General features: G+C 45.6%; 1 protein-coding gene and 10 non-coding genes across 11 annotated transcripts; 5 read left to right on the top strand and 6 right to left on the bottom strand.

The window, feature by feature from the left end:
* Nucleotides 1–25,716: 25,716 nt before the first annotated feature.
* Nucleotides 25,717–25,789, top strand: trnav-uac (transfer RNA valine (anticodon UAC)). Its single transcript has one exon. It is a non-coding gene; the product is annotated as a tRNA-Val (tRNA).
* Nucleotides 25,790–26,104: 315 nt separating this feature from the next.
* On the bottom strand, nucleotides 26,105–26,176 carry trnae-cuc (transfer RNA glutamic acid (anticodon CUC)). Its single transcript has one exon. It is a non-coding gene; the product is annotated as a tRNA-Glu (tRNA).
* Nucleotides 26,177–26,682: 506 nt separating this feature from the next.
* Nucleotides 26,683–76,751, bottom strand: LOC137316337 (probable G-protein coupled receptor 139). Its single transcript, XM_067980403.1, has 6 exons — nucleotides 76,709–76,751; nucleotides 73,552–74,438; nucleotides 71,604–71,689; nucleotides 55,327–55,497; nucleotides 54,008–54,081; nucleotides 26,683–26,834 (listed from the first exon to the last, which is right to left on the bottom strand). The coding sequence occupies exons 1-6, from the start codon at nucleotides 76,749–76,751 to the stop codon at nucleotides 26,683–26,685; spliced, it is 1,413 nt and encodes a 470-aa protein (XP_067836504.1).
* Nucleotides 33,249–33,320, top strand: trnaw-cca (transfer RNA tryptophan (anticodon CCA)). Its single transcript has one exon. It is a non-coding gene; the product is annotated as a tRNA-Trp (tRNA).
* trnav-uac (transfer RNA valine (anticodon UAC)) lies at nucleotides 33,982–34,054 on the bottom strand. The gene has a single exon. It is a non-coding gene; the product is annotated as a tRNA-Val (tRNA).
* trnav-aac (transfer RNA valine (anticodon AAC)) lies at nucleotides 36,784–36,856 on the bottom strand. Its single transcript has one exon. It is a non-coding gene; the product is annotated as a tRNA-Val (tRNA).
* Nucleotides 76,752–90,120: 13,369 nt separating the features above from the next.
* On the bottom strand, nucleotides 90,121–90,192 carry trnae-cuc (transfer RNA glutamic acid (anticodon CUC)). Its single transcript has one exon. It is a non-coding gene; the product is annotated as a tRNA-Glu (tRNA).
* A 263-nt stretch (nucleotides 90,193–90,455) lies between these two features.
* trnal-cag (transfer RNA leucine (anticodon CAG)) lies at nucleotides 90,456–90,538 on the top strand. The gene has a single exon. It is a non-coding gene; the product is annotated as a tRNA-Leu (tRNA).
* A 5,438-nt stretch (nucleotides 90,539–95,976) lies between these two features.
* On the bottom strand, nucleotides 95,977–96,049 carry trnai-uau (transfer RNA isoleucine (anticodon UAU)). The gene has a single exon. It is a non-coding gene; the product is annotated as a tRNA-Ile (tRNA).
* Nucleotides 96,050–96,278: 229 nt separating this feature from the next.
* On the top strand, nucleotides 96,279–96,361 carry trnal-cag (transfer RNA leucine (anticodon CAG)). Its single transcript has one exon. It is a non-coding gene; the product is annotated as a tRNA-Leu (tRNA).
* An 11,103-nt stretch (nucleotides 96,362–107,464) lies between these two features.
* Nucleotides 107,465–107,536, top strand: trnag-ucc (transfer RNA glycine (anticodon UCC)). Its single transcript has one exon. It is a non-coding gene; the product is annotated as a tRNA-Gly (tRNA).
* Nucleotides 107,537–129,243: the final 21,707 nt, after the last annotated feature.

Consider the following 129,243-nt stretch of genomic DNA (forward strand, 5'->3'; position numbering starts at 1 on the left):
ATTAAGCAGCAATTAGCTCAAGACCGCTCTTTTAACTTTCCAGGCAGCCGACAGCTCAACTTGTCGACACCTCTTATCCTTTCTCAAAACATCAAGCTTTCCGTGTCTGCGCGAACACGGCTGTCTTGCTCGAGCATGTGCCTCTGCTCACCAGCAGGGAGTGCATTTAAGTAACAACACGTCAAACCTCACTCACTAAGAGGCAAAAAAGACTTCTGTCAGTCAGTCAGACAGACAGGGCTCTCTCTGCTCTCGCAAGCTGGGGGCGGCTGTTCCTTTCCGATGACCTCGTCTGTGTTCCGCAGGCTCGGGCTCTTCTGAGCATCATTCACGATTACAGTGGCTTCCCGTTCTGCTGTTGCTCACTTGCTGATATTCGATACCGCCGATTGGAGCAAAGTTTTTAATATATTCAGGGAGGGGCCACCCCAAGTCAAGATTTCTCTGCTGGTCGTGGAGCTGCTTGGAGGCGAGTGCGAAGCAGCTACTGTGATGTGCAATTTACAAGAAACAACCTTAAAAATGGAATAATGGGGACAGTAGCAACATGGATACAGAATTGGCAAAGGGACAGGAAACAGAGAGTAGTGGTGAACGGTTGTACTTCGGACTGGAGGGATGTGCACAGTGGTATTCCCCATGGGTCGGTGCAGGGGCCGTTGCTTTTCTTGATATATATTTATGACTTTGCCCTGGGTGTACAGGGCATAATTTCAAAATTTGCAGGTGAAACAAAATTTGGAAGGGTAGTAAACATTGAGGAGGCTAGTGATAGACTTCAAGAGGATATCTGCAGGCTGTTGGCATGGGCGGACACATGGCAAATGACATTTAACGCAGACAAATGTGAAGTGATGCATTTCGGTCGGAAGAGCGAGGAGAGGCAATGTAAACTAAAGGGCACAACTCTAAAAGGGGTACAGGAACAGTGGGATTTGGGGGGTACGTATGCACAAATCATTGACGGTGGCAGGGCAGGTTGAGAAAGCGGTTAAAAAGCATATGGCATCCTGGGCTTTATAAATAGAGGCATAGAGTATGGATGTCATGATAAACCTTTATAAAACACTGGTTCGGCCACAACTGGAGTATTGTGTGCAGTTCTGGGCACCGCACTTTAGGAAAGATGTGAAGGTCTTAGAGAGGGTGCAGAAGAGATTTACTAGAATGATTCCAGGGATGAAGAATTTTAGTTATGTGGATAGACTGGAGAAGCTGGGGTTGTTCTCCTTGGGACAGAGACGGTTGCCAGGAGATTTACGAGAGATTTTCAAAGCCATGATGGGTTCAGACAGAATGTATAGAGAGAAACATTTCCCATTGGCAGAAGATGCAAGGGCCAGAGGATATAGATTTAAGGCGATTGGCAAAAGAACCAAAGGTGTCATGAGGAAAAACGTTTTTATACAGCGAGCGGTTAGGATCTGGAATGCACTGCCCGAGCGGGTGATTCAATCGTGGAAAGGAAAAAAAATGCAGGGCGACGGGGATGGGGCGGGGGAGTGGGACTCGCTGGATTGCTCTTGCAGCAAACCGGTGCGGACTCGATGGGCCGAACGGCCTCCTTCCGTGCTTTCACCTTTCTCTGATTCTGGTCGAGTGCTCGCTGAGCATGTGAGAGATAGCAGGATCGATTGTTGCATTCTCCACTCACCTTTTGACTTGTGTCAATTGTCCAGAAACAAAAATGGTGTCAGTTTTCAGCGAGCCCATGGTCCATGTACGTTTTAAGCTTCACTGCGTGCTACGGGACAGAGGGGTCAAGGTGCAGCAAATCTTCTGTTGTGCTGCAGGAAGCAAAACTTCTTGATTTCGGTATTGTGAAAAGATGGAAAAATGAAATGAGAGATGGGAAAAAAATGTTTACAAGCCTCGATGCCTTCTCTGCGAATCGGTACGGTAGCATAGTGGTTATGTTACTGGGCTAGTAATCCAGAGACCTGGACGAAAAATCAAGAATCATGAGTTCAAATCCCGCCACGGCAGCTGGCGAATTTAAATTCAATTAATTAAATAAAAATCTGGAATTAAAATACTAGTATCAGTAATGATGGCCATGAAACTACCGGATTGTCGTAAAAACCCATCTGGTTCACTAATGTCCTTTAGGGAAGGAAGCCTGCCGCCCTTACCTGGTCTGGCCAAAATGTGACTCCAAGACCCAAAGCAATGTGGTTAATTCTAAATTGCCCTCTGAAATGGCCTAGCAAGCCACTCAGTTGTAAAATCTCGCGACGAAAAGTCATAATAAGAATAAAACCGGACGGACCACTAGGCACCGGACACGACAACGGCAAAGCACCAAGCCCAGTCGACCCTGCAAGGTCCTCCTTACTAACATCTGGGGACTTGTGCCAAAATTGTGAGAGCTGTCCCACAGACGAGTCAAGCAGCAGCCACACTCACAGAATCACATCTGTCAGCCAACGTCCCAGACTCTTCCATCACCATCCCTGGGTATGTCCTGTCCCATCGGCAGGACAGACCCACCAGAGGTGGCGGTACAGTGATATACAGTCAGGAGGGAGTGGCCCTGGGAGTCCTCAACATTGACTCTGGATCTCATGGCATCAGGTCAAACATGGGCAAGGCAACCTCCTGCTGATTACCACCTACCGTCCTCCCTCAGCTGATGAATCAGCCCTCCTCCATGTTGAGCACCACTTGGAGGAAGCACTGAGGGTAGCAAGGGCACAAAATGTACTCTGGGTGGGGGACTTCAATGTCCATCACCAAGAGTGACTCGGGAGCACAACTGCTGGCCGAGTCCTGAAGGACATAGCTGCTAGACTGGGCCTGCGGCAGGTGGTGAGCGAACCAACACGAGGGAAAAACTTACTTGACCTCGCCCTCACCAATCTACCTGTCGCAAATGCATCTGTCCATGACAGTATTGGAAGGAGTGACCACCGCACAGTCCTCGTGGAGATGAAGTCCCGTCTTCGCACTGAGGACACCATCCAACGTGTTGAGTGGCACCACCACCGTGCTAAATGGGATAGATTCAGAACAGATCTAGCAGCTCAAAACTGGGCATCCATGAGGCGCTGTGGGCCATCAGCAGCAGCAGAATTGTATTCCAGCACAATCTGTAACCTCATGGCCCGGCATATTCCTCACTCTACCATTACCAACAAGCCAGGGGATCAACCCTGGTTCAATGAGGAGTGCAGAAGAGCATGCCAGGAGCAGCACCAGGCGTACCTAAAAATGAGGTGCCAACCTGGTGAAGCTACAACTCAGGACTACATGCTAAACAGCGGAAGCAACATGCTATAGACAGAGCTAAGCGATTCCACAACCAACGGATCAGATCAACGCTCTGCAGTCCTGCCACATTCCAGTCGTGAATGGTGGTGGACAATTAAACAACTAACGAGAGGAGCAGGCTCTGCAAACATCCCCATTCTCAATGATGGCGGAGTCCAGCACGTGAGTGCAAAAGACAAGGCTGAAGCGTTTGCAACCATATTCAGCCAGAAGTGCCGAGTGGATGATCCATCTCAGCCTCCTCCCGATATCCCCACCATCACAGAAGCCAGTCTTCGGCCAATTCGATTCACTCCACGTGATATCAAGAAACGGCTGAGTGCACTGGATGCAGCAAAGGCTATGGGCCCCGACAACATCCCAGCTGTAGTGCTGAAGACTTGTGCTCCAGAACTAGCTGCGCCTCTAGCCAAGCTGTTCCAGTACAGCAACAACACTGGCATCTACCCGACAATGTGGAAAATTGCCCAGGTATGTCCTGTCCACAAAAAGCAGGACAAATCCAATCCGGCCAATTACCGCCCCATCAGTCCACTCTCAATCATCAGCAAAGTGATGGAAGATGTCGTCGACAGTGCTATCAAGCGGCACTTACTCACCAATAACCTGCTCACCGATGCTCAGTTTGGGTTCCGCCAGGACCACTCGGCTCCAGACCTCATTACAGCCTTGTTCCAAACATGGACAAAAGAGCTGAATTCCAGAGGTGAGGTGAGAGTGACTGCCCTTGACATCGATGCAGCATTTGACCGAGTGTGGCACCAAGCAGCCCGAGTAAAATTGAAGTCAAGGGGAATCAGGGGGAAAACTCTCCAGTGGCTGGAGTCATACCGAGCACAAAGGAAGATGGTCGTGGTTGTTGGAGGCCAATCATCTCAGCCCAGGACATTGCTGCAGGAGTTCCTCAGGGCAGTGTCCTAGGCCCAACCATCTTCAGCTGCTTCATCAATGACCTTCCCACCATCATAAGGTCAGAAATGGGGATGTTCGTGGATGACTGCACATTGTTCAGTTCCATTCGCAAACCCTCAAATAATGAAGCAGTCCGAGCCCGCATGCAGCAAGACCTGGACAACATCCAGGCTTGTGCTCATAAGTGGCAAGTAACATTCGCACCACATAAGTGCCAGGCAGTGACCATCTCCAACAGGAGAGAGTCTAACCACCTCCCCTTGACATTCAACGGCATTACCATCGCCGAATCCCCCACCATCAACATCCTGGGGGTCACCATTGACCAGAAACTTAACTGGACCAGCCATATAAATATTGTGGCTACGAGAGCAGGTCAGAGGCTGGGTATTCTGCGGCGAGTGACTCACCTCCTGACTCCACAAAGCCTTTCCACCATCTACAAGGCACAAGTCAGGAGTGTGATGGAATACTTTCCACTTGCTTGGATGAGTGCAGCTCCACAACACTCAAGAAGCTCGACACCATCCAAGATAAAGCAGCCCGCTTGATTGGCACCCCATCCACCACCCGAAACATTCACTCCCTTCACCACCGGCGCACTGTGGCTGCATGTGTACCATCCACAGGATGCACTGCAGCAACTCGCCAAGGCTTCTTCGACAGCACCTCCCAAACCCACGACCTCTGCCACCTAGAAGGACAAGAGCAGCAGGCACATGGGAACAACACCACCTGCACGTCCCCCTCCAAGTCACACAACATCCCGATTTGGAAATATATCGCCGATCCTGCATCGTCGCTGGGTCAAAATCCTGGATCTCCCTTCCTAACAGCACTGTGGGAGAACCGTCACCACACGGACTGCAGCGGTTCTCAAGGGCAATTAGGGATGGGCAATAAATGCTGGCCTCGCCAGCGACGCCCACATCCTGTGAACGAATAAAAAAAAATATTAAGTTCTGTACAATACAAAGTGTGGTGGACTCAGTACATATCTTATATTACATTCTGTACAATACAATGTGAGGTGGACTCAGTCCATATCTTATGTTACATTCTGGACAATACAAGGTGGGGTGGACTCAGTCCATATCTTATATTACATTCTGTACAATATAAGGTGGGGTTGACTCAGTGCATATCTTTTCTGACATTGTGGACAATACAAGGTGGGGTGGACTCAGCACATATCTTATATTACATTCTGTACAATACAAGGTGGGGTGGACTCAGTCCATATCTTATATTACATTCTGGACAATACAAGGTGGGGTGGACTCAGTCCATATCTTATATTACATTCTGGACAATACAAGGTGGGGTGGACTCAGTCCATATCTTATGTTACATTCTGGACAATACAAGGTGGGGTGGACTCAGTCCATATCTTATATTACATTCTGGACAATACAAGGTGGGGTGGACTCAGTCCATATCTTATATTACATTCTGGACAATACAAGGTGGGGTGGACTCAGTCCATATCTTATATTACATTCTGGACAATACAAGGTGGGGTGGACTCAGTACATACCTTTTATTACATTCTGTACATTACAAGGTGTGGTGGACTCAGTACATATCTTACATTACATTCTGTACAATACAAGGTGGGGTGGAATCAGTACATATCTTACATTACATTCTGTACAATACAAGGTGGGGTGGACTCAGTACATACCTTTTATTACATTTTGTACATTACAAGGTGTGGTGGACTCAGTACATATCTTACATTACATTCTGTACAATACAAGGTGCGGAGGACTCAGTCCATATCTTATATTACATTCTGTACAATACCAGGTGGGGTGGACTCATTACATCTCTTATATTACATTCTGCACAATACAAGATGGGGTGGACTCGGTACACATTTGAGATTATATCCTGCACAATACAAGGTGGGGTGGACTCAGTACATATCTTCTATTATATTCTGTACAATACAAGGTGGGGTGGACTCAGTACATATCTTTTTTTACATTCTGTACAATACAAGGTGGGGTGGACTCAGTGCATATCTTATATTACATTCTGTACAATACAAGGTGGGATGGACTCAGTACATATCTTATATTACATTCTGTCTCATACAACTTGGGGTGCACTCAGTAAACATCTTATACTACATTATGTACAATACAAGGTGGGATGGACACAGAACACATTTATATTACATTCTGTGCATTACAAGGTGGAGTAGACTCTGTACATCTCTTATATTACATTCTGTACATTACAAGGTGGGGTGGACTCAGTACATATCTTATATTACATTCTGTACATTACAAGGTGAGGTGGACTCAGTACATCTCTTATATTACATTCCATACATTACAAGGTGGGGTGGACTCAGTACATATCTTATATTACATTCTGTACAATACAAGGTGTGGTGGACTCAGTTCATATCTTATATTACTTTCTGTACATTACAATGTGGTATGGACTCAGTACATACCTTATATTACATTCTGTACATTACAAGGTGGGGTGTACTCAGTGCATATCTTAGATAACATTTTGTACATGACAAGGTGGGGTGGACTCAGTACATACCTTATATTACATTCTGTACATTACAAGGTGGCGTGGACTCAGTATATCTCTTATATAACTTTCTGTATAATACAAGGTGGGGTGGACTCAATACATACCTCATATTACATTCTGTACATTACAAGGTGGTGTGGACTCAGTGCATATCTTAGATTACATCCTGTGCAATACAAGGTGGGGTAGTCTCTGTTCATATCTTTTCTTACATCCTGTACAATACAAGTTGGGGTGGACTCAGTACATGTCTTATATTACATTCTGTATAATACAAGGTGGGGTGGACTCAGTACTTATCTTATATTACATTCTGTCTCATACAAGGAATGGAATCTGGCGGGGACAGAGGAATTGATGAGGGTTTCAATGGCAATGGGCTGAGGAAGGAATGGAGGCGGGTGAGGGAATCAGAGGGCCTTTGTGATGGAGGTCAAATCGTGAGCTCAGCTCAGTGTTATACGGGACCAAATTTTCAGGAACCGTGAATCAAATGTAGAATAAACGGGAAAACATCTGCAGTAAAATAGCGGAGAGAGGAATCTCATTGGGACACGTTCAGTGTCCGTCCCCTAATATCTAACACAATCATTTCTAGGCTGCAATCCTCAACCTGCCCTTTAACTGTCCTCGTGTCAGAGACTCACAATTCATATTTTAACTGGGAAACTTCAGGAACAGAGTGAAACGGGTCTGCTTGTGTCCCTGGATTCAGTCTACACTGCGGTGAAATCGGTCTAAATAATCAAGGAATAACCAGGAGTGAACATGGTCATTCTGAAAATGGACCCGCGCATTATTGTTGCATCAGTCCTGTATGAGAGCGGATGATGTCGCTGAGGGACAGCATGTAGATCAGAAATACGAGGGGGCCAACGATAGAAACCTCGGGGACTCCAGAGTTAACGGTGCAGAAGCAGGAAGAAAAGCCATTGCAGGTGATTCTCTGGACATGACTGGATAGATAAGGATGGAACCATGCGAGCCCAGTCCCACCCAGCTGGACGATGGAGGAGCGGCCTTGGAGAGGATGGTGTGGTCAACCCTGTCAAAGGCTGCAGACAGGTCGTGAAGGATGAGGAGGGTTAGTTTACTACGATCAGAGTCAAATAGGATGTTATTTGTGACTTTAATAAAGGCCGTTTCAGTCGTGTGGCAGGGGCAGAAATCTGATTGGAGGGATTCAAACATGGAGTTGCGGGAAAGATGGGCACAGATTTGAGAGGTGACAACACGTTCAAGGACTTTGCAGGGGAAAGAGAGGTTGGAGATGGGCCGGTAATTTGCAAGGACGGAGGGGTGAAGGGCGTATTTTGAGGAGATGGGTGATGATGCAGATTTGAAGGGGAGGGGGATAGTACCTGACGAGAGGGAACCGATAATAATATCAGCTAACTTTGGGCCCAGGAAGGGAAAGTGGGTAGTCAGCAGTTTCTTGGGAATCGGGTCGAGGGAGCAGGGGATGGGTCTCATGGTCAAGATAAGCTCGGAGAGGGTATGAGGGGAGACAGGAGAGAAATAAGAGAAATACGTGAGTACAGTTTAGGGCAGGGGGGAGCCGTAGGGGAAGATTGGCTTGATGGGCTAGGGAAAGGGAGGCAGCTGAACGGATGGCTTCAATCTTAGTGACAAAGAATTCCATGAGCTCCTCGCACTTTTCGTTGGAGGTGAGAGTGGAGGGGGCATGGGTGAGGGTTTTAAGAAGAAGGATTGTAGTGGTGAAGAGAAGCCGGGGGTTATCTTTGCATTTCAGGATAAACCTGGAATAGTGAGCAGTTTTGGGAGAGGAGAGCAGGACCCGATAGTGCCCGAAAGAAGGCCCAAAATAAGGAGTTATTAAGAGGGATGATAAAAGCTCGGAACAAGAGATGGGTTTCATGAAAGGTCCGAAAGAAGGAAATAACTTGCCTTTATATAGCTCCTTTCAAGACCTCAGGACATCACAAAACTGCCATTGAAGAACATTGATAAATGTCGTCACAGTGACAGTCTTGGAAATGCAGCAAGGCCCTACACACTCCAATGAGATAAATGATTAGAAAATCAGTTTTAATAATGTTGGTTGAGGACAAATATTGGCCAGGACACCTGGGATCACACCCCTGCAATATTTTGAATATTGCCAGGGGATGATGTACACCTACCTGAGAGGGCAGATGGGCCCTTTGTTAAACGTGTCCAACGAAAGTTGGCACCTCTGACAGTATTGCGTTCCCTCAGTACTGCCCTTCCGACAGCGCAGCACGTCAACCGTTCAGTACAGACTCTCCGATAATGCAGAACTCTGTCAATACTGCCCCTCTGACAGTTCAGTACTTCCCCTCCTACAGTACTGACCCTCCGACATTCCCGTGCTCCCTCAGTACTGCACTGCAGTGTCAGCCTGGATTTTGTGTTCAAGTCTCTCGAGTTGGTCTTGAACCCACAACCTTCATGTTTCAGAGGCGAGACTGCTACCACTGAGCCACGCCTGACACCGGAATGGGGTAGAGGGAGATGGAGGGGCTCAGGAAAAGCATTCTGGACCGTGGATATGGCTGAGGCACAGCTGTCAACAATCGGACAAACGGACTGCGGATGCACGAGCGGCGAGTGGTGGAGGAGCAGAGTGTTTGGGAGGGTCTGTCGGACTGGAGGTGGTTACAGAGATAGGGAGGGGTGAGGCCCTGATGGATTTAAATGTAAGAAAGAATACAAATAAACTTCAGGCTTAGGAGATTGCAATCCAACACAGGTCAGTAAGGGCTTAAGTGATTGCTTGGGGACAAAAAGTCAAAAAGGCAGGGGTGTGGAGATTGTGGGACCAATGATCATGGCTTCCCAATTTTTTATTAAAACAGAATGTGGGTCTGACAACACAAAGACATTGGAAGTGTCAAAAGAGGCGGTGGTTTTGTCAGCGTCCATCTGAAAGCTGGTCCATGTCTGCGGACTGTGTCACCAAAGGTCAGCATGTAGATGAGGAAGAGGAGGGAGCCAAGGATTGAACCTTTAGAAACATCAGAGATAACGGTGATAGGGTGGGAAGAGAAGCTTCTCCTGGCTCTGATCAGACAGGTGAGTGGAACCAAGTGAAGGCAGTCCCAGCAAAAGAGGCCAATGTCTGATGAAAGAGGAGATGACGGGTGAGTTGTCTGTCGGTGTGAAGATGGAGAGGGGTGGGCCATGGAGGGATTTAAACCCGAGGATGAGAATTTTAAATTTAATCGATAAGGAACTGGGAGCCAGTGAGGGTCAGTGAGTCCAAGCAGGACCGAGTGCTGGTTGTACACAGACTACAGAGTTTTGGACGAGTTCACGTTTATGGAAGGTGGAGGTTGGGTGGGCGGTCAGGAGTGCATTGGAGGAATGGAGTCTGGAGGGGACAGAGGCATTGATGAGGGTTTCAATAGAAATGGGCTGAGGAAGGAATGGAGGCGGGTGAGGGAATCACGGAGCCTTTTTGATGGAGGTCAATTAGGGTCATGAGCTGAACTCGGTGGTGCACGGGACCAATTTTACTGGAGCCGTGAACCAATGTAGAATAAACAAGTAAACATCTGCAGTAAAATAGCGGAGAGAGGAATGTCAATGGGACACGTTCAGTGTCCGTCCCCTAATATCACCCACAGTCATTTCTAGGCTGCAATCCTCAACCTGCCCTTTAACTGTCCTCGTGTCAGAGACTTAAAATTAATAGTTTAACTGGGAAACTGCAGGAACAGAGTGAAACGGGTCTGCTTGTGTCCCTGGATTCAGTCTGCACTGCGGAGAATCGGTAACATTTATAAATGAATCACCAGGAGTGAACATGGTCAATACAATTAAATAAAAATTGTAAATGGAGCCATTCATTATTGTTGGATCAGTCCAGTATGAGAACAGATTTAAACTTTATTCCTGAGAGAGATCTGATTAAGTTAATAACCTGGGCTTTGAGATCTTCGTGTTATATCCAGCACATTATTTACATCGGAGTCAAAGCTGCTGATATAATATGTTTGTTAAACTGACTGTAACTAATAGCAATGGTCAGGAGTATAACCGTGTCAGTGGAGACTTATCCCCTGTATAAATCAGGGCTTGTTGGAATGGATCAGCTCAGAGTGCCTGCCAGAACTGCGGTTTCCAGGGCAACAGAAGTCAGTGCTTCTCACAGAAATGGAATATCCAGTAATGATTCAGATAATACGTGTTTATTATCCAGTTCTTGCAGCTTTTGGAGTTCCGGGTAAGCCGTTATCTCATCTGTTAATGGTGTAAATCGGTGTTAACTCTGCTGCTGTACTTGGCAAATTGTTTTTTCACCTTGCTTATTTTACAAAGTCACCTGTTCTGTTCTATTGGTTGAATGATGGAATGTGTTAAGTCTCTGCTCTTTCGGTCTTATAGGAGCTGCATTTTATCTGTAATAAACTTTGCATATCCAACACTAGCATTGTTACTGGATTATTCTCTGGACTGAATGTATTGGAATCAAGTGTCTGGGATAAGAGTTGGTTTCAGACCATCAGCAGCTGATAACAATTTCTTCTCGTCGAACTAACCTGCTCTGGAATATTTTTTCATAATGTGTTTTCCGTGATTGATAATGAGACTGCTCAAGGTCTCAGTACTTACAAGAAGGCAGCGCATGTCTTCCATCCCCAATAACATCCTTCAGTTTATCTTGGATTTCAATGTATTTATTGGTTATCACTGTTATGAAATATTATTTCATTCTGTGTGTACCTGAGGCCGCTTCAGATATCTGGTTACTGAACACAGTTTGCTGCTGACTCTTTCACATCTCCTTCACTGCTTCATTGGGATGAATTCACTGACTGTTACTGGACTTCACTGTAAAATGAAATGTTTTGATGTTATGTTATATTAATGACTTGGATGAAGGGACCGAATGTATGGTTGCTAAATTTGCTGATGATTCACATGAAGGTAGGAAAGTAAGTTGTGAAGAGGACGTATGGCGTCTGCAAAGGGATATAGACAGGTTAAGCGAGTCGGCAAAAATTTGGCAGTTGCAGTATAATGTGGGAAAATGTGAACTTGTCCACTTTGGCAGGAGGATTAGAAAAGCAGTATATTATTTAAATGGAGAGAGATTGCAGAACTCTGAGATACAGAATGATCTGGGTGCCCTCGTACATAAATCACAAATTTATTATGCAGGTCCAGCAAGTGGTTAAGAAGGCGAATGGAATGTTGTCATTTATTGCAAGGGGGTATGTAATACAAAAGTAGAGATGTTTTGCTACAGCTGTACAAGGCATTGATGAAAATACATCAAGAATACAGTGTGCAGTTTTGGTCTCCTTATTTATGAAAGGACATAATTGCTTTGGAGACGGTGCAGAGAAGGTTCACTCGACTGATTCATGGGATGAGGGGTTTATCTTATGAGGAAAGGTTGGACAAGTTGGGCCTGTACACACTGGAGTTTAGTAGAATGAGAGGTCGTCACATTGAAACATATAAGATCCTGAGGGGACGAGAAGGGATAAATGCTGAGAGGATGTTTCCCCTTGTGGGAGAGATTGAACTGGGAGCCACAGTTTAAAAATAAGGGGTCTCCAATTTAAGATAGAGATGAGGAGAATTTTTTTCTCTCCGAGGGTCGTGAGTCTGTGGAACTCCCTTCCCCAGAGAGCCCTCGAGGCAGGGTCACAGAGTATTTTTAATGCTGAGTTAGATAGATTCCCGATTAACAAGGGAGTCAAAGGTTATAGTGGGTAGACGGGAAAGTAGGATTGAGGTCACAATCAGATCAGCCATGAACTTAACAAATGGCAGAGCAGGCTCGAGGGGCCGAATGGCTTAACCCTTCTCTTAATTCGTATGTTCGTAGTTTGCACTGTGTCTGCTTGAATCAGGAGCCATTCTATTTATCTGCAGATGATAGGTCTGATGTTGGCGTCTTGTAAATTGAACAGTCCCGCCATCTATCCCTTTACTTTATAATTGCAGGAAAAGGAATCCCAATTATTGAGAGATCTGTCTGGAAGAGGCATTCAATTCTGTTTATTCCATGATTTGTCGATGAAGTGAGCAGTGTAGGTGAACAGGTGGATGATTGAATGATCTGTAGAAACATTAAACTATTCCACAGATGCTTCACTATTAAACAAACTGACACTGAGAATAGGATCGGTGGAACACTGGGCTGGTAAACAGAATGCAGGCACAGGATGATAGGATTTAATCGGATATGAAAATGGACTTGAGAAAGAGAGTAGAGTGAGTGATAGAGAGTGTGACTGAGGGGGAATGCGAGAGGCTGTGGTGTGAATAATTCATCAGAATGAACTGCTTAAACTTCCAGTACAATTAAACAAAGAAAATGTGATTTGAAGGTGTTATTATGATGTGGTCAGATTGGGTTTATCGTGGGACTCGCTCCTCATGTTTATATCCGTGTCAGGTCCTCAGTCTGTTTTTGTGAATGTTCCTTGTTTTCCAACTTAACACTAAACAAAATTATAATTCAAGAATAGAATCAGTAATTTCTTGATCGTAATGAATTATGCGTACACTGTACGTTAAAACTCGGCTGACTTCAATAAACAACGAGGTTGATTTAATTAATACTTTTAAATTAAATTTTAATTGAATGTACAAAGTAAATCTATTGAACACATTTTATACCCAACACAGGTTCCCTGACACCAATAACCACAGAAATGAACTGTTGAATGTAATACTTGGATTGTGTTCGTTGGACCTATAGATTAGATTTCCTCTAACACTCTGCTGCAGTCTCTCCCTGTGAATACCAGCCTCTCCGCTCACTGCATTGAATACTCTGTCTCCTCATCCCTTCCTTCATTTTGTCCACTTTCCCAAACCATCCACTCCTGACTCCCCTCCAGCTCCGACATGATCTTTTCCTTGTCTCCCTCCCAATCTCACTCACTGGCTCGGGCTCCAGCTGCCTTTCCTGTTTACTGCCTGCCCCTGTGGGCTTTCGTTACCCAATTCAAAAAACCAGTTGCACCTTCTACTATCCCCTCACCTTCCCGACCCTTCTCTCTCTTTCCCTTCAGTCTGGAGCCCAAATCCGGCTTTGATCCGCTGGATTATCGGAGTGTAAAACCCCTTCTCCCTTCCCCACCGGCACTGTGTCCTCACCCAGCCCTTCCAGTGGATCCGATGCTCACTTTATTCACTTTCAGTATCCATCTCCCAATTCATGGTAGGTTGTTACATAAGGTTAAATCTCACGGGATCCAAGGTGAGGTAGCCAATTGGACACAACATTGGCTTGACGACAGAAGACAGAGGGTGGGTGTCGAGGGTTGTTTTTCAAATTGGAGGCCTGTGACCAGCGGTGTGCCTCAGGGATCGGTGCTGGGTGCGCTGTTATTTGTTATTTATATTAATGATTTGGATGAGAATTTAGGAGGCATGGTTAGTAAGTTTGCAGATGACACCAAGATTGGTGGCATCGTGGACATTGAAGAAGGTTATCTAGGATTGCAACGGGATCTTGATAAATTGGGCCAGTGGGCCGATGAATGGCAGATGGAGTTTAATTTCGATAAATGTGAGGTGATGCATTTTGGGAGATCGAATCGGGCCAGGACCTACTCCGTTAATGGTAGGGCGTTGGGGAGAGTTATAGAACAAAGAGATCTCGGAGTACAGGTTCATAGCTCCTTGAAAGTGGAGTCACAGGTGGATAGGGTGGTGAAGAAGGCATTCAGCTTGCTTGGTTTCATTGGTCAGAACATTGAATACAGGAGTTGGGATGTCTTGTTGAAGTTGTACAAGACATTAGTTAGGCCACACTTGGAATACTGTGTACAGTTCTGGTCACCATATTATAGAAAGGATATTATTAAACTAGAAAGAGTGCAGAAAAGATTTACTAGGATGCTGCGGGGACTTGATGGTTTGACTTATAGGGAGAGGTTAGATAGACTGGGACTTTTTTCCCTGGAGAGTAGGAGGTTGAGGAGTGATCTTATACAAGTCTATAAAATAATGAGGGGCATAGATAAGGTAGATAGTCAAAATCTTTTCCCAAAGGTAGGGGAGTCTATAACGAGGGGACATAGATTTAAGGTGAGAGGGGAGAGATACAAAAGGGTCCAGAGGGGCAATTTTTTTCACTCAAAGGGTGGTGAGTGTCTGGAACGAGCTGCCAGAGGCAGTAGTAGAGGCGGGTACAATTTTGTCTTTTAAAAAGCATTTGGACAGTTACATGGGTAAGATGCGTATAGAGGGATATGGGCCAAGTGCAGGCAATTGGGACTAGCTTAGTGGCATAAACTGGGCGACATGGACATGTTGGGCCGAAGGGCCTGTTTCCATGTTGTAAACTTCTATGATTCTATGATTCTATGATTATTGATCAATGTGTTTAAAAATACCTCTCTGCCGGAAAGTGCTGCCCAGGTCAATCAATCACTTTCCACCCTTCGATGCAGCAACAAAGCTGGAAATTTTACCCCAGATCCTCTCAAACTGCTGATTTGTCTCCACGTCTGATGAGTACTTTCTCAGCTTTCTTTTCTCTGTCTTACAGTTAACTTGGTGGCGATTGTGATCCTGTCCCGAGGAAAGTGCGGTCTCTCCAAATGTATCAGTCGCTACCTGGTGGGAATGGCAGTGGCCGATCTCCTGGTCGTTATCGCTGATCCGATATTGACGGTGATTAATGAGATATATCTCCCACTGTCATTCCTGGACATTACTCCCGTGTGTAGTTTTATTGCCTTCTTGGGTTTTGCAGCCACGGATGTTTCTGTCTGGCTAACGGTTGCTTTCACCTTTGATCGATTTGTGGCGATTTGTTGTGAGAAGCTGAAAATTAAATATTGCACCGAGAGAACGGCGGCTGTGGTTCTGGGGACAGTGAGTGTGCTGGGCTGTTTAGCGAGTGTCCCCACGTACTTTATGTCTGAACCTTACGTTATAATTGATAATGTTCCCTGGTTTTGTGAGGGTAAAACGAGCTTCCGGACTTCCCCCGCATGGGCCGCATTTGACATGTTTCACCTCATTTTAACACCTTGTCTCCCGTTCTGTCTGATTTTACTGCTCAATGTTCTGACTGTCAGGCGTATTTTAGTGTCCAGTCGAGTCCGCAGGGGACTCCGGGGCCGCAGCAATGGAGAGAATCAGAGTGATCCAGAGATGGAGAACCGAAAGAAATCCATCATTTTACTCTTCAGTTTCTTGGGCAGTTTTATACTGTTGTGGCTGACACAGGTTGTATATTACATTTATATGCGAATTGCAGACATTCGGTATTTTTACTCCGAAACCGACCCTAATTATATCACGCTACACACATCAAAGATGCTGCAGCTTCTCAGTTCCTGCACAAACACGTGTATTTATGTCCTGACCCAGACTAAATTCAGAGAGGAGCTGAAGAACGGGGCGAAATACCCATTCAATCTAATTATTAAATTAATGAAATCATAGAAAGAGCTGAAGGGTTTCAAGGACTCGAAATAAATCCCATTTCATTCTCCATCCCCGACACTACCCGCGGGATGGAAAGTACATTTTATATTAGCAGCACAGAAATATGAAATGAACATAAATCTAATTCTGATGTTATATTTTATTGATAATCTGACCTATTGAGGCAGTATTTGCTTTGCAGATGATCCGTGAATTTTTGTTCAAAATGTCAGCACTAAAGATCTCAGCTGGACTTTAATTAACTGACCGCAAAGCAAAATGTGCAAAGCTGGAAATCAAAGTCACTTCTGTGGACCTGATCAGGATGTGTGTACTTCACATAAATGGTGAGAGAGAGGGAGAGAGGACGGGAGAGAGGAAGGGAGACATGCAGAGAGAGGGGGAATGAGAGAGAGAGGGAGGGGGAGGACGGGAAACAGAGAGTGAGAAAGAGGGAGTGAGGTCGCGAGAAAGAGGGAGAGGAAGGGAGAGGCAATTAGAGAGAGACAGAGACATAGGGAGGGAGACAGAGAGAATGAGAGAGGGAGAGGCAGAGACAAAGAGAGAGTTGGAGAGAGACAGGGAGAGAGAGACAGATAAAGAGAGACAAAGGGGAAGAGAGAGGGAAAAGGCAAGAGAGGGAGAGAGAGTGGCAGAGAGAGAGGGAGAGAAAGACGGAGAGGCAGAGAGACAGAGAGGGAGATACAGAGATGGGGAAGCGAGGGAAAGAGAGAGACAGAGAGAGAGTGGCACAGAGAGAGACAGAGATAGAGATCAGGAGAAAGACAAAGAGAGAGGCAGGGAGAGAGAGACACATAGAGAGTGAGAGACAGAGAGGGTCGAGAGAGGGAGAGAAAGAGTTAGATAGAGAGGCAGTGCGAGAGAGACGAGAGCCAGAGAGGGGAACACGCAGAGAGAGAACATAACGACAAAATATATGTAACAATTAGAAAAGTGCAGAAATAAAGAAGGGCAGAGAGAGTTACTCAGAGACGGACAGAAATAAAGAGTAAAATAATAAGACAAGAGAGAAAAATAAAGAGAGAAAGAAAGTATATGTACATATATATATAATGAGAGAGAGAGACACTGCCAAATAATTACAAAGTGATCGGAGAGGAGAGGTTAATAGACAGAAGAAATCAATTCAAAATAACTAGAGACTGAGAGGGAGTCAGAGCAGGAGAGTGTCAGCCATAAAAAGACAAAGAGAAAGAGAGAAAGAGGAACAGAAAGCAGGGAGAAAATAGAAAACAGGAGAGAGAAGGAGAAATACAAATATTAAAACAGAGACTGAGAAAGACGGAATGAAATACAGAAACAGATGCAAAGAAGAGTTCGAGAAGTCAAATAGAAACAGAGAGAAAGAAGTAGACAGAACTAGAGCTGGAGAGAGAATGAAGCAAACATAATGAAATGAAGACAGATGGAAAGGGAAGGAGTAAGAGACTGATAGAAAGAAGGAAAAGGAAAAAGTAGATCCACAGAGAGAAACAAAGAGAGAGGTGATGCCTGGAGGCTGCACAATAAAGTCACTCAGCCTTGTGTACCTGACCCTGACCATTACTTACTGCAGGAGTTTCCCAGCTGCTCTGTGTAGTGAAAAATCATCTGATAAACGAAAGCCTGAGATTAAGTCGCCTTCAGCATGTCTGAAGGAAAATGATTCTTAAAAGGAAGAAGGGCTGTTAAAAGGACAATTTATGGCACGTTGTGAAAGACACACACAGGAGAGGATAGATCACCATGCCAATAATAACGATTCCAGGAGGGCTAGAGGTCGTTTGAACTCCTGCCGGCTTGACTTGGTTACGAAGCGGACATTGAGAGAAAACAAGTGAAATGTCAATCAATCGTGGGTTGTATTTGTGGGAACCTAGTGTTGATAAGCCACCATCCTAGAGGAGTTAAAAAGGTTTTTAGAAGCCGGACAGAAGTTGAATGGAGAGAGACACCGATCCACCATTCCTGCTGCAACCTCACCTTTCACTTCCTGGCAACACAATCTCACCTGGCAGCATCATGCCTGGTCACGACCTCCCAGCTTGATGCCTCGATGCTGGTTTACAGATTGCCTGTGAAGCAGATGACCTGGATACAAGAGAAAGTCAGGCTACACTACAACGGTGTCCATCAATGTACCTGGAATCTTCCTGGCAAGCTTGAGCCAACCATAAGGATATAACTTTCGTTATGGGCTTCGTCTAAGATAGACATTGGATTTGCAAATGGTTGTGCATTTTGGGAATTCAGAATGTGTTGTTTTATTGTTGTTAAAGCAATTCTAAATCGGGCATAAATCCAACGTGTTGATTAAATTCTAATGTATTTTTTTCTAGTTTATTAATAATAATAAATGATTGTTTTGTTCATAAAGCCATGGTTTGTGCCTGAAGTATCTTTATGACAAAGGGCCAATTATTTAAATTTTAAATTAAACCTTGTGGGGATAAAAAGTCATTGCCCCAAATTAAAGTGTAAAGTCACTTTGCAACTTTTTGCTCCTCCATCTGGACCATGTGTAACTTTCCCAGTGAGCTGCTGGATTCTGTAATAAATCACATTGCACTCTTACCCCTTCTGCTGTGTTATTAATCTGGACAGTGTCCCGCAGCACTCTCCTGCTCTGTTACTGTTACAAATACTGTTATTGTTTCAGATTAAAGAAAAATATGAATAATGGAGAAATAAACAAAATCCCAGATCAGAACTACATTTAGATTGAGTCCAATTTTACTCTGATTTATTTAATAGAAACTAGAATTACAAACTCTACACCAAATGGCTCATTTGACCTTTCCTCCGAATGTCTGGTCTCTCCTTCTCTGGAAGAAGTAAGTCCAAATAACCAAATATTAATCCATTTTGTTTTGCAGAAGTTCACATTTTGATGTTTAATTCCCTCACTGCACTGCTGCCTTTGTGTTAAACACCAGCTAGTGCCAGACTCACTCAGTTTGTATCTTTAACTATAGTGCAACAGTGATTTAACAGGAACAGAAAATGCACCCTGTCCGTGTCTCTCACCATAACAAGCTTCTCCTTGTCCCTCAGTAAGATTGCTGCATTATTGGCGGCCATTATGTTTCAGGATCAGGGCTGCCATTTTGTTTAAGCTTCATGACGGCCAATTTATTCAATATGGCCACCTTGGCCCTCAGTTAAATGGCCGCCTTGCCCCTCAGTAAGATGACTGCATTGCTGGTGTCAATTTTGTTTCAGGTTCATGACATTGAAGTTGTTCATAGATTCATTGTTTCATAGCAGGTACAGCACAAGAGGAGGCCATTCGGCCCACTGTGCATGTGCCAGCTCTTCGAAAGGGCAGTCGAATTGGTCCCAGTTCCCCCTCTGCTCTTTCACTACAGCCTTTATGGAGGCTTTGTAATAGTAGTTGTATTGTGGAAATACATATATATGTATATATGCAAATTGATGTTGTAGTCGTTGCTGTAATATAAATATATATATACAAGTTGTTGTTGTCGATAGATTGTCTCTCAATCTTTTACTCTTTAAATTCTTCTCCTTTATAAACTGGGCTTTGTTTCTGTGTAAATGAATGTTGCCGAGAGATTGTCCCTGTAACTGAGGGAGGGATCTCGCTGTGTGTTTGGTTTTTTAAAAAACATTTTTACTTTGGCTGTTTTGAATGTCATGAATTTGTTTGAACTCTTTGGCTAATTGGAAAAATCCACAAACTGTAAGTTGACCACAAACTACAGGCTTTTTATCCACTGCTAATTAAAACAAGAGAAAAGAGCAAAGGTAAAGTTCGTTCACCTTTGCAAACTGCAACATAAAGGGTCAAGTAGCAAAATAAGGCCAGGCGTTTTGTCCCCTGTTCCAGGAACAGAAGAGAAAATGAGCACGGGGCAATTTGGACACTGCAGCAAACACAGGCAGACAGACCAGCACCTTTTAGGGGAGGGGTGGTGAAGGCTGGGGGTGGGGGTGGGGGTGGTGAGTGAGGGAAAACAGGAGAGAAAACCCTGCAAACTTGTAATGGAGAGAGAGATGCAACTTGTGCTCTTCAGTCTGCCCTGAGTGTATTTGTGTCTCTCTCTTTCTCCCAACTTTTCTCTCTTTTCTTTAGATTTTCTGCTTTGTAACTGGGGAGTTTGTTTGTCAGTGGTATTTGCTGAGGGAGTGCTCCCTGTGTAATGGAAAGAGTGGGTGAGTGAGTGTGAAAGTGTGTGAGTGAGTGAGTGTGAGGGAGCTCGAGGCTCTAGCTGAGCAGTTTTAATCGCTGGCTTTGTTTTTAATCAATTCCCTTTCACTATCTCTCTCTCCCTCCAGAGGACTTTTTTTTGTGGAAATGCTGTAACATGAAGATGTGGAAAGAGATTTTTTGGGAGGAGGAGGATTCCTTGGACAAGAAGCTTTCTCTCCACAGGGGACTGACCGAGGCCTTCACCACAGGCTGCACCCAATTGGGCTCACGTGAGCTGTGTTTGGGTCACTGTGGGATCACTGGGAGCACTGTAGGAACACTGGGTGCACTGTGGGATCACTGGGATCACTTTGAGAGCACTGGGACACTCTACGATTACTGCGACACTTTTCATCACTGAGGCAATATCACTGGGTGCACTGTAGGATCACTGGGTCACTCTGCGGTGACTCTGGGATCATTGGGTGCACGGTGGATCACTGGGACAGTTTGCATGTCTGGGGCACTATCACTGATTGCACTGTGGGATCAGTTGGTCACTGTGGGAACACTGTGGGATATTTATTTACCCAGTTGGGCGGAATGGCCCCTGTTTCTCTGCTGTACATTCGATGTAATTCTATGTAGTCTACAAATATATATAATGTTGTTGTTGTCGTGAAGCAGGGAACCCCGGAGAGACTTCTTTACCCAGATGGGCCGAATGGCCTCTTTCTGTGCCGTGCTGTAGTCTATGCTATATATATATATATCTATAGATAGATAAATACATTATATGTACAAGAACATGTTGTTGTAAAATAGAAATAGCTGTTTGGCCGAATGGCCTCCGTGCTATATTGTGCTGTACTGTACATTCAATGTAAAATATATATAACTATACAATTATATCATATATTATGTTATACTACATTTTCAAGAATTTGTTGTTGTAGTCAAATGAGGAATTATGGGGACAATCGTTACCCAGATGGGCCGAATGGCCTGTATCTGTGACGTGCTGTATTCTACGTAATATTTATGTGAAGATATATTATATTGTACAATACGTACAAGAAGTAGTTGTTATAAAATAGAAATAACAGTCGGGCCGAATGGCCTCTGTACTGTTCTGTACTGTACATTCGAAGTTAAATATATATAAATATATTATTAGATGAGAAACTTTATTATATCTTCTACTCCAGGAGTTGTTGTTGTCAAGTAAGAAATTCAGGGGAACTTCTTTATCCAGATGGGCTGAATGGCCTGTTTCTGTGCCGTGCTGTATTCTATGTAAAATATATATTAAATTCGATAACCTCCGAATCCGGGCGCGGGGCTCGATTAACCCCCACATGATTAACCTGCACCCGGTCGTTGAGATGCAGAGAGTCCGTCAGATTGGTGCTGCCTGGTGATTTCCCTGATTCCTGCGAGCAGTCAGGCCTCGCTGCGCAGTTGAGCGGCTTCTCACCAGCAGGGGGGCCCCGATATTTCGTGAGTGGTGAGCACCTCTGAAAGGCAGGTTGCACCTGTTAAAGGCAGCCTCCACCTCTGAAAGACCGGCTGCACCTCTTAAAGTCAGGCTGCACCGCTTAAAGGCAGGCTGTACCTCTTAAAGGCAGGCTGCACCTCTTAAAGACAGACCGCACCTCACAAAGTCAAACATTTGATTCAGATACAAACGTCCGGCGTCATGTCATCTCGTATAGTTTTGATTGGTAGCTTCTTTTGAATAAAACAGACCATTGCTTAAAATGACTGGCTCCCAGTCACTGTTTTGAAGCCATTTATCAGCCTGTCTTTTTCAAACTGGTCAGTCTGTTTGGAATCTCTGAGAATGTTAATCAAGTCGACAGCTTCCATAGTTTGTGAGAAAAAGACAACAAAGAACCAGGATGTTCGAAAGTTCGGTTACAGTTTCGTGTAGTATTTGTGAATTATTTATTATTTTCTGTTCCAATAAGGATCTGGTTGAGCTTTAGAGTAAAACTGTTGTCTTACTGCTACTATTTGTTTGTTCTCTTACTGTTTCATCAATTTGTTCGGCAGTTAAAATCTAAAACAAGATCGAGTGTAGTGTGACTCTATCACCCTCTGAAGAGCAGGCACTGTTAGGCACTGGATAGAACGAGTGGGCTGAGATAATCTGAAGGGGTTTCACTGTTCATTACCTGGAGCCCTTCAAATATTACATTGATATCAGGACAAGCGGAAACACTGAGACACTGGGATTGAAGTCTCACCTAACAGAGGAGCTGCTTTTTCAAGCTTAGAAATACAGCTGATTTTAAATTAGCAAAATTTCACTTCATTAAAGTAGACAAAAAGGCAACTATCTCTGAACTGTCTCCATTATCTGAAAAACACGGACATTTTACTGATCGGGGAATAATGATCTTGTTCAAAAAATACAAATTAAAAATCAATTCTAATCTTTTTAAAATAACGAACTGATTTAAAGCATTCTCCAACCAAACAAAAGCACCAAGCATTCCCAGGACATTGAGAGATTATGTGAGTGGGCAAATCTGTGGCAAATGGAGTTCAATGTGGGGAAATGTGAGGTCATCCACTTCGGATCTAAGAAAGATAGATCAGAGAGTTTTCTAAATGGTGAGGAGCTCGGAACTGTGGGGGAGCAGAGAGATTTAGGGGTCCAAGTACAGAGATCATTAAAAGCTAGTGGACAGTTACAAAAATAATTCAAAAGGCGAATAGAATGTCGGCCTTTATTTCTCGAGGGCTGGAATATAAAGGGGTGGAAGTTATGTTCCAGCTGTACAGAGCTCTGGTTAGAGCCCATCTGGAGGACTGCATTCAGTTCTGGGCACTGCACCTCAGGAAGGATATATTGCCCTTGGAAGGGCTGCAGCGCAGATTCACCGGAATGATATCGGGGCTAAAAGGGTTAAATTATGAGGACAGGTTGCATAGACTAGCCTTGTATTCCCCTGAATAAAGAAGATTATGGCGTGATTGAATTGAGGTTTTGAAGATGATGAAAGGAGTTGATAGGGTAGATAGAGAGAAACTACTTCCTCTGTTGGGGGAGCCGAGAACAAAGGGCCATAACCTTAAAATTAGAGCTCGGCCGTCCAGGGGTGATGTCAGGAAGCACTTCTTCACACAAAGGGTAGTGGAAATCTGGAACTCTCTCCCACAAAAGTCTGTTGAGGCTGGGGGTCAATACAAAATTTCAAAACGGAGATTGATAGACTTTTGTTAGGCAAGGGTATTAAGTATTAAGGAACCAAGGCGGGTAGATGGAGTTAAGCTACAGATCAGCCATGATCTAATTGAATGGCGGAACAGGTTGAGAAGCTGAATTGTCCACTCCTGTTCCTATGTAACATGCTCGAGTGGCTGAATGGACTCATCTTGTTCCTATGTTACATGCTCGAGGGGCTGAATGGACACCTCTTGTTCCTATGTAACATGCTCGAGGGGCTGAATGGACTCCTCTTGTTCCTATGTAACATGCTCGAGGGGCTGAATGGACTCATCTTGTTCCTATGGAACATGCTTGAGGGGCTGAATGGACTCATCCTGTTCCTATATTAACATGCTCGAGGGGCTGAATGGACTCCTCTTGTTCCTATGTAACATGCCCGAGGGGCTGAATGACGTCCAGATCCTGTATAACAGTCTCGAAGGGCTGAATGGCCTCTTTCTGTTCCTGTCGAACAGCCGTGAAGGACTTGCCGCCATTTTGTCCAAGATGGCCGCCTTGCTTACAGACATTTTGTCCAAGATGTCCGGCGAACTTGCCACCATTTTGTCTGAACATTCGAGCCGGACCTTTCAGGAGCGAGATTAGAAAACATTTCTACACACAAAGGGTGGTAGAAGTTTGAAACTCTCTTCCGCAAACGGCAATTGATGCGAGCTCAATTGCTAAATTTAAATCTGAGATAGATAGCTTTTTGGCAATCAAAGGTATTCAGGGATATGGGCCAAAGGCGGGTATATGGAGTTAGATCACAGATCAGCCATGATCTGATCAAATGGCGGAGCAGGAACGAGGGGCTGAATGGCCTTCTCCTGTTCCTATGTTCCTATGATATTATTTATATGGAATTCCGAAAGGCATTTGATAAGGTTCCACACAAGAGACTGTTGGCAAAAATGAAAGTGCATGGAACTTGAGGCAACGTATTGACATGGGTAGAGAATTGGTTCGGAGATAGGAGACAGATTTTGGGGATAATGGGTACATACTCCAATTGGCATCATGGGACTAGTGGTGTCCCCCAGGGATCTGTAACTTGGGTCTCAGCTAGTCACCATATTTATCAATGACTTAGATGAAGGAACAGAGAGTCGTATATCCAAGTTTTCTGATGACACCAAGTTAGGTGGTAGAGTAAGTAGTGTGGAATGCGATTGGAAAGTTGCAAAGGGACGTTGATAGATTAAGTGAGTGGGCAAAACTATGGCAGATGGAGTTCAATGTGGGGTAATCCACTTTGGACCTATGGTCATGGTATTTTCCAAATGGTAAGAAGCTCGGAACTGTGGAGAAGCAGAGAGAATTAACGGTTCATTCACATAAATCAGTAAAAGCTAACGGACGGGTCCAAAAATAATTTAAAGGCTAACGGAATGTTAGCCTTTATCTCAGGGGGCTGGAATATAAAGAAGTCGAAGTTATGTTCCAGTTATATAAAGCTCTGGTTAGACTGCGTCTGGTGTAACTGCGTTCAGTTTTGGACACTGCACCTCAGGAAGGATAGATTGGCCTTGGAGGGAGTGCAGAGCAGATTCACCAGAATGTTACCGGGGCTAAAAAGGTTAAATTATGAGGACAGGCTGCATCGACTCGGCTCGTATTCCCTCGAGTCTCGAAGATTGAGGGGCGGTCTGAGCGAGGTGTTTAACATGTTGAAATGATTCGATAGAATAGAGAGAGAGAATCAATTTCCTCTGTGGAATCAAGAACGAGGGGGACATAACCTTAAAATTAGAACCATGCCATTCAGGTTCGAAATTAGGAAGCACTTTTTTACACAAAGGGCAGTTGAAGTCTGAAATTCTGTCCCCCAAAAGGTTGTGGATGCTGGGGGTCAATTGAAGCTGTCAAGACTGAGATCGATCGATTTTTGTTGGGTAAGGGTATCGAGGGATAGGGAGCAAAGGCGGGTAAATGGATTTCAGTTATAGATCACCTGTGATCGAATTGAAGGGCGGAACAGCTTCAAGGGGCTGAATGGCCTCCTCCTGTTCCCTGTGGAAATGTTGAGAAAATGCTTTGTTGAGGCTGTGACGTCAGGGTCAACCCCTGTCCAAACAAGGCAGGCCACATTTGGGAGTTTAATAACTTTGAAATGAACATTTTTCTTTTGTGACTTGTGCAACTTCGATCAATTGAATAGTTATGAGAGAGTCAATGCAGTCATTCGAACTTCTGGCTAATGACTGAAGCAGAAGTTTCTGTAGTGTAGTGGTTATCACGTTCGCTTTACACGCGAAAGGTCCCCGGTTCAATCCCGGGCAGAAACATTATGTTGGAGCAAATTTATTTTTTCTCTGTGAAATAGCCGGTCCTGTTAAATTTAACACAAATTCGTGGTCTCACGAGCATTGAACATTTTAAACCAACCCCTTAAAAATACACTGTGTCAAATGAGAAGGGATAAAAAGTTCATCGCACAAAATAAATTATTAAACTTTTCCAACTTCCTTCAGTCGCCTTTCATTCTGCAAAATAACGTTATCGGTTAATTAATGGTGATGAAAACAATGATTGTTTTTTTTTTCTTCTCACAGACTTTGAGTCAGTTCATGCGATTTACATAACAAGTGTTCAAAATTTACTTCCCTGAACGGGAATCGAACCCGGGCCGCGGCGGTGAGAGCGCCGAATCCTAACCACTAGACCACCAGGCAACTGTTTTAACAGCCTTATCAGATGTAGCATGGATTTCCCTTTCTCTGTGATTCAGCTTTTAATTTGTTTTCGCTCTTGATTGCGGATATTCCCGTGATTAAATAGGAGTAAATTACAATAGGCTCAGGAAACGGCAACGCATCTAACTCGAAATCAGAAGGCTGCGTGTTCAAATCACGTCGGGGTCACACATGTTCTTAGCGCTGGTTGGAGTCTGAATAATTAGGGAATTCATATTGCATTGCTTTTTTCGCAATAAACAGAACCCTGCTCTGAATTCTGCCTCACTAGTTCCCCAGTGTCAGGGAGAGAAGCGTCTGATTCCCTCATTTATTTTTTGTAAGAAACATGCGCAAACATGCTTATTAATTCAAAATCAGCCTGCAGCTCCACACGCAGAGAGATAAACACAGCCAGAGAGACAGGCAAACACCGGGAAATAGAGAAACCTGTTTCTCAGAAAATTGCCTGTACCTCCACGGTCGAATGTAAAGGCTTTTGTTGTTCACTTTCGTTCCACACCTTGGAATTCAGGAGAATCTGGTACATGGTTTGTCGGACAAGGCACGGGCGCGATGGCCCGAATGGCCTGCTTCTGAGCTGTATCCTTCCACGATTCGAAACTCAGCGCCTGGGGCGAAGCCAGCAGCTGCCTCGCTGCAATAATGGACCAAATGGAAACATTTTTGCAGGCCCGGCGAATTCAGTCGGTAACACATGGTTGTGGGTTCGAATCCCACGTTGGGCGAATTCTGTTTTAAACTTTTACGCTGCTTTCGCGAGTGCACCCTCCGCTTGCTTGACTGTCAGTGCAAGAGACGAGTCTGTGAGTGCCGCGCAGTGTGCAATGGTCAAAACATTAAAAGGAGCAGAAGGTTATTCGGGGTTCAGATACACAAACCTCTCTGATGAGCCTGAGATTTTGTCAGAGGTTGCTGCCTGCCCGAAATCTCTTGCCCTCTGACGAGGCACTTGCTCCGGTTTCAATTTACAAACTGGGTGAGTTGGTGATCGGGTGTCGGAGAGCTGGTTTGTGATCTGAGCAGGAGACTCAATGGCCCCGGGTGAGACAGAGAAAAAAATCAGTCCAGTCCCGGCCCCAATCTGCGGATGTGGAAGCAAACACGGGAGGAGGGTATGGTGTGAGGTCCCTGTCAAACCAACTGCCCGAACAAAGCTGGCCACAGTCACAGAATCAGAATGGCTACTCCCTGAGGGTGGGGGAGAGCCGATTCACGTGGAAAAGGATCCGGTCAAGAATGATCTGATTCATCAGGTTAGGGGAGGGAAATTAGGGAGCTCCTTCGGAACGTTAATTATTTGAAAATGAAGACGTTTTCCTGTGTAACTTGTGTTGTTTTGATGAATGACATTTTTGTATAAAGGCATCCGTAGAGAAGGATTGAGAGCTTTTAGGACTAGAGGGGAAACAGAGGAGATTTTTTTTTCACACCGAGGGTTGTTCCGATCTGGTAGCCACTCCCTGAAAGGGCGGTGGCAGCAGCTTTCATGGGAACTTTCAAAAGGCAATTGGACAGGTACTTGAAGAGGACTGATTTGCAAGGTTACGGGGAAAAGGCTGGGTTTTTTGGATTAAATTGGACAGCTCTTTCAAAGATGAGGCAGGGCAACACGGCCGAATGGCCTCCTTCTGTGCTGTAATATTCTACGATTCCATTCCATGATTTTAGTGTGGGACAGGACAGGTGTTGTTTAAAGTGAAGTGAAACTGTCCCAATCAGAGCAGAGAGAGGTGACTGGTCAGTTCCCCTCTGTCCAGTATAAATCACCAGCGGTTTTTTGTGGTGTAGAGGTTACCAGTTCGCGTTACACGTGAACGGCCCTTGCAATTTATGTTGCAATTGCTGTTTACATTCTATATTAATGACTGAGATGAGGGGACCGAGTGTAATGTATCTAAGTTTGCTGATGATACAAAGGTAGGTGGGAAAGTAAGCCTTGAGGAGGACGCAAAGGGAGGTGGACAGGTTAAGTGATTGGGTAAGAGGGTGGCAGTTGTGGTATAAGGTGGGAAAATGTGAAATTGTCCACTTTGGTAGGAAGAATCGAAAGCAGAATACTTTTTAAAAGGTGAGAGTCCAATATATGTTGGTATTCAGAGGGAGTTGTGTGATTTAATTGAGGTGTACAAAATTATGAAGGGCCGAGATAGAGTGGATGAGATGGACCTATTTACCTGAGCAGGGAGGTCAATAACCAGGGGGCATAGATTTAAAGTGATTGGTGGAAGGATTAGAGGGGAGCTGAGGAGAATTATTTTTACCCAGAGGGTGGCAGGAGTCTGGAACTGACTGCCTGAAAGGTTGGTAGAGGCAGAATCCCTCGTTACATTTAAATAATACTTGGATATGCACCTGAATTGGCGTAACCAAAAAGGCTCCGGACCGAGCGCTGGAAAGTAGGATTCGGCTGAGTGGCGCATTTTCGGCCGGCGCGGACATGATGGGCCGAATGGCCTCCTTCTGTGTTGAACATTTGCTGTGATTCTCCAAAATTGGCATTTGTTTTTTGTAACAGCAAGTCCTCTGATCAGGAATCGAACCAAGGCTGTGGCAGTGAGAATGCCGAATCCTAACCACGACACCACCAGAAAACACATATCAGGTTTTTAAATATATCTGGGAGTGTTTGTATTAGGTTCAAATAATATTTCTGGTTTTGTGACTCTGTTCGTTGCAAATGTATTTACATATACCTGTATTATTTATTTATTTATTGGGGTGCATATATACTAAAGCTACTTTTGGCGCTGATAAGAGTCTGTATAATTCCGCAATTCATGCTTTAGTTGCGTTTTCACTGGTTCCCCAGTGTCAGGGAGGAAAGTGTCTGATGCACTCTTTCATTTAATGTTACTAACAGAAGACAAACACTCGTATTCGTTCAAAATCAACCTGCAGATGGACACATACACAAATAGATAAACACAGACAATGATATGGACGTTATCTTGGGATTGCTGCACATGGACACCCAGGGGCGAGTTTACTGCAATGACAGACAAGAGTGGTTGGGTTTCTCAGGCCCGGCTCGCTCAGTCGGTAGAGCATAACACTCTTAATCTCAGAATCGTGGATTCGAGCTCCCCGTTGGGCGAATTCGCTTTTAAACTTTTTATGTTGCTTTCAGGGGAGAACCCAAGCTCTGACTCCACCCCCGACCTCCCGTGCAGTGTCACCGCGCACATTGTGGCCGCGCCCGGGCTGATTTCTCTCTCTCTCACCCGGGACCGCTGAGTCTGCTGCACCGTGATCACCAACTCATCCAGTTTGTGAATTTAAACCGGAACAGGTGTCTCGCAAAGGGCAAGAGAAGTCGGGAAGGCTGCAACCTCTGACAAAATCTCATTCCCATTAGAGATTTGTGTATCTGAACCCCTGACACTTTCTGCAACTTTTACAAGTTTTGACATTCACTGTACAGGACGCAGCACCAAGGGGCTCGTCTCTGACACTCACAGTGATGCGTAGGGCCGTTTTCACTCGTAAAACATCTACTGTGATATTGTGATATTGTCTTTGACTCCCTCACCAGCGGAAAGGGTTTGTCTATCTACCTTTCAAAATCATAAAAAGCCTTCTATATTCCAGTGGATACAAGTATGTAACCGATCCTCATAATTTAACCCTTCGAGCCCTGCTAACATTCTGGTAAATCTGGCCTGCGCTCCTTCCAAGGACAATATACCCTTTTAGAGTAAAAGGGAATAAAACTTGAAATGAGCGTCACTGAGGATCAGTTTTCTCTCACTCAAAGTTATCTGTTTCGTGAAGTAAAAGATGCAGCTTTTCAAGAATAAGGGAGCAGCCACTGTCGCCCTTTTTGGCAGGAGAAAAAGTCTCCTCCGTGGATGTGTATGGAGAGCAAGTTTCAAAACAATGTTCACACTCGGGAATCTTTCGCATGTGAAGCAAACACTACGGAAACCGCTGCTATCTCATTAAAAACAATGGGGAACTGACTTAGTCTCCTGTCTCTGTTCTGACTTGGAATGCGTTGCTTCTCCGTCCAGCAAAACTTAATATGTTACAACACAGAAGGAGATCATTCGGCCCATCGTGCCTGTGCTAGTTCTTTGAAAGAGCTATCCAAGATGTCTCACCACCATAAGCTTTTTCCTCATAAGCCCTGCAAATTGTTTTCCTTTTCAAGTATTTATCCAATCCACTTTTGAAAGTTACTATTGAATCTGCTTCCACCGGCCTTTCAGGCAGCGCATTCCAGATCATAACAACTCGTTGTGTAAATTATGTTCCCTCATGTCGCCTCTGGCTCTTTTGCCAATTACCTTAAATCTGTGCCCTCTGGTTACCGACCCTTCTGGCACTGAAAACAGTTTCTCCTTATTTGCTCTATCAAAACCTTTCATAATTTTGAACATCTCTTTCAAATCTCCCTTTAACCTTCTCCGCTCTCAGAGAATAATCCCTGATTCTCCAGTCTCACCACATAACTGAAGTCCCTCATCCCTGTTACCATTCTAGTAAATCTCCTCTGCACCCTCTACAAGGCCTTGACATCTTTCCTAAAGTGCGGTGCCGAGAATTGAATACAATGTTCCAGCTGCAGTCTAACCAGTGTTTTATAAACGTTCAGCATAACTTTGTAGCTTTTGTACTCTATGCCTCTATTATTAAAGTCCATTTCACCAGGCTCTCTATGTCCTCCTGAAGTCTGATACGATCCATCACATTGCTTACTACATTCCCGAGATTCGTGTCATCTGCAATCTTTCAAATTATACCCTGTATACCCACGTCCAGGTCATTAATGTATGTATCAAAAATGAAAACTTTTTGCAGTGTGACTTGTGTGATTTTAAGCCTAGTTTATATAACATCTTCTCATAATTTAACTCCTTAACCCTGGTAACAATCTGGTGAATCTGTGCTGCACTCCTTCCAAGGCCAATATATCCTTTCAGATTAAAAAGGTATAAACTTGAAATAAGCGTCACTGTGGATCAGTTTTCGCTCACTCAAAGTTATCTGTTGAGTGAAATAAAAGAAAGCGCTTTTAAAGAATAAGGAAGCAGCCACTATCGCCCCTTTTGACAAGTCTATTTTGTGGCACTTCATCAACCGCCTTTTGAAAGGCCATTTACACAACATCAATCACATTGCCCTCATCAGCCCTCTGTCAATTCACCACGAAACTCAATCACGATTTGCCTTCAACAAACCCAAAGTGGCTTTCCTGTCCAAATGACTATTAATTTTGCCCCAGATTATCTTTTCTAAAAGCTTCCCACCACCGTGGTTAAACTGACTGGCCTCTCGTTGTTGGGTTTATCCTTACACCCTTTTTTGAACAAGGGTGTAACATCTGCAATTCTCCAGTTCTCTGGCACCAAACCCTGTATCTAAGGAGGATTGAAAGATTATGGCCAGGACCTCGGCAATTTACACCCTTACTTCCCTCAGCAACCAAGCATGCATCCCATTCGGACCAGGTGAATTATCTACTTTAAGTACAGCCAGCCTTTCTAGTATCTCCTCTTTATCAATTTTCACCCCAACCAGTATCTCAACGACCTCCCCATTTACTGTGATTTACTGTGATTAGGCAGCATTTCCTACCTCGGTAAAGACAGATGCAAAATACTCATTTAGAACCTCAGCCATGCCCTATGCCTTCATGTGTAGATATCCTTTTTGGTCCCGAATCGGTATTTCCCCTCCTCTCACTACCCGTTTACTGTTTGCATGCCTGCTTATAGATGACTTGTAATGACTTGATGAAGGGATCGAGTGTAATGTATCCAAGTTTGTTGAAGATACAAATCTAGGTGGGAAAGTAAGCTGTGAAGAGGGCACAAAGTATCTGCAAGGGGATACAGACAGGTTAAGTGTGTGGGCAAGAATGTGGCAGATGGATTATAATGTGGGGAAATGTGAGGTTATTCACTTTGGTAGGAAGAACAGAGAACTGAATATTTTTGAAATGGTGAGAAACTATGAAATGTTGATGTCCAGAGAAACTTGAGTGCCTGGACACCTGAACTCCAGGTTGTGCTAACCTAGTATAAGCATCCAAAACCTGATGACAGAGAAAGTCTAAAAAAAATTAAGACAATAAACAACCCTTGGTGGTTTCTGAGAGTCAGCAAAGTGGGATGGTTTACGACCATGAGTTAAGATCAGTGGTGCTTACGTACAGAACAATGCAGCCGAATCGTATAAAGATAGGGCATGCTCCCTTCTCAAATGTTAGAGCTCTCAATAGGGGACAGTCAGAAGTCCATTGCCACAGGCAGTCCGCAAAGGTCAGGTCTGATATACCTGGATTCGCAGACAGGTCAGGTTGTGTTCATTGCTTGTCATTAATGTAATCTGTTGACAGTTGTATTGTAATAATAATACTGTTGAATGTAATGTTGAAGACACCTGTCGTGCAACTCTGTTGTAATCAGTCTGTTAAAATTGCTATTTTGTAACCACTCGGGCTAAAATCAAGCGGACGTTATTGTTGATGGATTAACAACCCATAGTTGCGACAGTAACGGGAGAAATCCGCAAACGAACATTCACTTTATATATAAGCGTCACACCCACAATTTATATTTTCGCACGTTCTTTTTTGCAGTTCTCACCAAAGTCCAAACATCGAAAGTCCACGTGTTTTTCAGAAGTTTCCCGTCCTGTTATGTATTTTGAGCAGTTTCCCACATATATAAACATCATACCATAGTTTATATTTTCACACGTTCTTTTTTGCAGTTCTAATCGAAGTCTAAACACCGAAAGTCCACGTGTTTTTCAGAAGTTTCCCGTCCTGTTATGTATCTTGAGCAGTTTCCCACATCCATTTCCTGTGATGTGATAATTCTGGGTGCAGGATGAATGTAATTGGATTTGCTGCAGTCCGCCGACAGCAGGCGATAGAAGCGAGCGCCATGCTGCCGCTGACAGGTGAAGGACACTTCTGATGCTGCCTGACATCTGGTGGGAGTGGGCGGGGATTTGAAAGCCAACCCATTCCACCAATCTCGGAGCTCTAAAGCGGTGCTTGACAACCATTGATAGAAACAAACACACACTGTAGCATCCAGGCCTCGTGGCGCAACGGTAGCGCGTCTGACTCCAGATCAGAAGGTTGCGTGTTCAAATCCCGTCGGGGTCACAATTTTTTCCCTGAGAGCCGGTTTGAACAATTCTGCAATTTAAGTTTTCTTTGCGTCTTCACAATTAACAGAACCCTGCTCGAAAGTCTGCCTCTGGTAGGGAGGGAAGCATCTGATGACCTCATTCATTTAATGTAAAGAACAGAAGACAAACACACATCTTCGTTCAAAAACCACCCTGCAGGTGGACACATAGTGAGATAAACAAAGGGCAGAGATGCAGACAGTATCCGGAAACATAGGGAAATAGACAAGAGACATAGATTGATCGCTTTGTTATCAGAAAATTGTCTGAACCTCCACGGTCAATGAAAGGGCTTTTGTTGGCCGTTTTCCCATTGCACCGGAGAATTCGGGAGAACTTGGTGGATGGTTGGTTCGTATTCCCTTGTCCCCCACCATTGGAAAAGGTTTGTCGATCCCACCCGACTAACTCCTTTCAAAAGCCAATCTGTCCAAAGCCAATATATCCTTCCAGATTAAAAGGGAATAAAACTTGAAATGAGCGTCACTGTGGATCAGTTTTCTCTCACTCAAAATTATCTGTTTAATGAAGTAAAAGATGCAGCTTACAAAGAATAAGGGAGCAGCCACTGTCTCCCTTTGAGGCAGGAGAAGAAAATCGATCTGGATGCTTGAGGAGACCAAGTTCCAACATAATGTTTCTGCCCGGGATCGAACCGGGGACCTTTCGCGTGTAAAGCGAACGTGATAACCGCTACACTACGGAAACCGATGGCATGACATGTAACACAATGGACAGCTGAATGGTGTGCTCTCTCTGCTCGTACTTGGAATGTGTTGTTTCCATTGCAGCAAGAGACACAGACAGTGGCTGCTCCCCCTTATCTTTAAAAACTCTCAGGGTACTGGGTTTGAGCCCCACGTTGGGCGAGTACCGTTTTAAACTTTTATGCTGCTTTCACTGGCCAACAGTGCAGAAATAATGCAGAATAAAGCATGGTATAGGTAGTCAGAATGGCCGCGCGGTCTAAGGCGCTGCATTCAGGTCATAGTTTGTTTTGGAGGCGTGGGTCCGGATCCCACTTCTGACAGTGCTTATTTTTACCAAGACGTGGAAATATTTTATTTGTGGATTGGGCTGCAGCTGATTTTTCTGCCAAGTTGATTTGCTCCTCCCACAAAAGCAACTGGCTTTGTCATGCAGATGTGACTTAAGTAGTTTTGAATGGTGAAATGTTTGACATATCAATGACCTGGAGAAAGAAATAGAACAGCAGTGGGAAGCAATAAAAGCGCTGATCAATAGAGTCCAAGAGAAATATATCCCACGACAGAGCAAGAAAAAACTAGCCAGAAATGACACACCAGGGTTGAATCAAGAAATAAGGACAAAATTAAAACTAAAGAAAAAGGCACACACTAGACAATAAAGGAGAGAGGGGAATGTGAAAAGACTGTGAAAGAAGGCTAACGAACTATTAGAAAGGCAAAAAGGAATAACAAAAAAGCAAAGTATTCTAGACACATCAACAGCCAAAGATATTTAGGATAGGAATAGGGCCACGAAGGGATACACACGATAAACTGACAGGCAATGACAGCGAAATGGCAGAATTATGAAACAGTCACTTTTCTTCAGTATTTACCAGGGAGTCTAATATTGTGGGCATGACAGGAGAAGAAGAGATCAAACAAAGTATAAAAACATTTAAGATCGAAAGGGGAGAGATAATTGATAAACTAATCAAACTTAGAGAGGAAATTTCCTGTTCGGAGCCGAACCAGAGTTTCAAACCGCTCAGCCACGCTAATTTCCGTATTACTGTTCAGGAGCTCGTTTCACAGGGACACGATTACTGCACTCCATTTAGAGAGGCTCAGTGACAGGTGGAAATTGATCTATTAATAGAATCATAGAATAGGACAGCGCCATTAGGATGCCATTCGGCCCATCGTGCCTGTGCTAGCTCTCTGAAAGAGCTGTCCAGTTAGTCCCACTCGCCTGCTGTTTCCCCATAGCCCTGAAAAAGTTTCCATCCAAGCGTTTATCCAATTCCCTTTTGAAAACTATGAGTTAAGAAAAACAATATTGAAAGGGGTGCTGGGGTCTCTGCAGCGTCGATGTAGAGTGTGTGATGATTGAAGTTATCAAGATGGTTGCTTTACACATGGTATGTTGTGCAATCATCCTGAAATATCTTCAATATCCAATACAAATTGAATTGCAAACCTGATGGACAAACACTGGAAAACAAGTCACGAGTGAACGCAAATCATCTGTGACTCGTTTTCAGCCTCACGGCACTTTAAATAAAGTGAAATAACTTTGCATTGAAAAGATTTGGGATTTGCATCTGTGCCTTTATCTGTTCCATTTCTTAAAGTTGCTGGTGTCTGATGATGTACACGCCTCTGCTCCCTCTATTGAACAAGAAAGGAGGTGTTTGACGTTGACGGACCTGTTGGTTATGAGCTCATCCTGTTCATTGAGTGGGTTCGCGTCCTTTAAACGGCGTCAGCTTTAGCCCAGCGGTGAACTTCGCAGCAAACAAGTTCATCACCGTCTCACCGCGGGCACTGACTGACATTTTTATTGTTATTTCTTTCAGACCTAAATAAATAGTAACCGTGATTTCAAATTTGCACCAAGTGATTTTTAGATAGTCGCCTTTAAATGTTTCAAAGGCGACTCTTAATTGATGATAGCCCTGCCATTTCACCAGCCGTGCTGAAAACAAAACATGTCTCTGCTTTTCGCGTCTTTTTTCGAAAGGCAAAAGATATATTTCCCGTGACCTCTGAAGGATGGACAAGTACATTTCAGAAAGCTGAAGCAAGTTCACCGAGCTCAAATCGTCTGACCACGTTAAAGGCGATATATATATATATATATGTAATTTATGCAGGTAGTTCCTGTCTGTTTCTGTGGTTGTCTTTTTTTCTGTGTGCATCCATCTGCAGGTCGATTTTAAATCAATATCATGTTCGTGTCAGTTTGTTGCATGAAATAAATAAGGGTATCAGGCGCTCCCTTCCCTGCCACTGGGGAGGTACTGAGTCAGGGTTTAGACCAAACATCTGTTTTTTTGTGACAAAGAAATTAAAACCTTCATTCGGGAATTATCCAGTCTCATGTGAGCGGTGAAAGAAACAGTGACCCCGATGTGATGTGAACACGCAGCCTTTTGATCTGGAGTCAGACCTTTGCGCGACGCACTCTGAAGACAGGATCCTGGATGTTATTATATGTATGAATATTCCTCAAACACCGTTTCATTTATTGGTTGAAGAGATCGGGCTTTTCAAATCTCCGCCAGGTTCCACCGGGTGTGAGACAGTATTGGAAGCAGCCTTCAACCCCAATATCACGCTGGCTTTCATCGCCTGCTCTCAGCGGACTGCATGAACAGGGCTGGGAGATATGGACTTTGTTCACATTATTCAGCGATGTAAATCGTTAAATATTTAATAATTTTTAATGGGGACAAGGTTTCAAAATACTTCCGCCCGGTTTCGAACTGGGGACCTTTCGCGTGTTAGGCGAACGTGATAACCACTACACTACGGAAACCTGATGCCTCAATGGCCGGCTTATGGATAGAACCCCTCAGCCAAACTAATTTCCGTATTACTGTCCAGGAGCTGATTTCACAGGGATACATTTACTGCGCTGTATTTCGGAAGGCTGCAGAGAAGGATCGGTGGTGATGGTCAGGCAGGGAATCTCAGAGCATCGCGCCCACACAAACATTTCACTGTTTTTTTTTGCATGTGCCTGATATCCGACAGCAGTGTAAATTATGGCGAGTCAGGCATGCTCAGATGACATTGTTCACAGAGTGTTTTCTTGCATCCAGATCACACATTAGAAAACTTGAAATGAGATTAAGAGATCGGAGCCATTTCAAGTGCTCCCAGTTACTGCAGATCAGGAATAAAAAGCTGGCACCGGCTTCAGAATGAGGAAATGAATCCTAAAGTGGGGAAAGAAGGTGCAACATTCGTCCCTGGGTGGGCGGGCTCGAACCACAATTTTTTTAGTTAATAGCTAAACGCGCTAACCGATTGCACCACAGAAACCATCCGCTTACTTTTCTTGCAAGATACAGTAAAGCAGCGTGTCACCTAGCCAAAGTTTCATGTTGCAGCCACAGAAATGCAATTGTCCACTATTCGTGTTACTTTTCTGGAAATAAAGGATGGGACATTGTTTGTGGAAACATGGAAACGGTCTGGTCTCACTCACAGCATCGATATCACCGCCAACCAGCTCTCCTGCAACCGGCGCGCCCACCGGTGCTTTGTCTGTTACTCAGCAGCACTGTGGGAGAACCTTCGCCACACGGACTGCAGCGGATCAAGAAGGAGGCTCACCACCACCTTCTCAAGGGCAATTAGGGATGGGCAATAAATACCGGCCTCGCCAGCGACGCCCACATCCCATGAACGAATAATTAAAATATTAATTTCAGATTCTGCATCAGTTTGAGTTGCTGTATTGGATTAAGCTGTTGTATTCGTTTGAGGTGCTGTATTAGTTTGAAGTACTTTATTGGATTGAGATACTGTATTAGATTGAGATGCTGTATTAGTTTGAGGTATTATATTAGTTTCAGGTTCTGTATCGATTTGAGGTACTGTATTAGTGTGAGGTGTTGTATTAGTTTGAGGCACTTTCTTAGTTTGAGATGTTGTATTAGTTTGAGGTACTGTTTAGAGCCCTGATTGACCTGTTATTTTATCAGGGATGGGATTTTGCAATTGACTGAGGCTGTTTCCCGTACTGGGGGAAACACTCCCAGTTCAAATGGACGTGTTGCACCCATCATTCTATGGCAGCTGCAAAGGTCCATTTGACAGGTTGGTGGGGGAGACCCTCTCTCATTGCAGTCGGCCACTCTGTCACTTTGGACAAAGTGTGGCCTCCACCACCCTCCTCCTAACAAGAAAATTCACAAACTTGCAAACTTACCCCGGTGTCGAGACACAATTACCCACCTTGCGGACCCCCTCAGATGTACATCTTCTGGATGGGGGCCGCCTTCGCTGCAGTCATGACCTTCTCGGAGGGCGAACAGCATCACCAGCCTCGCCGGCCACGCCGTCCACCTCTGACACGTGGATCTCCACAACACAGTGCTGTGACAGATCCAACCGGAACAGCAGGAGGGAGGGCAACCGCAGAGAGAGATGCATCGCAGAGGGCACTACACTCGCCACAGGGTCTACAGACCGAGGCTAAGCTTCCTGGACCTCTCTGAGCAGCAGTGCACACAGAGGCTCAGAGTCACTCGACATGTGGTCGTGGACATCTGACGCCTCCTTCATGCTGAGCTGTTCCCGGCTGGCCCGAGCACGATATTCTTACCTGTCACTGTCAAAGTCACCACTGCCCTCAGCAACTTCTCCTCCGCATCCTTCCAGGGTGCTACCGGGGACATCGCCGACGTCTCTCAGCCGTCTGCACAAAACAGCCCTGCAAATACACCTACACCCACTCTGCAGTGACACAATGGATGGCATCAGTTGTGGGTCTTGATTGTGATCCTCAGGAAAGGGCATTATTGCACAAACCAGACAAGATTCGCAAAGACGTGGCAGTAGTGGTGACAATATAATATGTTATGTGAGTTGATCAGAAATTAAATATAAGTAAAAACCATGAAAACCCTCAAACACCCTTGTGCATCCCCTTCATGCTCACGACACGTTTGCCTTACGCTTCCTACTGCACATATTTGATGCATGCCCTGTGGCTGCAGCACAGGTCGTGGCAGGTTGAGTGAGGCTGACCGTGAAAGAGATGCATGAGAGGGTGAGTATTAGATAGAACCATGAGATTGTAAGAGGATTGGGTTGAGTGGTAGTGGAGGTATGAGTACTGGCGAGGTGAGTAAGTGCAGGTAAGATAAGGATGAGGTTTGAGTGCGTATGAGGGGTGATATGTCAGAGTAGCGTTGGCAGTGCAGAAGGAGATGTGGGGTGGGGCGGTGATATGGCAGACGGAGTGTAGGGGAATGAGTAAGTGTACTCACTTCGGCTGACCAACTTAGATCATTGAAGCGCCTCCTGCACTGTATGCAGGTGCGCGATATGTTGGTGGTGCTGGTGACCTCCTCTGCCACCTCGAGCCAGGCCTTCTTGGTGGCAGAGGCAGGCCGCCTCCTCCCGCCCGCCGTGGGGGGGGGGGGGGGAAGAACTCTGTCCTCCCGCTCCTCCTCACCCCATCCAATAATACCTGGAGTGAGGCATCATTAAACCTGGGAGCAGCCTTCCCCCTGGGCTGCTCCATGCTGTATTTTTTCCTATTTCCTGCAGCATCAGTCAGTGGAGGACTGCCCCTTTAAATAGGTAAGGAATCTTACAACACCAGGTGAAAGTCCAACAGTTTTATTTGAAAATCACAAGCTTTCGGAAGCTTTCTCCTTCCACACCTGACGAAGGAGAAAGCCTCCGAAAGCTTGCGATTTTCAAATAAAACTGTTGGACTATAACCTGGTGTTGCAAGATTCCTTACATTTGTACACCCCAGTCCATCACCGGCATCCACACATCAGGGCCTTGAAATTGGGCTCCTCCTGCTGATAGACGGTAATGCGCATGCGCAGTCCGCCCGACGCGCAGCTCAGCAGCGGGAAACCCGGAAGACCAGGTAAGTGGCTCCAATTTGGCTGCGATTGCGTGCGGAGCGGACTGATTTCACCGGGGGCGTCACACACGAGCCCAGTCGACCCCCCGCCGCGAACCCGCCACCATGCTCATATCGGGCCCATGAAGTTCTGACGGGGCTTGAGAGGGTCGATGCTGAGAGGTTGTTTCCCCTGGCTGGAGAGTCTGGAACAAGGGGGCATAGTCTCAGGATAAGGGGCTGGCCATTTAATACTGAAATGAGGAGGAATTTCTTCACTCAGAGGGTAGTGAATATTTGGAATCCTTTACCCCAGAGGGCCGTGGATGCTGAGCCGTTGATTATATTCAAGGCTGAGCTCGATAGATTTTTGGACTCCAGGGGAATCAAGGGATATGGGGATCGGGCGCGAAAGTGGAGTTGAGGTCGATGATCAGCCATGATCTTATTGAATGGCGGAGCAGTCTCGAGGGACGCATCCTAACCCTGATCCTATTTCTTATGTTCTTATGTATCAGTTACCATGTTCAATTTAACAATTAACAGCATTTTTTTCCACCGTGTATTGGTTATCATGACTATATGAACAAACAACTGTAAATATATTCCCAAGTGTATTGGTTATCATGATTATATATTAACAATCAACTGTAATTTTATTCCCTTATGTATTAGTTATTATGTCCAATTTAACTACTAACTTTCAGTTTATTCCACTCTATCAGTTATCATTTTCATTATAACAATTAACTGTAATGTTATTACTTCTATGATTCTATGGCGATCAGAGAAAGAACAAGAACAAATAAAAACAGAGATTTAGGGAGAAACAGAAAGAGGGAGAGAGGAGAGAGGGAAACTGATAGAGAGAGGGCAAGAGAAACAGACATGGCTTTCTGGAAAGTGCAGACTGTTTCTGTCGCGGGATAACCGCGGCTTAAAGTGCTCGGTTAGATCAGGCAGAGACACTTTCTATAATAGGGGGAGGGGCTGCATCTTAACACAGAGTCAGACACACACTATTTGATAAACAGGTATGACATTTGCTCACCGTTTTTAGCAGACAACCAACAAGGAATCATTTTATGAATTTGATCCAGAAACATTGAGGTTTATTTAATGATGCCAATGGACGATTGCATAACTTGAAGAGATGTGGAGCTGTGTCCTCTCCTCACTGGGCAGACTGATCCTGGGCTTGTACCTCGACAGATTCGGCTTTTCCTATCCTGTCCCTTGCTGTCACGATGCACTGGTTTAGTTCTCAGTCCTGAAACTGGGGTCTTCCCCGAGACCAGATGCTGTCACTCTGAGATCTTCATGTACATTGTACCTTCAATCCTATTCATATCTTGACATCTGTAGCGTGGCTCATTCATACAGGTGGATTTGGATTTCATTCCATTCTAGTGTTAGCTGTGGTTCAGTGGGAGCACAATCGCTTCTGAACCAGAGGGTTGTGTGCTATAAGCCCGTGAGAACGCTGGTATTCAGTGTCCCAACAAATACATGGCAAGGGATCAGATGAACCTTTGACCCCTTCACCTTACCTCCTCACGAAGGAACCGTCTGGGTTTAACCTCCCAGCCCATGTCCAGAAGTGAATGATGCCTAATATTGCTCACTGAACTGTCTTACATCTCCCAGTTCAGATTAAATGAGTTCACCTCACCGACCATTAATTAGGATCCCCAAAATCTACTGAGTGAATGGATTAACACTTTCTTACCAAATCTTCAAAGAAGTCAGAGAGTAAACCATGAACAAAAATGGTTGATTGGCTTGGACATCATAATCACCGTTGTTTAAACATTGAGTATAGCAATAATAAGTACATATAAACAGTTGTATACGGTGTCATGTATCAATCCTAATAACATAATGAATAGGCTGATGCTTAACACAATGAATAACCGATTGTAAAAGCAGCTGAGATTTTCACTGTAATTCAGCATTAGCTGGATCACTGATTATCACATTATAATTTAGATCAGTGTCTGACACGACTGCAGATTGGTGAGATTAATTTAAGATTCACTATTTAGATATCTGACAATTTAACCCCATTAGATCGCCAGTCCAGGGAATAGATTAGAGAATAAATTCACCTCGGGCGTTAGAGCAAAACGGGGACAGCGAATTGGCAGCTCGTTTTTCACTCCGCCTGATTTTACATTCCCGAGATGAGATGATAAATCAGGGCCCCCTTCGTTTCAGTGGATGTAACTGTGGAGCCCCATGCTGGAACCTTCCTGTCTGTACATTGACCCAGAGTCCCACTGCAGCCCAGACTGAGCCCCACCCTGGGACCTTCCTGTCTGTACATTGACCCAGTGTCCCACTGCAGCTCAGACTGAGCCCCACACTGGGCTCTTCCTATCTGTACATTAACCCAGTGTCCCACTGCAGTCCAGACTGAGACCCACCCTGTGCCCTTCGTCTGTACATTGACCCAGTGTCCCACTGCAGCCCAGACTGAGCCCCACCCTGGGCCCTTCCTGTCTGTACATTGACCCAGTGTCCCAATGCAGCCAAGACTGAGCCATACACTGCTCCCTTCCTCTCTGTTCATTGACCCAGTGTCCCACTGCAGCCCAGACTGAGCCCGACCCTTGGCCCTTCCTGTCTGTACATTGATCCAGTGACCCACTGCAGCCCAGACTGAGCCCCACCCTGGGCCCTTCCTGTCTGTACATTGACCCAGTGTCCCAGTGCAGCCCAGACTGAGCCCCACCCCCTTGGGCACTTCCTGTCTTTGCATTGACCCAGTGTCCCACTGCAGCCCAGACTGAGCCACACCCTGGTCCCTTCCTCTCTGTACATTGACCCAGTGTCGCACTGCATCCCAGACTGAGCCCCACCCTGGGACCTTCCTGTCTGTACATTGACCCAGTGTCCCACTGCAGCCCAGACTGAGCTCCATCCAGTGTCCCACTGATGCCTAGACTGAGCCCCAACCTGGGCCCTTCCTGACTGTACATTGACCCAGTGTCCCACTGCAGACCAGACTGAGCCCCACCCTGGGCCCTTCCTGTCTGTACATTGAACCAGTGTCCCAATGCAGCCCAGACTGAGCCCCACTCTGGGCCTTTACTGTCTGTAAATTGACCCAGTGTCCAACTGCAGCCCAGAATGAGCCCCAACCGGGGCCCTTCCTGTCTGTACTTTGACCCAGTGTCCAACTGCAGCCCAGACTGAGTCCCACCCGGGGCCCTTCCTGTCTGTACATTGACCCAGTGCCCCACTGCAGCCCAGACTGAGCCCCACCCTGGTCCCTTCCTGTCTTTACATTGACCCAATGTCCCTCTGCAGCCCAGACTGAGCCCCACCCTGGGCCCTTCCTGTCTGTACATTGACCAGTGTCCCACTGCAGCCCAGAATAAACACCATCCTGGGCCCTTCCTGTCTGCACATTGATCCAGTGTCCCATTGAAGCCCAGACTGAGCCCCACCCTGGGCCCTTCCTGTCTGTACAATGACACAATGTCCCACTGCAGCCCAGACTGAGCCCCACCCTGGGCCCTTCCTGTCTGTACATTGACCCAGTATCCCACTGCAGCCCAGACTGAGCCCCACCCTGGGAACTTCCTGTCTGTACATTGACCCAGTGTCTCACTGCAGCCCAGACTGAGACACACCCTGGGCCCTTCCTGTCTGTACATTGACCCAGTGTCCCACTGCAGCCCAGACTGAGCCCCACCCCCTTGGGCACTTCCTGTCTTTGCATTGACCCAGTGTCCCACTGCAGCCCAGACTGAGCCCCACCCTGGGCCCTTCCTGTCTGTACATTGACCCAGTGTCCCACTGCAGCCCAGACTGAGCTCCACCCAGTGTCCCACTGAAGCCTAGACTGAGCCCCAACCTGGGCCTTTACTGTCTGTAAATTGAGCCCAGTGTCCAACTGCAGCCCAGAATGAGCCCCAACCGGGGCCCTTCCTGTCTGTACTTTGACCCAGTGTCCAACTGCAGCCCAGACTGAGTCCCACCCGGGGACCTTCCTGTCTGTACATTGACCCAGTGCCCCACTGCAGCCCAGACTGAGCCACACCCTGGGACCTTCCTGTCTGTACATTGACCCAATGTCCCTCTGCAGCCCAGACTGAGCCCCACCCTGGGCCCTTCCTGTCTGTACATTGACCCAGTGTCCCACTGCAGGCCAGAATAAACACCAGCCTGGGCCCTTCCTGTCTGCACATTGACCCAGTGTCCCATTGCAGCCCAGACTGAGCCCCACCCTGGGCCCTTCCTGTCTGCACAATGACACAATGTCCCACTGCAGCCCAGACTGAGCCCCACCCTGGGCCCTTCCTGTCTGTACATTGACCCAGTGTCTCACTGCAGCCCAGACTGAGACACAACCTGGGCCCTTCCTGTCTGTATATTGACCGAGTGTCCCACTGCAGCCCAGACTGAGCACCACCCTGGGCCCTTCCTGTCTGTCCATTGACCGATTGTCCCACTCCAGCCCAGACTGAGCCCCACCCTGGGCCCTTCCTGTCTGTAAATTGACCCAGTGTCTCACTGCAGCCCAGGCGGAGCTCCACCCTTAGCCCTTCCTGTCTGCACATTAACCCAGTGTCCCACTGCTGCCCAGACTGAGCCCCACACTGGGCCCTTCCTGTCTGTACATTGACCCAGTGTCTCACTGCAGCCCAGGCGGAGCCCCACCCTGGGCCTTTACTATCTGTAAATTGACCCAGTGTCCCACTGCTGCTCAGACTGAGCCCAACCCCAGGCCCTTCCTGTCTGTACATTGACCCAGTGTCCCACTGCAGCCCAGACTGAGCCTCACCCTGGGCCCTTCCTGTCTCTACATTGACCCAGTGTCCCACTGCAGCCCAGATTGAGCCCCACCCTGGTCCCTTCCTGTCTGTACATTGGCCCCGTGTCCCACTGCAGACCAGACTGAGCCCCACCCTGGGCCCTTCCTGACTGTGCATTGACCCAGTGTCCCACTGCTGCCCAGACTGAGCCCCACTCTGGGCCCTTCCTGTCTGTACATTGACCCAGTGTCCCACTGCAGACCAGACTGAGCCCCACCCTGGGACCTTCCTGTCTGTACATTGACCCAATGCCCCACTGCAGCCGAGACTGAGCCTCACCCTGGGCCCTTCCTGTCTGTACATTGACCCAGTGTCCCACTGCAGCCCAGACTGAGCCCCACCCTGGGCCCTTCCTGACTGTGCATTGACCCAGTGTCCCACTGCTGCCCAGACTGAGCCCCACTCTGGGCCCTTCCTGTCTGTACATTGACCCAGTGTCCCACTGCAGACCAGACTGAGCCCCACCCTGGGCCCTTCCTGTCTGTACATTGACCCAATGCCTCACTGCAGCCGAGAATGAGCCCACCCTGGGCCCTTCCTGTCTGTACATTGACCCAGTGTCTCACTGCAGCCCAGACTGAGCCCCACCCTGGGCCCTTCCTGTCTGTACATTGACCCAGTGTCTCACTGCAGCCCAGACTGAGCCCCACCCTGGGCCCTTCCTGTCTGTACATTGACCCAGTGTCTCACTGCAGCCCAGACTGAGCCCCACCCTGGGCCCTTCCTGTCTGTACATTGATCCAGTGTCCCACTGCAGCCCAGACTGAGCCCCACCCTGGGCCCTTCCTGTCTCTACATTGACCCAGTGTCTCACTGCAGCCCAGACTGAGCCCCACCCTGGGCCCTTCCTGTCTGTACATTGATCCAGTGTCCCACTGCAGCCCAGACTGAGCCCCACCCTGGGCCCTTCCTGTCTGTACATTGACCCAGTGTCCCACTGCAGCCCAGACTGAGCCCCACCCTGGGCCCTTCCTGTCTGTACATTGACCCAGTGTCCCACTACAGCCCAGACTGAGCCCCACCCTGGGCCCTTCCTGTCTGTGCATTGACCCAGTGTCCCACTGCAGCCCAGACTGAGCCCCACTCTGGGCCCTTCCTGTCTGTACATTGACCCAGTGTCCCACTGCAGCCCAGACTGAGCCCCACCCTGGGCCCTTCCTTTCTGTACATTGACCCAGTGTCCCACTGCAGCCCAGACTGAGCCCCACCCTGGGCCCTTCCTGTCTGTACATTGAACCAGTGTCGCACTGCAGCTCAGACTGTGCCCCACCCTGGGCCCTTCCTGTCTGTACATTGACCCAGTGTCCCACTGCAGCCCAGACTGAGCCCCATCCTGTGCCCTTCCTGTCTCTACATTGACCCAGTGTCCCACTGCAGCCCAGACTGAGCCCCACTCTGGGCCCTTCCTGTCTGTACATTGACCCAGTGTCCCACTGCAGCCCAGACTGAGCCCCACCCTGGGAACTTCCTGTCTGTACATTGACCCAGTGTCTCACTGCAGCCCAGACTGAGACACAACCTGGGCCCTTCCTGTCTGTATCTTGACCGAGTGTCCCACTGCAGCCGAGACTGAGCACCACCCTGGGCCCTTCCTGTCTGTCCATTGACCGATTGTCCCACTCCAGCCCAGACTGAGCCCCACCCTGGGCCCTTCCTGTCTGTAAATTGACCCAGTGTGTCACTGCAGCCCAGGCGGAGCTCCACCCTTAGCCCTTCCTGTCTGCACATTAACCCAGTGTCCCACTGCTGCCCAGACTGAGCCCCACCCTGGGCCCTTCCTGTCTGTACATTGACCCAGTGTCCCACTGCAGCCCAGGCGGAGCCCCACCCTGGGCCTTTACTATCTGTAAATTGACCCAGTGTCCCAGTGCTGCTCAGACTGAGCCCAACCCCAGGCCCTTACTGTCTGTACATTGACCCAGTGTCCCACTGCAGCCCAGACTGAGCCTCACCCTGGGCCCTTCCTGTCTCTACATTGACCCAGTGTCCCACTGCAGCCCAGATTGAGCCCCACCCTGGTCCCTTCCTGTCTGTACATTGGCCCCCTGTCCCACTGCAGCCCAGACTGAGCCCCACCCTGGGCCCTTCCTGACTGTGCATTGACCCAGTGTCCCACTGCTGCCCAGACTGAGCCCCACTCTGGGCCCTTCCTGTCTGTACATTGACCCAGTGTCCCACTGCAGACCAGACTGAGCCCCACCCTGGGACCTTCCTGTCTGTACATTGACCCAATGCCCCACTGCAGCCGAGACTGAGCCTCACCATGGGCCCTGCCTGTCTGTACATTGACCCAGTGTCCCACTGCAGCCCAGACTGAGCCCCACCCTGGGCCCTTCCTGACTGTGCATTGACCCAGTGTCCCACTGCTGCCCAGACTGAGCCCCACTCTGGGCCCTTCCTGTCTGTACATTGACACAGTGTCCCACTGCAGACCAGACTGAGCCCCACCCTGGGCCCTTCCTGTCTGTACATTGACCCAATGCCTCACTGCAGCCGAGACTGAGCCCCACCCTGGGTCCTTCCTGTCTGTACCTTGACCCAGTGTCTCACTGCAGCCCAGACTGAGCCCCACCCTTGGCCATTCCTGTCTGTACATTGACCCAGTGTCTCACTGCAGCCCAGACTGAGCCCCACCCTGGGCCCTTCCTGTCTGTACATTGACCCAGTGTCTCACTGCAGCCCAGACTGAGCCCCACCCTGGGCCCTTCCTGTCTGTACATTGATCCAGTGTCCCACTGCAGCCCAGACTGAGCCCCACCCTGGGCCCTTCCTGTCTGTACATTGACCCAGTATCTCACTGCAGCCCAGACTGAGCCCCACCCTGGGCCCTTCCTGTCTGTACATTGATCCAGTGTCCCACTGCAGCCCAGACTGAGCCCCAACCTGGGCCCTTCCTGTCTGTACATTGACCCAGTGTCCTACTGCTTCCCAGACTGAGCCCCACCCTGGGCCCTTCCTGTCTGTACATTGACTCAGTGTCCCACTACAGCCCAGACTGAGCCCCACCCTGGGCCCTTCCTGTCTGTACATTGACCCAGTGTCCCACTGCAGCCCAGACTGAGCCCCACTCTGGGCCCTTTCTGTCTGTACATTGACCCAGTGTCCCACTGCAGCCCAGACTGAGCCCCACCCTGGGCCCTTCCTGTCTGTACATTGACCCAGTGTCCCACTGCAGCCCAGACTGAGCCCCACCCTGGGCCCTTCCTGTCTGTACATTGACCCAGCGTCCCACTGCAGCCCAGACTGAGCCCCACCCTGGACCCTTCCTGCCTGTACATTGACCCAGTGTCCCACTGCAGCCCAGACTGAGCCCCACCCTGGGCCCTTCCTGTCTGTACATTGACCCAGAGCCCCACTGCAGCCCAGACTGAGCCCCACCCTGGGCCCTTCCTGTCTGTACATTGACCCAGTGTCCCACTGCAGCCCAGACTGAGCCCCACCCTGGACCCTTCCTGCCTGTACATTGACCCAGTGTCCCACTGCAGCCCAGACTGAGCCCCACCCTGGGCCCTTCCTGTCTGTACATTGACCCAGTGTCCCACTGCAGCCCAGACTGAGCCCCACCCTGGGCCCTTCCTGTCTGTACATTGACCGAGTGTCCCACTGCAGCCCAGACTGAGCCCCGCCCTGCGCCCTTACTCTCTGTACATTGACCCAGTGTCGCACTGAAGCCCAGACTGAGCGCCACCCTGGGCCCTTCCTGCCTGTACATTGACCCAGTGTCCCACTGCAGCCCAGACTGAGCCCCACCCTGGGCCCATCCTGTCTGTACATTGACCCAGTGTCCCACTGCAGCCCAGACTGAGCCCCACCCTGGGCCCTTCCTGTCTGTACATTGACCGAGTGTCCCACTGCAGCCCAGACTGAGCCCCGCCCTGGGCCCTTACTCTCTGTACATTGACCCAGTGTCCCACTGAAGCCCAGACTGAGCGCCACCCTTGGCCCTTCCTGCCTGTACATTGACCCAGTGTCCCACTGCAGCCCAGACTGAGCCCCACCCTGGGCCCTTCCTGCCTGTACATTAACCCAGTGTCCCACTGCAGCCCAGACTGAGCGCCACCCTGGGCCCTTCCTGCCTGTACATTGACCCAGTGTCCCACTGCAGCCCAGACTGAGCCCCACCCTGGGCCCTTCCTGCCTGTACATTGACCCAGTGTCCCACTGCAGCCCAGACTGAGCGCCACCCTGGGACCTTCCTGCCTGTACATTGACGAAGTGTCCCACTGCAGCCCAGACTGAGCCCCACCCTGGGCCCTTCCTGACTGTACATTGACCGAGTGTCCCACTGCAGCCCAGACTGAGCCCCGCCCTGGGCCCTTACTCTCTGTACATTGACCCAGTGTCCCACTGAAGCCCAGACTGAGCGCCACCCTTGGCCCTTCCTGCCTGTACATTGACCCAGTGTCCCACTGCAGCCCAGACTGAGCCCCACCCTGGGCCCTTCCTGCCTGTACATTAACCCAGTGTCCCACTGCAGCCCAGACTGAGCGCCACCCTGGGCCCTTCCTGCCTGTACATTGACCCAGTGTCCCACTGCAGCCCAGACTGAGCCCCACCCTGGGCCCTTCCTGCCTGTACATTGACCCAGTGTCCCACTGCAGCCCAGACTGAGCGCCACCCTGGGACCTTCCTGCCTGTACATTGACGAAGTGTCCCACTGCAGCCCAGACTGAGCCCCACCCTGGGCCCTTCCTGACTGTACATTGACCCAGTGTCCCACTGCAGCCCAGACTGAGCCCCACCCTGGGCCCTTCCTGTCTGGACATTGACCCAGTGTCCCACTACAGCCCAGACTGAGCCCCACCCTGGGCCCTTCCTGTCTGTTCATTGACCCAGTGTCCCACTGCAGCCCAGACTGAGCCCCACCCTGGGCCCTTCCTGCCTGTACATTGACCCAGTGTCCCACTGCAGCCCAGACTGAGCCCCACCCTGGGCCCTTCCTGCCTGTACATTGACCCAGTGTCCCACTGCAGCCCAGACTGAGCCCCAACCTGGGCCCTTCCTGCCTGTACATTGACCCAGTGTCCCACTGCAGCCCAGACTGAGCCCCACCCTGGGCCCTTCCTGTCTGTACATTGACCCAGTGTCCCACTGCAGCCCAGACTGAGCCCCACCCTGGGCCCTTCCTGTCTGTACATTGACCCAATGTCCCACTGCAGCCCAGACTGAGCCCCACCCTGGGCCCTTCCTGTCTGGACATTGACCCAGTGTCCCACTGCAGCCCAGACTGAGCCCCACCCTGGGCCCTTCCTGTCTGTTCATTGACCCAGTGTCCCACTGCAGCCCAGACTGAGCCCCACCCTGGGCCCTTCCTGCCTGTGCATTGACCCAGTGTCCCACTGCAGCCCAGACTGAGCCCCACTCTGGGCCCTTCCTGCCTGTACATTGACCCAGTGTCCCACTGCAGCCCAGACTGAGCCCCGACCTGGGCCCTTCCTGCCTGTACATTGACCCAGTGTCCCACTGCAGCCCAGACTGAGCCCCACCCTGGGCCCTTCCTGTCTGTACATTGACCCAGTGTCCCACTGCAGCCCAGACTGAGCCCCACCCTGGGCCCATCCTGCCTGTACATTGACCCAGTGTCCCACTGCAGCCCAGACTGAGCCCCACCCTGGGCCCTTCCTGTCTGTGCATTGACCCAGTGTCCCACTGCAGCCCAGACTGAGCCCCACCCTGGGCCCTTCCTGTCTGTACATTGACCCAGTGTCCCACTGCAGCCCAGACTGAGCCCCAACCTGGGCCCTTCCTGTCTGTAAATTGACGCAATGTCCCACTGCAGCCCAGACTGAGCCCCACCCTGGGCCCTTCCTGTCTGTACATTGACCCAGTGTCCCACTGCAGCCCAGACTGAGCCCCACCCTGGGCCCTTCCTGTCTGTGCATTGACCCAATGTCCCACTGCAGCCCAGACTGAGCCCCACCCTGGGCCCTTCCTGTCTGTACATTGACCAAGTGTCCCACTACAGCCCAGACTGAGCCCCACCCTGGGCCCTTCCTGTCTGTACATTGACCCAGTGCCCCACTGCAGCCCAGACTGAGCCCCACCCTGGGCCCTTCCTGTCTGTACATTGACCCAGTGTCCCACTGCAGCCCAGACTGAGCCCCACCCTGGGCCCTTCCTGTCTGTACATTGACCCAGTGTCACACTGCAGCCCAGACTGAGCCCCACCCTGGGCCCTTCCTGTCTGTACATTGACCCAGTGTCCCACTGCAGCCCAGACTGAGCCCCACCCTGGGCCCTTCCTGTCTGTACATTGACCGAGTGTCCCACTGCAGCCCAGACTGAGCCCCGCCCTGGGCCCTTAATCTGTACATTGACCCAGTGTCGCACTGAAGCCCAGACTGAGCGCCACCCTGGGCCCTTCCTGCCTGTACATTGACCCAGTGTCCCACTGCAGCCCAGACTGAGCCCCACCCTGGGACCTTCCTGTCTGTACATTGACCCAGTGTCCCACTGCAGCCCACACTGAGCCCCACCCTGGGCCCTTCCCGTCTGTACATTGACCGAGTGTCCCACTGCAGCCCAGACTGAGCCCCGCCCTGGGCCCTTACTCTCTGTACATTGACCCAGTGTCCCACTGAAGCCCAGACTGAGCGCCACCATTGGCCCTTCCTGCCTGTACATTGACCCAGTGTCCCACTGCAGCCCAGACTGAGCCCCACCCTGGGCCCTTCCTGCCTGTACATTAACCCAGTGTCCCACTGCAGCCCAGACTGAGCGCCACCCTGGGCCCTTCCTGCCTGTACATTGACCCAGTGTCCCACTGCAGCCCAGACTGAGCCCCACCCTGGGCCCTTCCTGCCTGTGCATTGACCCAGTGTCCCACTGCAGCCCAGACTGAGCGCCACCCTGCGACCTTCCTGCCTGTACATTGACCCAGTGTACCACTGCAGCCCAGACTGAGCCCCACCCTGGGCCCTTCCTGCCTGTACATTGACCCAGTGTCCCACTGCAGCCCAGACTGAGCCCCACCCTGGGCCCTTCCTGTCTGTACATTGACCCAGTGTCCCACTGCAGCCCAGACTGAGCCCCACCCTGGGCCCTTCCTGTCTGGACATTGACCCAGTGTCCCACTGCAGCCCAGACTGAGCCCCACTCTGGGCCCTTCCTGTCTGTTCATTGACCCAGTGTCCCACTGCAGCCCAGACTGAGCCCCACCCTGGGCCCTTCCTGCCTGTACATTGACCCAGTGTCCCACTGCAGCCCAGACTGAGCCCCACCCTGGGCCCTTCCTGCCTGTACATTGACCCAGTGTCCCACTGCAGCCCAGACTGAGCCCCGACCTGGGCCCTTCCTGCCTGTACATTGACCCAGTGTCCCACTGCAGCCCAGACTGAGCCCCACCCTGGGCCCTTCCTGTCTGTACATTGACCCAGTGTCCCACTGCAGCCCAGACTGAGCCCCACCCTGGGCCCTTCCTGTCTGTACATTGACCCAATGTCCCACTGCAGCCCAGACTGAGCCCCACCCTGGGCCCTTCCTGTCTGGATATTGACCCAGTGTCCCACTGCAGCCCAGACTGAGCCCCACCCTGGGCCCTTCCTGTCTGTTCATTGACCCAGTGTCCCACTGCAGCCCAGACTGAACCCCACCCTGGGCCCTTCCTGCCTGTACATTGACCCAGTGTCCCACTGCAGCCCAGACTGAGCCCCACCCTGGGCCCTTCCTGTCTGTACATTGACCCAGTGTCCCACTGCAGCCCAGACTGAGCCCCACCCTGGGCCCTTCCTGTCTGTACATTGACCCAATGTCCCACTGCAGCCCAGACTGAGCCCCACCCTGGGCCCTTCCTGTCTGGATATTGACCCAGTGTCCCACTGCAGCCCAGACTGAGCCCCACCCTGGGCCCTTCCTGTCTGTTCATTGACCCAGTGTCCCACTGCAGCCCAGACTGAACCCCACCCTGGGCCCTTCCTGCCTGTACATTGACCCAGTGTCCCACTGCAGCCCAGACTGAGCCCCACCCTGGGCCCTTCCTGCCTGTACATTGACCCAATGCCCCATTGGGGACCATCCAGCCCCGGATATCCTGCAGAATCAGCGCTGGGGGACCGGGTGACTGAGTCTCGTGACCCTGTCGCTGGGCCTCTGACGTCACAATGGGAGATGACGCTCGCTCAGCTCGAGCTGGAAACCGTCAAAGGGCCGTTCGGATTTGAACCTGGAGCGCGGCCGGTTAAAGGGGAGGGACAGAGAATCGGCCAAAAATGTTCATATAATGAGACCAGGAATGGTTATAAATTGAAATGTTCATATAATGAGACCAGGAATGGTTATCAATTGAAATGTTCATGTAATGAGACCAGGAATGGTTATAAATTGAAATGTTCATATAATGAGACCAGGAATGGTTATAAATTGACATGTTCATATCATGAGACCAGGAATGGTTATGAATTGAAATGTTCATATAATGAGACCGGGAATGGTTATAAATTGAAATGTTCATATAATGAGACCGGGAATGGTTATAAATTGAAATGTTCATATAATGAGACCAGGAATGGATATAAATTGAAATGTTCATATTATGAGACCAGGAATGGTTATAAATTGAAGTGTTCATATAATGAGACCAGGAATGGTTATAAATTGAAGTGTTCATATAATGAGACCAGGAATGGTTATAAATTGAAGTGTTCATATAATGAGACCGGGAATGGTTATAAATTGAAATTTTCATATAATGAGACTTGGAATGGTTATAAATTGAAGTGTTCATATCATGAGTCCAGGAATGGTTATAAATTGAAATGTTCATATAATGAGACTGGGAATGGTTATGAATTGAAATGTTCATATCATGAGACCAGGAATGGTTATAAATTGAAATGTTCATACAATGAGACTGGGAATGGTTATAAATTGAAATGTTCATATAATGAGACCAGGAATGGTTATAAATTGAAATGTTCATATAATGAGACCAGGAATGGTTATAAATTGAAATGTTCATAGAATGAGACCAGGAATGGTTATAAATTGAAATGTTCATATAATGAGACTGGAAATGGTTATAAATTGAAATGTTCATATAATGAGACCAGGAATGGTTATTAATTGAAATGTTCATATAATGAGACCAGGAATGGTTATAAATTGAAATGTTCATATAATGAGTCCAGGAATGGTTATGAATTGAAATGTTCATATAATGAGACCAGGAATGGTTATTCATTGAAATGTTCATATAATGAGACCAGGAATGGTTATAAATTGAAATGTTCATATAATGAGACCGGGAATGGTTATTAATTGAAATGTTCCACACTTCGTCCGGGTCTGGATTCCCGCAGTGACTCCAGGTGTCTCCTTCCATTTGAACTGAACTGATTCTCCCTCAACCTGAAACAGATTAAAGATTAAACAGGAAATAAACAGATTGAACAACAGTGTAAATAACAGGGAGACTGGGGTTAATATTTCAATAATAATTACAGACAAATATTACCCATAAAAGGGCCTGAATCCCAGTGATATTTTATTTATTACATTAAACATTAACACAAACACTCACCCGATCCGCTCCAGACTCCTGCGGGTCAGTATGAGGGAGCGGAGAGCGGAGACAGATCGGTCTGTGAAGGAGTTTGATCCCAGGGACAGACCCGTCAGTGACCGGTTTGTCCTGAGAGCGGAGACGAGATCTTCGGTGCAAGAATCTGTGAGACCGACATCATCCAGACTGGGGATCAGAGAGAGAGAAATCACAGGAATCAGGGTAAATCCCCAGTGTTTATTAATAACACTATTACTGATACTACTAATAATGTACAGTGTTTATTAATAACACGATTACTGATACTAATAATAATGTACAGTGTTTATTTATAACACTATTACTGATACTAATAATAATGTACAGTGTTTAATAATAAAACTGTTACTGATACTAATAATGTACACTGTTTTTTAATAACACTTATTGATGCTAATAATAATGTACAGTGTTCATTGAGAACACTATTACTGATATCAATTATAATGTATATTAATAACACTATTATTGATCATATTAATAATGTCGATTATTAGTAGCACTATTAGTGATACTGATATGTATGTACAGAGGTCATTAATAACACTATTTCTGATACTAATAATAATGTACACTGTTTTATAACACTATTACTGATACTAATAATTATATAAACTGTTTATTAATAACACTATGACTGATATTAATATTAATGTACGGTGTTTATTAATAACACTATAACTGATATTAATAATAATGTCGATTATTAGTGGCATTATTACTGATCCTAATAATAATGTACAGTGTTTATTAATAACACTGTAATGGATACTATCAATAACGTAGTTTATTAGTAGCACTATTACTGATACTGATAATAATGAACAGAATTTATAAATAACACCATTACTGATACTAATAATAATATGCAATGCTTATTAATAACACTCTTACTGATACTAATAATAATGTACACTGTTTAATAACACTATTACTGATGCTAATAACAATATACACTGTTTATTAATAACACTATTACTGATATTAATTATAATGTACAGTGTTAGTCATCCAGTTATTACAAACACAATCTCAAACAGTCTGATACTTACTGCAGTTTCTGTATTTTACAGTTTGGGTTCTTCAGAGCCGCAAACAATAGTTTCACTCCTGAATCTCCCAGTTCATTAATACCCAGGTTCAGATCCGTCAGTGACCGCTTTGTACTGAGAGCGGAGGAGAGATCCTTGGTGCAAGAATCTCTCAGACCGATATCCCATTTGCTGGGGATCAGAGACAGCGAAATAACAGGAATCAATGTAAATCCCCAGTGTTTATTAAGAACACTATTGCTGATACTAATAATAATGTACAGTGTTTATTAATAACACTATTATGACACTTTTATCCCCATCACCCTGAAAACTAATCCTCTTCAAGTACATGTCCAATTACCTTTTGAAAGTTCCTTTAAGCAAGTCCGTTCCAGATCTTCAAAAATATCTCTGTGAAAGGATTTCTCCTCATTTCCCCTCGAGTTCGTTTGAAATTATTTTAAATCTATGCCCTCTGGTCACTGACCAAGTTGCCAAAGGAAACAGTTTCTCTCTATTTGCTCTGTCAACACCCCTCATAATTTTGAACACCTCGATTCGATCTCCCCGTAACCTTCTCTGGTCTAAAGAGAACAATCCCAGCTTCTCCAATCTCTCCACACAACTGAAGTCCCTCACCCCTGGTATAATTCTGGTAAATCTCCTGTGCACCCTTTTCAATGCCTTGACATCTTTCCTAAAGTGTGATACCCAGAATTGAAAACAATACTCCAGCTGGGGCCTAACCAGTGATTTGTAAAGGTTTAGCTTGGCTTCCTTGTTTTTGTATTCAATGTCCCTATTTATTAAACCAATTATCCCAGGCGCTTTCTTCACCGCATTACCAACTTGCCCTGTCACCTTCAAAGATTTGTGAATATGCGCCCCCAGGTCCCTCTGTTCTTCCTCCTCCCTCAAAATACCATTTAGATTATCCTGTCTCTCCATGTTGTTCCACCCAAAGTGCATCACTTCACACTTATCCGTGTAAAATTGCATCTGCCTTGTGTGTGCCCATTTCAACAATCTGTCTATGTCCTACTGAAGTCTGCTTCTGATGTGTAACACGCTCGAGGGGTTGAATGACCTCGTCTTATTTAAAATCATTTCCTCGAGGGGCTGAATTGCCTCCTCCTGTTCCAACGTAACAGGCTCCAGGGGCAGAATGGCCTCCTCCTGGTTCTGTGCAACAGGTTCGAGGGGAGGAATTGCCTCCAACTGTTACTATGTAACTGGCACGTGGGGCTGACTGGCCTCCTCCTCTTCCTGTGTAACAGACTCCATGGGCTGAATGGCCTCCTCCTGTTTCTATGTAACACACTCCAGGGGCTGAATGACCTCCTCCTGTTCCTGTGTAACAGACTCCAGGGGATGAATGGCCTCCTCTTGTTCCTATGTCACAGACTCCAGGGGCTGAATGGCCTCCTCCTGTTCCTGTGTAACAGACTCCAGGGGCTGAATGACCTCCTCCTGTTCCTATGTAACAGAATCCAGGGGCTGAATGGCCTCCTCCTGTTCCTGTGTAACAGACTCCAGGGCCTGAATGGCCTGCTCCTGTTCCTGTGTAACAGACTCCAGGGGCTGAATGGCCTCCTCCTGTTCCTGTGTAACAGACTCCAGGGGCTGAATGGCCTCCTCCTGTTCCTGTGTAACAGACTCCAGGGGCTGAATGACCTCCTCCTGTTCCTATGTAACAGACTCCAGGGGCTGAATGACCTCCTCCTGTTCCTATGTAACAGACTCGAGGGGCTGAATCGCCTCCTCCTGTTCCTGTGTAACAGGCTCGATGGAATGAATGGCCTCCTCCTGTTCCTGTGTAACAGGCTCGAGGGGTTGAACGGCCTCCTCCTGATCCTGTGTAACAGATTTGAGGGGCTGAGTGGCTACTCCTGTTACTGTGTAATGGGCTTGACGGGCTGAATGGTCTCCTGCTGTTACTGCGTAACAGGTTCGAGAGGCTGAACGGCCTCCTCCAGTTCCTATGTAAACAACCTGCTTGTTTTTATACTCTAGGCCTCTATAATTTTAAACCGGTTTCTCAACCAGTCCTGCAACCTTCAAAGATTTGTGTGCATACACCCCCAGGTCTATCTGTTCCTGCACCCCCTTTAGAATTGTACCATTTAGTTTACATTGCCTCTCCTCATTCTTCCTGCCAAGATGTATCACTTCTCTGCGTTAAATTTCATGTTCCATGTGTCCGCCCATTTCACCAGCCTGTCCATGTCCTCTTGAAGTCTATTAATATCCTCCTCACTGTTTACGATACTTGCAAGCTTTGTGTGATCTGCAAATTTTGAAATTATTCCCCATTATAATTTCTCCCGTCTCAGCCTCTCAGGGACCAACGTTTTGCTTAGAGTCATAGAGTCATAGAGCACGGATAGAGGCCCTTCGGCCCATCGTGTCTGCGCCGGCCATCAAGCCCTGTCTAATCTAATCCCATATTCCAGCATTTGGTCCGTAGCCTTGTATGCTATGGCATTTCAAGTGCTCATCCAAATGCTTCTTGAATGTTGTGAGGGTTCCTGCCTCCACAACCCTTTCAGGCAGTGAGTTCCAGACTCCAACCACCCTCTGGGTGAAAAAGTTCTTTCTCAAATCCCCTCTAAACCTCCCGCCTTTTACCTTGAATCTATGCCCCCTTGTTATAGAACCCCCAACGAAGGGAAAAAGCTCCTTAGTATCCATCCAATCTGTGCCCCTTATAATTTTGTACACCTCAATCATGTCCCCCCTCAGCCTCCTCTGCTCCAAGGAAAACAAACCCAATCTTCCCAGTCTCTCATCATAGCTGAAGCGCTCCAGCCCTGGTAACATCCTGGTGATTCTCCTCTGCACCCTCTCCAAAGCGATCACATCCTTCCTGTAGTGTGGCGACCAGAACTGCACACAGTACTCCAGCTGTGGCCTAACCAGTGTTTTATACAGCTCCATCATAACCTCCTTGCTCTTATATTCTATGCCTCGGCTAATAAAGGCAAGTATCCCATATGCCTTCTTTACCACCTTATCTACCTGTTCCGCCGCCTTCAGGGATCTGTGAACTTGCACACCAAGATCCCTCTGACCCTCTGTCTTGCCTCGGGTCCTCCCATTCATTGTGTATTCCCTTGCCTTGTTAGTCCCTCCAAAGTGCATCACCTCGCACTTTTCCGGGTTAAATTCCATTTGCCACTGTTCCGCCCATCTGACCAACCCATCTATATCGTCCTGCAGACTGAGGCTATCCTCCTCGCTATTTACCACCCTACCAATTTTTGTATCATCAGCGAACTTACTGATCATACCTTTTACATTCATATACAAGTCGTTAATGTAGACCACAAGCAGCAAGGGACCCAGCACCGATCCCTGTGGTACCCCACTGGCCACAGGCTTCCAGTCACAAAAACAACCTTCGACCATCACCCTCTGCCTTCTGCCACTAAGCCAGTTTTGTATCCAAAGTGCCAAGGCACCCTGGATTCCATGGGCTCGTACCTTCTTGGCCAGTCTCCTGTGGGGGACTTTATCGAAGGCCTTACTGAAATCCATGTATACCACATCCACTGCGTTACCCTCATCCACAAGCCGAGTCACCCCCTCAAAAAATTCAATCAAATTAGTTAGACATGATCTTCCCTTGACAAAGCCATGTTGACTATCCCTGATTAATCCTTGCTTCTCCAAGTGGAGACTAATTTTGTCCTTCAGAATTTTTTCCAATAATTTTCCTACCACTGATGTTAGGCTCACTGGCCTGTAGTTCCCTGGTTTTTCCCTACTCCCCTTCTTGAATAATGGTACTACATTAGCGGTTCTCCAGTCCTCTGGCACATCCCCTGTGGTCAGAGAGTTTCTGAATATATGTGTTAGAGCCCCCGCAATCTCCTCCTTTGCCTCACACAGTAGCCTGGGATACATTTCGTCCGGGCCTGGGGATTTATCCATTTTTAGGCCTGCTAAAACCGCCAATACCTCCTCCCGCTCGATGTTAATATGTTCGAGTATATCACAGTCCCCCTGCCGTATTTCTATGTCTACATCGTCCTTCTCCATAGTGAAAACAGATGCAAAAAATTCATTTAGAACCCCTCCTACATCTGCCGGCTCCACACACAGATTGTCATTTTTGTCCCTAATGGGCCCTATTTTTCCCTTGTCATCCTCTTACCCTTAATATACTTATAAAACATCTTTGGATTTTCCTTTATTTTGCTCGCCAGTGTTATTTAATGGCCCCTCCTTGATCTCCTAATTTCTTTTTTAAGTATCCCCCTGCACTTTTTGTACTCCTCCAGGGCTTCCTCCGTCTTTAGCCTTTTGTATCTGCCAAAATCCCTCCTTTTTTTCCGAATCCATTCTCGTATATCCCCTGACATCCAAGGTTCCCTGGAGTTCTTGGAACCACCCTTGACCTTTACGGAAACATGTTGCCATTGTATGGTCTCAATCTCCCTTCTGAAAGACTCCCATTGCTCCGATGCGGATTTTCCTACAAGCAGCTGATCCCAGTCCATTTTGGCCAGATCCTGCCTTATCCTATTAAAATCGGCCTTCCCCCAATTTAGAAACTTTATTTCCGGCCCCTCCCTGTCCTTTTCCATGACCACCTTCGCTAATCTTTTCCTTTTTCCATACTTATAGAAGCTCTTACAATCTGTTTTTATATTTCTTGCAAGTTTACTTGCATATTCAATTTTCCCCCTTTTATCAATTTCTTGGTCATCCTTTGCTGATTTCTAAAACTCTCCCAATCCTCAGGCTAACTACTCTTTTTGGCAACATTGTATGTCTCTTCTTTAAACTGAACTTCTCTAGTTAGCCAAGGTTGAATATTTTTTTCCCATCTCGTTGTTATTCCTCAAGGGAATGTATATTCATTGGGAATTATGAATTATTTCTTGAAATGTTGGCCACTGATTATCTACTGTCATATATTTTAATCTAATTTCCCAATCTGCCTGAGCCAACTTTCCCCTCGTTTCGGATATAACTACATCACTCTTAAACTCAATATGAAATCCTATCATATTATGATCACTGTGTCCCAGAGGATCCTTAACTCTGAGATTACTAATTAACACTTACATTACACAATATTAGATCTAAAATAACCTGTTCCCTAGTCGGTTCCTCGACATATTGTTCTAAAGAACTGTCTCGAAAGTATTCCATGAAATCGCCCTCCAAACTACTTTTGACAATTTGGTTTGCCCATTCTATATGAAGATTACATTCCCTCACGATTACTGCATTGCCTTTGTTACATTCCCCTCGAATTTCCTGATTTATACTCTGTCAAATCCAACAACGACTGTTAGGAGCATTATAAACTAATCCCACAGCACGGGTATGATGCAGAGTAAATCTCTCTCCACACCATCCCATCAAGGCAGGTACAGTACGTGTGAGATACAGAATAAAGCTCCCTTTGCACTGTCCCACCAAACACTCCCAGGGCAGGTACAGTGCGTGCGAGGTACAGAATAAAGTTCCCTCTGTACTGTCTCATCAAACACTCCCGGCGCAGGTGCAACATGGGTGAGATACAGAGAAAAGCTCCCAATACAACTGTCCCGTCAAACACTCCAAGGGCAGATACAGCACGGGTTAGATACAGACTAAAGCTCCCTCTACGCTGTCCCATCAAACACACCCAGGGCAGATACAGCATGTGTTCGATGCAGACTATAGTTCCCTCTACATTGTCCCATCAAGCACTTCCTGGGCAGGTGCATAAGAACATAAGTAATAGGGGCAGGAGTAGGCCACACGGTCCCTCGAGCCTGTTCCCCATTCAATAAGATCAGGGCTGAACTTCTACCTCCGCTCCACTTTCCCGCCCGATCCCCATATCCCTTGATTCCCTCAGTGGCCAAAAATCTATCAATCTCAGCCTTGAATATGTTCGACGACTGAGCATTTCAATCAACCAGTAAACACTATCATTACAAGATATTAGATCTAAAATAACCAGTTCTCTTGTCGGTTCCTCGACAAATTGTTCGAGAAAACTGTCTCGAATGTATTCCATGAACTCGTCCTCCAAACTACTTTTGCCAATTTGGTTTGCCCAGTCTATATGAAGATTAAAGTCCCCCCACGATTATTGCATTACCCTTATTGCATGCTCCTCTAATTTCCTGATTTATACTCTATCCAACACTATAAACTATTCCTACAACATGGGTTAGATGCAGAGTAAAGCTCCCTCGACACTGTCCTGTCAAACACTCCCAGGGCAGTTACAGCACGGGTTAGATACAGAGTAAAGCTCCCTCCACACTGTCCTGTCAAACACACCCAGGGCAGCTACAGCACGGGTTCGATACAGACTGAAGCTCGTACATGAAATACAGAAAGTTGGCATGCAAGCAAAGCAAGCAATTCGGAAGGCAAATGCAATGTTGGCCTTTATTGCAAGACGGTTGGAATACAAAACTAAAGAAGTATTTCTGCAATTGTCCAGGGCTTTGGTGAGAACTCACCTGGAGTACTGTGCACAGTTTTGGTCCCCTTATCGAAGGGAGGGTGTACTTGCCTTGGAGGCAGTGCAACGAAGGTTAATAAATCACGAATACTTAGGAACAGGAGGAGACCATTCAGTCCCTAGGACATGTTACACAGGAGCAGGACGAAGCCATTCAGCGCCTCGAACCTGTTATGTAGGATCAGGAGGAGTTCATTCAGCCCCTCGTGCCTGTTTTGTAGGAACAGGAGGAGGCCATTCAACCCCACGAGCCTGTTACACAGGAATTGGTGGAGGTCATTCAGACCTTAGGGCCTGTTACATAGGAACAGGAGGAGGTCATTCAGCCCCTCGAGTCTGTCACGTAGGTACAGGAGAAGGCGATTCAGCCCCGAAGGCCTGTTTCACAGGAAGAAGAGGAGGCCGATCAGCCCCTCAAGGCTGTTACACAGGAACAGGAGGAGAACATTCAGCCCCTCAAGGCTGTTTCACAGGAACAGGATGAGGCCAATCAGCCCTTCAAGCCTGTAAGATCGGAACAGGAGGAGGCCATACAGCCCGTCAAGCCTGTTATACAGGAACTGAAGGCCATTCAGCCCGTCGAGCCTATTACACTGGAAACGGACGAGGCCCATTCAGCCTCTCGAGGCTGTTAAGTAGAAACAGGAGGAGGCCATTCAGCCCCTCAAGGCGGTTACGCAGGAAGAGTCGGCCAATCAGCCCATGAAACCTTGTACATTGGAACAGGAGGAGGCCATTCAGCACCTCAAGCCTGTTACATAAGAACTGGAGGAGGCCATTCAGCCGCATATGCCTGTCACACAGGAACAGGTAGAGTATATTCAGCCCATGGGGCCTGTTGCACAGGAACAGGAGGAGGCCATTCAGCCCCTGGAGCCTGTCACACAGGAGCAGGATGAGGGCAATCAGCCCCTCAAACCTGTTACACAGGAACAGGAGGAGGCCATTCAGCCCCTCGAGTCCGTTAAACAGGAACTGAAGGCCATTCAGCCCCTCAAGCATATTACACTGGAAAAGGACGAGGCCATTCAGCCCCTTGAGCCTGTTATGTAGAATCTCATGGCATCAGGTCAAACATGGGCAAGGAAACCTCCTGCTGATTACCACCTACCGTCCTCCCTCAGCTGATGAATCAGTCCTCCTCCATGTTGAACACCACTTGGAGGAAGCACTGAGGGTAGCAAGGGCACAAAATGTACGCTGGGTGGGGGACTTCAATGTCCATCACCAAGAGTGGCCGAGTCCTGAAGGACATAGCTGCTAGACTGGGCCTGCGGCAGGTGCTGAGCGAACCAACACGAGGGAAAAACTTACTTGACCTCGTCCTCACCAATCCACCTGTCGCAAATGCATCTGTCCATGACAGTATTGGTAGGAGTGACCACCGCACAGTCCTCGTGGAGATGAAATCCCGTCTTCGCACTGAGGACACCATCCAACGTGTTGTGTGGCACTACCACCGTGCTAAATGGGATGGATTCAGAACAGATCTAGCCGCTCAAAACTGGGCATCCATGAGGCGCTGTGGGCCATCAGCAGCAGCAGAATTGTATTCCAGCACAATCCGTAACCTCATGGCCCAGCATATTCCTCACTCTACCATTACCAACAAGCCAGGGGATCAATCCTGGTTCAATGAGGAGTGTAGAAGAGCATGCCAGGAGCAGCACCAGGCGTACCTAAAAATGAGGTGCCAACCTGGTGAAGCTACAACTCAGGGCTACATGCATGCTAAACAGCGGAAGCAACATGCCATAGACAGAGCTAAGCGATTCCACAACCAACGGATCAGATCAAAGCTCTGCAGTCCTGCCACATCCAGTCGTGAATGGTGGTGGACAATTAAACAACTAACGGGAGGAGGAGGCTCTGCAAACATCCCCATTCTCAATGATGGCGGAGTCCAGCACGTGAGTGCAAAAGACAAGGCTGAAGCGTTTGCAACCATCTTCAGCCAGAAGTGCCGAGTGGATAATCCATCTCAGCCTCCTCCCGATATCCCCACCATCACGGAAGCCAGTCTTCGGCCAATTCGATTCACTCCACGTGATATCAAGAAACGGCTGAGTGCACTGGATACAGCAAAGGCTATGGGCCCTGACAACATCCCAGCTGTTGTGCTGAAGACTTGTGCTCCAGAACTAGCTGAGCCTCTAGCCAAGCTGTTCCATTACAGCTACAACACTGGCATCCACCCGACAATGTGGAAAATTGCCCAGGTATGTCTTGTCCACAAAAAGCAGGACAAATCCAATCCGGCCAATTACCGCCCCATCAGTCTACTCTCAATCATCAGCAAAGTGATGGAAGTTGTCGTCGACAGTGCTATCAAGCGGCACTTACTCACCAATAACCTGCTCACCGATGCTCAGTTTGGGTTCCGCCAGGACCACTCGGCTCCAGACCTCATTACAACCTTGGTCCAAACATGGACAAAAGAAGATTTCCAGAGGTGAGGTGAGAGTGACTGCCCTTGACATCAAGGCAGCATTTGATCGAGTGTGGCACCAAGGACCACTAGTAAAATTGAAGTCAATGGGAATCAGGGGGGAAACTCTACAGTGGCTGGATTCATACCGAGCACAAAGGAAGATGGTAGTGGTTGTTGGAGGCCAATCATCTCAGCCCCAGGGCATTGCTGCAGGAGTTCCTCAGGGCAGTGTCCTAGGCCCAACCATCTTCAGCTGCTTCATCAATGACCTTCCCTCCATCATAACGTCAGAAATGGGGATGTTCGCTGATGACTGCACAGTGTTCAGTTCCATTCGCAACCCCTCAGATAATGAAGCAGTCCGAGCCTGCATGCAGCAAGACCTGGACAACATCCAGGCTTGGGCTGATAAGTGGCAAGTAACATTCGCGCCAGATAAGTTCCAGGCAATGACCATCTCGAACAAGAGAGAGTCTAACCACCTCCCCTTGACATTCAGCGGCATTACCATCGCCGAATCCCACACCATCAACCTCCTGGGGGTCACCATTGACCAGAAACTTAACTGGACCAGCCATATAAATACTGTGGCTACGAGAGCAGGTCAGAGGCTGGGTATTCTGCGGCGAGTGACTCACCTCCTGACCCCCCAAACCCTTTCCACTATCTACAAGGAACAATTAGGAGATCAAGGAGGGGCCATGAAATAACACTGGCGAGCAAAATAAAGGAAAATCATGAGATGTTTTATAAGTATATTAAGGGTAAGAGGATGACTAGGGAAAAAATAGGGCCCATTAGGGACAAAAATGGCAATCCCCAGGCCCGGACGAAATGTATCCCAGGCTACTGTGTGAGGCAAAGGAGGAGATTGCGGGGGCTCTGACACATATATTCAGAACCTCTCTGGCCACAGGGGATGTGCCAGAGGACTGGAGAACCGCTAATGTAATACCATTATTCAAGAAGGGGAGTAGGGAAAAACCGGGGAACTACAGGCCAGTGAGCCTAACATCAGTGGTAGGAAAATTATTGGAAAAAATTCTGAAGGACAAAATTAGTCTCCACTTGGAGAAGCAAGGATTAATGAGGGATAGTCAACATGGCTTTGTCAAGGGAAGATCATGTCTGACTAATTTGATTGAATTTTTTGAGGGGGTGACTCGGCTTGTGGATGAGGGTAACGCAGTGGATGTGGTATACATGGATTTCAGTAAGGCCTTCGATAAAGTCCCCCACAGGAGACTGGTCAAGAAGGTACGAGCCCATGGAATCCAGGGTGCCTTGGCACTTTGGATACAAAACTGGCTTAGTGGCAGAAGGCAGAGGGTGATGGTCGAAGGTTGTTTTTGTGACTGGAAGCCTGTGGCCAGTGGGGTACACCGGGGATCGGTGCTGGGTCCCTTGCTGTTTGTGGTCTACATTAATGACTTGGATATGAATGTAAAAGGTATGATCAGTAAGTTCGCTGATGATACAAAAATTGGTAGGGTGGTAAATAGCGAGGAGGAGAGCCTCAGTCTGCAGGACGATATAGATGGGTTGGTCAGATGGGCGGAACAGTGGCAAATGGAATTTAACCCGGAAAAGTGCGAGGTGATGCTCTTTGGAGGGACTAACAAGGCAAGGGAATACACAATGAATGGGAGGACCCTAGGCAAGACAGAGGGTCAGAGGGATCTTGGTGTGCAAGTTCACAGATCCCTGAAGGCGGCGGAACAGGTAGATAAGGTGGTAAAGAAGGCATATGGGATACTTGCCTTTATTAGCCGAGGCATAGAATATAAGAGCAAGGAGGTTATGATGGACCTGTATAAAACACTGGTTAGGCCACAGCTGGAGTACTGTTTGCAGTTCTGGTCGCCACACTACAGGAAGGATGTGATCGCTTTGGAGAGGGTGCAGAGGAGATTCACCAGGATGTTACCAGGGCTGGAGCGCTTCAGCTATGAAGAGAGACTGGGAAGATTGGGTTTGTTTTCCTTGGAGCAGAGGAGGCTGAGGGGGGACATGATTGAGGTGTACAAAATTATGAGGGGCACAGATAGGATGGATACTAAGGAGCTTTTTCCCTTCGTTGAGGGTTCTATAACAAAGGGACATAGATTCAAGGTAAAAGGCGGGAGGTTTAGAGGGGATTTGAGAAAGAACTTTTTCGCCCAGAGGGTGGTTGGAGTCTGGAACTCACTGCCTGAAAGGGATGTGGAGGCAGGAACCCTCACAACATTCAAGAAGCATTTGGATGAGCACTTGAAATGCCATAGCATACAAGGCTACGGACCAAATGCTGGAATATGGGATTAGAGTAGACAGGGCTGATGGCCGGCGCGGACAAGATGGGCCGAAGAGCCTCTCTCCGTGCTGTATAACTCTATGACTCTGTGACTCTAAGTCAGGAGTGTGATGGAAAACTCTCCACTTGCCTGGATGAGTGCAGCTCCAACAACACTCAAGAAGCTCGACACCATCCAAGATAAAGCAGCCCGCTTGATTGGCACCCCATCCACCACCCTAAACATTCACTCCCTTCACCACCGGGGCACTGTGGCTGCAGTGTGCACCATCCACAGGATGCACTGCAGCAACTCGCCAAGGCTTCTTCGACAGCACCTCCCAAACCCGCGACCTCTACCACCTAGAAGGACAAGGGCAGCAGGCGCATGGGAACAACACCACCTGCACGTTCCCCTCCAAGTCACACACCATCCCGACTTGGAAATATATCGCCGTTCCTTCATCGTCGCTGGGTCAAAATCCTGGAACTCCCTTCCTAACAGCACTGTGGGAGAACCGTCACCACACGGACTGCAGCGGTTCAAGAAGGCGGCTCACCACCACCTCCTCAAGGGCAATTAGGGATGGGCAATAAATGCCGGCCTCGCCAGCGATGCCCACATCCCGTGAACGAATAAAAAAAAAATTTAAAAAGGAGGAGGCCATTGAGCCCCTCAAGGCTGGAACACAGGAACTGGAGGAGGCCAATCAGCCCCTCAACTCTAATACTTAGGAACATTTGGAGACCATTCAGCCCCTAGGGCATGTTATACAGGAGCAGGACGAGGCAATTCAGCCCCTGGAGCCTGTAACACACGAGCAGGATGAGGGAAATCAGCCCCTCAAACCTGTTAGATAGGAACAGGAGGCAGCCATTCAGCCCCTCGCGTCTGTTATACGGGAACTGAAGGCCATTCGGACCCTATTACACTGGCAAAGAATGAGGCCATTAAGACCCTTGATCCTGTTATGTAGGATTAGGAGGAGGGCATTCAGCCCCTCGAGCCTGTTACACAGGAACAGGAGGAGGTCATTCAGTCCCTCGAGCCAGTCAGATAGGAACTTGAGGAGGCCTTTTCGCCCCTAGGGCCTGTTACACAGAAGCAGGATGAGGCCAATCAGCCCCTTAAGCCTGTTAGATCGGAACAGGGAGAGGCTATTCAGCCCCTCGAGCCTGTTATACAGGAAATGAAGGCCATTCAGGCCCTCGAGCCTGTTATACAGGATATGAAGGCCATTCAGCCCCTCGAGCCTATCATGTCGGATCAGGAGGAGGCCATTGAGCCCCTCAAGGCTTTATCACAGGTACCAGGGGAGGCCATTCAACCCCTCAAGGCTGTTATACAGGAACTTAAGGCCATTCAGCCCCTCGAGCCTATTGCACTTCAAAAGGACAAGGCCATTCAGCCGCACGAGCCTATCATGTAGGATCAGGAGGAGGACATTGAGCCCCTCAAGGCTTTAACACAGGTACTGGAGGAGGCCATTCTGCCTCTCAAGGCTGTTACACAGGAACAGAAGGCCAATCAGTCCCTCAAGCCAGTTACATAGGAAAAGGGGGAGGCCATTCAGCCCCTTAAGGCTGTTACAAAGGAACAGGAGGAGGCCATTCATCCTCTCAAGGCTGTTTCACAGGAACAGGAGGAGGCCGTTCATCCCCTTGAGGCTGTTAAACAGGAACTGGAGGAGGCCATTCAGCCCATCAAGGCTATTTCATTGTAGCAGCAGGAGACCCTTCAACCCCTCGAGCCTGTTACACAGGAGCTGAAGGAGGCCATACAAACCCTCGACCCTGTCGCATAGGAACAGGAGGAGGCCATTTAGCCCCTCAAGCCTGTTGGATCAGAATAGGAGGAGGCCATTCAGCCCCTCGAGCCTGTCGCATAAGAACAGGGGGGGGGGGCATTCAGAACCTTGGGCCTGTTACACTGGAGCAGGATGAGCCCAATCAGCCACTCAGCTTGTTCGATCGCAACAGGAGGCCATTCAGCCCCTCGAGCCTGTTATACCGGAACCGAAGGCCATTCAGCCCCTCGAGCCAAATGCACTGGAAAGTCGAGTCCATTCAGCCCCTCGAGCCGGTTAAGTAGGAACAGGAGGAGGCCATTCAGCCCCTCAAGTCTGTTACACAGGAACAGGAGAAGGCCTTTCAGCACCTCAACACTTTTACACAGGAACAGGAGGAGACCATAGTGACTCAGTGATCCCAGTTACCCCTCAATGCTCCACAGATATCTCACAGCGACCCACTGATCCCACAATGTCCCAGTGATCGCACAGTTTCCCAGTGATTGCACAGTTTCCCAGTGATCCCACAGTATCCCACAGTGACCCAGTGATACCGTTGTGCCCCAGTGATCCCATTGTGTCCCAGTGATCCCGCTGTGTCCCACAGTGATTCCTCAAAAACACAGTCATCCCACGGTGACCCAATGATCTCACTGTGAACCTACAGTGATCCCAGTGATCCCACAGTGTCCCACAATGATCCCACAATGACCCAGTGACACCACAGTGACCCAATAATCCCACAATGACCCAGTGACACCACAGTGACCCAATGATCCCACAGTGACCCAGTGATCACAGTGACCAAGTGATCGCTCAATACCCCACAGAGATCGCACAGTGATCACATTGTGCTCCCAGTGATCCCACAGTAACCCAGACACAACTCACGTGAGCCCCATTGGGTGCAGCCTGTGGTGAAGGGCTCGGTCAGTCCCCTCTGGAGAGAAAGCTTCTTCTCCAAGGATTCCTCTTCCTCCCAAAATTTCTCTTTCCACGTCTTCATGTTACGGCATTTCCACAAAAATAATCCACTACAGAGAGAGAAATAAGGAATTGATTAAAAACAAAGCAAGAGATGAAAAAAGCACAGCGAGAGCCCAGAGTTCCCTCACACTCACACTCACTCACATTCATTCCGTTCCATAGGCAATCTCTCAGCAAACACCATTGATAAAATCCCCAGTTACAAATCTGAGACTCTAAAGAAAAGGGAGGAAAGTTGGGAGAGAGAGAGAGAGAGAGAGAGACACTCGTGACAGACTGAAGAGCGCATGTTGTTTCACTCTTTCTCCAATACAAGTTTCCAGGGTTTTCTCTCCTGCTTTGCCACTCACTCATTCCCCCTAAAAGGTGCCGGTCTGACTCTCTGTCCTGGTCAATGTTTGCTGCAGGGTCCAAACTGCCCCGAGTTCGTTTTCTCTTCTGTTCCTGGAACAGGGAACAAAAAGGTGAACGAACTTTCCCTTTGCTCTTTTCTCTTGTTTTAATTAGCAGTGGATAAAAAGCCTGTAGTTTGTGGTCAACGTTCAGTTTGTGGCTTTTCCAATTAGCCAAAGAGTTCAAATAAATTCATGTCATTTCAAAGAACTAAAGCAAAGAACTTAAAACAAATAGACAGCAAGATCCCTCACAAAGTTACAGGGACAATCTCTCAGCAACATTCATTTACACAGAAACAAAGCCCAGTTTATAAAGGAGATAAATGTAAAGATTGAGAGACAATCTTTACAGACATAACAACTTGTATTTATATATTACAGCGACAACTACAACAACAACTTGTCTATATATATATATATATTTACACATTATCACTACTACATGGCCCAGATAAGGATCGGGGGTGGGGGAGAACATAAGAACATAAGAAATTGGAGCAGGAGTAGGCCAATCGGCCCCTCGAGCCTGCTCCGCCATTCAATAAGATCATGGCTGATCTGATCCCAACCACAAATCTAAAGAACACAAGAAGTCGGAGCAGGACCCGGCCACATAGCTGAGAGGGAAATGGGATCGCCCTTTTAAAGAGTCAGCCCAGGCAAGGTGGGCCGAATGGCCTTCTCCTGTGTTGTACCCACTATGATACTATGAACAACAACTTCAAAGTCTATGACAGGAAACAAAATAGCCGCCTCTACCGTAGAGATCTTACTGAGGGGCAAACTGGATATCATATCTGGGGGCAAGGTGGCCATCTTATTGGGGTCAAGGTGACCTTGTTAAACAAAATGGCCGTCCTGAAGCTTTAACAAAATTGCTGCCATGAACCTGAAACGAAATGGCTGCCAGTAATGCAGACATCTGGATGAAAGGTAGGTCGGCCATCTTAGTGAGGGCCAAGGTGGGCATCTTAAACAAAATGGCTGTCATGAAGATTACTCAAAATAGCCGCATTGAAACTGAAGCAAAATGGGCAACCAGTAAGGGTGAGGGGCAAGGTGGAGCTTGTTACGGTGAGAGAGACGGAGAGGGTTCATTTGCTCTTCCTGTTAAATCACTGTTGCACTATAGTTAAAGGTACAAACTGAGTGAGACTGGTACTAGCTGGTGTTTAACACGAAGACAGCGGTGCAGTGAGGGAATTAAACACCAAAATGTGGACTTCTGCAACAAAAATGGATTAACATTTAATTATTTGGATGCAATGCTTAATGAGAAGGAGAGACCAGACATTCGGAGGAAAGGTCCAATTAGCCATTTCGTGTAGAGAATGTAATTCTAGCTTCTATTAAATAAATCAGAGTAAAATTGGACTGAATCTGAATGTAGTTCTGATCTGGGATTTAGTTCATTTGTCCAGTATTCATATTTTTCTTTAAACTGAAACAATAACAGTATTTGTAACAGTAACAGATCAGGAGAGTGCTGCGGGACCCTGTCCAGTTTAGTAACACAGCAGAAGGGGTAAGAGTACATTGTGATTTATTACAGAATCCAGCAGCTCACTGGAAAAGTTACACATGGTACAGATGGAGGAGCAGAAAGGAGCAAAGTGATTTTACACTTTAATTTGGGGCAATGACTTTTTGTTTCCACGAGGTTTAATTTTCCATTTAACTTGATGAGTTCTTTTTCCTAAAGAAACTTCAGGCACAAACCATGGCGTTATGAACAAAACATTCATTTATTATTATTAATACACTGGAACAAGCGACATTACAAATTAAGCAACAACTTGGGTTTATGCCCAATTTAGAATTGCTTTAATCACAATAAAACAACACATTCTGAATTCGCAAAATGTATAACCGTTTGGAAAACAAATGTCTATCTTAGACTAAGCCAAAAACGAAACTTGTCCACTGATGGTTGGCTCAAGCTTGCCGGGAAGATTCCGGGCATTTTGATGGATCGTGTTGTAGTTTCGCGTGACTTGTTCTTGTAGCCAGGTCATCTGCTTCACAGGCAATCTGTAAATCATGCTGGGAGGTAGCGAGCAATCAGGAAGATTCCAGGTGAGGTGGTGCTACCAGGAAGTGAAAGGTGAGTTTGCAGCAGTCGCGGTGGATCTATGTCTCTCCCCACTCAACTTCTGCCCAGCTTTTAAAGAGATTTTTTAACACAGAATAACACCTCTGGGACGGTGACTTGCAACAATAGGTTCCTACGAATGCAACCCACGATTGATTGACACTTCCCTTGTTTTCTCTCAGTGTCCACAACGTAACGAAGTTAATTCGGCAGGTGTTCAAACTACCTCTAGCCCTCCTGGAATCGTTCTTCTTGCTCTGGTGATCTATCCTCTGCTGTGTGATCTTTTACAATGTGTCATTAACAGTCCTTCTAACAGCCCTTCCACCTTTTAAGTGTCCTTTCCTTCAGACATGCTGAAGCCGATTTAATCTCAGGCTTTCGTTTATCAGATGATTTTTTTACTACACAGAGCAGCTGGGAAACTCCTGCAGTAAGTAATGGTCAGGGTTAGGTACACAAGGCTGAGTGACTTTCTTGTGCATCCTCCATACATCACCTTTAGAAATGTCAAAATTAAATCCAGAAGAGTGTTAACCCAGAAAAAAAAATGTCTGGCCTGCTTCATCTGCTGCTCTTCTGCTGGTCAGCACTCTCACACACTCCAGCCTGATTACACAGTTTGTTTGGTTATTTAATGCTTTCTGTGTCCTATTTCACTCCTGTCTCTACCCTCCTGTCACTTTAGATGTTTCTCTGTCTTTCATTGTGTCTGTTCTCTGTTTATATCGTTTTTCTCTATTTTCTGTCTGTTTTTCGATCTTGTTATTTCCACTTCTACTTCAATCACTTTGTAATTCTTTGTGAGTCTGTTCCTCTCTCGTTCCATCCAAGTCTGCTTGCTCTCTCACGTTATGCTTTCTTTCACTCTTCTTTCTCTCTTTATTTTTCTCTCCTGTCTTACAAACTGTCTTTATTTATCTCTCTCTCTGTCTAACTCTGTCTCTACGCCTCTTTGTTTCTATCTCTCTCTCACACACCGTCTCTCTTTTATGGAAATCTTTTTTGATGTTCTGCACTATTTAATAATTATATTTCTTTTGTCCCTGTGTCCTCTCTCGCTGTCCCCTCCTCTCTCCTTCTCTATCTCCTTCTGTCTCTCTGTCTGTCCCTCTCACTGTCTTTCTCTCTTTCTCTCTGTCTCTGTCTCACTATCGCCCTCTCTTTCTCTTTGATTCTCTCTCACTCTCTCCTTGTGTCGCTCGTGCCTCTCTCTCTCTTTCTCGCTTTCACTCCCTGTCTCTCTCTCATTCTCCAAATCACTATCTCTCTCTCTCTCACTCTCTTTCGCTGTGTGTTTGTCTATGTCTCTCTGTCACTCTTTCTCCCCTCTTTCTCTCCCTCTCTGTATCTCCCCCTGTCTCAAGCTCTCTCCCTCTCCCTCAGTCTCCATCACTCTGACTTTGTCTCCCTTGTTCCCTCTCTCACTCACTATCTCGCCCTCTCTATCCCTCCCCCTCACTCATTATCCATTTATGTGGCGTGCACCCATTCTGATCAGGCCCTTAGCAGCTACTTTGATTCCCTGCGTTGCATATTTTGCTGGACGGCCATTTATTTGAAGTCCACCTGCAATTTCGAGCAACAATACATATGTCGTCTGCAGAATAAATCCAGCCTTAAAAGTCAGATTTTCAATAAACTATAACATCAGAACCGTATTTCAGATCATTTAGTGGCTCCGTGCTGCTAATATAAAATATACTTTCCATCCCCCGGGAAATGTAGGGGATGGAGAATGAACTGGGATTTAGTTCTAGTGCTTGAAACCCTTCAGCACTTCTTATGATTTCACTAATTTAACAATTAGATTGAATGGGTATTTCACCGCGTTCTTCAGCTCCTCTCTGAATTTAGTCTGAGTCAGGACATAAATACACGTGTTTATGCAGGAACTGAGAAGCTGCAGCATTGTTGATGTCCGATGTGTGATATAATTGGGGTCAGTGTAGGAATAATAGGACCGAAGGTCTGAAATTCGCAGATAAATGTAAAATACAACCTTTGTCAGCCACAACAGTATAAAACTGCCCGATATACTGAAGAGTAAAATGATGGATTTCTTTCGGTTCTCCATCTCTGGATCACTCTGATTCTCTCCATTGCTGCGGCTCCGGAGTCCTCTGCGGACTCGACTGGACACTAAAATACGCCTGACCGTCAGAACATTGAGCAGCAAAATCAGACAGAACGGGATAAAAGGGGTTAAAATGAGGTTAAACATGTCAAATGCGGCCCATGCGGGGGAAGTACGGAAACTCGGTTTACCCACACAAAACCAGGGAACATTATCAGTTACAAATCTTGGTTCATATATAAAGTACGTGGGGACACTCTCCAAACAGCCCAGCACACTCACTGTTCCCAGAACCACAGCCGCCGTTCTCTCGGTGCAATATTTAGTTTTCAGCTTCTCACAACAAATGGCCACAAATCGATCAAAGGTGAAAGCGACTGTGAACCAAACAGACAACACCGTGACTGAAAAACTGCAGAAGTAAATAAAACTACACACGGGAGTAATGTCCAGGAATGACCGTGGGAGAAACATCGTATTAATCCTGTTCAATATCGGATCAGTGATAACGACCAGGAGATCGGCCACTGCCATTCCAACCAGATAGCGACTGATACATTTGGAGAGACCGCACTTTCCTCGGGACAGGATCACAATCGCCACCAAGTTAACTGTAAGAGAGAGAAAGGGAAGCAGAGAAATTACTGATCAGACCTGGAGCCAAAGCAGCTGTTTGAGAGGATCTGGGGTGAAATTTTCAGCTTTGTTGCTGCATCGAAGGGTGGAAAGTGATTCATTGACCTGGGCAGCGCTTTCGGGCAGAGAGATGTTTTTAAACACAATGATCAATAATGAATTGGGAGATGGAAACAGAAAGTGAATAAAGTGAGCACTGGATCCACTGGAAGGGCTAAGTGAGAGCTCAGTGCCGGTGGGAAAGGGAGAAGGAGTTTTACACACCGAGAATCCAGCGGATTAATGCCGGATTTGGGCTCCAGACGGACGAGGAAGGAGAGCGGAGGGTCAGGAAGGTGAGGGGACAGGGGGAGGTGTAGTTGGTTTGTTGTTCTGGGTTAAGTGAGCCTACAGGGGCTGGCACTAAACGGGAAAGTCAGCTGGAGACCGAGCCAGTGAGTGAGATTGGGAGGGCGACAAGTAGGAGCTGGAGGGGAGTCAGGAGCAGATGGTTTGGGAAAGCGAACAAACTGAAGCAACGGACGAGGAGACAGAGGTTTCAATGCAGTGGGAGGAGAGGCTGGGATTCACAGGGAGAGACTGCAGCAGAGTGTTGGAGGAAATCTAATCTATAGGTCTCACTAAAACAATCCAACCATTACATTCAATAGTTCATTTCTGTGGTTATTGGTGTCAGGAAATCTGTGTTGGGTGTAAAATGTGTTCAATAAATTTACTTTGTACATTCAATCGATATGTATTAATTAAATCAACCTGTTTTTTTTTATTGAACTCAGCTGAGTTTTAACGTAAAGTATCCGAATAATTCATTATGATCAATAAATTACTGATTCTATTCTTTGAGCAAATTTTAATTATGTTTAGTGTCAATGTGCAAAACAAGGAACATTCATAAAAACAGACTGAGGACCTGACAGGGATATAAACATGAGGAGCGAGTCCCAACATACAAACTCACCCAATCTGACCACATCATAATAACACCTTCAAATCACATTTTCTACATTTAATTGTACTGGAAGTTTCAGCAGTTCATTCTGATGAATTATTCACACCACAGCCTCTCGCTTTCCCTCTCAGTCGCCCTCTCTATCACTCACTCTACTCTCTTTCTCAAGTCCATTTTCATATCCGATTAAATCCTATCATCCTGTGCCTGCATTCTGTCCACCAGCCCCTTGTTCCACCGATCCTATTCTCAGTGTTAGTTTGTTAAATTGTGAAACCTCTGTGGTATAGTTTAATGTTTCAACAGATGATTCAATTCTCCATCTGTTCACCTATACTGTTCACTTCATCTACAAATCATGGAATAAACAGAATCAAATTCCTCTTCCAGACAGATCTCTCAATAATTGAGATTCCTTCACCTGTAATTATAAAGTATAGCGATAGATGGCGGGATTGTTCAATTAACAAAACGCCAAGATCACACTTATAATCTCCAGATACATAGAAGGGCTCCTGATTCCAAAAGGGACAGTGCAAACTGAGACAACATAACACCAAAACATTTCATTTTACAGTGAAGTCCAGTGACAGTCAGTGAATTCATCCACAGTGAAGCAGAGAAGGAGATGTGAAAGAGTCAGCAGAAAACTCAGTTCAGTAACCAGACATCTGAATCGGCGTCAGATACACACATAATGAAATAATATTTCATAACAGTGATAACCAATTAAAATCCCAGTTAAACTGAAGCATATTATTGTGTAGGGAATACACTGTGCTCCCTCCTTGTAACACTGATACTGTGAGATGCCTCATTATCAATCACTGAAAACACATTGATGAAAACATACTCCAGGGCAGGTTAGTTCCACACGATGAAACTATTAACAGCTCCTGATGGTCTGACATCAGCTCTTAGCCCAGAGACCTGACCCCAATATATTCAGTACAGTGATTATTCCAGGAACAATGCCGGGGCTGGATAGAGAAAGGCCATACAGATATAATGTAACACATTCAGACCGAACTTTTAGAAGTTAAGGACATACCATTGTTCAACATTACATTCAGTACAAGGAATAATTCAGTAACAATGCCAGGGTTGGACACACAAAAATCATTCCGGATATAATGCAGCTCCGACAAGACCTAAAGAGACTTAACACATTCCATCATTCAACCAATAGAACAGAACAGGCGACTGTAAAACGTGCAGGGAGAAAATATAATTTACCAAGTACAGCAACAGAGTTAACACCGATTTACACTATTAACAGCTGAGATAACGGCTTACCCGGAACTCCAAATGCTGCAAGAACAGGATAATAAATGCGCATTATCTGATACATTACTGGATATCCCATTTCTGTGAGAAGCACTGACTTCTGTCGGCCAGGAAACCACAATTCCAGCAGACACTCTGAGCTGATCCATTCCAACAAGCCCTGATTTATACAGGGGATAAGTCTCCACTGACACGGTTATACTCCTGATCATTGCTATTAGTTACAATCAGTTTAACAAACATATTACCTCCGCAGCTTTGACTCCGATGTAAATAATGTGGTGGATATAACACAAACATCTCAAAGTCCAGGTCATTATCTCAATCAGACCTCTCTCAGGAATAAAGTTTAAATCTGTTCTCAGACAGCACTGATCCAATAATAATGAGTGGGCCCATTTACAGTTTTTTATTTAACTGTATTGACCATGTTCACTCCTGGTGATTCATTTTTAAATGTTACCGATTGTCCGCAGTGTAGACTGAATCCAGGGACACAAGCAGACCCGTTTCACTCTGTTCCTGCAGTTTCCCAGTTAAAATATGAATTGTGAGTCTCTGACACGGGGACAGTTAAAGGGCAGGTTGAGGATTGCAGCCTCGAAATGACTGTGGGTGATATTAGGGGACGGACCCTGAACGTGTCCCATTGACATTCCTCTCTCCGCTATTTTACTGCAGATGTTTACCCGTTTATTCGACATTGGTTAACGGCTCCAGTAAAATTGGTCCCGTGTAACACCGAGCTGAGCTCATGACCCGATTTGACCTCCATCACAAAGGCCCCGTGATTCCCTCACCCGCCTCCATTCCTTCCTCAGCCCATTGCCCATTGAAACCCTCATTAATGCCTCTGTCCCTCCAGACTCCATTCCTCAAATGCAGTCCTGACCGGCCACCCAACCTCCACCTTCCATAAACGTGAGCTCATCCAAAACTGTGTAGTCCGTGTCCAACCAGCACCAGGTCCTGCTCGGACTCCCTGACCCTCACAGGCTCCCAGGTCCATATCGCGTACATTAAAAATTCTCATCCCTAGTGTTAGATCCTTCCATGGCCCAACCCCCACGCACCCCCATCTCCACACCTACCGACAACCCACCCGTCACCTCCTCAATCCTCGGACACTGGCGTCTTTCCTGGGGCTACCCTCACTTTTTACTCTTGGATTATAACCCGTTTTTCTGCTCTCTGGGACTGATGACTGGGATGAAGATTTGGTTCCACTCATCTATCTGATCAGAGCCAGGAGAAGCTTCTCTTCCCACCCTATCACCGTAATCTCTGATGTTTCTAAAGGTTCAATCCTTGGCTCCCTCCTCTTCCTCATCTGCATGCTGCCCTTTGGTGACACAGTGCACAGACACTGAGCAGCTTTCAGATGGACGCTGACAAAACCACCGCCTCTCCAATGTCTCTGTGTTGTTCGACCCACATTCTGTTTTTGATGACCCACCAGTTCCTACAGGTACAAATTGGTACACATGATCTTTGGCCACAAAATTTCTACATCTTAGCCACGGAATCCATCCCCACCCCTGGCTTTTTAATTGGTGAGTGGCTCACCAATCACCGAAGCCCTCACTGACCTGCGTTGGATTCCAATCTCCTTAGCCTGTAGTTTATTTTGATTCTTTCCTACACTTAAATCCATCAGGCCCTCACCCCTCCCTATCTCTGACCTCCAGTCCGACAGCCCCTCCCAAACACTCTGCTACTTCACCTCTGGCCGCTTGTGCATCCGGAGTCCATTTGCCCTATTTTGACAGCCGTGACTTCAGCCATATCCACGCTCCTGAATTCCCTTCCGAAGCCCCTGCATCTCTTTCTCACCCTTTCAGGTGTCAGGCGTGGCTCAGTGGTAGCAGTCTCACCTGTGCGTTCGAAGGCTGTGCATTGACGTCCAATTCCAGAGACTTGAACAAATAATCCAGGGGCTGACACTGCAGTACAGTCCTGAAGGAGCACTGCACTGTCGGAGGGTCAGTACTGAGGGAGGGCTGCACTTTCGGAGTTTCACCACTGAAGGAGTGCAGTACTGTCAGAGGGTCAGTACTGAGGGAGGGCTGCACTGTCGGAGGGTCACTACTGTGGGAGCGCAATACTGTCAGGGCGTCAGTACTGAGGGAGTGGTGCACTGCTGATGGGTCAGTACTGAGGGAGCGCGATACCATCGGAGGGTCAGTGCTGAGGGAGCACATTACTGTCGGAGAGTCAGTATTGAGGGAGTGCTGCCCTGTCGGAGGGTCAGTACTGAGGAAGTGGTGCACTGTCGGAGGGTCAGTACTAAGGGAGTGGTGCACTGTCAGAGTGGCAATACTGATGGAGTGCAATAGTTTCAGAGGGTCAGTACTGAGGGAGTGCAATATTGATGGAGGGTTAATTCTGAGGGAGCGCAGGACTGTCAGAGGCGCAGTACTGAGGAAGTGCTGCACTGTCGGAGGGTCAGTACTGAGTGACTGGCATTCTGTTGGATGGTCAGTGCTGTGGGAGCACAGTACTATTGGAGGGGCAGTACTGAGGGAGTGGTGCACTGTCGGAGGTGACAACATAGGAAAAGTTAAGCTGAGGGCCCATCTGCCCTCTCAGGTAGATGTAAGAAATCCCACCGCCATATTCGAAAAAGAGCAGGGGATTTCTTTCCGGAGTCCTAGCCAATATTTATCCCTCAAACAACATTACTAAGGCAGACTTTCTGGCCATCTATCTCATTGCAGTGTGTGGGATCTTGCTGTGTGTAAATTGGCTGCCGCTTTTCCTACATTACCACAGTGACTACACTTCATAATGTCCTTCATTGACTGTTTTGGGACGTCCTGAGGCCTTGAAAGGTGCTATGTAAAGGCAAGTTCTTTCCATCTTTCAAACCTCCCATGAAACCCATCTCTTGCTCCAAACGTTTGTCATCCCTCCTACTATCTCCTTCTTTGGCCGGGGATCCATTTTTGTCCTTCAGACATCGAAATTCTACTCTTGAAAACCAATCTTATCCCCTCCGACTCTCCATTTACTTCTCCTCCTTTTAAACCCTCCTTAAACCCACTCTTTGAACAAGGTTTTCGCCAGTCTTCCTGATATCTCCTTATTCCTTTTACTTCTCAGTGAATCCCATTGGGAATGTTTATTACGTCAAAGTCGGCCTGGGAATGCAAGTTTCATTAACTTTCATCGGAATGTGTTCATTATTTGTCAACCAAATGAGCAAAAGTAATTTCTGGGATCATATTCTTGTACCAGAAAGAGATTTATATCATACACTTACGTGTTGAGATAAATTAACACTGGAAACTAGTCGTGGACACAGTTTTGTTACAACAGCATAGCTTGATTTATGTGCAGACATCGAATTGATATCGGTTTGCACAACCGTGAGGGAAGCTTTAAGGGGTGCTCTATCTAATCGGAGACCAGCAACACTGACTGGGATGAAGATTTATTAGATATTTGTCTTTTAATTCTTTGATTATAACCCGTTTTACTGCTCTCTGGGACTGATGACTGGGATGAAGATTTATTAGTTATTTGTCTTTGTACTCTTTGATTATATCCCGTTTTAATGCTCTCTTCGACTGATGACAAGGATGAAGATTTTTTAGTTATTTGTCTTTTTAGCCTTTGATTATAACTCGTGTGTCTGTGTATTTGTATGGGTCTGTGTGTGTGTGTCTCTGTGTATTTGTATGGGTCTGTGTGCCTGTGTCTCTGTGTATTTGTATGGGTGTGTGTGTGTGTCTGTGTATTTGTATGGGTCTGTGTGTGCCTGTGTCTCTGTGAATCTGTATGGGTCTGTGTGTTTCTGTGTGTATTTGTATGGGTCTGTGTGTGCCTGTGTCTCTGTGTATTTGTATGGGTCTGTGTGTGTGTGTGCCTGTGTCTCTGTGTATTTGTATGGGTCTGTATGTGTGTGTGTGTGTGTGTGTGTGTCCGGATGCTCACTTTAATTTCGTTTCCTTGTAAGGCTGATAAAGACCACACCAGTTCCTTAAAATAAAACACACCAGTTCCTTAAAATAAACCAGTACATCAAAAAAATGCAAATTAATCTTGAACAGGTGATAAGTATTTTTCTGTGTTCGATAAAAGCTAAGTTCAAGACGGTGAAATATTAGAAAATGTACATGACAAACCTTTATGTAAAAATGTATTTTATCAATTTCAAAGTTCCATGTGAATGCGGCTAATTTATTAATGATCTTGAGATAACAACTACATTTTCGTTTAAATAAACGTTTCTTTGGAATAAAACACCACACCATTGAAATTATTAGGCATTCATTACATTGGGGATTTCTTTAAAACTTACCACATGTTTTCTTCGTCGAAAGTTGTACAGAGCAAATGATTGACTTATTAAAAACCGGGGCTCCTGAAATGTACCTTTCTCTGTAAGTTAATATTTTCTCTCATAAACAGGCGGCTGGGCGACAAGACTCGTCCTTTGCCTTCCCCTTGAACGTTAACATCTCGGTTGCAAATAATTGGTTAGAGATTAGAGAATTGGAATTTGCTAATTTACCTCGTCCTCATGCTTTAATATTGCATTTTTGATAAAGATTAGAAAGTTATTTGATAAACTTTAGTAATGAAGGAGGAGAGACAGAAAGCGATAGAGAAACAACAACAGAGCAATAAACAGGTGAAGGGAGAAACAGATATAGAGAAATAGGAAGATAAAGGTGACACTTAGATAGCTGGATGGATAGATAGAGATAGATAGATGGATGGATAGATGGATGGATAGATAGATGGATGGAACGAAAGATAGACAGATAGACAGATAGATAGATAGATAGATAGATAGATAGATAGATGGATACATTTAAAGCAGTGGAGAGACAACGATACATACGAATCGGTCGAAGGAGATTATATTGATTTTTAATAATGTGAAAATAACAATGGATATAGTTGAAAGAGATAAAGGAACATAAACTGAGTAGAAAGAGAGCACGATAGACAGATTTATAAATAGAGACAGAGTTATAGATTGGTAGAAGTAGCGATGGAGAAGTGGAGTAAGTTGGAACATTGGGGGGGTGGGTGGGGGCGGGGAGTGGGTGCAGGAATAGCCCGTCTTTTTGTGATAGTTCAATTGAAATGTATTGAGTCAATTGAAGATGAATTAACAATGGGCAGCTACAGATTGCCCGGTACAAACTCAAATATCCCTCGCCCCAATAAAGCTATGCTGGTAATCAAACAACTCCATTCAAACCGAAACTGAACTGCAACAAATCAGCAAAGGTGACTTGAAAGGCATCTGGTGATGAGCTTCAGACCAAATGCACTGGGGATGTTGCACTGAATTCGGCCGACCATGGAAGGCCCTGCGGTGATATTACGTACCACGTGTTTCTCTGCTCTAATGTTGAGAAAAGACTCGAAATTAATTGAATACAACTGCAGTTCCTCAACGGGACTTTCTCCTGCAGTTTAATATCCTCTTAACTGATCCGCCACCTGTCAAGGTCAACCTGCTTGTCCTGTACGGACTTTAACATTTCAGTTAATGATTAGTTTTGGGGTATTGTATTAGTTTGAGGTGTTCGATTGGTTTGAGGTGCTGTATTTGTTTGAGGAACACCATTAGTTTGAGGTGCTGTATTTGTTTGAGGAACACGATTAGTTTGAGGTGATGTATTTTTTGAGGAACACTATTAGTTTGAGGTGCTGTATTTGTTTGAGGAACACTATTAGTTTGAGGTGCTGTATTAGTTTGAGGAACGCTATTAGTTTGAGGTGCTGTATTTGTTTGAGGAACGCGATTAGTTTGAGGTGCTGTATTTGTTTGATGAACACTATTAGTTTGAGGTGCTGTATTAGTTTGAGGAACACTATCAGTTTGAGGTGCTGGATTTGTTTGAGGAACACTATTAGTTTGAGGTGCTGGATTTGTTTGAGGAACAATATTAGTTTGAGGTACTGTATTTGTTTGAGGAACAGTATTAATTCCAGGTACAGTATTAGTTTGAGGTATTATATTAGTTTAAAGTTCTGTATCGGTTTGAGGTACTGTATTAGTTTAAGGTACTCTATTAATTTGAGATGATGTATTAGCTTGAGGTATTATATTAGTTTCAGATTCTCTATCTGTTTGAGGTACTGCATTAGCTTGAGGTACTGTTTTAGTTTCAGAGGCTCCATCAGTTTGAGGTGTTATATTAGTTTGGTTAATTGTATTGTAAGGGAAGAGTTAGTCTTTATATTGAAGTAATATTAAACTTTAGCTTTTGCTTCTTAAGTAAGGAAGTATAAATCTCTGTTGGGTGAATGAAACTACAATCATAAGACGGATTTGCTTCATTTTAAATGCATGCATATGTTTAATATAGAGACGAGAAGATTCTGAAGTCCAGAAACTCTTGGATTGTAGCTGATATCATAATACTCGTAAGTTTAATTATCCTTTTGATATAAACAATTCTCTGACAATAATAAGAAGGCCTTTAAATCATTCAGAGCTGGTGTGTATGTGTGTCAGACAGCATTGTGTGCTATTCGTCTTACCAGCTTCACAGGGAAGCAGGAGAGGTGTGACATCTGTATGATTGCTACGTATCATTCCATACTGACCAAGCGGGAAAGGGCTGTACTGGTGATAGATAAACACCATTCTGATTTCTGGTCAATGGGAAAGGCCATATGTTTTAACGAACAAGTTCAAAAGTTATAGTTATAATTAATGTCTAAAGCAGAACACCTGGCTGTGCGGAAGGAGCCTGTTTGCACCACAAGGCTGCATCTAGTGGAGGAGTGTAGTTAGGTGATGAGGGAAGTGATACTCTGATAACATGGACAATGCTGGAAGCCCTCAGCAGGTCAGACAGCATCTGTGGAGAGAGAAACAGAGTTAATGTTTCAGGTCAATGACCTTTCATCAGAACCAAGTTGGGCAGTTGTGTTAGGTAATAGTATGAAACACAGGAATTGTTTCACTCATGTGGGGTGATTTGGGTACTTTTCTGTCTTTGGAAGTTCAAGATCAAAAGTAAAATAAGGGTACGTCCGGGATTTGAACCCGCTACCTCTCACATATTTAGACAAACAACCCCAAAGCGAGAATCATACCCCTAGACCAACGAGGCCATTGACAAAAGCTAACGCACACAAGAGCCAGCCATCGTAAAACCCTTTTTGGTGGCTATCATTGATAAGCAATTATGAGGACAGCTTGCAAAGACTCGACTTGCATTCCCTTGAGTATAGAATATTAAGGGGTGATCTAATTGAGGGGTTGCGATTATTAAAGGATTTGACAGGGCAGATAGAGACTATTTCCTCTGGTAGGGAATCCAGAACAAGGGGCAGAACCTTACAATTGGAGCTAGGCCGTTCAGGGGTGATGTCAGGAAGCACTTCTTCACACAAAGGGGAGTGGAAATCTGGAACTCTCTTCCCCCAAAAAACTGTTGAGGCTGGGGGTCAATTGAAAATTTAAAAACTGAGATTGATAGATTTTGGGGCTAATCCGGGAGTTTAATGACTTTGACATTTTTTCTCTGTGACTTGTATAGTTTGTATCGATGAAATGTTCGTGAAAAGAGTCAGTGTAAAGAGAGTCAGCAGTTCATGTTTTCCCGAGACATTTCCTTCAGACCTGAGATCGAAAAGTTTGTCATTTCCAGAGTGTAGCGGTTATCATGTTCACCAGTTACAGGCAGAAAGTCCCCGATTTGACCTCGGAGGGAAGCATTTTTTGGGACTTGCTCCCCATAAACCTCCAGGGTCGAGTTTCATCAAGCGTGAAAGGGGTGACAAACCTTTTTTAATTTAACAGCGGCCGCACCAGATTCCTGGTATAATAAGCACTGTACATTTTGAAGCAGACTCCTAAAATACAGTATGTAAAATGGGAAGAGATAAAAGTTCATGACATGCAAAGCACAAAGTTTTATCAACGTTTTAATTGTCACTTTACAAACAAGTTAGCATTTCCTTCAGTGTGCAACAGAACGTATTAATGGTGATTAAAAAGAACAATAAGTGTCTCACAGACTTGAATTATTTTTGTGCAATGAACTATTCCCAATCACGAGGGAACACTGCATCAATCATACATCGGCCGTTCCTTCATCGTCGCTGGGTCAAAATCCTGGAACTCACTTCCTAACAGCACTGTGGGAGAACCTTCACCACACGGATGCAGCGGTTCAAGAAGGCGGCTCACCACCACCTTCTCAAGGGCAATTAGGGATGGGCAATAAATGCTGGCCCAGCCAGCGACGCCCACATCCCATGAACGAATAAAAAAATATCTCTGTGCTCATCCAGTTCTGGCCTCTTGCGCATCGCCGATTTTAATCGCTCCACCATTGGCGGCTATGCCTTCAGCTGCCTCGGCCCGAAGCTCTGGAATTCCATCCTTAAACCTCTCCGCCTCTCTCTCCGTTAACACATAGCTTTAAACCTACCTCTTCGACTAAGCTTTTGGTCACCTGTCCCAATATCTCCATCTGTGGCTTAGTGTCAAGTTTTGTTTAATAACGCTCCTGTGAAGCACCTTGTGACGTTTTACGACGTTGAAGGCGCTATGTAAATGCTGGTTGAGTCCTCTGGTCATCAACCCTCCTGCCAATGGAAACAGCTTCTCCCCATCCATTCTTTCAAAATCCCCTCATAATTTTGAACACCTCTATTAAATCTCCCCTCAAACTTTTTTTGCTCCAAGGAGAACAATCCCAGCTTCTCCAGTCTCTCCACATAACCCATCCCTGGACACGATGCAAGGTGGAGGGTTGCAACCAGGTTTGCAAATTATTGCCAGTCGGGAGCTGGACAAATCGAAAGGAACCGAAATGACAAACAGCTTTGTGAATCTGTAGATACGCTTTGGGAAACGGAATTGGAGGCGAATAAAGGACTGACCAGACAGGCGGCCAAGACGCAGCTGAGTCGTGCATGTCCCCCTGGAACAGTTCCTCTGATGTTGTGGGTGAAATTAAGAGGTCGGAGCCATTTAAAGCGCTCTCAGTTACTGCAGATCAGGGATCAAAACCTGACATCAGCGTCAGGACGCTCAGAATACTTTTTCTTTATTTGTTCATGGGATGTGGACGTCGCTGGCGAGGCCAGAATTTATTGCCCATCTGGAATTGCCCTTGAGAAGGTGGTGGTGCTGCAGTCCGTGTGGTGAAGTTTCTCCCATAGTGCTACTTGATAATAGACAAAGCACCGGTGGGCGCGCCGGTTGCAGGAGAGCTGGTTGTCGGTGATATCGATGCTGTGAGCGAGACCAGACCGTTTCCATGTTTCCACAAACAATGTCCTATCCTTTATTTCTGGAAAAGTAACACTGATAGTGGACAATTGCATTTCTTTGGCTGCAACATGTAACTTTGGCCAGGTGACACGCTGCTTTAGTGTATCTTGCAAAAAAAAAGCATGCGGTGGTCTCTGTGGCGCCATCGGTTAGCGCGTTTGGCTGTGAACTGAAAAGTTCGTGGTTCAAATCCACCCAGGGTCGAAAATTCCAACTTTTTCTTCCCACTTTCGGATTCATTGCCTCATTCTGATCGCCCTGAAGCCGGTGCCAGGTTTTATTCCTGATCTGCAGTAACTGGGAGCACTTTAAATTGCTCCGATCTCATTTCAAGTTTTCAAATGTGCGATTTGGCTGCAAGAAAACACTCTGTGAACAATGTGATCTGAGCATGTCTGATTCGCCATAATTTACACTGCGGTCGGATATCAGCCACATGCAAAAAAAACAGTGAAATGTTTGTGTGAGCGCGATGCTCTGGGATTCCCTGCCTGACCAACGCCACCGATCCTTCTCTGCAGCCTTCCGAAATACAGCGCAGTAAATGTATCCCTGTGAAATGAGCTCCTGGACAGTAATACGGGAATTAGTTTGGCTGAGGGTTTATGTCCCTAACACGGCGTTTAAGCCGTCAGGTTTCCGTAGTGTAGTGGTTATCACGTTCGCCTCACACACAAAAGGTTCCTGGTTCAAAACCAAGCGGTAGCATTTTAAAACATTGTTCCCATTAAAAATGAGTAAATATTTAACGATTCACACTGCTGATTCAATGTGAACAAAGTCCATATCTCCCAGCCCTGTTTTTGCAGTTCGCTGCAAGCAGGCAATGAAAGCCAGCGTCATGTTGGGGGTGAAGGCTTCTTCCAAGACTGTCTCACACCCCGTGGGACCTGGCGGAGATTTGATAAGCCCCATCCATTCAACCAAGGTGGGATAAATGAATCGGTGTTTGAGAAACATTCATATGGATAATAAAAATCCAGGACTCCAGATCAAAAGGCTGCGTGTTCACATCACATCGGGGTCACTGTTTCTTTCACCGCTCACATGACACTGGATAATCCCAGAATGAAGGTTTTAATTGCTTTTTCATAAAAAGAAACAGAAGTTTGGTCAAAACCCTGACTCAGTACCTACCGAGTGGCAGGGAGGGAAGCGACTGATACTCTCGTTTATTTCATGCAACAAACTGACACGAACACTGGTATTGATTCAAAATCGACCTGCAGATGGACACACACAGAAAAAAGAGAACCACAGAAACAGGCTGCAACTACTTGCATATATATATAGAGCGCCTTTAACGTGGTCAGACGATTTAAGCTCGGTGAACTTGTTTCAGCTTTCTGAAATTTACTTGTCCATCCTTCAGAGGTAACGGGAAATATATGTTTTGCCTTTCGAAAAAAGACGCGAAAAGCAGAGACATGTTTTGTTTTCAACACGGCTGGTGAAATGGCCGGACTATCATAAATTCGGAGTCGCCTTTGAAACATTTAAAGGCGACCAGCTAAAAATCACATAGTGCAAATTAAAAATCACGGTTACTATTTATTTAGGTCTGTAAGAAATAACAATAAACATATCTGTCAGCGCCCGCGGTGAGACGGTGTCGAACTTGTTTGCTGCGAAGTTCACCGCTGGGCTAAAGCTGACGCCGCTTAAAAAACGCGAACCCACTCAATGCAAAGGATGAGCTCAGAACCAACATGTCCCGTCAACGTCAAACACCTCCTTTCTTGTTCAATGGAGGGAGCAGAGGCGTGTACATCATCAGATGCCAGCAACTTTAAGAAATGGAACAGATAAAGGCACAGATGCAAGTTCCAAATCTTTTCAATGCAAAGTTATTTCACTTTATTTAAAGTGCCGTGAGGCTAAAAACGGGTCCCAGATGATTTGCGTTCACTCGTGATTTGTTTTTCAGTGTTTGTCCATCAGGTTTGCAATTCAATTTGTATTGGATGTTGAAGATATTTCAGGATGATTGCATAACATACCATGTGTAAAGCAACCATCTTGATAACTTCAATCATCACACACTCCACATCGACGCTGCAGAGGCCCCAGCACCCCTTTCAATATTGTTTTTCTTAACTCACAGTTTTCAAAAGGGAATTGGATAAACGCTTGAATGGAAACTTTTTCAGGGCTATGGGGAAACATCAGGCGAGTGGGACTAACTGGACAGCTCTTTCAGAGAGCTGGCGCACGCACGATGGGCAGAGAGAAACTTTTTCCGCTGGTCGGGGATTCTAGGACTTGGGGGCACAGTCTAAAAAATAGAGCCAGACCTTTAAGGAGTGAGATTAGAAAACACTTCTACATACAAAGGCTATGTTCCGATGCTCCTATGTTCCTATGATATTATTAATATAGAATTCCGACAAGCATTTGATAAGGTTCCACACAAGAGACTGTTGGCAAAAATGAAAGCGCATGGAACTTGAGGCAACGTATTGACATGGGTAGGGAATTGGTTAGGAGATAGGAGGCAGAGAGTAGGGATAATTGGTACATACTCCAATTGGCAGGATGGGACTAGTGGTGTCCCCCAGGCCTCTGTAACTGGGGTCTCAGCTTGTCACCATATTTATCAATGACTTTGATGAAGGAATAGAGAGTCGTATATTCAAGTTTGCTGATGACACTAAGTTAGGTGGTACAGTAAGTAGTGTGGATGCGAGTGGAAAGTTGCAAAGGGACATTGATAGATTAATTGAGTGGGCAAAACTATGGCAGATGGAGTTCAATGTGGGGTAATCCACTTTGGACCTATGGTCAGGGTATTTTCCAAATGGTAAGAAGCAGAGAGAATTAACGGTTCATTTACATAAATCAGTAAAAGCTAACCGACGGATCCAAAAATAATTTAAAAGGCTAACGGAATGTTCGCCTTTATCTCAGGGGGCGGGAATATAAAGAAGTGGAAGTTATGTTCCCGTTATATAAAGCTCTGGTTCGACTGCGTCTGGAGTAACTGCGTTCAGTTTTGGACACTGCACCTCAGGAAGGATAGATTGGCCTTGGAGGGGGTGCAGAGCAGATTCACCAGAATGTTACCGGGGCTAAAAAGCTTAAATTATGAGGACAGGCTGCATGGACTGGGCTCGTATTCCCTCGAGTAAAGAAGATTTAGGGTCGGTCTGAGCGAGGTGTTTAACATGTTTAAATGATTCGATAGAATAGAGAGAGAATCAATTTCCTCTGGGGAATCAAGAACGAGGGGGACAGAACCTTAAAATTAGAACCATGCCATTCAGGTTCGAAATCAGGAAGCACTTTTTTACACAAAGGGCAGGAGAAGTCTCGAACTCTGTCCCCCAAAAGGCTGTGGATGCTGGGGGTCAATTGAAGCTTTCAAGACTGAGATCGATCGATTTTGTTGGGTAAGGTTATCGAGGGATAGGGAGAAAGGCGGGGAAATGAAGTTGAGGAACAGATCATCTATGATCTAATTGAAGGGCGGAACAGGTGCAAGGGGCTGAATGGCCTCCTCCTATTCCCAATGGAAATGTTGAGAATATGGTTTGTTGAGGCTGTGACGTCAGGGTCAACCCTGTCCAAACAAGGCAGGTCACATTTGGGAGTTTAATAACTTTGAAATGAACATAACTGGAACATAACTTCCACTTCTTTATATTCCCGCCCCCTGAGATAAAGGCGAACATTCCGTTAGCCTTTTAAATTATTCTTTTGTGACTTGTGCAACTTCGATCAATTGAATAGTTGTGAAAGAGAATCAATGCAGTCATTCGAACTTCTGGCTGATAACCAAAACCGAAGTTTCTGTAGTGTAGCCGTTGTCAGATTCGCTTTACACGTGAAAAGTCCACGGTTCAATCTCGGACAGCCGCATTATGTTGGGGCAAATTTATTTTTTCTCTGTGAAATAGCCGGTCCTGTTAAATTTAACACAAATTCGTGGTCTCACGAGCACTGAACATTATAACCCGAGCCCTTAAAAATACAGTGTGTAAAATGAGAAGGGATAAAAAGTTCATCGCACAAAAGAAATTATTAAAGTTTTCCAACTTCCCTCAGTAGCCTTTCATTCTGGAAAATAACGTTATCGGTTAATTAATGGTGATGAAAACAATGGTTGTTTTTTTTCTTCCCACAGACTTTGAGTTCGTTCATGCGACAAGTGTTCAAAAGTTACTTCCCTGACCGGGAATCGAACCCGGGCCGCGGCGGTGAGAGCGCCGAATCCTAACCACTAGACCACCAGGGAGCTCTGTTAGTTGGTTTATCAGGTGTAATATGGATTTCGCTTTCTCTGTGATTCAGCTTTTAATTCTTTTTAGCTCCCGATTGCGGATATTCCCGTGATTAAATAGGAATAAAGTACAATAGGCTCAGGAAAACCCGGGGAGGTGGCATCCCGCTCACCGAGCCTTTCCAGCAGCATTTATCTTACCAAGGACTGGAGTGAGTGAAACTTTCTCTGGGGGGTCTCAATGTGCAAAGGGTGGCGAGTGAAGAAATAATTTATCAGTCAGGATGGCAGAGCGGTCTAAGGCGCTGCGTTCAGGTCGCAGTCTCTTTCGGAGGCGTGGGTTCGAATCCCACTTCTCACATCAGTTATTTTGACTCCTATTTTATTTGTTGCTTGAGCTGCGGTTGATTTTTCGGCCCAGTTGATTTGCTTTTCCTGCAATAAGCAATCCGGTCTCGATCCACTGCAAGTTTTGACGCCAAGCGGCTCAACTCTAAACCGAGCTTTAAACGAAAATATGCTTTAAACACAAGGCAACAACTATAGAGAGAACGATAGAACAGCCCATATCCCTTCATACCTTCGGTTGGCAAAAAGCTATCGATCTCAGATTTAAAATTAGAAATTAAGCAAATATCAATTGCAGTTCGGGGAAGAGAGTCCCAAACTTCTTCCATCCTTTGTGTGTACAAGTGTTTTCTAATCTCACTCCTGAAAGATCTGGCTCTAATTTTTGGACTGTGCCCCCTCGTCCAAGAATCCCCAAACAGCGGAAATAGTTTCTCTCTATCCACAAAATGTCAATGACACGGTCAATGAAAGGTACAGTTCACGAAGGTGGCTCACCAGCACCTTCTCAAGATCAATTAGGGATGTGCAATAAATGCTGACCTTGCCATTGACACCCACATCCCATGAATGAAGACAAAAGTCGCCTGCATGGCCGAGTAATTTCCTGCTGCTAAACGACGGGAAGAATGAAACCATCGGCTTCAGTCCTTTGAACGAACTGTATACACTTGCCGTCGAGCTCAATCCCCACTTGGTCCTCTGCCCCGAATATCCACTGGATCAGAAAATCCTCCATAACATAGAATCACAGCATGGAAACATCACAGAAGGAGACCATTCGGCACATCGTGCCTGTGCCAACTCTTTGAAAGAGCTATCCAATTAGACCCACTCCCCTTCCCTTTCTCCATAGCCCTGCAAAATTTTCCCCTTCAAGTATTTATCCTGTTCCCCTTTGAATATTATTATTGAATCTGTTTCCACCACCCTTTCAGGCAGTGCATTCCAGATCATGGCAACTCGCTGCGTTAAACAATTCTCCTCATCTCACCCCTGTTGCCAATTACCTTAAATCTGTGTCCTCTGGTCACCTCCTTTCTGGCACTGGAAATAGTTTATCCTTTTTTATTCTTTCAAAACCTTTCATGATTTTGAACACCTCTGTTAAATCTCCCATTAGCCTTCTTTGCTCGAAGGAGAACAACCCCAGATTCTCCCGTCTCTCCACCTCACTGAATTCCCTCATCCCTGGCACCATTCCAGTAAATCACCTCTGCACCCTCTCCAAGGCCTTGACATCCATTCTAAAGTGTGGTGGGCAGAATTGTGTGGTGGCCAGCTGGGCCTAACAAGTGATTTATAAAGGTTTAGCATAAGTTCCTTGCTTTTGTACTCTAGGCTTCCATGAATAAAGTCAACGATTCCGAATACTTTTTTTTATAATCTATTCAAGTTGTCCTGCCACCTTCAAAGATTTATGTACGTATACCCCCAGGTCTCTCTATTTCTGCAGCCCCTTTAAAATTGCACCATTTAGTTCAAAGAACTGGCACAGGCACGATGGGCCGAATGGTCGCCTGTGTTTCTATAATTCTATGTTTTTGATTACCCCTCTATGAAGCTCTTTGTGATATCCCCCAGAAGTGGGAGTCAGCAGTTCACTTTCTCCCTTTACACTTCCATCTGACCTGGGCTAGACTAAATAAATTTTTCGTGGTGTAATGGCGTCACACACGAAAAACTCCCGGTTTAATCCCGGGTCAGAAACAATTTGCTGGAACTTGCTCCTCACAAACTTCCAGGCGCGAGCTTTCTCTCGTGTGAATTGGGCTGCAATCCTTTCACATTCAACAACGGCTGCACCAGATTCCTGGTCTCATCACCACTGAACACTTTTAAGCAGACTCCTAAAATAAAGTGCGTAAAATGAGAAGGGATGAAAGTCAGAAAAGTGAGCCTAGTTTCGACAGTCACTCGGCAAACTTGTTAGCATTTCGTTCAGTGCGAAACAGAAAGTTGTGGGTTTATTAATGGTAATTAAAAGAATCATCTCAGAGACTTGAAACAGTTTCTCCTTGTTTGCTCTCTCAAAACTTTTCATAATTTTGAATACCTCTATCAAATCTCCCCTTAACCATCTCTGCTCTAAGGGGATCATCCCAGCTTCTCCATTCTCGCCACATAACTGAAGTCCCTCATCCCTGTTGCCATTCTAGTAAATCTCCTCTGCACCCTCTCCAAGGCCTTGACATTTTTCCTAAAGTGCGGTGCCCAAAAGTGAACACAATACTCCAGCTGCAGCCCAACCAAAGTTTGATAAACGTTCAGCATAACTTTGTTTCTTTTGTATCCATGCCTCTATTAATAAAGTCCATTTCACCAGGCAGTCGATGTCCTCCTGAAATCTGATACTATCCACCACATTGTTTGCTACATTCCAGAGTTTCGTGTCATCTGCAAACTTTGAAATTATACCCTGTATATCCAAGTGCAGGATATTAATGTATGTATCAAAAATGAAAACTTTTTGCAGTGTGACTTGTGTGACGTTAAGCCGAGTTTATATAACATCTTCTCATAATTTAACTCCTTAACCCTGGTAACAATCTGGTGAATCTGTGCTGCACTCCTTCCAAGGACAATATATCCTTTCAGATTAAAAGGGTATAAACTTGAAATAAGCGTCACTGTGGATCAGTTTTCGCTCACTCAAAGTTATCTGTTGAGTGAAATAAAAGAAAGCGCTTTTAAAGAATAAAGAAGCAGCCACTATCGCCCCTTTTGACAAGCCTATTTTGTGGCACTTTATCAAACGCCTTTTGAATGGCCATATACACAACATCAACCACATTGCCCTCATCAGCCCTCTCTGTTAACTCATCACAAAACTAAATCATGATTTGCCTTTAACAAATCCACAGTGGCTTTCTATTATCAATCCACACTTGTCCAAATGACTATTAATTTTGTCCCAGATTATCATTTCTAAAAGCTTCCCACCAACGTGGTTAAACTGACTGGCCAGTAGTTGCTGCGTTTATCCTTACACTCTTTTTTGAACAAGGGTGGAACATCTGCAATTCTCCAGTTCTCTGGCACCAAAACTTGTGTCAAAGGAGGATTGAAAGATTATGGCCAGGACCTCTGCAATTTAAACCCTTACTTCCCTCAGCAACCGAGGATGCATCCCATTCGGACCAGGTGACTTTAAGTACAGCCAGCCTTTCTAGTATCTCCTCTTGATCAATTTTCACCCCATCCAGAATCCCAACTACCTCCCCTTTTACAGTGATTTAGGCAGCACTTTCTTCCTCTGTAAAGACAGGTGCAAAATACTCATTTAGTACCTCAGCCATGCCATATGCCTTCATGCGAAGATCTCCCTTTTGGTCCCTCATCGGGCTTATCCCTCCGCTTACGACCCGTTTACTATTTATAAGCCTATGGAAGACTTTTAATGACTTGATGAAGGGATCGAGTGTGATATATCCAAGTTTGCTGATGATTCAAAGCTAGATGGGAAAGTAAGCTGTGAGGCGGACACAAAGAGTCTGCAAAGGGATATAGACAGGTTCAGTGTGTGGGCAAGACGGTGGCAGATGTTGTATAATGTGGGGAAATGTGAGGTTATTCACTTTGGTAGGAAGAACAGAAAAAAAGAACATTTTTGAAATGGTGAGAAACTATTAAATGTTGATGTCCAGAGCAACTTGGGTGTCCTGGACACCTGAACTCCAGGTTGTGCTAACCTAGTATCAGCATCTAAAACCTGATGACAGAGAAAGGCTAAATAAACACTAAGACATTAAATAATCTTTGGTGGTTTCTGAGAGTCAGCAAAGTGGGATGGTTTACGACCATGAGTTAAGATCAGTGGTGCTTACGTACAGAACAATGCAGCCGAATCGTATAAAGATAGGGCATGCTCCCTTCTCAAATGTTAGAACTCTCAATAGGGGACAGTCAGAAGTCCATTGCCACAGGCTGTCTCCAAAGGTCAGGTCTGATATATCTGGATTCGCAGACAGGTCAGGTTGTGTTGATTGCTTGTCATTAATGTAATCTGTAGACAGTTGTATTACAATAATAATACTGTTGAATGTAATGTTGAAGACAGCTGTGGTGCAACTCTGTTGTAAGTCAATCTCTTAAACTTGCTATTTTGTAACCACTCGGGCTAGAATCAAGTGGAAGTTATTGTTGATGGATTAACAACCCATAGTTACCACAGTAACGGGACAAATCCGTGAACAAACATTCACTTTATATATAAACATCACACCCGTAGTTTATATTTTCACACGTTCTTTTTTGCAGTTCCAGCCAAAGTCCAAACATCGAAAGTCCACGTGTTTTTCAGACGTTTCCCGTCCTGTTATGTATTTTGAGCAGTTTCCTACATATATCAACATCACACCCACAGTTTATATTTTCACACGTTCTTTTTTGCAGTTCTAATCGAAGTCTAAACACCGAAAGTCTAAGTGTTTTTCAGAAGTTTTCCCTCCTGTTATGTATCTTGAGCAGTTTCCCACATCTGTTTCCTGTGATGTGATAATTCTGGGTGCAGGATGAATGTAATTGGATTTGCTGCAGTCCGCTGACAGCAGGCGATGGAAGCGAGCGCCATGCTGCCGCTGACAGGTGAAGGACACTTCTGATGCTGCCTGACATCCGGTGGGAGTGAGCGGGCATTTGAAAGCTAACCCAATCTGTTAGCTATAAAGCGGTGCTTGACAAATGTTGATAGAAACAAACACCTATTGCAGCACTCAGGCCTCGTTGACAACGGTAGCCTGTCTGACTCCAGGTCAGAAGGTTGCGTGTTCAAATCACGGTGAGGTCACAGTTTTTTCCCTTGGAGCTGGTTTGTATAATTCTGCAATTCATATTTTCTTTGCGTCTTCACAATGAACAGAACCCTGCTCTGAAGTCTGCCTCTGGTTCCCCAGTGTCAGAGAGGGAAGCACCTGATGACCTCATTTATTTTATGCATCAAACGGAAGACAAACACACGTTTTAGTTCAAAAACCACCCTGCAGGTGGACACATAGTGAGATAAACACAGGGCAGAGATGCAGACAGTATCCGGAAACATCGGGAAACAGACAAGAGAAATAGATTGAGCGCTTTGTTATCAGAAAATTGTCTGAACCTCCACGGTCAATGAAAGGGCTTTTGTTGGTCGGTTTCCCGTTGCAACTTATAATTCAGGAGAACTTGGTATGTGATTGATTCGGTTCCCTCGTCTCCCACCTGCGGAAAAAGTTGGTCGATCCCACCCAACGAACTCCTTTCAAAAGCCACTCTGTTCAAAGCCTTCCAGATTTGAAGGGAATAAAACTTGAAATGAGCGTCATTGAGAATCAGTTTTCTCTCACTCAAATTTATCTGTTTAATGAAGTGAAAAATGCAGCTTCGAAAGAAGAAGGGAGCGGCCATTGTCTCCCTTTTTGGCACGAGAAGAAATTCGATCTGGATGTTCATGGAGAACAATTTCCAAAATAATGTTTCCACCCGGGATCGAACCAGGGACTTTTTGCGTATAAAGCAAACGTGATAACCGCTCCACTACAGAAACTGGTTCAACACAATGAGCAACTGAATGGTGTCCTCTCTCTGCTCGTACTTGGAATGTGTTGTTTCAAGTGCAGCAAGAGATACAGACAGTGACTGTTCCCCCTTTTCTTTAAAAACTCTCAGGGTAGTGGGTTTGAGCACCACGTTGGGCGAGTGCCATTTTTAACTTTTATGCTGCTTTCACTGATCAACAGTGCAGAAATGATGCAGAATGAAAGATGCTGTCCGTCGTCAGGATGGCCGAGCGGTCGAAGGCGCTGCGTTCAGGTCGCAGTCTCTTCTGGAGGCGTGGGTTCGAATCCCACTTCTGACATTCCTTATTTTTACGAAAACGTGGAAGTATTTTCTTTGTGGATTGGGCTGCAGCTGATTTTTCTGCCCAGTTGATTTGCTCCTCCCACAAAAGCAACTGGCTTTGTCATGCATATGTGACTTGAGAAGTTTCCAACGGTGAAATGTTTGACATATGAATGACCTGGACAAAGAAATAGAACAGCAGTGGGAAACATTTAAAACGGTGATCGATAGAGTCCAGGAGAAATATATCCCACGAAAAAGCAAGAACAAACTGGCCAGAAATGACACACCAGGGATGAATAAAGAAATCAGGGTAAAATTGAAACTAAAGAAAAAGGCACACACTGGACAATAAAGGAGAGAGGGGAATGTGAAAAGACGGGGTAAGAAGTCTAAACAACTATTAGAAAGGCAACAAGGAATATCAAAAAAGCAAAGTATTCTCGACACATCAACAGCCAAAGCAAATTTAGGATAGGAATAGGGCCACTCAGGGATACAGAAATATTAAATAATCACTTTATTTCAGTATTTACCAGAGAGACGAGTATTGCGGGAATGACAGTCGAAGAAGAGATCAAAAAGTATGTAAAGACATTGAAGATCGAAGGGGGGAGATAATTGATAAACTAATCAAACTTAGAGAGGAAATTTCCTGTTAGCTGCCTGGCCAGAGTTTCAAACCGCTCAGCCACGCTAATTTCCGTATTACTGTTCAGGAGCTCATTTCACAGGGACACGATTACTGTCCTCCATTCAGGGAGGCTCAGTGAAAGGCGAAAATTGATCTGTTAATAGAATCATAGAATAAGACAGCACCATTCGGATACCATTCGGCCCATCGTGCCTGTGCCAGCTCTCTGAAAGAGCTGTCCAGTTAGTCCCACTCGCCTGCTGTTTCCCCATAGACCAGAAAATGTTTCCATCCGAGCGTTTATCCAATTTCCTTTTGAAAACTGTGAGTTAAGAAAAACAATATTGAAAGGGGTGCTGGGGCCTCTGCAGCGTCGATGTAGAGTGTGTGATGATTGAAGTTATCAAGATGGTTGCTTTACACATGGTATGTTGTGCAATCATCCTGAAATACCTTCAATATCCAATACAAATTGAATTGCAAACCTGACGGACAAAAACTGGAAAACAAGTCACGAGTGAACGCAAATCATCTGGGACCCGTTTTCAGCCTCACGGCACTTTAAGTGAAGTGAAATAACGTTCCATTGAAAAGATTTGGAACTTGTATCGGTACCTTTATCTGTTCCATTTCTTAAAGTTGCTGGCGTCTGATGATGTACACGCCTCTGCTCCCTCTATTGAACAAGAAAGGAGGTGTTTGACGTTGACGGACCTGTTGGTTATGAGCTCATCCTGTTCATTGAGTGGGTTCGCGTTTTTTAAACGGGGTCAACTTTAGCCCAGCGGTGAACTTCACAGCAAACAAGTTCGACACCGTCTCACCGCGGGCGCTGACTGACGTTTTTATTGTTATTTCTTTCAGAACTAAGTAAATAGTAACCGTGATTTTAAATTTGCACTCAGTGATTTTTAGATAGTCTCCTTTAAATGTTTCAAAGGCGACTCCGAATTTATGATAGTCCGGCCATTTCACCAGCCGTGTTGAAAACAAAACATGTCTCTGCTTTTCGCGTCTTTTTTCGAAAGACAAAAAATATATTTCCTGTGACGTCTGAAGGATGGACAAGTACATTTCAGAAAGCTGAAGCAAGTTCACCGAGCTGAAATTGTCTGACCACGTTAAACGCGCTATATATTTATATATATATATATGCAAGTAGTTGCTGTCTGTTTCTGTGGTTGTCTTTTTTCTGGGTGTGTCCATCTGCAGGTCGATTTTGAATCAATACCAGTATTCGTGTCAGTTTGTTGCATGAAATAAATGAGGGTCTCAGGCGCTCCCCTCCCTGACACTGGGTAGGCACTGAGTCAGGGTTTGGACCAAACTTCTGGTTTTTTTGTGAAAAAGCAATTAAAACCTTCATTGGGGAATTATCCAGTCTCATGTGAGCGGTGAAAGAAACACTGACCCCGATGTGATGTGAACACGCAGCCTTTTGATCTGGAGTCAGACGTTTGCGCCAGGCACTCTGAAGACAGGACCCTGGATGTTATTATCGATATGGATGATTCTCAAACACCGTTTCATGTATTGGTTGAATTAATCGGGCTTATCAAATCTCCGCCAGGTCCCACCGGATGTGAGACAGTATTGGAAGCACCCTTCACCCCCAATGTCACGCTGGCTTTCATCGCCTGCTCCCAGCGGACTGCATTAATCGGTCTGGGAGATATGGACTTTGTTCACATTTGATCAGCAGTTCGAATCGTTAAATATTTACTCTTTTTTAATGGGAACAAGGTTTCAAAATGTTTCTGCCCAGTTTTGAATTGGGGACTTTTCGCGTGTGAGGCGAACGTGATAACCACTACACTACGGAAACCAGATACCTAAAAGTCCGTGTTAGGGACATAACCCCTCAGCCAAACAATGTCCGTATTTCTGTCCAGGAGCTCATTTCACAGAGATACATTCACTGCGCTGTATTTCGGAAGGCTGCAGAGAAGGATCGGTGGTGATGGTCAGGCAGGGAATCCCAGAGCATCGCGCCGACACAAACATTTCACTGTTTTTTCATGTTATTGATATCCACCGCACTGTAAATTATGACGAATCAGGCATGCTCAGATCACATTGTTCACAGAGTCTTTTCTTGCAGCCAAATCACACATTAGAAAACTTGAAAAGAGATTAAGAAATCAGAGCCATTCAAAGAACTCCCAGTTACTGCAGATCAGGAATTAAAACCTTGCACCGGCTTCAGGGCTATCAGAATGAGGCAATGAATCCGAAAGTGGGATGAAAAAGGTCTTATTTTCGTCCCTGGGTGGGGTCGAAGTACCAACTTTTCAGTTAACAGCCGAACACTCTAACCGGTTGCGCCACAGAGACCGTCCTTTGCTTTTTATTGCAAGATACATTAAAGCAGCGTGTCACCTTGCCAAAGTTACATATTGCAGTCACAGAAATGCAATTGACCACTATCAGTGTTACTTTTCCAGAAATGAAGGATGGGACATTGTTTGTGGAAACATGGAAACGGTCTGGTCTCGCTCAAAGCGTCGATATCACCGACAACCAGCTCTCCTGCAACCGGCGCGCCCACCGGTGCTTTGTCTGTTACGATGTCGCACTTTGGGAGAACCTTCACCACACTGACTGCAGCGGTTCAAGGAGGCGGCTCAACACCACCTTCTCAAGGGCAATTAGGGATGGGCAATAAATGCCGGCCTCGCCAGCGACACCCACACCCCATGAACGAATAAAAAAAATGTATTCTGAGCGTTCAGGGGAGGTCGTGTCTGACTGACCTGATTGAATTTTTCGAGGAGGTGACAAGGAGGATCGATGAGCGTAGCGCAATTGATGTCGTCAACATGGATTTTTGCAAGGCTTTGGAAAGTTCCCACATGGCAGATTGGTCAAAAAAGTAAAAGCCCATCGGATCCAAGGGAATGTGGCTTGTTGGATCCAAAATTGGCTCAGTGCCAGGAAGCAGAGGATAATGGTCGACGGGTGTTTTTTGCGGCTGGAAGACTGTTTCCAGTGAGGTGCCGCAGGGCTCGGTACTTGGTCCTTTGGTTTTTGTGGTATACATTAACGATTTGCACTTTAACGTTGGGGGCAAGATTAAGAAATTTGCGGGTGACACCAAAATCGACCGTGTGGTTGCTAGCGAGGAGGAAAGCTGTAGACTGTGGGGGTTCAGGCAATTTTCTGATAACAAAGCACTCAATCTATCTCTGAACGAATTTTGAACGAATACGTGTGTTTGACCCAGCACAGGCACGATGGGCCGAATGATCTCCTCTTGTGGACTAACATAATACGATGATACCAAGTGTTGTCAGACAGAAAAGCAACATATTCCAAATAAGAGCAGAGAGAGGAGACTAGTCTAACAGCATAACAGCACGTTGAGATATTGTATTTGAGAAGGATGAGGAGGGTTAGTTTTTCAAGGTGGTATTCACATAGGGTATCATTTGTGACTTTGATAAGGACCATTTCATGCTGCGACAGTCTCTGGCACTGTGTGTGAGTGTGGGATTCATTCTGTATCTGTCAGTCTCTGGTACTGTGTGTGAGTGTGGGATTCATTCTGTATCTGTCAGTCTCTGGTACTGTGTGAGTGTGGGATTTATTCTGTATCTGTCAGTCTCTGGTACTGTGTGTGAATGTGGGATTCATTCTGTATCTGTCAGACTCTGGTGCTGTGTGTGAGTGTGGGATTCATTCTGTATTTGTCAGTCTCTGGTACTGTGTGTGAGTGTGGGATTCATTCTGTATCTGTCAGTCTCTGGTACTGTGTGTGAGTGTGGGATTCATTCTGTATCTGTCAGTCTCTGGTACTGTGTGTGAGTGTGGGATTCATTCTGTATCTGTCAGTCTCTGGTACTGTGTGTGAGTGTGGGATTTATTCTGTATCTGTCAGTCTCTGGTACTGTGTGTGAATGTGGGATTCATTCTGTATCTTGTCACTCTCTGATACTGTGTGTGAGTTTGGAATTGATTATGTATCTTGTCAGCAGTGTGTGTGAGAGTTTGTGATTAATTCTTTATATAAAACTGTGTGTTAGTGTGGGATTCTTTCGGTATCTGTCAGTCTCTGGTACTCCATGTGACTGTGGGACTCATTCTGTATATACAGTCTCAATTACTGTATGTGGGAGTTGAATTCATCCTATATATGCAGTTACTCATACTGCATGTGATTGTGGGATTCATTCTGTATATACAGTCTCCAGTACTGTATGTGGGAGTTGAATTCATCCTATATATGCAGTTACTCATACTGCATGTTAGTGTGGGATTCATACTGTACCTGTCAGTCTCTGGCACTGTGTGTGAGTGTGGGATTAACTGTGTGTCTGTCAGTCTCTTGTACTGTATGTGAGTTTGGGATTCGTTCTGCATCTGTGAGAGTTGGAGTCATTCTGTGTCTGTGTGTCTCTGGTACTGTCTCTGAATGTGAGATTCATTCTGTATCTGTACGTAATTATTCTCTCAGATTAAATTATGGTGTTCAATATTGCAGCTTTTATATCTCAATGTTTAAATAGTTTTACTCCTTGTTTAATTGGTAAATATGGACATACTTTCGGATTTGATGCTGGAGGTTTTAACCAGATTATTTGTGCGCTTTTTGGAGTACTATTAAATCTGTATCTCTGTGAGTACTGTTGTGGATGATAATGTATCTTTAAAACTGATAAGGTGACATTTTTGAATTGGTATGTAATGTGTAGATCAGTCTGTAGAAATGGAATTGATACCGTATCTTTCAGTCTAATATTGTATGAGATTTTTGGACTGGTATGTAATGTGTATCTCAGTCTGCACTAATAGAATTGATACTCTATCTTTAAATCTCATTCTACGAGTTCATTCTGAACAGGTATCTAATTTGTCTCTCAGGTTTACTATCTTTCAATATTTCTCAATCTGATACTCTGCCTGAGTTTTGGACTTGTGTGCAATTTGTATCATATGATACACATTTCGAATGGATATTCCATGGATTAAAGTCATGTGTGTGAGAGTTCTGGGCTAGTATTCAATTTGAATCTCGGGGTACATTATTGGGATTCATTCTGTACCTTTGAATCGGGTACCATGTGTGATTTCTATCTGGTATTTAATTCGTAGCTAATGTTGCTCTATTGTGAGATTGACACAGTGCCTTTCACTCTGAGAGTGTGATTTTGGACTGGGATTTTTGTATCTACCTGTCAGCGGGACTGAGTTAGGGGGAAATGGAACAGTGTCTGCCTCACCTACTCTGCTTGACTGTTGGATTGAAAATGTGTCTCTGGAAATTGTGATCATTGTGGGACTGACTACTCCTGCTGTCTGAGACTGTGGAACTGATGACCTGTCTGTGTCTCTGTGCTCTGTGAGTGATAATATACTTACTGTGTGTGAGAAGGAGCTGGCTGTACTGTTCCTTCTGCCTCGGGTGGAGGAAGCATCACATTTATTCTGGATCGTTCAAGGGTTTGCCTGGAGAAAGAAAATGATCTCTTGTTACTCAGGAACAGGTGAGGTAGAAAAGACAGAAGTGATCAGTTTAATATCTCTGTTAATGATCATTTTGAATATCCACAAATGAAATCCAGTGATACAAACAGTGTCAGTGTCTGACTCCACTGCAGTACTGCAGCACTCAGCTTCTGCATACCAGGTGTGTTGGGCTGTTTTACAACAATTTAATAACATCCAGACACGGCCCAACCCCTGCACCGATCCATGAATGGGACGACCCGATGTAGCAGGGACCTTTGTACAGGTCAGGTTTCTAATCCCCTCTCCCATGGGACTAACCGTTAAACGGAAACCAAACAGCCGCTGTTCAAAATGTGTCCTTCACACTTCTCACCTGGTGCCTGCAATAGATGCTCTTTGTATAACTCCCCACATCCTTACTGTCCGGCTCTGTTTCCACTCTTCACTGTCCAATCACAATAAACAGGGTGAGACTGGAACTAAACCAGGACCATTCACTCCTGGTTTGGGGAGAGAAAGCAGCAATGATTTTAATAGCAGGTTCTTCCCATTCTCTCTCCCTTCCCCTGGACACACCCTGTACACACACAGTCCGAGAATGACCTCTCCCTTCCCCCCTCTCACTCCATGTTCCGGGACCAGTTCCTGATCCACTCCGCCTCTTACAAACAGCCCCCGGACTCCCCCTGAACTTCCCCCGGACTCAATGCCGATGTCTGAGCCCATCTGCGGACACGGTCCCGAAGCGATGATCTGCTGTAACGAGGCTGCTCTTTGCTCCCTTCCCCCGGGGGCCGTGATCTCTCCATTCCCGGCTGTTTTAAACCATCTTCTTCCGCTCACTGAGGGAATGGCGCCCACAATTCCCAATCCAAAAATCGATGGAAACTTTCCCCAATTGGAATTTTTCCGAGTCTGAGCAAAGGAAGTGGGGCTGGGGGAAAGGTCAGAGGGAATGGGGTGCACAGGCAGTTCAGAAACAGGCACCAGAATGGGAATCAGATGGGATTCCACCAGTGCCTAACGCTGGAATCCAGACTGACTTTACAATCTCCAACTATTAAACGAGATGTTTCCATCCCTGCTGTTTCTCTCGGGGTCTTTTGATGGTGAAGTGCCTTTCAGAGATAAAGTGAGCGGCTGTGAAATCAGCCAATGGATTCTCTTCATTAATGGCCCCTATAATGTGTGACTGAGAGAGGATTTCTCAAACCAATCCTGGAGAAACATGGGAGGAAAGTGGGAGTCGGTGTATTTGCTGGGACCGTGTAGGGTTAATATCAGGCAGCAACAGTCGCAGATTAATTGAACCGGAGTGAAACTGTACGTCACTGAGAGTAATATCGAACAGCCCTGAGCTGTAAAACTGCAGATAGTACAACAGGCATTAGAGGGTTAAATGTGACCCATTGTTTCTGTCCCTCTCTGTACTGTCCCTGAGTGTGGGATTAATAGTGTTTCTGACCCTTGTACAATGTCAGTGAGAGATGAGATTGCATCTTCTGTCTCTCCAACGTGATCTTTCTAGATCAAACGGCACTTTCCCGGTCAGTCTGGAACTAATACTGTTAACGTCTGTCTGTCACTGTGTCTCACCGCTCTCTCTGTCTCTCTCACAGTGTCTGCCTCCCTCTCTCTCTCTGGTGCTGTATATGAAGGTGGATACTGCTATTGAGCGTGATTTGGACACAGATCGGAAGTGTAAGACTGATACTGTCTCTCTCTCTCTCTATTGCTGGACATGAAAGTGGGATACCGTTTGATATAAAATAGAGAGAATGAGATGTCCGGGCCGGGCCTCACTGTAACTGGGGATGTTTCGGCTCCAGTCCCAGTTCATGGTCATAATCTTTTCACAGATTCAGGTCGAGAGTCTCTGTGAGACGGTAACACTGACGGAGAAACTCCGCGTCATAACTCAAACCCCAACACATGAGATTCTCCAAATAATCTGGAATAAGGTGTTTGTAAAACGCTGAACCCGTCTGGGAGGGGATGTGTGGGGAGATAGAACAGGGAAACAGACTGAAATGGAGGAGCCGAGTTGACTTGTTATTGAATGGACTGTATTTAGGCAGGAATATTAACGATTTCTCATTGTAACGGGGCTTATTTGAAAGCTTCGGGTTTTGGGAATCCTTGAATATGAAGCCCGGGTCTGTCAGGGTTTGTGCGGAGCGCTGAGGTTCGGTTCTATTATCGATAAACGGTTTGAAACTGTCGGATGGAGAGAACTGGAGGTGGAGCTGGAAGATCAGAGGCCGCTCTCCGCTCTGTCACTCTGACTGTCTCCTCCCCTCCCGATTTCTCTGTTTAATCCCCCATATGGAACCAAAGCGGGTCGGTGGAATCTAAACACGGTTTACTCGTTAACAGGACGAAAGGCGAGCAACGTTCCTGATCTCCTGGGCACCAGGCAATTCAACGTTATTTGTTTCTGTACAGAGTTACATTTCAGTGATTCCCCAGTGAGTTTGATGCGTTAAGTAAATAATCCAACAAAATAGAACAGAAACGGAGCGAAGCGCTGAATTCCACAGATGTAGAAAGGTTATTCGAGCAGTTCTGGTGATTCTTTACGAGCCCAGCATGGCAAGTAGTTTAAATAAATACAAGAAACCTGGTGATGTGTGGGCTGGGGTCGATAAGTCACCGTTTAAAGTACCGGACTGTGGTCACTGCCCCGACTCCAGTCCCATTAATACCTCATCTCGTCCACAACGAGACAAAAGCAGCTCAAAGCCACACTGGTAGCATGATATCAGCGTCTCCCTTCACACAGTAACCAGTCCTTTCACAGATACAGAGGGTGGCTCTGAAAAGAGCCTTTACATCGAGTTACATCGAAACTACGGCACAGAACAGGCTATTCGGCCCAACTAGTCTATGCCGGCGTTTATGCTGCTCATGAGCCTCCTCCTTCCTTACTTCATCTAACCCTATCTGCATATCCTTCTATTCCTTTCTCCCTCATGTGCTGATCTATCTTCCCCTTAAATGCCCCTATGTTATTTGCCTCAGCTACTCCTCGTAGTTGCAAGTTCCACATTCTAACCACTCTCTGGGTAAAGCAATTTCTCCTGAATTCCCTATTTGATTTATTAGTGAATATTTTATATTTATTACCTGAAGTTTTGGACTCCCCACAAGTGGAAATATTTTCTCGACATCTATCCTAACAAACCCAGTAATTATCTTAAAAACCTCGATCAGATCAACTCTCAGCCTTCTCTTTTCGAGTGAAACGAGACCCAGTCTGTTCAGTCTTTCCTGATAAGAATATCCTCTCATTCCTGGTATCATCCTTGTGAATCTTGTTTGCACCTTCTCCAATGCCCCTATGTCCATAATATGGAGACGAGACCAGTTCGCAGTATTCCAAGTCTGGTCTAAACAAGGTTCTATACAAGTTTAACATAACTTCTTTGCTTTTCAACTCTATCCCTCTGGAAATGAATCCCAGTGTTTGATTTGTCTTTTTATGACCTGATTAACCTGGGTCTCTACTTTTCGTAATTTGTGTATCTGTACCACTAGATCCCTTTGCTCCTCTATCCCGTTTACACTCTTATTATCCAAGCAGTGTGTGACCTCCTGATTGTTCATTCTGCAAGTTTATTAATGGCCTCTTGCATTTTGATGCATTCTTCCTTTGTATTAACTAAATCCCCCAATTTGGTGTCGTCCACAAATTTTGGAATTGTACTTCCGATTCCCGAATCCAAATCGTTCATGTAAATTGTGAAGAACAGTGGTCCCAGCAACTGGAACTCCACTTCCCACCTTTTGCCAGTCTGAGTAGCGACCCTTAACCTCTATTCTCGGCTTTCAGTTTTGAAGCCAACTTACTATCCATTCTGCCAGCTGATCCTGACTCCACGTGCTCCGAACTTAGCCATGAGTCTACAATGTGGTACATTATAGAAGGCCTTCGGAAAATCCAAATATATCACATCTACTGCATTAAACTTGTCGACACTTTCTGTTCCTTCTTCAAAGATTTCAATAAGGTTGGTCCTGTCCTTTGGGTTATCACATTAAGTCTTGGCCGGTTTATTTGCTCTTGGAGCTCACAATGCTGGTTTTCTTCGGCAGCAGCACGGCCTGGATATCAGACAACACCCTGAGCGATGGTCACCCGTCCCAGCAGCTTGTTGAGCTCCTCGTCGTTGCGGATGGCCAGCTGCAGGTGTCTGGGGATGATGCGGGTCTTCTTGTTTGTCCCGGGCCGCGTTGCCGGTCACCTCGAGGATTTCAGCCGTCAGATACTCGATGCACAGCAGCCAGATAGACCGGGGCTCCGGCACCCACACGTTCAGCATAGTTCCCCTTTCGCAGGAGCCTGTGAACACGGCTCATGGGCAACTGCAGTCCGCCCCGGGATGAGCGAGACTTGGCCTTGGACAGAGCTTTACCGCCGGTTTTTCCTCTTCCAGACATTTCCACAATCTCACAAACACTTTCACAAAGAATGAAGAAATCCTCCCGCACTCGCCCTTCTTATACCTTCTGGAGGAGTACAGTGGGGGCACTTGTGATGGGTCTCTCTCAGAGTGTTTACACTGCCCGCTCACCCTCACTGATATTCTATCTTTGAACTGCTGTAATATTGTCCTTTAGTAATATTGCTGCTCCTCCTCCTTTCCCTATTTCCCTGTCCTTTTTAAAGTTCTTATGGACTTGAATATTAAGCTGCCATTCCTGCCCAGTTGGTAGTCAGGTCTCTGTAATGATTTAATGGAATTATTTAACTTTACTCAATGTCTGATGTGAGCTGTGGTAAAATGTATTTCCAGCTGGTCAAGTATTGCAGGTATCGACTGTCTCTTCAGTCCGATATCAGGTGAAGAATTACTGGCTGGTGTGGAATTTCCATTGATTGGGGGTTGGTGAAATCTACTGGGCGGAAACAGGAACTGCTACAGAGCGAGAAAGGATCCGTCAGAAACCAGTGAAAATGAAGAACAAAATCCAACAGCCTGCAGTGTCTGTTCAGGATCTGATGTTTGGGAACTATTTTAATGTTGATTATTTTCAGCGATGGTGGTATAGTGGTGAGCATAGCTGCCTTCCAAGCAGTTGACCCGGGTTCGATTCCCAGCCATCGCAGTTAAGTGTTCTTATTAGTTTATTTCCATCAGAAACTCTTAAGTTTACAATCGAATTTGATGCAGTTCAGTTGGAAATTGTTTCCAAGACAGAATCGAGTGTAATTGCAGTAAAATGTTATCAACCTTCATTTATTTTCCCTATCGAAGGAAAAGAGGAAAAACATGCTGGAAATACTGATTTGCCAAGGGTCGAATGAGAGTGAGGAAGGGAAATGATATGTTAGCCTTTTTTGGAAGGGTGTTGGAATATAAGAGTGAGGAGGTCTTGCTGCAATTGTAGTATGAGGAAATATTGTGCAAAATTGGACAATATTGGTTGGAGTTGAGAAGAATGAGAGTTGATCGCATTGAAATGTATATAATTCTTAGACGGCTTGGCAGTGTGGATGCTGAGAGTCTGATTCCCCTGGCGGGAGAGTCAAGAACGAGAGCTCATACTCTCAAGATAAGGGGTCGGCCATTTAGGACCAACATGAGGAAACATTTCTTCACTCGAAGGATTGTGAATCTTTGGAATTCTCTACAACCCAGAGGGCTGTGGATGCTCAGTCGTTGAGTTATATTCAAAGCTGAGATCGATAGATTTTAAGAGAGCAACATGTATTATAAAGAGTTGGACGACCATGCATTATAAACAGTGAGAGCACCATGCATTATAAAAGTGAGAGCACCATGCATTGTTATCAGTGAGAGCACCATGCATTTAAAAAAGTGAGAGCACCATGCATGACAAACAGTGAGAGCAGCATTGATTATGAACAGTGAGACCAATATGCATTTTAAACAGTTAGAGCACCGTGCATTATAAACAGTGAGAGCACCGTACATTATAAACAGTGAGAGCAACATGCATTATAAACAGTGAGAGCACCATGCATTATAACCAGTGAGAGCACCATGCATTATAATCAGTGAGAGCAGCATTGATTATGAACAGTGAGACCAATATGCATTATAAACAGTGAGAGCACCATGCATGATAAACAGTAAGAGCACCGTGCATTATAAACAGTGAGAGCACCATGCACTATAAACAGTGAGAGAAGCATGCATTGCAAACAGTGAGAGCAGCATTGATTATGAACAGTGAGACCACGATGCATTTAAAACAGTGAGAGCACCGTGCATTATAAACAGAGAGAGCACCATGCATTATAAGCAGAGAGAGCACCATGCATTGTGAACAGTGAGAGCACCATGCATTATAAACAGTGAGAGCACCATGCATTTTAAACAGTGAGAGCACCATGCATTTTAAACAGTGAGAGCACCACGCATGATAAACAGTGAGAGCACCGTGCACGATAAACAGTGAGAGCACCGTGCACGATAAACAGTGAGAGCACCATGCATTATATACAGTGAGTGCACCATGCATTACAAGCAGTGAGAGCACTATGCACATTAAACAGTGAGATCACCATGCATTATAAACTGTCAGAACACCATGCATTATAAACAGTAGGAGCACAATGCATTATAAACAGTGAGAGCACCATGCATTATAAACAGTGAGAGCACCGTGCATTATAAGCAGTGAGAGCACAAAGCATTATAAACAGTGAGAGCACAATGCATTGAATGCAGTGAGAGCAACATGCATGATAAACAGTGAGAGCAACGTGCATTATAAACAGTGAGAGCACCATGCATTATAAACAATGAGAGCAACGTGCATTATAAACAGTGAGAGCACCATGCACATTAAACAGTGAGAGCACCATGCATTATAAACTGTCAGAACACCATGCATTATAAACAGTAGGAGCACAATGCATTATAAACAGTGAGAGCACCATGCATTATAAACAGTGAGAGCACCATGCATTATAAAAAGTGAGAGCACCATGCATTATAAACAGTGAGAGCAACATACATTATAAACAGTGAGAGCACCATGCATTATAACCAGTGAGAGCACCATGCATTATAATCAGTGAGAGCAGCATTGATTATGAACAGTGAGACCAATATGCATTATAAACAGTGAGAGCACCATGCATTATAAACAGTAAGAGCACCATGCATTATAAACAGTGAGAGAACCATGCATTATACACAGAGAGATACCAAGCATTATATACAGTGAGAGCACGATGCATTATAAACAGTGAAAGCACCATGCATGATAAACAGTGAGCGCACCATGCATTATAAACAGTGAGAGCACGATGCATTATATACAGTGAGTGCACCGTGCATTACAAGCAGTGAGAGCACTATGCACATTAAACAGTGAGAGCACCATACATTATAAACTGTCAGAACACCATGCATTATAAACAGTAGGAGCACAATGCATTATAAACAGTGAGAGCACCATGCATTATAAACAGTGAGAGCACTGTGCATTATAAGCAGTGAGAGCAACATGCATGATAAACAGTGTGAGCACAATGCATTGAATGCAGTGAGAGCAACATGCATGATAAACAGTGAGAGCAACGTGTATTATAAACAGTGAGAGCACCATGCATTATAAACAGTGAGAGCAACGTGCATTATAAACAGTGAGAGCACCATGCATTATAAACAGTGAGAGCACCATGCATTATATACAGTGAGTGCACCATGCCTTATAAGCAGTGAGAGCACTATGCACATTAAACAGTGAGAGCACCATGCATTATAAACAGTGAGATACCAAGCATTATAGACAGTGAGAGCACGATGCATTTTAAACAGTGAGAGGACCATGCATTTCAACCAGTGAGAGCACCATGCATTATAAACAGTGAGAGCGCCATGCATTATAAACAGTGAGAGCGCCATGCATTATAAACAGTGAGAGCGCCATGCATTATAAACAGTGAGAGCGCCATGCATTATAAGCAGTGAGAGCACCATGCATTTTAAACAGTGAGAGGACCATGCATTATCAACAGTGAGAGACCAATGCATTTTAAACAGTGAGAGCACCATGCATTACAAACAGTGAGAGGAGCATTGATTATGAACAGTGAGACCAATATGCATTATAAACAGTGAGAGCACCTTGCATTAGAAACAGTGGGAGCACCATGCTTTATAAAGAGTGAGAGCAACATGCATTATAAACATTGAGAGCACCATGCATTGTAAGCAGTGAGAACACCATGCATTTAAAACAGTGTGAGCACCATGCATTATAAAGAGTGAGAGCCCCATGCATTTTAAACAGTGAGAGCACCGTGCATTTTAAACAGTGAGAGCACCGTGCATTATAAACAGTGAGAGCACCGTGCATTTTAAACAGTGAGAGCACCTTGTATTTTAAACTGTGAGTGCACCTTGTATTTTAAACTGTGAGTGCACCTTGTATTTTGAACTGTGAGAGCACCGTGCATTTTAAACAGTGCACCTTGTATTTTAAACTGTGAGAGCACCATGCATTATAAATTGTGAGAGCACCATGCATTAAAAACAGTGAGAGCACCATGCATTGTAAACAGTGAGATACCAAGCATTATATACAGTGAGAGCACCATGCATTTTAAACAATGAGAGCACACTGCATGACAAACTGTGGGAGCACCATGCTTTATAAGCAGTGAGAGCACCATGCATTATAAACCGTGAGAGCACCATGCATTTAAAACAGTGAGAGCACCATGCATTTTAAACAGTGAGAGCACCATGCATTATGGGCAGAGAGAGCACCATGCATTTTAAACAGTGAGAGCACCGTGCATTATAAACAGTGAGAGCACCGTGCATTTAAAACAGTGAGAGCACCGTGCATTTTAAACAGTGAGAGCACCTTGTATTTTAAACAGTGAGAGCAACGTGCATGTTTATCAGTAAGTGCACCGTGCATTTTAAACAGTGAGAGCACCGTGCATTTTAAACAGTGCACCTTGTATTTTAAAATGTGAGAGCACCATGCATTATAAATTGTGAGAGCACCATGCATTAAAAACAGTGAGAGCACCATGCATTGTAAACAGTGAGATACCAAGCATTATATACAGTGAGAGCACCATGCATTTTAAACAATGAGAGCACACTGCATGACAAACTGTGGGAGCACCATGCTTTATAAGCAGTGAGAGCACCATGCATTATAAACCGTGAGAGCACCATGCATTTAAAACAGTGAGAGCACCATGCATTTTAAACAGTGAGAGCACCATGCATTATGGGCAGAGAGAGCACCATGCATTTTAAACAGTGAGAGCACCGTGCATTATAAACAGTGAGAGCACCGTGCATTTAAAACAGTGAGAGCACCGTGCATTTTAAACAGTGAGAGCACCTTGTATTTTAAACAGTGAGAGCAACGTGCATGTTTATCAGTTTGTGCACCGTGCATTTTAAACAGTGAGAGCACCGTGCATTTTAAACAGTGAGAGCACCATGCATTATGAACAGTGAGAGCACCGTGCATTTAAAACAGTGAGAGCACCGAGCATTTTAAACAGCAATTGCACCTTGTATTTTGAACAGTGAGAGCACCGTGCATTTTAAACAGTGAGAGCACCGTGCATTTTAAACAGTGAGAGCACCGTGCATTTTAAACAGTGAGAGCACCTTCTATTTTAAACCGTGAGTGCACCTTGTATTTTAAACTGTGAGACCACCGTGCATTTTAAACAGTGAGAGCACCGTGCATTTTAAACAGTGAGTGCACCTTGTATTTTAAACTGGAGAGCACCGTGCATTTTAAACTGTGAGAGCACCGTGCATTTTTAACAGTGAGAGCACCGTGCATTTTAAACAATGAGAGCACCGTGCATTTTAAACAATGAGAGCAACGTTCATTATAAACATTGAGTGCACCGTGCATTTTAAACAGTGAGAGCACCTTGTATTTTAAACTGTGAGAGCACCTTCTATTTTAAACTGTGAGAGCACCGTGCATTTTAAACAAGGAGAGCACCGTGCATTTTAAACAATGAGAGCACCGTGCATTTTAAACTGTGAGAGCACCGTGCATTTTAAACAGTGAGAGCACCGTTAATTATAAACATTGAGTGCACCGTGCATTTTAAACAGTGAGAGCACCGTTCATTATAAACATTGAGTGCACCGTGCATTTTAAACAGTGAGAGCACCTTGTATTTTAAACTGTGAGTGCACCTTGTATTTTAAACAGTGAGAGCACCGTGCATTTTAAACAAGGAGAGCACCGTGCATTTTAAACAATGAGAGCACCGTGCATTTTAAACTGTGAGAGCACCGTGCATTTTAAACAGTGAGAGCACCGTTAATTATAAACATTGAGTGCACCGTGCATTTTAAACATTGAGTGCACCGTGCATTTTAAACAGTGAGAGCACCTTGTATTTTAAACTGTGAGAGCACCTTCTATTTTAAACTGTGAGAGCACCGTGCATTTTAAACAAGGAGAGCACCATGCATTAAAAACAGTGAGAGCACCATGCATTGTAAACAGTGAGATACCAAGCATTATATACAGTGAGAGCACCATGCATTTTAAACAATGAGAGCACACTGCATGACAAACTGTGGGAGCACCATGCTTTATAAGCAGTGAGAGCACCATGCATTATAAACCGTGAGAGCACCATGCATTTAAAACAGTGAGAGCACCATGCATTTTAAACAGTGAGAGCACCATGCATTATGGGCAGAGAGAGCACCATGCATTTTAAACAGTGAGAGCACCGTGCATTATAAACAGTGAGAGCACCGTGCATTTAAAACAGTGAGAGCACCGTGCATTTTAAACAGTGAGAGCACCTTGTATTTTAAACAGTGAGAGCAACGTGCATGTTTATCAGTTAGTGCACCGTGCATTTTAAACAGTGAGAGCACCGTGCATTTTAAACAGTGAGAGCACCATGCATTATGAACAGTGAGAGCACCGTGCATTTAAAACAGTGAGAGCACCGAGCATTTTAAACAGCAATTGCACCTTGTATTTTGAACAGTGAGAGCACCGTGCATTTTAAACAGTGAGAGCACCGTGCATTTTAAACAGTGAGAGCACCGTGCATTTTAAACAGTGAGAGCACCTTCTATTTTAAACCGTGAGTGCACCTTGTATTTTAAACTGTGAGACCACCGTGCATTTTAAACAGTGAGAGCACCGTGCATTTTAAACAGTGAGTGCACCTTGTATTTTAAACTGGAGAGCACCGTGCATTTTAAACTGTGAGAGCACCGTGCATTTTTAACAGTGAGAGCACCGTGCATTTTAAACAATGAGAGCACCGTGCATTTTAAACAGTGAGAGCACCTTGTATTTTAAACTGTGAGAGCACCTTCTATTTTAAACTGTGAGAGCACCGTGCATTTTAAACAAGGAGAGCACCGTGCATTTTAAACAATGAGAGCACCGTGCATTTTAAACTGTGAGAGCACCGTGCATTTTAAACAGTGAGAGCACCGTTAATTATAAACATTGAGTGCACCGTGCATTTTAAACAGTGAGAGCACCGTTCATTATAAACATTGAGTGCACCGTTCATTTTAAACAGTGAGAGCACCTTGTATTTTAAACTGTGAGTGCACCTTGTATTTTAAACAGTGAGAGCACCGTGCATTTTAAACAATGAGAGCAAAGTTCATTATAAACATTGAGTGCACCGTGCATTTTAAACAGTGAGAGCACCTTGTATTTTAAACAATGAGAGCAACGTTCATTATAAACATTGAGTGCACCGTGCATTTTAAACAGTGAGAGCACCTTGTATTTTAAACTGTGAGAGCACCTTCTATTTTAAACTGTGAGAGCACCGTGCATTTTAAACAAGGAGAGCACCGTGCATTTTAAACAGTGAGAGCACCGTGCATTTTAAACAGTGAGAGCACCGTTCATTATAAACATTGAGTGCACCGTGCATTTTAAACAGTGAGAGCACCTTGTATTTTAAACTGTGAGTGCACCTTGTATTTTAAACAGTGAGAGCACCGTGCTTTTTAAACAGTGAGAGCAACGTGCATTTTTATCAGTAAGTGCACCGTGCATTTTAAACAGTGAGAGCACCTTGTATTTTAAACAGTGAGAGCACCTTGTATTTCAAACTGTGAGTGCACCGTGCATTTTAAACTGTGAGTGCACCTTGTATTTTAAACTGTGAGAGCACCGTGCATTTTGAACAATGAGAGCACCATACATTTTAAACAGTGAGAGCACCTTGTATTTTAAACAGTGAGAGCACCTTGTATTTCAAACTGTGAGTGCACCGTGCATTTTAAACTGTGAGAGCACCTTGTATTTCAAACTGTGAGTGCACCGTGCATTTTAAACTGTGAGTGCACCTTGTATTTTAAACTGTGAGAGCACCGTGCATTTTAAACAATGAGAGCACCATACATTTTAAACAGTGAGAGCACCGTGCATTTTAAACAGTGAGAGCACCGTGCATTTTAAACAGTGAGAGCACCGTGCATTTTAAACAGTGAGAGCAACGTGCATTTTTATCAGTCAGTGCACCGTGCATTTTAAACAGTGAGAGCACCTTGTATTTTAAACTGTGAGTGCACCGTTCATTTTAAACAGTGAGAGCACCTTGTATTTCAAACTGTGAGAGCACCTTGTATTTCAAACAGTGAGAGCACCTTGTATTTTAAACAGTGAGAGCACCGTTCATTATAAACATTAATGCACCGTGCATTTTAAACAATGAGAGCACCGTGCATTTTAAACAGTGAGAGCACCGTGCATTTTAAACAATGAGAGCACCGTGCATTTTAAACAATGAGAGCACCGTGCATTTTAAACAGTGAGAGCACCTTGTATTTTAAACTGTGAGAGCACCGTGCATTTTAAACTGTGAGAGCACCTTGTATTTTAAACTGTGAGTGCACCGTGCATTTTAAACAGTGAGAGCACCTTGTATTTTAAACTGTGAGTGCACCGTTCATTTTAAACAGTGAGAGCACCTTGTATTTTAAACAGTGAGAGCACCTTGTATTTTAAACTGTGAGAGCACCTTGTATTTTAAACAGTGAGAGCACCGTTCATTGTAAACATTGAGTGCACCGTGCATTTTAAACAGTGAGAGCACCTTGTATTTTAAACTGTGAGTGCACCTTGTATTTTAAACAGTGAGAGCACCGTGCATTTTAAACAGTGAGAGCAACGTGCATTTTTATCAGTAAATGCACCGTGCATTTTAAACAGTGAGAGCACCTTGTATTTTAAACAGTGAGAGCACATTGTATTTCAAACTGTGAGTGCACCGTGCATTTTAAACTGTGAGTGCACCTTGTATTTTAAACTGTGAGAGCAACGTGCATTTTAAACTGTGAGAGCACCATGCATTTTAAACAGTGAGAGCACCGTGCATTTTAAACAGTGAGAGCACCGTGCATTTTAAACAGTGAGAGCACCGTGCATTTTAAACAATGAGAGCACCGTGCATTTTAAACAATGAGAGCAACGTCCATTTTTATCAGTAAGTGCACCGTGCATTTTAAACAGTGAGAGCACCTTGTATTTTAAACAGTGAGAGCAACGTGCATTTTTATCAGTAAGTGCACCGTGCATTTTAAACAGTGAGAGCAACGTGCATTTTTATCAGTAAGTGCACCGTGCATTTTAAACAGTGAGAGCACCTTGTATTTTAAACAGTGAGAGCAACGTGCATTTTTATCAGTAAGTGCACCTTGTATTTTAAACAGTGAGAGCACATTGTATTTCAAACTGTGAGTGCACCGTTCATTTTAAACAGTGAGAGCACCTTGTATTTTAAACTGTGAGAGCACCTTGTATTTTAAACAGTGAGAGCACCGTTCATTATAAACATTAATGCACCGTGCATTTTAAACAGTGAGAGCACCTTGTATTTTAAACAATGAGAGCACCATACATTTTAAACAGTGAGAGCACCGTGCATTTTAAACAGTGAGAGCACCGTGCATTTTAAACAGTGAGAGCACCGTGCATTTTAAACAGTGAGAGCAACGTGCATTTTTATCAGTAAGTGCACCGTGCATTTTAAACAGTGAGAGCACCTTGTATTTTAAACTGTGAGTGCACCGTTCATTTTAAACAGTGAGAGCACCTTGTATTTCAAACTGTGAGAGCACCTTGTATTTCAAACAGTGAGAGCACCTTGTATTTTAAACAGTGAGAGCACCGTTCATTATAAACATTAATGCACCGTGCATTTTAAACAATGAGAGCACCGTGCATTTTAAACAGTGAGAGCACCGTGCATTTTAAACAATGAGAGCACCGTGCATTTTAAACAATGAGAGCACCATACATTTTAAACTGTGAGAGCACCGTGCATTTTAAACAGTGAGAGCAACGTGCATTTTTATCAGTAAGTGCACCGTGCATTTTAAACAGTGAGAGCACCTTGTATTTTAAACAGTGAGTGCACCGTTCATTTTAAACAGTGAGAGCACCTTGTATTTTAAACTGTGAGAGCACCTTGTATTTTAAACAGTGAGAGCACCTTGTATTTTAAACAGTGAGAGCACCGTGCATTTTAAACTGTGAGAGCAACGTGCATTTTTATCAGTAAGTGCACCGTGCATTTTAAACAGTGAGAGCACCTTGTATTTTAAACTGTGAGAGCACCTTGTATTTTAAACTGTGAGTGCACCGTGCATTTTAAACAGTGAGAGCACCTTGTATTTTAAACTGTGAGTGCACCGTTCATTTTAAACAGTGAGAGCACCTTGTATTTTAAACAGTGAGAGCACCTTGTATTTTAAACTGTGAGAGCACCGTTCATTATAAACATTAATGCACCGTGTATTTTAAACAGTGAGAGCACCTTGTATTTTAAACTGTGAGTGCACCTTGTATTAAACTGTGAGTGCACCTTATATTTTAAACTGTGAGTGCGCCTTGTATTTTAAACAGTGAGTGCACCGTGCATTTTAAACTGTGAGAGCACCGTGCATTTTAAACTGTGAGTGCGCCTTGTATTTTAAACTGTGAGAGCGCCGTGCATTTTAAACAATGAGAGCACCTTGTATTTTAAACAGCAATTGCACCTTGTATTTTGATCAGTGAGAGCACCGTGCATTTTAAACAGTGAGAGCACCATGCATTGTAAACAATGAGAGCACCTTGTATTTTAAACTGAGAGCACGGTGCATTATAAACAGTGAGAGCAACGTGCATTTTAAACAGTGAGTGCACCGTGCATTATAAAGTTGCAACAATGTCCAGAGCAGGTGTGTGTGAAGCCCAGGGAGAGAAGAGAAAACACACCCAGGGGGAGGGTTGGACCCTGCAGCAAACACTGAGCAGCTCAGACAGGCAGTGCGGAACCGGTTGGAGGCATTCAGAGGAAAGGCAGGGGAGAAACAAGCTGCAGACTTGGATTAGGGAGAGATTCTGTGCAACTGGGGGAGTGTGAGGGAGAGAGTGAGAGAGAGGGGAGAGGGAGGGAGAGAGAGAGGAGGGATAGGGGGAGAGAGCACCTTGTATTTTAAACTGTGAGTGCACCTTGTATTTTAAACAGTGAGTGCACCTTGTATTTTAAACTGTGAGAGCACCGTGCATTTTAAACAGTGAGAGCACCGTGCATTTTAAACAGTGAGAGCACCGTGCATTTTAAACAGTGAGAGCACCGTGCATTTTAAACAGTGAGAGCACCGTGCATTTTAAACAATGAGAGCACCGTGCATTTTAAACAATGAGAGCATCGTGCATTTTAAACAGTGAGAGCACCGTGCATTTTAAACAATGAGAGCAACGTGCATTTTTATCAGTAAGTGCACCGTGCATTTTAAACAGTGAGAGCACCTTGTATTTTAAACTGTGAGAGCACCTTGTATTTTAAACTGTGAGAGCACCTTGTATTTTAAACAGTGAGAGCACCGTTCATTATAAACATTAATGCACCGTGCATTTTAAACAGTGAGAGCACCTTGTATTTTAAACTGTGAGAGCACCGTGCATTTTAAACAATGAGAGCACCATACATTTTAAACAGTGAGAGCACCGTGCATTTTAAACAGTGAGAGCACCGTGCATTTTAAACAGTGAGAGCACCTTGTATTTCAAACTGTGAGAGCACCTTGTATTTTAAACAGTGAGAACACCGTGCATTTTAAACAGTGAGAACACCTTGCATCTTATATTACATTCTGCACATCACACAGTGGGTTGGACTCAGTCCATATCTTATATTACATTCTGTACAATGCACAGTGGGTTGTACTCACTCCATATCTTGTATTACATTCTGTACATTACAAGGTTGGGTGGACCCAGTAAATATCTTATATTACATTCTGTATATTACAAGGTGAGGTGGACTCAGTCCATATCTTATATTACATTCTGGACAATACAAGGTGAGGTAGAGGTCGAGATTGAACAGGGAGGGTCGAGCTTCTAATTCAAACAGGAGAAAACAGTTGAGGGAAAAGCTGTTGACCTTTCGCTGACAGCAACTACCAGAATTAAAGTTGCAACAATGTCCAGAGCAGGTGTGGGCGAGGCCCAGGGACAGAAGAGAAAACACACCCAGGGGGAGGGTTGGACCCTGCAGCAAACACTGAGCAGCTCAGACAGGCAGTGCGGCACCGGTTAGAGGCATTCAGAGGAAAGGCAGGGGAGAAACAAGCTGCAGACTTGGATTAGGGAGAGATTCTGTGCAACTGGGGGAGTGTGAGAGAGGGAGAGGGAGAGGGGTAGAGAGAGGGAGAGAGAGAGAGAATGAGAGGGAGAGGGAGGGAGAGAGAGAGAGGGAGAGTGGGAGAGAGTGAGAGAATGAGAGGGAGAGGGAGGGAGAGAGAGAGGGAGAGTGGGAGGGAGGGAGAGTGAGAGAGAGAGAGAGGGGGCAGAAAAAGATAGAGTGAGAGAGGGAGTGGGAGGGAGGGAGTTCTGGCCTCTTGCTGTGCCTTTTTAATCCCTTGCTTTTGTATTTTAATCAATTCCCTCTCTCTCCCCTCAGGTATCGTTTTGATGAAATGCTGCAAGGAGATGATCCAGAAAGAGACATTTTGTGAGGAGGAGGAGGAGTGGGAGAAATCCTGGGCCAAGCATCGTTCTCTCCGCTGGGCACGGACTGACTGAGACCTTCACCACAGCCTGGACCCGATGGGGAGCACGTGAGTAATGTCTGGGTTACTCTGGGTGCACACTGGAATCACTGGGATATTCAGGGGACACTGGGGGGGGGGGTCACTGGGACATTCAGGGGACACTGGGGGGGGTCACTGGGACATTCAGAGGACACTGGGGGGGGTCACTGGGACATTGTTGTGGTAGTTCTTATTGTTGTGGTGGTGGTCTGAACATCAAGACCGCCACTCTGGCATCACTCTGGCATGACTGGGTGCAAGCTGGGAACCCTGGCTGCACCCTGGCATCATTCCGGGTTGACTGCGGGATCACTGGGGACACTCTGTTGGCTACTTGCCGCCATCTGACCAAGATGCCGGCTGGCGCAGCCGCCATTTTTCCAAAATGTTGGCCTGTCTGTCCTCCATTTTGTCCAATGAGGAAGCCAAGCTGGCCTCCATTTTGTCCAAGGTGGTGGCGACGCGGGCCTCATTTTGTCCGGCATGGGAGCCGCGTGAGCGGCGACTTTTTTTAAAATGTTGGTCGCGCTCGCCCCCATTTTGTCCGGGACGGACTCCCCGCTGGCCTCCATTCGGTCCAAGCCCGGCTGCTGTACCTGCAGCCGTGCTGCCCCTGTGCAAATACACTTCAAAATATATAAATACATCATAAATATACAGGTAATATATATATATATATATATTATAAATACATGTTGTTGTTGGTGGTGGTGGTCTGATGATAAAGACCGCCACTCTGACATCACTCTGGGCTGACTGGCTGCACCCTGGCATCATTCTGGGTTGACTGCGGGATCACTGGGGACACTCTGTTGGCCACTCATTACATATCTGGTGTTCTCATTACATGTCTTATATTACATTCTGTACAATACAAGGTGGGGTGGACTCAGTACATATCTTATATTACATTCTGTACAAGACAAGGTGAGGTGGACTCAGCCCATATCTTACATTACATTCTGTATATTACAAGGTGAGGTGGACTCAGTCCATATCTTATATTGCATTCTGTACAATACAAGGTGGCGTGGACTCAGTCCATATGTTATGTTACATTCTGTATAATACAAGCTGGGGTGGACCCAGTACATATCTTATATTACATTCTGGACAATACACGGTGGGGTGGACTCAGAGAGGCGGAATATGACACAGAGGGGAATATGACACAGAGGGGCTATTACATAGAGAGGGAATATTACAGAGAGAGGGAATATTACAGAGAGAGGGAATATTACAGAGAGGGGGAATATTACCCGCAGAGGGGGAGAGATTGAACAGGGAGGGTCGAGCTTCTAATTCAAACAAGAGAAAACAGTTGAGAGAAAAGCTGTTGACCTTTCGCTGACAGCAACTGACAGAACAAAAGTTGCAACAAAGTCCAGAGCAGGTGTGTGCGGGGCCCAGGGACAGAAGAGAAAACAAACCCAGGGGGAGGGTTGGACCCTGCAGCAAACACCGAGCAGCGCAGACGGGCAGTGCGGCACCGGTTAGAGGCATTCAGAGGAAAGGCAGGGGAGAAACAAGGTGCAGACTTGGATTAGGGAGACATTCTGTGCAACTGGGGGAGTGTGAGAGAGAGAGAGGGAAAGGGGTAGAGAGAGGGAGAGAGAGAGAGAATGAGAGGGAGAGGGAGGGAGAGAGAGAGGGAGAGTGGGAGGGAGGGAGAGTGAGAGAGGGTGTGGGAGAGAGAGAGAGGGGGGAGAAAAAGAGAGAGTGAGAGAGGCGAGTGGGAGAGAGGGAGATGGAGAGAGACAGAGAGGGAGAGAGATTGAGAGGGAGGGAGAGAGACGGAGATAGAGAGGGAGAGTGTGAGGGAGTGAAAAAGAGAGAGTGAGGGAGGGAGTGGGAGGGAGGGAGTTCTGGGCTCTTGTTGTGCCTTTTTAATACCTTGCTTTTGTATTTTAATCAATTCCCTCTCTCTCTCTCTCCCCTCAGGAATCTTTTTGATGAAATGCTGCAAGAAGATGATCCAGAAAGAGACATTTTGTGAGGAGGAGGAGGAGTGGGAGAAATCCTGGGCCAAGCATCGTTCTCTCCGCTGGGGACGGACTGACTGAGACCTTCACCACAGCCTGGACCCGATGGGGAGCACGTGAGTAATGTCTGGGTTACTCTGGGGTCACTGGGTGCACACTGGAATCACTGGGATATTCAGGGTACACTGGGGGGGTCACTGGGACATTCAGGGGACACTGTGAGGGGGGGTCACTGGGATATTCAGAGGACACTGGGGGGGTCACTGGGACATTCCGGGGACACTGGGGGGATCACTGGGACATTCAGGGGAAACTGGGGGGATCACTGGGATATTCAGGGGACACTGGGGGGGTCACTGGGACATTCAGGGGACACTGGTGTGGGGGTCACTGGGACATTGTTGTGGTAGCTCTTGTTGTTGTTGTGTTGGTCTGAACATCAAGACCGCCACTCTGGCATCACTCTGGGCTGACTGGCTGCACCCTGGCATCATTCTGGGTTCACTGCGGGATCACTGGGGACACTCGGTTGGCGACTTGCCGCCATCTGACCAAGATGGCGGCGGCGCAGCCGGCTTTTTTCCAAAAAGTTGGCCGCGCTGTGCTCCATTTTGTCCAAGGTGTCCGTCCCCTCATATCACCCACAGTCATTTCTAGGCTGCAATCCTCAACCTGCCCTTTAACTGTCCTCGTCTCAGAGACTCACAATTCATATTTTAACTGGGAAACTGCAGGAACAGAGTGAAACGGGTCTGCTTGTGTCCCTGGATTCAGTGCACACTGCGGAGACATCTGTCTAAATTATAAATGAAACACCAGGAGTGAACATGGTCAATATAGTTATATAAAAGCTGTAAATGAAGCCGTTTATTATTGTTGGATCAGTCCTGTGTGAGAACAGATTGAAACTTTATTCCTGAGAGAGGTCTGATTAAGTAATAAGGTGGACTTTGAGATGTTTGTGTTTTATTCACCACATTATTTACAGCGGAGTCAAAGCTGCTGATATAATGTGTTTGTTAAACTGACTGTAACAAATAGCAATGGTCAGGAGTATAACCGTGTCAGTGGAGACTTATCCCCTGTATAAATCAGGGCTTGTTGGATTGGATCAGCTCAGAGTGCCAGCTGGAGTTGTGGTTTCCAGGCCAACAGAAGTCAGTGCTTCTCACAGAAATGGGATATCCAGTAATGATTCAGATACAGCTCACGTATTATCCTGTTCTTGCAGCCATTGGAGTTCCGGGTAAGCCGTTATCTCAACTGTTAAAGGTGTAAATCGGTGTTAACTCTGCTGCTGTACTTGGCAAATTGTTTTTTGTCCCTACATATATTACACAGTGACTTGTTCTGTTCTATTGGTTGAATGATGGAATGTGTTAAGTCTCTGCTCTTTCGGTATTGAGGCGCTGCATTATATCTGTCATGAATTTGTCTATACAACCCTGGCATTGTTACTGCATTATTCTCTGTACTGAATGTATTGGGCTAAGAGTTGGTATCAGACCATCAGGAGATGATAACAGTTTCTTGTTGTGGAACTAACCTGTCCTGGAATATGTTTTCATCAATGTGTTTTCAGTGATTGATAATGAGACAGCTCACGGTCTCAGTGTTACAAGGAGGCAGCGGAATGTCCTCCCTCTCCAATAACATGCTTCAGTGTAACTGGGATTTCAATGTTTTTATTGGTGATCACTGTTATGAAATATTATTTAATTATGTGTGTATCTGATGCCGCTTCAGATGTCTGGTCACTGAACTGAGTTTTCTGCTGAATCTTTCACATCTCCTTCTCTGCTTCACTGTAGATGAATTCACTGACTGTCACTGGGCTTCACTGTAAAATGAAATGTTTTAATGTTTTGTGGTCTCAATTTGCACTGTCCCTGTTGAAATCAGCAGCCCTTCTATGTACCTGTAGGTTATAAGTATGATGTTGGCGTTTTGTAAATTGAACAATCCCGCCATCCATCCCCATACCCTATAATTACTGGAGAAGGAATCTCAATTATTGTGAGATCTGCCTGGGAGAGGGATTCGATTCTGTTTATTCCATGATTTGTAGATGAAGTGAACAGTGTAGGTGAACAGGTGGAGACTTGGATGATCTGTAGAAACATTAAACTATTCCACAAAGGCTTCACTATTTAACAAACTAACACTGAGAATAGAATCGGTGGAACACGGGGCTGGTGAACAGAATGCAGGAACAGGATGATAGGATTTAATCGGATATGAAAATGGACTTGAGAAAGAGAGTGGAGTGAGTGATAGAGAGGGCGACTGAGAGGGAAAGCGAGAGGCTGTGGTGTGAATAATTCATCAAAATGAACTGCTGAAACTTCCAGTAAAATTAAACACAGAAAATGTGATTTGAAGGTGTTATTATGGTATGGCCAGATTGGGTGAGGATTTATTGTGGGACTCGCTCCTTATGTTTATATCCCTGTCAGGTCCTCAGTCTGTTTTTATGAATGTTCCTTGTTTTCCAACTTAACACTAAACATAATTAAAATTTACTTCAAAAATAGAATCAGAAATTTCTTGATTGTAATGAATTATTCGGAAACTGTATTTTTCAAGCTCGGATAAGTTCAATAACAACGTGATTAATTGTATTAATGCTTTTCATTTTAAGTACAATTGAATTTTCAACTTAAATTTATTAAACACATTTTGTACCAAACACATGTTTCCTGACACCAACCAATAACTACAGAAATGAACTGTTAAATGTAATAGTTGGATTATGCACAGTCTCTCCCTGTGAATCCCAGCCTCTGCTCTCACTGCAATGAATCCTCTGTCTCGTCGGTTCCTTCAGTTTGTCCGTTCTCCCAAACCATCTGCTACTGACACCTCTCCAGCTCCGACACGTTCATGTACACCACTCTTTTCGTTGTCTCCCTCCCAATCTCACTCACTGTCAGCTCTCTTAACCGAGAGCAATACACAATCTGCACCTCCCTCGTCCCCTCACCTTCCTGACCCTTCCCTATCTTTCCCGTCAGTCTGGAGCCCAAACCCGGCTTCAATCCGCTGGATTCCCGGTGCGTAAAACCCCTTCTCCCTTCTCCACCGGCACTGCGCCCTCACTCAGCCCTTCCAGTGGATCCAGTGCTCACTTTATTCACTTTCAGTATCCATCTCCCAATTCATTATTGATCATTGTGTTTAAAAATATCTCTCTCCCGAAAGCGCTGCCCAGGTCAATCAATCACTTTCCACCCTTCGATGCAGCAACAAAGCTGCAAATTTAACACCAGATCCTCTCAAACTGCTGCTTTGACTCCAGGTCTGATCAGTAATTTCTCTGCTTCCTTTTCTCTCTCTTCCAGTTAACTTGGTGGCGATTGTGATCCTGTCCCGAGGAAAGTGCGGTCTCTCCAAATGTATCAGTGTCTACCTGGTGGGAATGGCAGTGGCCGATCTCCTGGTCGTTATCGCTGATCCGATATTGAGCCGGATTAATTTGATGTATCTCCCAGTGTCATTCCTGGACATCACTCCCGTGTGTAGTTTTATTTACTTCTTGGGTTTTGCAGCCACGGGTGTTTCTGTCTGGTTCACAGTCGCTTTCACCTTTGATCGATTTGTGGCCATTTGTTGTGAGAAGCTGAAAACTAAATATTGCACCGAGAGAACGGCGGCTGTGGTTCTGGGAACAGTGAGTGTGCTGGGCTGTTTGGAGAGTGTCCCCATGTACTTTACATTTGAACCTAAATTTATAATTGATACTGTTCCCTGGGGTTGTGTGGGTAAACCGAGCTTCCGTACTTCCCCCGCATGGGCCGCATTTGACATGTTTCACCTCATTCTAACCCCTTTTGTCCCGTTCTGTCTGATTTTACTGTTCAATGTTCTGACGGTCAGGCGTATTTTAATGTCCAGTCGAGTCCGCAGGGGACTCCGAGGCCGCAGCAATGGAGAGAATCAGAGTGATCCAGAGATGGAGAACCGAAAGAAATCCATCATTTTACTCTTCAGTATATCGGGCATTTTCATACTGTTGTGGCTGACACAGGTTGTATTTAAGATTTATGTGCGAATTGCAGACATTCGGTATTTTTACTCCTACACTGACCCTGTTTATATCACACAACAGACAGCAATGATGCTGCAGCTTCTCAGTTCCTGCACAAACACGTGTATTTATGTCCTGACCCAGACTAAATTCAGAGAGGAGCTGAAGAACTCGGTGAAATACCCACTCAATCTAATTATTAAATTAGTGAAATCATAGAAAGAACTGAAGGGTTTCAAGCACTAGAACTAAATCCCATTTCATCCTCCATCCCCTACACTTCCCAGGGTATGGAAAGTACATTTTATATTAGCAGCACAGAGTCCTGAAATGATCTTAAATCTGATTCTGAGATTATACTTTATTGATAATCTGACCTATTGTGGCGGGATTTGCTCTGCAGATGATCCGTGAATTGTTGCTCGAAATAGCGGCGCTAAAGAGCTCAGCTGGACTTAATTAACTGACCGCAAGGCAAAATGGGCAAAGCTGAAAATCAAAGTCACTTCTGTGGACCTGATCAGGATGTGTGCACTTTACATAAATGGTGAGAGAGAGGGAGAGAGGAAGGGAGAGAGAGAGGGGGGAGACAGAGAGAGGGACAGAGAGAGAGAGGGGAGGGGGAGAATGGGAGAGAGAGAGAGAGTGAGAAAGAGGGAGTGGGGGAGCGGGAAAGAGCGAGAGAAAGGGCGAGGCAATTAGAGAGAGACAGAGACATCGAGAGGGAGACAGAGAGAATGAGAGTGGGAGAGGCAGAGACAAAGAGAGAGTTGGAGAGAGACAGGGAGAGAGAGACAGAGAAAGAGAGACAAAGGGGAAGAGAGAGGGAGAGAGAGTGGGAGAGAGAGAGGTAGAGAAAGAAGGAGAGGCAGAGAGACAGAGAGGGAGATATAGAGAGAGGGAAGTGAGGGAAAGAGAGAGACAGAGAGAGAGAGACAAAGAGAATGGCACAGAGAGAGGCCGAGAGAGAGAGAGAGAGACCAGGAGGAAGACACAGAGAGAGGGAGAGACAGAGAGGGCAGAGAGAGGGAGAGAAAGAGACAGAAAGAAAGGCAGAGGGAGAGAGACGAGAGACAGAGAGAGGGACAGACAAAGAGAGAACCTTAGGACAAAATAAATGTACCACTGAGAAAACTGCAGAAATAAAGAGGGGCAGAGACAGAATTACTCAGAGACGGAGAGAAATAAGGAGTAAGTTATTAAGACAAGAGAGAAAAATAAGGAGAGAAAGAAATCATATCGATATATATATTTCTATATATATATACACACATAATGAGAGAGAGAGACACTGCCAAATAATTACAAAGTGAGAGGAGAGGAGAGGTAAACAGACAGATGAAATCAATTCAAAATAACTGGAGACTGAGAGAGAGTCAGAGCAGGAGAGTGTCAGACATAAAACGACAAAGAGAAAGAGAAAAAGAGATACAGAAAGCAGGGAGAAAATAGAAAACTGGAGAGAGGGGAGAAATATAAATATTAAAACAGAGACTGAGAGAAATGGAATGAAATACAGAAACAGATTCAAAGAAGAGTTCGAGAAGTGAAATAGAAACAGTCAGAAAGAAGTAGGCAGAAGTAGAGCTGGAGAGAGTGAGAAGCAAACATAATGATATAAAGACAGATGGAAAGGGAAGGAGGAAGAGACAGATAGAAAGAAGGAAAAGGGAAAAGTAGATCCACAGAGAGAAACAAGGAGAGAGGTGATGCCTGGAGGCTGCACAATAAAGTCACTCAGCCTTGTGTACCTGACCCTGACCATTACTTACTGCAGGCGTTTCCCAGCTGTCCTGTGTAGTAAACATTCATCTGATAAACGAAAGCCTGAGACTAAATCCGCTTCAGCATGTCTGAAGGAAAAGGACGATTAAAAGGAGGAAGGGCTGTTAGAAGGATTGTTAATGACACGTTGTGAAAGACCACACAGCAGAGGATAGATCACCAGAGCAATAATAACGATTCCAGGAGGGCGAGAGGTGGTTTGAACTCCTGCTGGCTTGACTTGGCTACGTTGTGGACACTGAGAGAAAACAAGTGAAGTGTCAATCAATCATGGGTTGTATTTGTAGGAAACTATTTTTGATAAGCTAACGCCCCAGAGGTGTGGTTCTATGTTACAAAGAAGCTGGGCAGAAGTTGAGTGGGGAGAGACGCAGATCCACCAATGCCGCTCAAAACTCACCTTTCGCTTCCTGTCAGCAGCACCTCACCTGGAATCTTCCTGACTGCTCGCTACCTCCCAGCTTGATGCCTCGATGCTGGTTTACAGATTGCCTGTGAAGCACATGATCTGGATGCCAGAGTGAGACAGGCTACACTACAACGGTATCCATCAAAACGCCTGGAATCTTCCAGGCAAGCTTGAGTCAACCATAAGGATATAACTTTCGTTATCAGCTTCGTCGAAGATCGAGATTGGATTTCCAAACGGTTATGCATTTTGGGAATTCAGACTATGTTGTTTTATTGGTGTTGAAGCAATTCTAAATCGGGTATAACCCCCAGATGTTGATTAAATTCCAATGTAATTTTTTCTAGTGTAATAAGAATAATAAATGATTGTTTTGTTCATAAATCCATGGTTTGTGCCTGAAGTTTGTTTAGGAGAAAGAGCCCATTATTTAAACATAGATTTTAACCTTTTGGAGATAAAAAGGCACTGCCCCAAATTAAAGTGTAAAATCACTTTGCACCTTTTTGCTCCTCCATCTGTACCATGTGTAACTTTCCCAGTGAGCTGCTGGGATTCTGTAATAAATCACAATGTCCTCTTACCCCTTCTGCTATCTTACTAAACTGGACAGGGTCCTGCAGCACTCTCCTGTTCTGTTACTGTTACAAATACTGTTATTGTTTTAGATTAAAGTAAAATATGAATAATGGAGAAATGAACCAAACCCGAGATCAGAACTGCATTCAGATTGAGTCCAATTTTACTCTGATTTATTTAATAGAAGATAGAATTACAAACTCTACACAAAATGGCTCATTTGATCTTTCCTCCGAATGTTTAGTCTTTCCTTCTCCATAGCATTACATCCAAATAACCAAATGTTAATCCATTTTTTTGGAGAAGTTCACAATTTGGTCCTTGATTTCCTCACTGCTCCGTTGTCTTTGTGATAAAGACCAGCTAGTGCCAGTCTCACTCCGTTTGTATCTTTAACTATAGTTCAACAGTGATTTAACAGGATCAGCAAATGAACCCTCTCCGTGTCTCACAACACAGCTAGCTTCATCTTGCCCCTCAGTAAGATGGTTGCCTTATTGGTGGCCATTCGGTTTCAGGATCAAAGCGTCCAATTTGTTCAATGTGACCATCTTGTCCCCCAGTAATTTGGCTGCCTTGCCCCTCAGTTAAATGGCCGCCTTGCCCCTCAGTAAGATGACTGCCTTACTGGTGTCCATTTTGTTTCAGGTTCATGACAGTGAAGTTGTTGTTCATCGATTTAAGTTTTCATGGTAACTATGGCACAAGAGGAGACCTTTCGGCCCACTGTGCCTGTGCCAGCTCCTTGAAATGGCTGTCGAATTAGTCTCATTTCCCCATTTGCTCTTTCCCCACATCCTTTATGGAGGCTTTGTAATAGTAGTTGTATTATGCAAATACATATATATGTATATGTGCAAATTGATGTTGTAATAGTTGCTGTAAGATATAAATACAAGTTGTTGTCGATTAAGATTGTCTCTCAATCTTTTACCACTTAGATTCTTCTTCTTTATAAACTGGACTTTGTTTCAGTGTTA

This window comes from Heptranchias perlo, unplaced genomic scaffold (genome assembly GCF_035084215.1).
Source record: "Heptranchias perlo isolate sHepPer1 unplaced genomic scaffold, sHepPer1.hap1 HAP1_SCAFFOLD_59, whole genome shotgun sequence".
In the NCBI taxonomy this organism is placed as follows: Eukaryota; Metazoa; Chordata; class Chondrichthyes; order Hexanchiformes; family Hexanchidae; genus Heptranchias; species Heptranchias perlo.

Bases quoted from the DNA above. Each gene is read 5' to 3' on its own strand.
- LOC137316337 (XM_067980403.1), bottom strand. From the start codon at position 76,751: ATGCGCATTTATTATCCTGTTCTTGCAGCATTTGGAGTTCCGG. The intron at 74,439-76,708 runs GTAAGCCGTTAT...TCTCTCTTACAG, and splicing joins TGCAGCATTTGGAGTTCCGG to TTAACTTGGTGGCGATTGTG. The intron at 55,498-71,603 runs GCAAGCTTGAGC...TCTGATCCCCAG, and splicing joins AAATGCCCGGAATCTTCCCG to CAAATGGGATATCGGTCTGA.